We start from the raw sequence: 120,623 nt of genomic DNA on the forward strand, positions 1-120,623 counted from the left end.
ATACAAACTTTCAATCGTTATTTAAACGATTATTAGACCGTTATTTCGGCTATGATATAATGAAAAATAGTATACAACCTACGATCAGAATGTTAGGTACCCTGCGTGATATAAAGGTCGAGGGAAAACTACAAGAAATCTAACTTTCTGATCTAGGGTTGTAATATACCTACCACTCAGTGCCCACAACATGTGTCTAAAAACATTTTGCTACGCTAGCATGTATTGGGTCTTAAATAGTCGATTATTAGATATTAAATTCGTAAATAAATATACATTTAGAACTAACTTCTATATTGTCGTAAATAAGTCATATTATTTTAAGTGTATTTTGAACAATATTCAACAAATATAAAACTATTTATAGAACTTTTTTATAGGTATTTTTACGTTTTATTTATGTACACGTATGTGTGTACGTACAGCTACACACAACATATTACAAGTATTCACAAAAGCTATTTTTAATTAAATACACACAACACATAACAAACAAATTGTATTTTATATGTTCAAATATAAATAAAATTTTGGCTATTTATTCAAATTTTAAAATGCATTTATCTAAGTTTATACTACATACAGATTGATTGAGATAAATGATCTTGGAATTAATATATTTTTAGATTTGTTGGCTTTTAAATGCGTAAGACATTCTGACGCTCAAGATTAGCATATTCAATTTATTGTTGAGAGAAATTCCTATAGGGGAAATAATAATCGGCAATATTAGTGCAAGCGTAACAAGAGGAAATTGTTAACCAATGGGGTCAAGTTCAGAAACTAAGATTGGTCGATTATTGGAAACACATCAAATGATTTCCTCTTTTCAAACTTGGCTGTTACGTATTAACCCGAGCCTACACATTCGGCTTTCATCCTAACTTTGTTTTTACTGGGACTATTTTGATAATACGATAGTTGTTATACATATACAGAATGTTCGAATTACAACCAGGCATATAAATATCACGAGTATGACAGAATGCATGCGTTAAGCAATGCATCTAAATGAGAGGTATTATATACATGTGTTGAAGGTTCGATATGCGTTGAGATAGTTGTAAGACGCTTGGAGAGTGGGAGTTTCTTAGTTGAATAGATGAACTACAACAGATAAGCTACGATAAAAGTCACTTTTGCAATTTCATATAACATCTATAATACCTCTAACTTAGATACATTGCTTAACGCATGTACTCTATCACACTCGTAATATTGATATGCCTAGATGTAAATCGAACATTCTGTATAATAAGACGTAATATCTAACAAGCTTACGTATATTGATCAGTTTTTAAAGGACCTCGGATGAAATACATTGATTTTTGGTTTTTTGAAAACTATGGATTAAGGTAGGATTGATCATGTTGATCAGAAGTTCTTATGGACTCAATCCTCAAAAATCATTTTTAAGTCAAAGAAAACAGGGTGATTTAATTGGAGTATATTAACATAGAAATATTAAAAAAACTGACTTTGTATATAGATATCGGTTTATTTCAAGTAGCCACTGAGGAAATTCAATTACGCGAACTCAAGTTATCTTCATTACCAATTATCCGGATAGATTTTTAGTCAGCTTTTTATATTAGTATCCAATTATTTTCATATACCTAAGTTTGCTTTTTTACATTAGTATTCGAGATAATATTCTGTCACAATTAATGTAGACAATTGGAGTCCTATTTATCAAGAGACATGATTAAAACGTTATCTGAGTCTTTTTAAACTTTTGAAAGGGTAAAAAAAGGTTTTGTAATTTTTTTTGTGCTTAAAATTAAACTATAATTAAAATTGACTTAAAAAATATTTTTGACTTATCAGTAACTAGGGTTTTACCCAGATTATTAAAGTTGGATTTCTGTTGTGTTTTCCATGATAAACTCTTGACAGAATCAATATATATATATTATGCATCTGGTTGTTCATAAATTCCAATAAGACAGAGTAGTAGAAACCTGTAAGAAAAAAGTGTACGATTTTCATTGTTTCAATCACATACACTTTAAGATCATATTCCCTAAAATTAACTGTAACGATTACATGTTAAAGAGGGTATCTTCAGAGGTACAATATGTAGAGATTCTAAGTGCATGATTCACACGTTTTTATCAACAGTTTAATATTTGAATTCTTCATTTGAAGAATAACAGTGATTTTAACAGGAACAATTGATACGGTGTTTGTTTCCCTACAGTATTGTAAGAAAGTTTTGGTTTATATACACAGTACATACATATAAACCAAATACATGCTTTGTAGTCAAGTACTATATTATTTTTAGCTTTATAATACCACAAATATAATATATTTTGGGCAAGTGCTGCTTATAAATTTTATAATATAGATATCTCTCTTCAATCATCAAAACTATATAACGATGAACTCATAATTAAATTAAAATTTTGTTTTTATATCATCGACAATCTTAAAATTTTTATGGCATTATTATAAACTACACAAGATTGTTTAAATATTTTAGATAGTTTTTTATCACACTCTCTAGATTTTTTTATATAAAAATATCCAATTGAAAAGGATAACCTATATGATTCATCATTTTTTCAGCCAAATTTGATAAAATAAAAAGCTCGATAACCTAGGAATTTTTTGTGATTTTTGGAATCTTTGTTAATCAAAAAATGTATTTTTGAAGCTTTATTGAAATCCCTAGTATTATTAAATCCTTGCATATCTCCTTAAATGTCAATTGTGATTCTAGATACTACCCCTATAATAATATTTTGAATGAGCCTTTTTCTTAATTCACAAGTTTATATCTCTAAGAGCCTAAATGGCCGAGCGGTCTAAGGCGTGTGCCTTTGACTGTTTGTCCATTAAGACTTAGGTTGCGGGTTCGAACCCAGGCAGCGGCAGTGTGAACAATTTATAAATAATGGGAGTGCAGAATTGATTCTCGTCGCTTGTATAAGAACGAAGTAACCGACTCCACCCACATCAAAATGTAATTGTAAATATGTTTGTAATTAAATAAATAAAGATTAACAAATAATGATGTGGGTGGCCTCTGTTATAGGCGTTTCTTATTTATTATTATTATTAAGTTTATATCTATAGTAATTTAAAATAATTTTAATATATTTTTCGTTTTTCAGGATTTCTACATGAACAACTCATATTTGACAATAACAATACCAAAACAACAACTATGGAAGGAACTAAAAATCAACGCCGATTGTGTCCAAACTCTACAAAATAATATTTATAAATTCAAACTAATTAACTCACAAAATACTCAAAATGAAAGTGTCACAATATCACAAAAGACCAAATTTTCTATAAATAATTTAATTATTTATTAGACATAAACAAATAATAAAAATTAACAAAAAAAAAAAAAAAAAAATTAATAATAAACACAAAAAATAAAAATTTAATATGATTCCAATGCACAATTTAACATTTATATTAATATTAATATATTTACTAAATGCTATAATCGCAGGGACGGCTCAAAATCTTACCCAATCCAATAAAAATATTACTACTCAACTAATTTTTAATCGTTATAATACTGAAACTACTAAAATTCTGAATAATTTAAATTTAGTGCGACATGATCAAAATGACAGTAATAGTAATTCGCTTATATCCGAAAAATTATCAAATAATATTTCAACATTAAATAGAAAGCAAAAATTGTCAAGTATGTGCTTTTAAATTTTATTGTAGGGTTCGTAGGCAGTTTGGCTAAAGCTATTTAAAAACCAGTGAAAATAAAGAATAGATTGAGTTAATTCAAGCGCGGTTCCAGCCCTCAAAAAAAAAAAATGATGGGCACGGCACAGCTCCCAAAAATCGGAGTATGAATTCGCTTATGATCGATACAGTGCATTCCTACACAGGAGATGTTTACAAAATATATAACGCCCTGATCAAGATTTTGTACAGTGTATTTGTAAATTAATAAACGTATAAAATGTTAGTTTGTTCGCTTACAAAAGTAAATGAGCTTTTGTATACACATAACAGTGTCACATTTAGACTCTTAACTACTGAACTAATTTGGATTTTACATTAAATAATTTTATTTAGGTTCTTTACTTAAATAAAAAATTCAAGCTTTCGTTTTTTTTCGCAAAAGCGTAGATAATATCATCGATTTCCAGATGTTTCGGAAAACAAGCCCACATAATCTTTCCTGTCCCATTTAGGCACGCAACCAAGATTTTACCCCGTGAAGTGTAGAAAACGATCTTTCTGCGGCAGCTACGCTGGCCGGAAAAGTTACGCTACAAATCTTGTTAAGTTGAAAAGTTACGCTGAATCCGATAAGGTACTGATTCTGGTATGCCGGAATTATTTTCACATTCTGTTTTCTATTTGGCTATCCAGAGTCGGTATTAATTTATAATAATTGATTCACTATCATTAATGAATCGCCGGTACATCTGAACCACTTTTTTCACTGATTCAAGTACTTGACACCAACATTTGGTTCATTGATATCGAAATCTAATATAGGGATATGTAAATTGATTCGTAAAAGTACTCTTTGACCGATTTCGTTAGGATTTTTTTCGATTAGTATCCTGAGCACCAGGTACCAATGGCACTGGCACTGGCACTGAGCACTGAAACTAATTCTGTCACAACATTCGTATTCAACGACCACAAAACCCCCCGGGTTATAAGTTTGAAATCATTTTCATCACTATTAACCGAATTGTGAATTTAATATTAACGGTCAATTTAAAATGCAATTATAATATGCATATTAATTATGCTAATTGCATTTTTTATATCTTATAAATCAAACTAGGTCATAAAATTTCCTGACGCTTTAACGAATCGAATGTCGAAAACCGCATTCAAATTCGATTAGCTACTCATATTTTTCGAACTTTATTCCTTCGTTTCTTCGTCTATATATAATATATATGATCTCTATATAATACCTAGCGATGCGCATACTATAGCTTTTTTATGTCTCTGCAAGACTTTTAATCTGTTACTTTTCCAAAGACCGAAATATATTAGAAAGTGAAAAATAATGCCTAAAAAATAAAGACCCATATATGCAAATTTTTTATCGTTGTCTTAAACGCATTTTTCTAAAAAATCCGTTTTTAAATATAAGAAGCATTTCTGGGTGGTTTCTCCAATTATAAATATTTAATAATGGAAGAATATGGGAGGAAGGAAGGCTTTTTCTTAAAAAAAAATTCATTTCTTGAATTGAAAATTTGAATTCTGCCTACGAACCTAAATGAAATATTAATAAAAAATTTTAAATTAGTGATAATTTATATATTTTTAGAAAACATCGAAAATCGCCACTTAAGTAAAACACATTTAACATTACCCAATATTAACATTAACCGAAAAAACGACGAATTCAGACAAAATGATCCCAGGAATAAAGAAGTTTTTCATAATACAGCAAGTGAAGAAAATAATGAAAAATCCACAAAAACATCATCACAAACCAACAATACCATAAATTTAGCTGATTCTTCATATGAAAGTTCAGAAACTGATTTAACAAGCCATGAACGATTGTTAAAAACCTCGCCAGAAATCAAAGAATCGTTCGTAATAACATCCAAAAATAATATGGTATACATCCATGAAAAAGAATATGATCCAGTACATCATAAACATCACCACAACCATCATGTTAGCAACGTCGTTAAAGAAAATAATCTTCTAAATGACGATTTGACGAATGATTTTTATTTTAAAGAAACAAATGATATAAAGAATCGTAATATTCGTCATGCGCAACATGGTGGATATCATCCAGATAATTATAATACAGGCCAGAAAAATAATTTATTTAAAGAATTAAAAAAATGGAAAGAAAAGCCAGTAACATTCGGAACAAATTATACAAAAGATCCAACATTTTCATTTCACCCGCATACAATGGTCGCGGATAGTATTAATACTGTACCAAGCTATGCATATAATTTACAAATGGGTATATTTTGTTCGTTTGAAGTGGCGTGTGATTGGACTTGGAACAATGATAGTGGGTGTCGTGTTACTACACCTGCTCAATTGAGTGACATAAATATTGCGCCTAGATTTGATGCAGATAATAATACTATTGGTGAGTAGAAACATTATCCTATAGTGTATATTTAATATCAGACTATTTGATTAATAATCAAACATAAAAAAGAACGAGAGGTGTCGTGGAACTCCCGGGAAGAAACTATATTCCTTTCGAACCTTGGTACATTATAAATGTAACGTTTACTTTTTCTATTACAAGACATTTTTCTTTAAATTTAAGGTATTAATTTTAGAAGTCAAATAGTTGTTTGATTCTTTAGTGAATTTAATTTTATAGCTACTTTTAGTTTTTACTGTATGAATTAATTCTAATATTAGTTTAAAAAAGACATACTTCTGTTTTAGTAGTCAACCAAATATGTGCGTGCATTACGTTTGGTTTGGTCAGGAAATTTTTTATGGCATAACATAAAAATTTCATTATACTTTAAATTATCTCTGTTATCTTTAACTTCTGATAACTTTCACAACTCAATTTTTCGAAATGATAAAACATAAAATTTGTACAATAATTTGTTCTGAATCGATTGAAAAAGTTTTAGGTAACCTAGATGAAAATAGTCGGTTTCTGGTGTCGTTTTTTTTTTGTTGCACATTTTTTGTTTTACCTCCCCAACCAGCAAACAAATCAGAACGATAACGTGCAATAAGGAACACAGTTCCAACGAAGTTCCTAAAACGACCGGCAAATTTTTCCTCGGAAAAAACAATGAATGGATTATCAAAATTATCACATTAGGCACGCAGAATGTTAAAATAATATAATGATAAGTATAGAAAAAAATTCTAAGATGGAACCTTCTAGGCAGTTTTTGATATACCATCTGATATGCCATCAATTATCTTTTGAAATTTAAAATTTTCTCGATTAAGACATTAGCTATTGTATTTCGAGACTCAATATACGTGTAAAATTGAAAACGATGCAAAAAAATTTAAATTTTTAGCCAATATATTATTATTGTATTTGTTAATGAATAAATCATGTCGATTCTTCTGTACGCGAAATTATCTATCAAAGTCATCGTTGGTATAAGAGCTCTTTTTTAGTAAAAACGTTGACTTTGGTAGTTAATTTCTCATAAACCGTACCGAGAGTCAATACGTTTTCTAATTTTTCACAAAAGATGTATAAAACACTGATTAAATGATAAATAAATGTTTTAATTGGCCCATTTTCGATTTTGCACGTATATTGGATCTCAAAAACTTGTATAATAAATACATAACAAAATTTACTTCATATTAGATATTCTCCAAGTTTAAGTAATCCTACTACTATTATAATCGTGAGAGTTTTTGAGGATGTATGGATGTTTGTTACGCTTTCAGGAAAAAAATACTGAACGTATTTTGATGAAACTTCACAATATTAAAACTTATACATCAGGAAAGAAAATAAGCGACAATTTATCTTGCTAAGATGAATTGTCACATTGTCCAAGGGATGAAAATAAGAGTAAGAGATTGTGGGTGTTATGTAGGAGGATAAGTAAGAGCATGGGAAATATAGTTAGTCTATAAGGTGGTAAGATATTGGTAGTCTTTGTTTTAAAGTTTAAATTGTCCAGCAAAGCAAGGGGGCAACTGCTTGTAGCAATATAATATGTATAAACAATGCTATTAAAATTTTTTTTAAACAAAAGTCGACTGGTAAACAAATTTAAATTTTGTATTTAAGAATATTTTCAATGGTACATCGATCGAGAAACTCTAAGATATTCTCCGAATGTTATCCTGTGTGTCACTCTGCTCCCCCATTGCGATAGATTCGTAAAAATATAGAAAACTAGCTCCTGAGGCTTTGTCAGACCCTTAAACCTCACTCCTCAACATATTTGAATAATAAAGTTTTGCATATGATTACGTTTAGCTTTCACGTTACGAGAAAATACGGAATTTTTAATTTTCCAAGCTATTCCATTTTCAGGACATTGTTACCAATAGAGAAGACCATATTTAGCTCCTTTTTAAAGCAAGGAGACTCTTAAATTTTGGTTCTTGATTAAATGCGTTACCAAATTTACAATGACTTGCGAGCGTGCAAAAAAGAGCCCTTTAATGCTTTTTTTTCAATTATCTTATTATTGGAGTTGAGTTTATTAATTATATTGAAGACCAAAAGCTGCATAACTTTCTGCTACTACATATTGTATTGACAAGCGTCAATACAATAATATAAATCAATAAATTTTAATTGAACTACATTACGTCCTGCTGTGACTTGTCAATTTTTAGATAAATATCTGATTTAATGAATGACTTAAATGACATAAACAGATTAAAAAGTAATTTTTTATAGGAAATATAGTTTATCATTTGGTTTGCTCTCAAAATTTTGGTACTAATCTAGGTACAAAAATTGTGCCTTCCCTACTAAAGTGTCGATAATAGTACTCAGTAATTTCAACGAAAGTGTAGACTATGGTTGAATATATCTCCGCGAGATAAATAACAAAAAGTTCCATAGGTTTTTTTCGTCCTGTGAATATTGCTAGAGATATAAGACCCCAAAAAAAAAAAGATTTGTCTTTCCTTTTTAAATTTTAAGCCATGTAATTTATAAAACAAACAAAAAATAGGACGATGTCTAATTTAATAATAGATAAAAATTTAAAAAGCCACGTTGGTAGTTGGCACATAATTGACCCAGCATTACGAATTATGTACCCTTTTCTAAAAATCCTTCAAGTATTTCTGTCTACGGTTATCATCATAATTATTTCTTGAGATAAATTCTTTTTTATTTTTATAGTACTTTACTCATGCAAGAAAACGATCCTTTATGACATGAATAACAATCATATTCTAAAATATTGTTCAAATTCATCTAAGCAGATTTAATACGATGATTGTGGTTCTGTATCTTATTCTATTTATCAACAATAGATGTATTTTATTCAAAACTTTTCTTGATCAATGTAAACCACAAATGAAAATATACTGGATCATGTCATCTATTGAAATGAGATAAGGCAAAAATGTCAAATACAAAACTCTTTTATTTGATTGTTTTACGTTCACTAATAAGTCAAACGTTTACTAAATTCAACTATTATTGTACAGAGTGTTCACAATACGGATGTATTACAAAAAAAAAAAAAAAAAAACATTAATAACTCTTATGTCTGTGTGTGTGTATGTGTGTAAAAATATAGAAGTATCTATTGTTTTCCACCCAAAAACGCAATGAATATACTGGGTGAGCCATTTTAATATATACATCTAAATATCTCGTTTTGTAGTAAACCAATCAAAAAATAACTTAAACAAAAATTGCAGAATTTGATGGTGGACTTTAAATTAGAAAGTTGATTCTGATTTAAAAACTAACAATTTTTGTTGAAACATTTTTTTGAAAAACGTTAGCATTTGGAGGAAATGCGACTGAAAAATATGTCAAGCAGCATTTAATCGAAATAAAAAACGCTTAAAGTTTATCAATAATCAAAGTCATGGACACAGCGAATTTCTTCAATTGTCCTTGACAACTTTTGACTAAAGCATTTTTCCGTAGTTAGTGTGCTTTCTTTCGATTAAATGCAATAATGATATATTTCCTCCGGAAGCTAAAAAAAAGCTAAAAAAATTTTAGTTTTTTTATGAGTATCAACTTTCTAATTTTAAGTTTTATTCTATTTTTACCGTTTATGATTTAAATTGATTATTAAAGAAACAGGAAAAACTAGTTATTTGATTGGTCAACTACAAAACGAGATATTTAGGTGTATAGATTAAAATGAGACACCCTGTATGTTTTAAGGTTTTTGATTCCAAAATACCATTTTATCTGTAATGTTGTATAGAATTAGCATATGCTACATGCCTTATCGTTATTTAAAAATGTCTGGGTTCGAGCCTGGTGGCAATCACCCCCTCGGGAGAAAACAGCTTAAATAATTACTTTGCAAGCATTGAACTATATATTAAGAAACCTTAGTAATTTACTACAGACCATTGTTGTATTTTTTAAGATTTAAGGCTGCTCAAATTGACTGCTAGACGTCATTAATGGTTTTTCCAATAATTATTGATTACATTTAGAAATGAGAGATGGGTAAAATGCTAATATAAGAAGTGAAACTCACAATCAAAACATGACATCGCAAGGGCACATCTACATCACAGCTAGATTTATTCTAGCTAGTTGCTTTAGTTAGAATAACTTTTTCGAACTATTTACGAGCTGTACTTTCTTTCAGTAAATCAACGTAGATCATATCTCTAAACACGCAGTAGAAATAATGATTAAATAACACTAATTTTCAAGATTGACATTTAGAACAAGTTTGAATTCAAAGACTTAAAATAACCTGGTTTATTAACTCCCGCATAAGTGGTAGTTTGGGTCTACATAGATCAAATCTAGCTTGAATGTATTTATGCCTTAACATTGATAAATATTAACAAAGCTTTACATACATTACATTTTACTATCAACAATATCGCTTTTAATGGCTATGAATAGAAAAGTTATAATTGAAAAAAAATCAAACATAAATCCATCAAATTATTTTTAAATTTTCACAGGATTGATCATACTCTACATTTCCAGTAGTTATCGGCTTTGTGGCCAGTTATTATTACATTTATAGGATGTGCTAGATCAAACATTTTAAAATGATTATTACATATAGTAAAACATTTTTCCAACATATCGAATGCACTTTGTCAAACAATGATATTTTTAACTTCATGCTCTCCCATCTGTAAATCGGATTTCGGATCTATATGTAGGTAATTAATCAGTCCAAAAAAAAAATGAAACTGATCACAAAAATTTCAAGTATTTCTCTTAAGATGATTTCTCAAAAGTCAAATATTGCACTCCCTCGGCTTATAATAATTTTAGCTTGTTTCAGTCGGAAATATGAACTTTAAATGGAACATGGTTTTTTTTTTAATTTTAGATTCGAATTCTAACTATATCAGTGTATGCAAATAACCATACATACACAAAACTCCATGATTACATAAAAAAAAGCATTCTGATCTGAATCTTCGATTATCGACTGAAACAAGAGCTTGAAAATTTCACTCGATGGAGCTATTTCACTTCTATTTACAAGAAAATGGTATTTTTCTTTTGAAAAAGTAAAGTAATATACTGTCAAACAAATCTCAAATATTGTTGTTTTGAAATCCAACATAGTTTTAAACAATCTTTTTTTGATTGGTTTTACCACTCGTAAATATTATAACAAAATACAAACTACATGAGCAGGTTGATTAAATTTATTTAAAAAAAAATAGATTTCTTCGAGTTGGATTTGAACCAGCGACATATGGATTACTATTACACATACATATGACGACATATGGATTCGGATTACACATATGGATTAAATTTTAGTGTCTTAAGGTCACAGCTGTACCAATTGAGCTATCGATGGTTGTTTTCTATGCACAAAAATATCCTATATATCCTCTGTTAATTAGTAACAACAATCTTCATGTGGTTGACTCAACCCCACATTGGTTAGACATAACATATATGTGTTTGCACTAGCCAAATCCTATATTTAAAGCAAATGTAAAATATATTATTTTAATTTGTATATTCGCTTTATTTACACGATTACAACTAAGTACAATTTTATTTTCCATCAGTAAAATGCATGACTTTAAACTAAAGTCAATCTCTTTCATAGAAGTAATTATTTTGTTTATTTAACTTTGTGATTTTGTATCAATGAATTTAAAATTTATATTTAAAATTCAATCCCAATCTACTGTTAATACAAATATTTAGCTGTACTAGTTCCAATCATTAGGAAATTGAAAGTATTTTTACTTTAATATCTGGATGACCGAGCTTTGCTCGGTATTCTTAAAAAGACACAAATTTTATCACTAATAGAAGACCGTTTTAAATGTCTCCACACAAATACCAATTTGAATGTCCCGGTAATTTTTTTCCATTAACTACGATATACACCAATAGATGTCAGGAAGAGTTATAATTTGCATTGTATTTCATTAACTACGATATACACCAAAAGATGTCAGGAAGAGTCATATTTTGCGATGTATGTTTCAGTTTTTCATGAAAAAACGAATAAAACGACGTTTTTTTAAAATGAAACCTTGTTAGATCGACTTATCGCCCCAAAAAACCCCTACATACTCATTTTCATGAAAATCGTTGGAGCCATTTCCAAGATCGTTGATATATATATATATATACAAGAATTGCTCGTTTAAATATATAAGATTTCAATAGGAAACGGCCAACTTCGGGATGAGGTTGTCATTATTTTAATTTTTTTTCAGTGTATATAAAGAAAAAAGAAAAATGTTTTTTCAGGTAAAATGATGATACGGATGATCTGTGACACCCTATACAGTTATTTGGTTGTCCTATTTTAAATCTGATAAAAATTTGTTTATAAATCTATTCAATACTAACTACTTACTACCAGTTCAGTTATATTGCTATTTCATTTAGTTCCTATGTATTTTTTTCATTTTATAAATGATAAAATGAAATCTTATAAAATATTCGCTGACGTCATTTTTATAAACTATTGAAAACTGTTTATATATACAGTCAAACCTAGATAAGCGAGAGTTCAACGGAGCACAATCTCATTCTCGCTTATAGAGGTTTCTCACTAACCCGAGTTCCTCGCTAATGTAGGAACATGGGTAGCGTTTCTTTCTTATAGAGGTACGCAGCATTAAGGTAGTTCCTCCGCGACCGTCCAGTCAAAAAGTTTTGGACTAATACTATCATTCAGTGCATGACTGTGCTATGACTATTATACATATACCATAATATTATTTTCAAAAGACTGTAGTTACTCACTATTATAAATTCTATACGTATACACACACATACTTTGACATATACCTTTACCATTAGTTTTTATATGCTTTCCACAAAAATTATCGCTAAAACGAGTTATTTATTTAAGTTTTTTATCGAAACTATATGGTAAATAATTTTTATTTTTATTTATATATTTTCTAAATATAGTATTCTACATTATATTAGTTTTTCATAGAGATGGTGGACGTCATTCATTGGTAAATAAATATAATATTTGTAAATTTGTGTATTTTTATACACTTCTCCCATGTACACGTACAAATTGCGTCACTTTTAATTGCTAATATCTCATGTATGGCATGGTAAATCATCTTCTAATTTTAACAGCAAGTGTATTATGAATTAAATATTTTATATTCTGAGTTTTGAGAAATTCTTGGAATATCACTTTCGTGTAGGTACTACCTTAACAAGTCATTTTATGTATGTATGTATTTTTATTGTAGCTATAGTTTCTCCTAAATAATATAAATAAATAAGACTCGACTGTCGCTTATAGATGTATAGATAAGTAGCAGTGTCACTTACGGAGGTCCATGAGGGAAAAACGACTCTTTCTTACAGAGGTTTCTGTGTCTCGCTTATAGAGGTTTTGGGAGCTTAAAATGACGGGTCCTGGCTATTACTCTCACTTATAGAGTTTTCTCACTCATCCAGTTCTCACTTATCCAAGTTTGACTGCAATGTATATGACATATGTATGTTTATATATAAAAGGAAAACCTGAAAGTTGTGGGAATACTCATATAGGAACTACGGGGCGAATAATAATGGGTCAAGCCTGAAAGCAGATATTTGAGGATTTGGTCAAGCTTAAAAATTAACCAAGATTGGCCCAATCTTGAATAAAAAACGAATGATAACATCAGACCAATTTATGTCAGATTTTAGCCCAAGTCTTGATATAAGCAGGATGCTTATTTAAAAACATTTTCCGTTTTAATCGAACTTGAAGTTTATAGTTACTTACATGTTTAGTCCTTAATTTTTCGTCAACAAAGTCATTTCGTAAAAAATAGAAGTTATTAAACTTGGTGGGGACGTCTTCTTTTGTCATTTGTGGTTTGTGGTGATAAATGTATACATGTAGCAAGAGCAAGACCAACAAATAATGGCCACGGTGGGTTTCGGGTACACACATTATGTAATACTGCTCGGTGCTCTTTGTACTTTGTACATTTTTGTCATGCATGTTTTGCACTTTTTGAATGGTTTTGATCACACTATTGCTGCATATACAATCGTTGATCTCGCAATAGTTTTATAGAGCCAAAGTGACGTTTTTACAGCATACAATCAGGGCTACAGTCGCCTTACTGTATTAAGACTTGTTCTTGCCTGGGGCAAAATCTTCTTCAATTAACTTCCTCCAAAAAAGACTTCAAAAATCTTCCTTTTAACTTTGATCAGATAGATAGTACATTCCATTTTATTGCTATCACTGAGTTCTTAATACGCCTTGCACATTTTTAGATCGATTAAATAGGGGTGATTGGTCCATCCATAAATATTCATCACATGAAACGCCGATTACACTTAAATAATCAAAAGTTGGCAAACAAAAATTGTGAAAAAATTATTTTTCTCTACAAATTTAGAGCATTGCATTTTGGAAACAGCCCAAATGTGAAATTCTAAACTAATTAATCACTTTAGTTAGCCACCGTTAGTAGAATTTGTCATGGAAAGTAGTTTTTTTTTTCGTATTTCGAAAACATTTTTGCGGTTGTTTATGCTAAAATAATGTTTAAGAATGCGTAAAAAAGGTGGAGACGTTTCGAAATACAAAGCATGGCTACAATTACCAAAACACTTGGGTAAAGAATATTACCTCAATTTTCATTTTTCCTCTATCAATCTTCCAGAAGGAAAATTAAAAGGATAGCTGAATATTAACTTGCATACTTATTTCTATTTCTTTTGTGTGTGTACTCTGTATGTCACATAAGCGACTGACAATATAAAATAAATTACCTTTATAAATTGCACAAAGCAAGTATTGTGGATACGCTTAATACAATGAATACAAGCCGTGGTGAAACTGGCCTTTGGAAGGCATGCTTAAAACATTTTTGATTTAAAAATATCGTTGATCAGTTGTAAGAAATTTAATTTTCTACATATAATTCCTTCCATTTTTCTAAAATAAAGAAATTCTAATTCGTGCTTGTCTGTTCAAAACTTCTCTTCGTTACGCTCTAATTTTGACTAATAGTGGATTGAATGTATGTATTTCATCACTAGCTGTGAACTATATAATCTTCACTTGTCCAATTAGCCCCATTTTCTTCACAATTTCGTCGATTTTATTATTTTGGTGTGGAACCCAAATTTTTTTGGAACCCTAACAGCCCATATTACTCGCTGATAATGAAGCTTTCTTTCTCTACGTGGAATAATTTTTCAAGCCGGTTACTACGGAAATCTGTGGTCTAGTACATATCCTTTCACCTTTCTAAATGAACATCTATTTTGCGTTATTGCGTTAATTTCAGTTTCACATTTTGTAAAGACTACGTAATTTTCTGTATTTCTTCTATATTTTTATTTTTTGAGCTGTGAGCTTTTTTGCCAACATAATCACATAAAAACTTCCATCGCCTATTTATACGCTCTTTAGGATAAAATGTCGTATTTATTTATATCTAATCAAAAGCCTAAAAAATAAGTTTCAACTTTCTAGTGTTAAAAATGACGTAATTTCCATACAAACTTCTTGCATACACTATTTTAACCCCTTACAGCCCTTTTTTCGCATTTAAAAGGAGCATATATCTTTTCTCAGGCTCTAGACTATATATCTCTGTAATAAATCATTCATTTAAATCCGTTCAGTTGTTTTGGCAAGATTGCGTAACACACAGACAGGCAAAATTATTTTCGCATTGGTAACATTATTAAGGATTAGCCTTTACCTAATATTGATATAATGCATTATTAACACCTCAAAAATATCACTAATAAATTATTTTTTTAGATTTTCGGGTATAATACCACAATATTTATATCAGACTATTAATAAGACATAGAACAGACCCTAGCCTGTAGTCTGTAGTACTTCTGTAGTGAGTATATATGTTGTTATAATAATAATAACAGTGATTATTGCATTCAATTAAATGTAGTAAAATATTTACATAAATTTTATAACATATGTAATGAACACAGCTTTATTAGTCCAATAAAATATTCGCCAAAAATAAACAAATGCTTCTCCATCGAATTTTTTTTATCTCAAAGTGTTCCTTGAGATACCTAGAATCAAATATGACTAATGCACACACGAAAAGGAGTACACGATACTACTTTTTTACTATCTATATAATACTAGCAGACATAAGTCGTGACATCTGGTGGCTTAAAAACAAATTAGATTTAATGTGCAGTTTTAATAAACAAATATGAGGAATAATAAATGGAATAATAGCCTTACTTATATTATAACTTGTATTATATTACTAATTATCAATTGTTAATCACATTTTCGGTATCACAATAAAGATTTTTTTACATCAATACAAACAATATTGGATATTTACTACATGTTTCATTATCAACGTAGCATAAAACACTTGCCTTTTTCTTTTAAATTTAAAATTAGCTGAAATTTATTATCGCGCTTGCAAATGGGAGTTTTAATAGCACAAACACACTTGAACACACACTAAATTTCAATTCAATGATCAAAATCGGTCCATCCGTTTAGGAGGAGTACAGCGACTAACATACTCAAAATATGTATAATAGATATGTATAATTTTTTTCTTTTTAATGATTTGGATCATATTATTCAATAAAATTTCCGTTTCTATTGAATAATAGCTCCAAAGTCACTTTAGTTTACTAACATTATATTTAAACTATAAATTTAAACTATTTTAAATTCTTATTTGCGTTGTATAGCCTCTAAAACTCAATTATATAGAGAAAATTACATTTCGCTGTCCTAATGGATGTTTTCATAAATTATAGTTTTTTTTCAAATACAGTCAAACCTAAGCGAGAGTTCAAGGGAGCACAATCTCATTGTCGCTTATAGAGGTTTCTCACTAACCCGAGTTTCTCCCTAATGTAGGTACATGGGTAGCGTTTCTCTCTTATAGAGTTACGCAGCAATAACAAGTCACGGAAAGTACGATTGTAGTAAATATGTAATATGATAAAATTATGTGCATAATATGCACAACATATATTATGTACATATATACTATCCCTTATAGAGGTATAATACGTAGCAGTCTCACTTACGGAGGTCCATGAGGGAAAAACGACTCTCTCTTACAGAGGTTTCTGTTTCTCGCTAATAGAGGTTTTGGTAGCTTAAAATGACAAGAGTTTTCTCACTTATCCAGTTCTCAATTACCCAAGTTTGACTGTATTTTTAAAAATTTTCGCAATTTAAGCGTTTTAGAAAGCTTGATTTTGTATGAAATATTTGAATCTGGAATCATCTGTCGTATTTCCCAGAAGAAACAAAGTTTGTTTCCCAGAAGAGGCAATGGTTATATGCATTTTAATTTCAAATAAATAAAGTTATACTTTGATTATTTTTTATAACTTTGTGTAATTTCTTCAAAACTTATGGGACAATTTTTGTTGTTTATTGAACCTTTAATTAATCGAATCGAATAAAATGTTTCAAATTAGCATGATAATCTCAAATAAATGAACTAATGCTATACTATTTTTCATAACTGCATAATTTTTCTAAAAGTCACAAAAAAAGTTTATGCTAACTAACGCGTATCGAAAATAATGTTTCGAGTAAAACTAACTTTTTTAACATGTGAAATCTGAATGTGTAATAAAAAATGAGGGTTTCCAATAAGTATTTTAAAGTTGACCTCTGTACCAGTCCAGAGCATGAAAGTGAGAATGTTTTTCGTTTTCAAAATAAAGAGTTTTCTCGAGTTCTTCAAGTGTTCACATACATATCAGAACTTCATCAAACAGTAGATAACGTTAAAATAATGATATTTTTTCAATTTTCTATCAATTTCAACCTAGGGAAAGGTTCTTTCCTGGATAAAAGTTGTTGAAATTTTTGTAGAATAAAGATATTTTTGTGAATATTGCCAAGTACCTGCTTCGAATAATTAGAAATATGGATAGTATGACCTAAACATCCTTCAAGGTTTACTTCACATGGAAATGGCATCACCCAGTTTCGATAGAAAAAATTCTCTAACATCATTGACTTTGTTGCAAATACAATAACGTTATGCAATGCCCTTGTGTGCCAAAACTACTTGTACCTAAAAAAAGAGCGCTTTCCCATCTATAAGTGTATAGCGTTATGTACACCATTTGATGAAGTCCTGCTGTTATAACTTGGATCACCCTACATAGTTAGTTAAAAATAAGCACCCTTCGCGTATATTCGCTTTTACTATTTTCAGAATAAAGTTTCGGTATAGAAGGATTTCTAGGAATCGGTTTTTTTTAGCCGAATATGATGGGAGTATATATACAAATTTAAATTGATTATAATATTATGAAATAAACCAAATGTGTATGCTTTTTGTTCTGTTTTTAATTTAAATAGTTTATGTAGAATGTAGATTATAATACTACATATTACATTATAATACAAAGTAACAGTAACAATAGAAGTATAATCAATAAACACTGAAGTTCCGATAAACAGTTTAAATGTTTTATTTTGTAAATTACTAGCTTTTGCCCACGACTTCGCTCGTTATAATGATTCATCTTATGAATCGTTGATTCTTTTAGAGAACCAATTTTAAAGAACCACATGCTATCCTTCAACTCGCTTTTCCTCGCTTAGTCCACCCTCTAAACATCAACTTTACTTACATCTCCTTGGAAAATAACACGGCATTCAACCATGAATTTCGCTTTACTCCTTTAAAGAATGAAATAAGAAAATGATACAGTATACTTTTCTCTCATTCGCTTGTAATAATGATTCATTTAGATGCCCAATCTTTACCTCACTTATCCCCTCTATATGCTGTAATATACACAATGTCAACTTTAAAAACCCAAATGCTACCCTTGAACCCGCTTGTTTTCGCTTAGTCCGCCCCCTAAAGATCCACTTTACTTACATCTCGTTGGAAAATAAGGCGGCATTCGGTAATGTAGTTCGCTGTGCTCCTTTAAAGAATGAAATAAAAAAGTGATAAAGTATAATTCTGTCTCAAACCATGAGCTCATACCACTTTAAACCTTATTTTGAACCACTTACGGGATGAATTTTAAAAATACCTTTACTACAAGAGACAGTGTATGGTCGATTTTCACCCATCTGATAACCAGATGAGACATATTTTTTATGACATTTTATTGACTTTTAAACACTACTATCATAATTTTTCTATCGACAAGTGTTCATGACTATTTTTAATTTATTAAAGTTTAAAATTTTGAGATATTTTGTCATGGCAGCTAGTTTCATAAAAAATTTAAGAATCAATAGTGTAGTAATATATCGCTTGACTAAAATATTTTATAATTAAACTGATTTACGTTTAATAACAAAATTATCAAATAATCATAATTATATATTTCGTTATACATTTTTCAATAGAAATATACAGAACTAATTAGCTGCTATAAGACTGTCTTAATTCCATCACTGTTTTATTTCAAACTAGATTATATTCAAATTAACATATTTATTTATAAATAACCTTAAATTAATGCGACTCATTTATTTTCAATGAAAAGGTGGAAATTTAAAATTTGTCATGTTGTCTTGATAAAAAGATACTTAATAATAGTAATAAAATTTAATTGGAAAAAACTTTTAAACTGTGTTCATTTGGTCACATGGGATTGGTTGGGACATTTTTTGAGATAACGTTTGATTTTTTGAAACTTAAAACACTTTCAAGCTTCATTTCCAGGATGCATATATTTCTATTTTTTAATACATCTTTATGTTAACTGCTTAAAAATTTGTGTTTTAGACGCTTAATCACAAGAGGGTTTCGTCGAGAAAAAATCGTTAAAATTATTAGGTTTATTTTTTCAATTCTTTATTTTTTTAAAGTTATATGATAAATTGACTCTATCTTTACGAAAATTCCTTATGTTTAATCTGGATCACGTTTACAAAAAAACCCATATCCCCACTATAAACATTTAGTCTATTTCAATGGCAGTTATTACATAATTTATTACTAAAATAATTCTAGGTAACTTATTTCAAGTAAACCTACCTATAAACCTTACTTAGGTACATCTCAAAATTGGTTAGTTACTTTCCTTTTTCATTTGAAATAAATAACTGCCTACGCTAGGTGTTTTGTTATAAATACTAGCAATTTTATCTACATTGAATACAATATACAGAATGTCCGATTTACATCTAGGCATATAAATATCACGAGTATGACAGAGTACATGCGTTACGCAATGCATCTAAGTAAGAGGTGTTATAGGTGTTATATGAAATTGCAAAAGTGACTTGTATCGTGGATTATCTGTTGTAGTTCATCTATTCAACTAAGAAACTCCCACTCTCCAAGCGTCTCACAACTATCTCAACGCATATCGAAGCTTCAACATGTATATAATAACTTTCACTTAGAAGCATTGCTTAACCCATGTATTCTGTCATACTCGTGATATCTATATGCCTAGATGTAAATCGAACATTCTGTATATAACTATTAAATGATATTAATTTCTAGCAAAAAAACATGTGTATGTATATCTTTAAATCTAATTAAATAACGAAATTTCAACAAATGTATCAAAAGGTTAAAGGTGAAATTTTCAATAATAGTGACAATATTACCTCGGCACTAAATATAATGGATGCAAGATTTGACAGGTAGAAATATCGTAAGAGCATAGGAAGGAACAGGAAGTCGTGTTTGCAATCCCCCTCCCCTGTGCGCTAGAAATAAAAAAACAACAAAAGTTAAACAACTTGTATTGGAAACGATTTTTCGTAAGCCTAATAAATACAATGGTTATTAATTGCAAAAATTTCTCTAAACATGTTTTTTCTTTCCGTGCTTACGGAATCTAGATTATTTTGCTTTCGATTTATTCCGAACTTATTTGGTATTGTTCTTATAAAGAGTCATTTAAATATTTATTCATTCTCTTATCATTGGTAAACATGAATTGAATATTTTACGATCCAAAAAGCCTAGGTCAAAATCTCCTCCTCAAGTCTCCTCCAAATATGTAATATATGAGGAACTTTGATTTATATGAAATACACAAAAGTTTAAAACAAATGTAAAAATTTGGTTTCATAATAAAAATATCCAATATGTACATAAAAGAGCAGTAAGTTGTTTGAAGTTGGCACCTCCAAAAATCACATTCTTAACTATTACTAACCCAAATTACATATATATAACTCTCATCTAAATCCTCTTATTGAATTTGAGGAGGCTATACTGAAGTATAAAACCATAAAAATTTGGAAACAAGTGGTTTTTCCCATGTTAATCCTCCACAAAGTGCTCAAATTAGTCCTTCTTTTTGACATCGATTTTCTTATATATCGAATTTTAGCTCATTTGAACAAACAGGAGACGCTGGTGATGCCTAAAAACAGTAAAAAAAAGCACGCGATTTGTCGTGGGACACTCGGTGGGAACTTTGATCCTATCGTATCTTCGTACATTATAAATGTAGCGCTTACTTTTTTACTCAGATTTGCTTTGAGTTTTTTGCTGGTTTGAATGATTGATTATGAACATGTTCAATTTTTTGAGATCATTTTGTGCTTTTTTCTTCTGTCTATATTTTTAAAAATTTCACCGTGCAATAGTAATTCTAAAATTTTAATGTATTAATTTAGGATGAAATATAATACTTTATACTCTATACTTTATGAATTAATTGTAATATTGGTTTATTAAAATACATATTTTTGATTTAGTAGTCAACCCAATATGTGCGTACGTTATGCTTGATCAGGATATTTAATATGATAAAACATAAAATTTCCTTGTACTAACTTAAAATTATCTCTATTATGTTTAACTTCTGATAACTCACAACTCATTTTTTTGAATGAAAAAACATAAGTTTTGGCCAAAGAATACAAATTGGCAAATTGAAAAAAATTTTACATATTCTCAAAATAAATAATGTCGGATTTTGGGGTCGTTGTTATTTGTTGCACTTTTTTTCATTTTGCCTCCCAATCAGCAAACAAATCATAACGTGCGATAAGGAACACAGTTCCAAAAATCAGACATCTCTCAAAATCCATAACACTTCTACCCCTACCGGCGTTAGGGGTTACCTACTATAAAGTTTATAAGTCTATACTTTCGGGAGAAATATGACTAAAAACACGCATGTGACATGAATATGTACCAAAAAAAATCATGTGATCTGAGCAGCGGTAGTTACTAGTCACTAGTCAGTAAAACTGTTCATGATGGTTGATTTTTCTGTTACAGTAGTAGTAGTAGGACTAGTAGTAGTAAACCTTTGTTACATTTAAGTATTTTTATATTATATTATCAAACAGTAATAATGTTCTTCTTGGTAGGTACTATGTTTACAAAACTTGCTATTAAATAATGGTTTACTTTAAAAACATTTTCCATACTGTGTGTACGATGCCGATGTTAAATAAACATATGTTCTATCACTTTTAACGTGATTTTTTGTTAAAAATTACAAGCTTTCTTTCAAATTGTGAGTAGCAGAGCTCCACGACTTTATCTGAAAAAAAATTCAATTCCTTATTTTTATACCCAAAAAAACTGGTGAGCAGCAGAATTCCGTCAGTTAAGTCATATTTTCCCCTCATTATATCTTGCTTTATTAAAAGGTGCTTTTTATTGAAATGAGAATTTCTGTTTTTGAAAACATGCAATATCTATATTTACAGCGGTAAAAAGAGTTGGAAAGTTGATACCTGCATATCAATGACACTAACCCAATCTACAAACCGATATTCAACACTGTAGCTTACTTTGAAGAAGCTGTACTGAACTTTAAAGCTCTCAAATTCGCGTAAAACATAATATTTCGAACCAAATACGCATTCTTGTTACTAATCCAAACTACATACCGGTTTTAAGCCTTTAGATCAATTTGTGGAGACTTTATTGAAGTTTAAAGCCATAAAAACGTCAAACAAAGCGGTTTTCCGCTTGAAAATCCCCTCTAAATTGCTGAAATCAAGCCCTCTTCTTTTTACGTTCTTTTAAGCTAATTGATTATGTTCTGAGGAACAAGATTATGTTCTTTCAAGCCAATTGATTATGTTCTGGGAAACAAGCTTATGTTCTTTCAAGCCAATTGATTATGCTTTGGGGATCATGAAATGAATTTATTACACACACCCACCCGCCTTCGTTGACTTTCGATATAGTGCATAAGTGTATATTTTCGGCGAAAATATGACTAATTGAAGTATCTTTTGATTAAATAGTGGTCAAATCGAATATTATGACACCCTAATAAATCCTACTTGTATACACTTAGTTTATTTTTTGCCCTCCCTATTATCCCTTTTTGAATCATTTTTCTATCTTGACACGTTTTTATGGTTTTGTACAAAATGTTACACACTGTAATAAATATATAAATATAATAAAGACAAAGATGGATATATCGAAAAAGGATGTTAATATTTAGTATGGTCGGTCGTCAGGGCTCATCGACTGCTGGATCCTGTTCATAGATGCTAGACACATACTCTATAGGAACCTTCTCTAGTCTCTGTGCATACACACTCTGACTATAGTACTATATATACACAATATTGTAAGGTTGTTACCATGACGATGGCCGGGAAAATGACAGTATACACACATATACATAGCTCATTATTTATTAGACGTGGAGCTATACAGATAGCATGTACGGTAGATTTTGTGTGGATGCGCTGTTTACCAGCTTACAAGTATATACATAACATCATATTCTGGTTGTACAAATGTTACTAACAACTTAACATATCATCCACCATCCAAGGTGTATGGTTTCTTGATATTTTGTTTTCTTGTCACTTAAATCGGTTCATTTCATTTAATTATAATCGCTTACTATAATTTTATCTTAACTCTTCTCTGTCTGAGTCCAATTAGTCAATTCCCACTCTTTATATCAGTGTCGCGGCCATTAATTCCCGATAATACATCCACAAAAATTTGTCGAAACCATAATTTGTTTTGTCCAAAGCGTTTTTACAAACTTACCAAATCCATGCGAAATTCCAATTCGAAAGTTGGAATTTACTTATGATGGAACTGGAAAATTACTGGCATTAATATTTAAAGCCGCTAGATTAGACTTCAAGCTTCGACTAAGTTTGCATCTTGTCTGATTTATGTAGATTGATTCGTGTTGTCTGATTATAAATCAGTTATTTTAAAAATTTTACCAAACGAAGAATAGTCGACTCGAAACTCATCCTAATGGAAAAAAATTTCAATAATTTGCAAGCATTACTCAACACATTATCATGTAGTCTATAATCCCCATATGAAGTACATACGCTTAATGCGACGAAGCTGCCTTTGCCATTTGTCTGGCACCATAGTATATCCTCCAAAGTGGCTTGATAACATATTGAAAATTAAATAAACAAATTTTGAGTATATCATCGCATACACAACTTATTTTATAAAACAGATAATATAGAAGCTCGTTACTCTTGTCCATAATGCACTAAATTACAGGAATTTTATTTATTTTTTAATAGGTTCAGTATCACGTTTTAAATGCAAAAGCACAATATCCTAACAAAAAAGAAAGCGAAAGAGCCTCTTGTTTTAAGGAAAACCGTTTTGGTCCATACCTCCGTAACAGTACACTTTAGACCAAAAATGGTAAAATCCTTTATATTAATATTTAATTATTAAATATAATTAAATATCCAATCTTTTTTAAAAATTATTATTTTTTGTATCACTTACAGTTTATGACTTATATACGACTATGACGATTTACTTATTGATTATTTGATTGATACCTTTTCTAATATTTATTTAAACAATTAAATTTTATTAACTTAACTTTTAAATCTACAAATTTCCTTAAACTTTACTTTAAACTTTTTTTCTAAAATTGATATTTATGAAGTTATAACGCGTTTAATGTTGCAACAATCGGGTGCAAGGTTAATAACAAAGAGGTATGAATTTGTGAAAAAGATAGGAAATTCGATTATCTACAATATGACGGCACTTCCATCCTCCAAATTTGTTCACATTCAGTACGTGACATCAAACTTATTTTTAGAAAAAACAAGTAAAAACAAACAATTGATTGAGTTAATTGTTGAAATGCCCTGTATAGAATGTGTTGAATATTAGTGCTTGCATTATTTTTTATAAATTAGGACGGTTTGAAAAACTAACACAATTAAGACTACCATTTATTTAGTTTTCGAAAGTATTATCTAGATTTTTTTCGTTTTTCAAGAACATTTCGCAAGACCACTAGTTGAAGCTACCTGCAAATTTTCTACTCCCTATATTTTATAGTTTTGGAGATAATAGACAGAAAAATGTTTTGACGTTTTCGAAAAAATGTTCTTTCAAACAAAAGTTGTTTATTTTTATTTTTTTTTTTTTAAATAACTATTACATTTAAACTTTTAATTCTAGAAAAAGTATTTTCTGGAATTTTGTTTTTTGTTTTTCTAGAATGTTTCACATAACCATTACTTAGTTGAAGTTATTTCAGTTTAACTAATTTTCAACACACTTATTTATAGTTTTTGAGAAAATGGACTCTCATGGGTAAGCAATTAGCATATCTCGGTCAATTTAGCTAGGAAGTCGAAAAATAAACAAAAATGTGAAAAATTAAATCTGCTAGAACTGTTCATCTTTCAGTTGAATTTTTTATTTTTTTCACGCATAGGTTTTTTGTAATTTGTAAAAAATTGGTTAAAATCCTCCAAAGAAAAGGGGTTAGGCACGCCCCTGAGAGGTCGACTTTTTTTCGAAGTTTTTACAACTTAATAAACAACTAGAGGAAATCTCAAAGATGCTTTTTTTCTTTAATACCATGATATTTTATTTTATTTTGTTGTGCTATACATATAGCTTTGAAATGTATCGTTAACTTTTCAGTATAGGATAGTTCTTGTAATTGGTACACAAATCCAAAATCGAAATTTTCACCATTTCTTTACTCTCAAGGTCACGACAATGTATTAATATTACTTTTGTATTAATATTTGTGTAAACACGTGTGTGTTCGTTCATGAACATTTTTTCGTTCACGTCTTGTGAATTGCGAGTGCGACTCGAACTTTGCCATATTATTTAATTTTTCTAGTAGTCAAAAAACCTACTTTTCATATCAAGATTTGTCTATACTCGCCGACTTCCTCACACACGCAAATCAAAAAAAATTCCAAGATGTTTGGTACTGAGATTTCTCTTACCACTGTTTTCAACCAACTTTTTATCTTTTCCAACATAAAATTTCCTGTAATTTGATATAACAAGCGACATAGTGTTTTTCCGAAATGGCAACCTACAAACACAATTATCCGTTGGTACGAATATATTAATCTTAATCAACGTGAAATTTTTTGAAATTTGATAGCCAAACGATTTTCTTGTGGCTTTATTTTCAAATATTTTGCCAAGACAGTGGCCCCATTTATCATTCTCTGATTTGTATTAAATGTTAATATAATATAGTATGTTATATATTTTGTTCATACCTATTATACAATTTAACAAGATATTTTTGAACAAAATTATTAGAAACAATGATTTTAACAGGTTCATTTTTTTTTTACCTCAACTCCGCTTGGTATGAAGAGGACAACTTAAAAAAAATTCCTGTATTTTATACTAAAACATATAGGTGGAGCAATGAAGAGATGAATAATTCCCTTTATTTCCTGAATAGTGGTGTAATAATTCAATCTGTTTAATAATTTTGGATTAATAATATAATTTATAAATATAAAAGTTCAATTTAAATATGATCACATATATTTAAAAAAATATTTATCTATATTCCAAAATTACCTAGAAATTTATTTAAAAAAAAAAAAAAAAAAACAGGGAGTCAGGGAGATATACCTGCCGGTGCACCCTTTTTTCTTGTAAATAAAATAAATGTTATCGTTGTTCCCTGTTTTAATATTATCGGTACCTATGGTAGCAGTTGAAGCTATAAATTTATTTACTAACAAGTTAAAATTTACTAGTACCCTACTTTACACATATTTAGAGAATAAACAGTGTCGTATTAGATATAAATTGAGTAGAATCGTAGGCTTTCTAAATAAATATTTGTTATAAATACAAAAAGAACATTTTAAAGAATCCTGACCTGCTAATTTTTAATGTGCCATGAGCTTAAAATTGATGAATACCCATTTTTTTTTTGTTATTCTAAAACGAATAATAATAAGGCTTCATAATTTGTCCAGGATTGGATAAATGATTGGACAAACAAATTTTGACTGATGTATATAATTTTTATTATTCTCGCTCAGAATCAACGAAAAAAGTAGTACAAGAATCTCATAAATTAAGACAATTCCCTCATTCGATTATTGAAAAGCCCCATCACGCTTTTCTTTAAAATATTAAGTGCATTAATTTGACTGAATTCTTGCGATGTTCATTTTTGACATCTGTTAGGATAGGATCAATAGATATTTGAAGAAATTTTTGAGAAATTCAATCAACTTCATAACCATAAATAGGAAATTAGCCAATAAAATATAGAATCTACTTAATTACTGATTTTAGACATCATTCTAAAAGGTTCCAAAATGAATCTAAATTCATTAGTAAACCTTTTTAAAGAGGATTACTAAAATTTTAAAATATGGATTGCTAATATTCTTAGGTTTTTGGTAAATTTAGTGTTTGTACCTCTACTGTTATCTGGGTAAGGTGTAGGCAAATCCGCCACTGAAAGTAAAATGTAGGGAATTCGAAAACTTTTATTAGTATTTTTACGTTTTTCTAAATAATTATTATGGTATTTTTATTCTCATATGACAGTCACACTCATAGGTTACATGTTTTTTTTTTAATATTATGGGGGAGTAAATTGAATAATTATGAAACTGAAAAATTACATAAGCAATTAAAAAAAGATCTGATAATCATTCTTTACTTTTATTTTTATTTAAAAGCCTGAACTTAATTTTGATGTGGACGTCACAAAAAAATTTGTTTATTTTCAACTTTACTTTCTTAAGTTTGAAATAGTGAAAATAGTGAATAGTCACTACAAAATAGTGATTTCTTATATTTTTCACTATTTCATTTTTAGAGAGTAAAGCCGCCGCCTAGCTCCCAAACCAAGCAACTTCGCACTAAGGCAAGTATGTCTAAATTGGCTTTTTTAAACTTAACTATGTCTGATGTAACGCTGTAGAGACTCTTTAAGGACATCTATCATATCTTTAATCTTTCTATGAAAAATTTTAGACAAATTTCCAGACAAATATAAAATGTAAAAGACTAATAAAAGTAGTTAATAATAATACACTCGTCGCCAAAATTTACACAACAACAATTTTTATCAACATTGCACTAAACTTCAAATAATGGCAACTTTGCGAAAACAAAGAAAATGTTTATACTGGCTTTGCAGTTTTAACTATACTGGTTTTAACTTTGCGAAAACTTCAAATAATGGCATATCAAACCGGGCCTAGGGCGGCATTAAGCATAAATCCGCACCAGCGCTACCTCTTTAAAATAAAGAACTGTATGTCTCCACAAATTTTCATAGTTAAACACTCTTTTCGGATTGCAATGAATTTTTTTCGTAATTTAACGGTTAAATAACTTTGGCTATCGTAGTTACGAAACTTATACCATAAGCACCTAGCTACCTCCCACGTGTTTTAGCCTTAAATTTATTAACTATAACCTTATCTTGCCTGTGACAAAAAGTTTTTTGAAATTTTAGTGAAAATTACGAAAAAAATGCATTGCATCCCATAGCGGGCGATAAACTATGAAAATTTAAGGAGACAAAACAGGACTTTATTTTTAAAGATTTAGCTAAAAATTCAAAAAACTGCAAGTTTTCAAATCATTATACAAATTTTGAAATTAAATAAGTTTACGAGAAGTTACAATTATTTGAATTTAAGGGAAAATTTGATAAGAAAATTGATTGCGATAATTTTTATGTGGAGTGTAGTTTTACAATAGCATAATTGTTGATTAGATTGCCTATATTATTCAACAACAAACAGTTTTTGTTTATCGAAACTTTACTGGAGTATATGTATGTAATATACATATCCACATATGGCCGAAAGTTTATTTATAAACACAATCAATAAACATAATTATTTCCTTTGTGATATTATACACCAAAACTATTATATACTAGAATAAATTTATTCAATGCACTTACTACAATCAAATTTCACATATGTTTCAGGTAATTTTTTATCCCTCTATGTAACTCAGAACACTCGAGAGCTACATATTACATCGCCGAAATTAACAGCTCCAAGCAGTGAACAATGTAGCTTAGAATTATATCTTCATCAAGCGAATATGAATGCATCAGTGATCAAAATTGTTGGTGAAATTGTTGATACTACACGAACCCAATGGATTGTTCATGAAATGTTGGGAAACAGTTACCGAATGTAAGTCATTTTTTACTTGATATTTTTTATGAAGTTTTCTTTCTATAACAACTTTACTCAATCTGATTTGGACATAATTAACAAAGAGCTAACTGACTCTTCTCTAGTTACCTCTCACCTATAAGTTTGAAAAACTATTTGCGCGCGAAATAAAAAGTAAAGTGATAGTAGAATGGAAAATCTGCTATTCACCGAGCAATAGTTCACATTATAAAAGGGAAATCGGCCGCAAAATCTTGATTGCTTAAGTTCAGCCTTCTCTTATTTATTTAATATTTTTTATAAAGCATGCTCTGGAGAAGGTTTAAAAGCTGTTGAACATAAATATAAAATTTAAAACCATGCTTAAGTACTTACCGCAATTGTATTATTTGAGTTAGATAAAAGGAGGGGCGGGCACCTGTTAATGATGTAATGATTTAGTCAACATGTACAAGTGACGAAACTTTCTAACCTGCCGAAAAATTCTATTAGTCTTGTTTTACACTAAAACATGAAAATAGGCAATTTTGGGACTTTTTTGAAGCAGACTTTTAGTTCATTACTCGATTAAGCGGGTAAGCGAACACACTTTTTTCTAATTCTCCTCACCGATTCCGTAGGCGGCAACCAACTTATCTCGTTACACAATTTGTTATCTGATTATAGGTGGCGGAAACATACTTTCAAAATTGGTCGAATTTCACAAGAATTTAAATTAATATTAGAAATAATTCCACACTTTGCACCGGCACATATTGCAATTGATAACATTCGTTTGGTAGATTGTTATCCAGAACCAGCAAAACGCAATATGTGTGTACCGCACCAATTTCGCTGTGCGACAACAAATGTTTGCGTCAATGTTACCCAAGTGTGTGATATTAATCACGATTGTAAGAATGGTGAAGATGAACTTCAAGATTGCGGTATGTAAATTTTTTTAACGATTTTTTCACTTCCAAACTTAGTATTGCAATATTCCATTTATCATCGACGAATACGCTAACCTCGACTTTTTCCAAAAAAAAAAAGTTAAAAAGCTGGCTATACACCCGCAGAAAATAATTCTGAAGGAAAGTGTGTACGATTAATGATAACGACACGTCAAAAGATTGCATGTAAACTAGTGGCAAATTCATGAATTTCAGACCTTATTCTTTTAACTATCTCCTACTGTTCCGGAAACACTCTGTACATGCCGAAGATCATAATTCTAGAATAACTTGGAGTCTTATTTTTATCGATTTATGAATAACAGTGTAAATAGACAATTTCTTATCTTACCTTTTTTTTAGATAAAATCCCATTTGGAGGCCGATGTGATTTTGAAGATGGTTGGTGTGGATGGAAAAATGATCCTTCCAAACAAATAATATGGATCCGAAACCATGGATCTATATCTTTTAATCGCACAGGCCCATCAATGGATCACACTTACCATAATAGCTTAGGTATGTATTGAATCCTATTGACAGCTGATTTATCCCCACAAATTAATGAAGTAAAGTAGCTAATATATTTTACTTTTAGTAGCTGATATAGTTTTTTTGAAAGTCCAGTTTCGCACATTAATTAATGTTTATACAACAATTACCCAACAAAAAAGCATCTTTGACTTCCAAAATTTGACTTCTTATACGGTTGGTTATGGCCACAGGCTTAATTCTCTTCGAAAATTTTACTTATTTACTTATGACATATCTCGCTAACATATGGGCCAGTGTCTAGAGGATCATCAAGTATTCCCTTTCATATTCTGCACAAAAGACAAAACAAGATAAACCGCGTCTCAAAGACAGTTCAGTCGAAAGTATCTAATAAGTATCATAAGTATCCTTATCAGAAAGTTAGCTAGAATAATGTTGCCTGCCAACTACTGTTTTTCCTTTAGTATACTTGGACTTTTACACGGAATCCTGAGGTAAGAAAACAATCCCAAATAAGCAACTGACTGCTTTAAACCATTCAAATACCCGTTAAACAGATTTGATTGTTTAATGATTTTTGAAAATATTACCAAAATAAAATAAAACTAATTCTTTATTTTATACTAATACTACTAATAATCTTTATTTTATACTTTCAGGGCATTATCTTTTAGTTAACATGGCTGAATATATTGATGTAGCGTCTTTTGCTGCAACAGCTTCAATTAGTAGTGCTATTTTTAATCCCCCGCCAGCGGTGCATAGCAATGAAAGTTCTACCTATCATAATTCATGTTCGGTAAGTTTTCGGTTTTATTAACTTGTAACTATGAGGGAATAGGAATTTTTCCTGTACAAGTATAATATTATTTATTGACTTATATTTAGATTTAAGTTGATGGGCTTATTTATATATGAGCTAGTTCAAGATAGAATTGTAGGGGTGGCTAATATTTTGAATTAATTGTACTTACATTTTAGGGTGGGTTTAAATTATGATATCCTAGCTCCTAGCGTTTACTCGCGATTGTCGCGTGGTTTTACCACAACCTTATTTCCTTAGCCGAAATTGTTCCTTCCTAAATGGTATAGGCATTTAAAGGCCTAAATAATAAACTAATTTCATTAACTGTTTTAAAATAGGTTCGATTTTATTATCATCAATATGGAGTTCATAAAAGTGGCTTAGCATTAATGCTAATTGAGCTTAAACCAAATGATAATGTTAGCACAGAAATTTGGTGGAGTTTTGCTGATAAAGAAGACAAATGGCATAAAGGAGTTGTAATTTTACCCAATATAACATATAGGTAAGTAAATTTGGAAAAAAATAATAAAAGAAAGTCTTTTTAAGTTAAAACAAAAATTATACTTTCAGATATTATTTACAATTTAATGCCAAGAAGGGCTTAAGATTTTTAAGTATTGTGGCATTAGATGATATATCATTGAGTCCAGAATGTTTTGGTCTAAATATACCTCAAAGTGAATTACGCGGCTATAATTATTGGAGTCCACCAGAATTTATTGAACCAAAAGTTAAAGAAACGCATAAAGATTTTGTAAATCAAACTTGTAAGTTATATTTCATTACTAAAATAGTTTTTACAATTCCTCTCTTTACTTCTACATACATAGGAAAGACCTGTGTTTTTTTTAATTGAATCAATAATCTTTAACTAAAATGATACAAAAATATTCGAGTTGAAACAAGTTGTGTGAATTTCCTTTTAGATTATCAAATAACAAGTTGTGGCGTTAAAGGTAAAGACGGACCCACACCAGAAAATTGTTCAAATTTTTATCAAGAAACATCGTTAGAAGATCAAATTGAAGTGTTAAATACTAAACCATTAAAAGGAATACAAAGATGGATTGTTCCGAGTACTGGATATTACACGTAATTAACTTTTTTATTAATTTGCGATTCTCTCTGCCTAAATCTAAACCATTAAAAAATTTGATCCATTCGCAACAAAATCTGAGAATAAATAAACAATCTTTTTTTTTTTTTTAGAATAATTGCTAAGGGCGCTAGTGGTGGAAAAGGCTCTGGTGGTATGGGTTCATCTAGGGGAAGTATAGTTAAAGGCATTGTAGAACTACACAAAGGAGAACGACTCTACATGCTAATTGGCCAAGAAGGCCGCAGTGCCTGCGTAAAGGTAAATGGATATGTTATACAAAGCAAAATCTAATTTTTATTAAAACGGTTAAAAATATGGTTTTAGAGTTTAGGCAGAACGTCTAATTCATCGTGCCAAGCTTTTTGGAATGAAGATCGAAACTTAACAGGTGTTCGCGGAGTATTAAAAGCAATTTTACGGGACGGTGGGGGAGGAGGAGGCGGAGCTACTTATATTTTTCGAATTCAACGGAAAAATAGTAAAACAGTTATTGAGCCACTGTTTGTGGCTGCCGGAGGTGGAGGTCTAGGGTTAGGCCAATTTGTGGACAATAATCTTCATCATGCACATGGTTTAACAGCGAAAAGACCATTTAATGGACATACCATAACCACTGATAAAACTTCCGGTAAATTTCGTACTCGGTAACCTTTTGATCTAACAAACTAATTGCAAACTTTATAATTTAAAGGGGCTGGAGGTGGTTTATATCGGGAACCAAACACAACCTTCACAATGTTTAGTGGACATGCACTTGAAGATGGAGGCCTTGGCGGAGTGCCATGTTACGATTCAAAAGATGGTGCTGGAAGTGGTGGATTTGGTGGAGGAGGTGGAGGATGTACTAATGGGGGTGGCGGTGGTGGCTATTCAGGTGGTAATTCATGGACACCGAATACAACTAATGGCGAAGGTGGAACGTCGTATATTTCAAATTTTACTTTGGAAGGACACCGTGAAGTTTTACCAGGTCAACATACCGGTAGTGGGATGGTTGTAATAATACCAGCGAAAAGTGAAAAATGTGGTTGTTACTATCGATGTGTTGCATTAGACGAACATCGGGCACAGACAGCTTGTATTTGCCCTGTTCCGAATTGGTTTTTGGGTCGGGATAATGTGACTTGTTTGTGTAAGTCTTACGTTTTAAAATCGTTGTTTTATAATCAAGCTAATTGAATATGTTTATTACAGTGAACAATGATACGCCTACTGATCATAATTTACTTATTGGTATCCTCATCCTTGTAATTTTCTTCCTTGCTGTTGGATTTGGTGTTCTATGTATAATGTTATGTAAGCAAAACTAATTCATATTCCTTTTTTTAATATTAATCAAAAAAAATTTTTAATAGATAATCGCCATCAACGTCGAAAATCGGAAATATCAAGGAGAAAAATGCTTTCCGGCGCCGAATTACAATTAAACAGGCTTCGTATGCAATCCGATAATAACGTACTTTTAACAGAATATAATCCGAATTATGAGTTTGGAGGGCAAGTTTATACGTTAAAAGACTTGCAAGACATACCAAGAGATCAATTGCGTCTAGTAAAGTAAGTTTAAAAAACTATCGATTTACGTATATTATCAATATAAAATAAATGAAAATATACAATTGACTGACTTTATTGTTCAAATACGCTTTATAAACAGTGTCGAAGATCAGACCTTGCATTTTTTATGAATTAGATAATTTTAAAAAACACAAATATTTAAGTAGGTAGACCAAACAAAAATGGCGCTCTTAGCCACCATTTCGAAATTTTTTTTAAACACTACCCGTTAGGTTTAGTTTACAATCAAAAGACTCAATAATTGAAGCTACCCAGATAATTTTCATCCTTCTATCTTGTATAGTTTTGGAGAAAACGGAAACTGAAGTTTTGCCCTAATTTACCACCTTACGGGAAAACTATGATGCTCGTTTACGGGCTCAACCTCACATTTTTCGTCCTGGAGACACACAAAAAAATTCAGATAGATATCTCTTTTCGATTTTTAGTTACCTAATTAAGGTATTTTATTTACCTATAAACAAATTTTGTTTATAGCATCAATATTTGTAAGCGTAACAAACTAGGGTCTAAATTTAATATAAAAACTTTAAAAAATTTATTTCTTTTTTAATTCTTCTAGGGCTCTTGGTCAAGGTGCTTTTGGTGAGGTATATCAAGGTTTCTATAAGGCGCGGCAAAGTGATGCTGTAGAAATGCCTGTTGCCGTAAAAACATTACCAGAAATGTCTACACAACAAGCTGAAATGGATTTTTTGATGGAAGCTTTAATTATGTCAAAATTTAATCATCCAAATATTGTGCATTTTATTGGTGTTTGTTTCGATAAACATCCGCGATTTATTGTTTTAGAATTATTGGCTGGTGGTGATTTGAAAAATTTTCTAAGAGAAAGTCGCCCAAAACCAGTAAGCTAATTTAAATTGCTCTTGGCAATTGAATTCCGTTATTTACCTATAACTTGTAATTCTAGGAAAGATCGAGTCCTTTAACAATGAAAGATTTAGTATTAATTTCAATAGATGTTGCCAAAGGTTGCAAATATATGGAAGAACATAGATTTATCCATCGAGATATTGCTGCCAGAAATTGTTTATTAACAACTAAAGGTCCTGGTAGAGTAGTTAAAATAGCAGATTTTGGAATGTCGAGAGACATTTACAGGTATGTTTTTGGAATGTTTCTATTCGATACAACCTTTTAAAATTTTTATTTTTATAGATCTGATTACTACCGAAAAGGTGGTAAAGCGATGTTACCAATCAAATGGATGCCACCTGAAGCATTTCTTGATGGTATTTTTACTAGTAAAACTGACATTTGGTCATTTGGAGTTTTATTGTGGGAAATTATGTCAATGGGCTTTATGCCATACACAGGATGTTCAAATCGACAAGTAATGCAATTAGTAACCAGTGGTGGTCGACTGGAACCGCCATCAAATTGTCCAGGACCGATTTATGGTATAATGACACAATGTTGGCATCCAACACCAGAACAACGGCCCACATTTTCTGTACTTTTAGAACGATTAGGTTATTGTATACAAGATCCTGATGTTATTAATAATCCTTTGCCAGTATTTACAAAAGCACCATCAGCCGAACGTGACACGACTGTTATGAGACCAAAAAATACGGATGGTACTTATTTACAGGTAAGATTTTAGTATTGCGCATAGATTATAAAAGTCCCATCACAGCAGTTTTATAATTAATGCATTGCACTGCACTTTTTACTTTATAGTACCTACAATAAAATTAAATATCTATAAGAAAAAAAGGTTGTGCGTCTTGGCACTATCTTGGCAATTTGGCACAATTGTTTATTGGGTTGTAATAACGTCAACTTCGTACCGAAAAATGGAGTACTCAATGGGGAGCGGCTTTAACCCCCTTTTGAGGGTTTAAAAAAACAGTTTTATACAAATTACAAAAAGAATATATGGAAAAAAAAAAAATAAAAAAAATTCAAATAAAAGTGGTAGGTGAAGTATTTGTGCACATTTTACTCTATTTGACTTTCTAGTTTCAAAATTGACCTCTCCTCCCTGAGTTGTCGATTTATCGGTAAGTTGTTACAACCAAATAAATAACTGTGCCAAATTGCAAAGTTACAACACTTTTTTTCTTGTTACCATGATTTTTTAAATAATTTATTGTACTATTAAGGTAAGCGAATATAGGTGTGCTAGTAACAATTCTGATGCAACCTATTTCAGTGATACCCAGTTTAAAAAAGCTACAAAAATACGCTTATTAGATGTGGAAAAAAATGTATACTGTATATTTGATCTTAGATACTACCAGAAATCAAACGAGAAATGTTGAAGGGTCCAAATTGCGTAGTTTAGATTATCACAAGCACAGCTGTTTCATAATTATGGCATTTCACAGCTCTATTTTTCTTAATAAAACGAAGTAAAAGTACCTAATTATCATCATTAGATAGAACACATTGATTTTTATGCCATAGATGTTTAGTTGCCGCTATCACTTTGCTTTCAGTGTTTTGAGAATCAAAAAATGGATGTTATAACTTGCTTCGCTAAAGATCAAAGCTGCCAAAAAACTAATTAAATTAGAAATTCAATTAATATATCGTAGGTACCAAATACTGCCGATTATTTAATACCAATACCCACAACAACATCGTGTACCACAACGATATATGATGGAAGTGCTGAAACATTACTTGATGAAGATGAAACTGATGTAATTGAAAACAATTGGGAAACAAGTTTCATGATGCCACAATCAAAATCTACAACACCATTATTACGTAATAATGTTGATAATGAACAAATAAACAAAACGCCAGTAGTAAGTGTTTTATAATTTTATATTTGTATTTGCTCTTGCTTTTTTATCTGTCCTCAGTTAAAGCAGGCCTTTGAGTTTTTTCGGTTTGAGTATATTTCAAGGGCTCCAAACTAATTTAGGTAGTAAAATTATCGACTTTTAAAAAATGGTGACACTCTTTTTTCAAAGAATTTATATAGAGAAAGAGCCCACGACGATTTGCCCTTTTTTATTTTATAAAAGCTGAAAATTTCAATTTTTACATCCCCAGTACAAGTAAGAACGATCCTCGACTATGAAGTTTAGATGATGGTGGGTTTGGCAGGCAACAAGTAGCAAACTTTCACATTTTCGAGTAGTTGCGTTGTAGGTAGTGAAATTTTTCGATAAACTCTTTTAATTTGACTTTATTTGAGGTCAAATGGAGAAAACCACGTTTTTCTAGCATATATAAAACTGAAAAACGAAGTTTTGGAGGAGGTTGTTTTAGAGGGATGGGCACAATCGAAACGGTCAGATATTTGGGGAAACATCTTTTCCAATTTTATACACCTACGTGATACTTTTTCTATGGGTTACCTGCCAAAGTCACCAAACTTCATAATTGGGAATCGTTCTTACCTGTATTGAAGACAAATACAGGGAAACTTTCTGCTTTTATAAAATAAAGAATATCAGATCGTTGCGGGCTCTTGATCCAATATGATTTATTTCAATATGTTCTGCAAAGAAACCCTTTTTAAGGTGCAAAAATCACTGAGTAATGACCATCTTATCTTTCTTGATGTAATTGACAATTTTGGGTACCACACACGAACTCAAATATGATCTAGCAGCTTTAATTGATCTGGGCCTCGTTCATTGAACTAGTCTTTTCAATGTAAATAATTGTTTTCTTTACAAACCTCTTGGATGAAAGTCATATATACACACTGATAATTAATTAGGGAAATCTCCAGAAGTCCAAACTATCATCTTTAAATTGTCCTTTGCTGTTACATCTTCCAATTTATTCAAATCCGGCAGTCAAAATTGTTACTATGTTCGTATAAATATTATGATTTCCAATTTTATAATTACATTTTGCAAAACCGATATGCCCTTAATGGAGTTAATAGTCGTTTTTGAATGTCCAAATGAGTTTTTATAGTGTTTCCTAAGATGTGGACTTTAAAACTAACTGACTTGAGAATTTTCCAACTATTTTGAAAGTCTTATAGAATTTGGACAGTTCTGAGTAAAATTATCTAACTTAAGTAATAAAAACAATTTTAATAACATTAAAAGGTTTCTTAAACTATCCATGTTATCTTCCACGCGTGACCTTAAAAGATCTTTCAATCTTTACTAAAGCTAAAATAGATCTTTTCCTGCTAACTGGGCCATATTTTTCTCGACTTCTCATACCGCTGCGTTTTAATGAATGGTTAATAAGAAAAGATACAAGAATCACATTATTACCTTCGTCCATTTTCGCCCAACTTCATAAATAAAAGTGTTTATCGTGTAATTTTTATAAAGGCCTTTAGGTTTGCCTATTATACACAAAATCAGCTCTGCCACTCGATGAATTACACAAAAGAGGGAAGGCACATTTCTCTTCTTAAAAAAAACCGCAACATCTTTTATACAGCAACTTAAGTTATACAAAAATTGTCTACGCATTGAGTCTAAGATAAATCCATGTTTTGATTCTCGTTAATCAGAAAAATTTTAACTTTTTCAGATAATTTCTGCAATAAAACTCCAACAAAGTTTTAGCATAAAATTCTAAACTAACTAAAAAACTAAAATATTGAAAACTAGTAACAAATTGATTAAAGTTATAGTTTTACAATAATAACATCATGGTATTGTTTTCCACATTTAAAATAAAAACTAACCATCCTAAAAGAATAAAGACGCGTTATTAAATGTTGAAGGCGCTAAGATTTTTATATACACAACCAAGCTATTAAAGGAAATTTTTTTTATTAGCTGAATCTCTGCGAAAAATCATCGAATTTAGAACCTCAAAAGATCGTTTGAAAACTTATATTTTCTAATTTTTGAATCTATTGCTCAAAAAATTTTATCATATATCTACATTTGTTGACCAAATTGCACAGAAGGTTCAAAGGATGAGAATTGTCAACCCTTAATTTTATATAAATCATACCTAAATTATTTTACACTAAATTAAAAATTATTTTAAAACAAATTTGTTAAGACCATTCCAAAGCTGATTTATTTTTCTTAAAAATGAGCTTTAAACCTTCCCGTGCAAGCGTTTTGGACCAAGATATTTACTTTCCAAGCAAAATTGATACTTCTTCTATCTTAGGAAATAATTATTGTACTGAAATTTTTTCAATACTTAGATATCATTCATTCGAAAAACTTAAACTACCTTCTTTTACGCCGTTGTATATTGTTTTGTAAAAAATTTATCTGTTTCCCACTTTTAGTTTTTAAAACATGTCAAAAAATAGAATTTTTCTATATTTTAGACATACATATTCAAATATAGTATTAGTTTTAACATGATTTTAACTATACGGTACTGTGCTGTACTGTATGTGTTCTGTATGATAAATAATAATAATAAATATCTGTGATTCTGTATATATTAGACATCTCTCTTACACTACTCACACTAACATTTCTCACCATTTTAAACCCCCGTGCAAAGCGGCAAGAGGTTATAAATATTTTTGAATAATATATTCCAAATCTAGAAAGTATAAGTTTTCAAACGAGCTTTTGCGGTTCCAAATTCGATGATTTTTCGCAGAGATGCAGCTGTTTTGGCAAAATTTTGAGTTAACAAAATTTTTCTTTAATACTTTGGTTGTGTATATTAATACATCACTTTAATAATTTTAATATTTTTCTAATTACAGGTAGAAAATTTAATAAATATTGATTCATCCCCACCACAACAGATTACAATAACAAATAATTCGACCACAAATAATCCAACAAACACAACAAGCCCAACAGAAATCGAATCACAAAAATTACTTGTAAATCATGCAATAAATAATCATAATTCATTAATTAATAATAATGTTAAACCATCACCAATTGTTGTAAATAATTCAACAATCACAACTAATACACCAAACAATACAACATCAGATCAGCCAACATTAAAAAGTGGTATATCATTAGATGCTAGTAATTTATTAAAACAACAAAATATAAACAAAAAACCTTATGCAAATATACAACCAAGTAATGATTATCGTACACAAAATGGTCCCTATTCAATACGATCTGAATTATTAAATGCTGAATCTGAGATCAGTTGTTAAAAATTATTTTTCATTTTAAAAAATCACATAAAATCGTTTTTTGGAAAAAAAAGGAACATTGTAATACCTACAACTTTTATATTTGTTGTTAAAAAAATATATACACAGGGTATTTGGAAAATTATTTTGTGGGCCGTGCCAGAACATAAAAATTATTCTAAATGTTTAAAAATAATTAAAATTTTAAAAGAATCTGTTACATTTTGCAAAAAATACATCCCTCTAGCAACTCAACCAAACAATTTTTTTCGAGGTTACAATTACAGATAGTATTTTATATTTTGGCTTACTAGAACTTTTTGAAGACAGTTTTCAGAGCTGTTTTTTCTAGCATTTTAACATTCATAGTATCCATGCCTAAAATTGTCGGTAGAAATATTGATAGTTATATTTTCCGATTTATTTCATACAAAATACCGAAAGTGCATTGGAAAAAGAGGCGAGCAAATAATACTGATGAACAGTATTAAAATTTTCCACCAATAATCAATAGCAGCTTGTTGGATTTTTGGGGAAAAATTTAAACCTATTTTCGAGCAATCGAATCTAAGAGAAAGGAAAATTCAGATTATTTTTAAACATAAAGAATACAGACACGAAAATTCTGGTGTACTATTGTATCTTGAACTAAAACCACCCCCTCCCCCACTACTGATTATGTGAAAGACAATTTACTTTACAAAAATAATAGGGGTAAATATTTTTATAAATTGTACACTTGTTTGAAAAGAATTGTGAAAAAAATCCATATCCTGCAATTTTTGACAAAATATTTGTGGACTGTATTAAATAAGGAGAGAAAAACATTTATTTATTTTATTCAAAAAAAATCGGCAAATTTTCAACAAAAAAAACTCGCGAGACTATTAAATCTCGAGATTAAATGCGAGACAGAATTTTCATTTTTTAAATTTTGAACACACAACGAATCAAAGAGTCAAAGACTGAGGAATAGAAAACAAATTTTATAGTTTAAAAAAAGGAAAAAAGACATTTTATCTAATATTTAACATTATAAATATACGTATTTTTTGTGAATCTTTGTGAGAAATATAGGCGAAATACTTAAAAATCGCAAAGCTTTAAGGCGGTTATAAACAAACTAAAAGAAGTCTTCTTGTTTTTCTTCATGATATTCCTTCTTATAAACAATTTTTTACGTCATTTATGGGATGACTGATCTCTACAAACTAGCAAAAAATGACATAAGAAATTTTAGAAAGTTCGCTGTATGACTTTGTTACAAAATTGGACACAGGATTCTGCTCTGGGGTACACCGCACGAGACTATTTTTTTAGAGTGCATTTGTCTCCTTCCGATTTGTATAGTTCTAAAAATTAAGTTAAAATAATTGAGAAAACTTTAACTTATCTTATAATGCTGTGGCAGCATTTTCCTTTTCTACCTAAAAACTAAAAATGTGATGGATAACGTTTTTATTAATAATAATTTTATTTCACTAATTTACAATTTGTGCAGTGCTAAAAATTGCTAAGAAAAACTGCAACGTACTGAAACGGAAACAAATCAGAAAGTTTTAGAAATTTAAATTGATTTAGAAATTTCGTTCACCTTGAAACACAACAATTTACATTTACTTGGAATTTATTATTTAAAGAGCTTTTTTTTTAAATGTGTCGTAAAAACCTTTCGTCCATCCTATTCCCAGATTTCCATTTTTTGATTTTTTTTTTTCAAAAAAACTAATAAATTCAGAATTTTATACAATTTTTTTATCGATTTTTTCAAATTTTACTTTTATGTTAATACTGGCAGTGCTGGATTTAGGGGCGGCAAAATTTTTGAAACGTCAAAATTTTAAGAGCAACCAACCATTTCAAGGCAATCCCAATTTTTTTCAATATAATTTATTGAATAATCTAATGATTAAATATCAAATATTATATTTGATTTCAACTTCAAAAACAAATATTCCTGTTTCATATTCCAAAGCAAATATTCCCGTTTTATAGCCTTCACCTCCCTTGCCCTCATTTACTGAGTTTTAATTTCTTTTACGCGGAACCCTAAGTCTAACAACCCTAAAATAAAAGTAGCTTAAGTTACTCCTTTTAACATTAGCTATCTATCATTGTAAGTCCTGTCAAAATTAAACTGACCGAGACAGACAAAATTTTAAAAATTGGTTTTTAATATAAATATCGAAAAATTGTTACTTAGACAGACTCTTCAATTTTATGGGGATTTCAACGCTAAGATGACATCGGCGTGAGTAAAAACCATGAAAACCATAATTATTACATTGAGATTGTAAACAGCATTTCCGTTAAATATTATATATCTATGCAAGGTAACATATTAGCATTAAAGTCGTGTAGATATACGCAGATAATAACAGTATGTAAAGTAGGTACTCACAATTCAAGGGGACTGGCTTTTAGTGTGTCGCTGTTCTGATTTCGCCTATACGACAGGTACTTATATATGATCGAATTTTAGCGATTTGAAAGAATGTACTTAATAAAACCAAAACTAATTTAATATCTAAAATATGTCGTTCAGAGTTGAGTGACTAACTTCATGATTTAAAAAAAAAAATATTTGAATTTTTTGCTACATCTAAACCGATATGACAATAAATATATTTAAATAATACTTTTATTTGGAAAATTTTTCTAATGCAATACAAAATATTTTAATATTTATTAAAATTTTCGTTGGGGAAAAAAACAATCAATAACATAAATAATTAAATGACTTAAATCCGTCCGAAAAATATGAATACGAAAAATAAGAATAATTTCAAAAGAATTTGAAAAATTTAATTTTAATTCGAAATTTTAATATTTATTTTGAAACAAAAATATTCCCAGTCTTTGGACATTGTACTTTGGACATTGTACTAAAAAAAAGTCGTTGCGGTACATTTATCCAAAATTTTCGATTTTAAAACAATCGAGCTACTTTCGAGAGTAAAACAAATTAACAAGCTTTTAAATATTAGCAAAAAACACAGTGTTCGAATAAAAATAAGAATGCTAGTAGATTCCTCTACCTCATATTTTTATTTGTACCGCATGACTCAAAATTATATTTTATTTTAAATTTGCTCAAAAAAAAAATTAAAATAATATAAAAAATTATTAAAAAAATGATATAAAAAAACACTTAAATGTTAAAAATAATGTTATTCGACGTTTACTAAAAAAAGTGTGAAAAATGATGAAAAAAATCACAAAAAATAGATACAATAAATACAATTAATTGTAGTGCATTTATAGACGCTTATTTTTATATGTAAATTTTAAAAATTAAAAAAAAAAAGAAAATATATCGATAATGAGTTGGATAATTGGTAAAATGGGACATGGATTACTCTATTAATGAATGTTTGCATTGAATTTCATTCCTTTATTAAAACGTTATTTATTAAAAAAAAAAAAAAAAAACATATATAAAATTTTATTGTAAAATCTATTGTAACTATTTCTAATAGTATTTGGAAAGTAAATAACGCTTGTATAAAGCCCCTTCGGAAACAATCTGAGTATTTTTATAGAATATTGCAGATATTATTTATAGCAAAATGTTTTGTCTAAAAAGTCTGAAAGATTAATTCATCCGTATCTCCCCACATTTTCTTTATCAAATCTTAATATTCTTTGTGGGTATATATCGAAATTTTCACTATTCTTTAATATTTTCAAAACAATAATTTCTGTTACAGGCCAATCTAAAAAGGAAATAAATTAAAATTTCGCTTTCTATTAAATAATAAAATACCAAAAAGTCTTTAAAACAAAACTCAGCACACCGACTCTCGCATGAGGCTGATTTCTCAGGATAAATTAGTTTTTAGGGCAGTCTGGATTAGAAGATAGATTAAACACTATATTCTCACAAACCTTAGGAAATAGACTAACTTTGACTTCCTGGTGTTACATAAAGTGAAATCTCACACGATAATTTTTTATTTTCCTTTCAAGAACCCGAATATGTTTCTAGATACAAATAGATATATTTGCTACAGCACTGTCAACTTGTAGCCTAATTGATTAGAGTCTCATTCTTAACGCCAGAAGTTGTGGTTTCAATCAATCCTTGCTCGGATGTACTTTTCCTCATAAGTAAAAGTGATGTCAAAAGCATAAAAGTTTTTTTAAAGATTGACCCTTTAAAAAATTTAACTAAAGATTGGGCATGGCATCTAGAAATTACTTCTGCTAAGACGGATAAGCTCTACTTTTAGAACTTGAATTCTTTTCCGACAAATATTTTTATAAAAATACGAATTTAAGGTTACAGGGTATTTTTATCAACAAAAACTGAATCTTAAGAAATTTTACAATAAACAATTGTGATATCGTCCGAGATTAATAAAGTACATGCATGACTCCTTAAGTCAAATAACTTAAAAAGTGAGTTTACCGAGAAAAATGTTTCAAACAAAAGTTGATAAATTCGAATTATGTTATCTTTATGTATCGTCAGTTGCTTGCTTTTGTCAAGTATTTTGTCAAGTACTAACCTGTATTAACACAAGACCCTAATTAAGCACTAAGTCAGTAACTTTAGTAAGTTCAAAACTATTAAGAAATAGTTAAAACAGATCATTAAAAAAATTATTTGTTTATGGAAAAAAAAAGAAATTATTTATTTAAAAAATTCAATTGATTGAAAGAGAGATGTTATTAATTTATATTAATCATATTATATTATCTACCTAATTATTATCTAATAAAATATATTTAAGTACTGGCATTTAAAAATAAATAAAGAAAAACTTGAAAAAATACATATTATTTAAAAAAAATAATAAACAATAATAATCTTGAAGTCCAAATATTAATTGTAAAAATATTTGTACTTTCAATCTTTGTAGAGTGAATATTAAATAATTCATTTTTGAATGGATGTAATGTATATTACAAAATAAGAAAAATACACAATTAAATATTGTTAATTATCATTGTTTTATTTTTTATCGAAAATCGAAATTTTGTGCGTCGTAGTTTATGAAAGGCATCAAATAGACGAGCACATAAGCTTGCACTCGTTAGGAAATATTTTCGTATTAGATTCTTCCACCTACACGTTCGGTTGATAAGACTAAGGATGAAGAGTTTTTCGAGCGATAATATGGTCTTAATATTTTATACCCCGTACCTATACATGAAACGATTCTATCAGTTTGACTTTATTTCGGGTCGAATAAAGATTTGGGAGGAGGGTATGTTTTTACGATTTTCAAGGGGATGCAATGAAAAAGTTTTCCAAAAGTATGACCCAAATTTAGTAGGATTACATACTTGGTTTAACAAAATTGGATAAAATTTGAATGTGATAGAGCAAAATTAAATTTTTTGGATTCTCATGAAGTTAACAAATCGATTTTTTTGATAACACAGGCAAATTTGATCCGATCTTATTGGAATTTTTTTCGTAACCCACTAATTGTGGGTCATTCTTTTCTGCTGTGATGTTAATTTTATACTAGCTATCATTTATGTGCTTAAATCCGGGACCAGGACTCCACATTCTTGAACCAATTAAAACTAGTAAATTTTGATCACAAATTTAAAAAGTATGACCCAAATTTAGTAGGATTACATACTTGGTTTATCAAAATTGCCAATATGATACTTTTTGATACTTTTTAATGAACAGCGAATATATAAATAATAATTACAATTTTAATCCAATTTTGTTTGTATTACTCTGTAATATTTACTTTATTTATTATCAACAAAATTTCGATTTTGGAAGTTAATGAGTTCCTTATACAAAATACACCAGTATCATTTAGGAGAGTATTGAGTTGCATGTTTTTCTTGGAAACGTAGAGAGAATTCAATACTTTAATTTGATACTCATGATCAGTTGAATAAATTTAAAAAGTTTATCAATTAAATGACACGATTATGGCGACTCTCCCCCATTTTGCCTTTACTCTTATGTTTAATACTATCAGTATACGAATTTTTATCAAAATCGTTAGATCCGATCCCGATATATATAAGGCGCAACATAAATACTATATACCCTCGTTACGGCCCTGGTAAATTAAATGCGGTATGTGTATGTATATATATCAAGGAGTCCAGGTGCTTTATATTATAACTTTTATAGTGTCAGTGTTTCGAAGATACTCTGTATGTACACGTGTAATATACCATGTGTGTTTGTACCATCTAGGCATATACATATCTGTAGTATGACAGATTACATAAGAGAGAGGTATTATATACAAGTGTTGTAAGACTACAGATACGATACAACAGATCTTCTGTTGTATGCATGCAGAGAGTGGGAGTTTTGTGTATACAAATATTAACAAATAAAACTCCCACTCTCCAAGCGTCTTCCAACTAATGTTCAATACATGTATATAATACCTCTCGCTTAGATGCATTACCAAACGGATGTATTCCGTCATACTACAGATATGTATATGCCTAGATGGTACAAACACACATGGTATATGTATAAACAAATGGCGCACTATTGACCACATCGATTGCACTTATTTTTTACAACCCTTGAGCCAATATTATTCATGTATATAGATAATAACATTTTAGAAGTATAATAGGGAAGGATATTCGGATTATAATTTCATTCCAAATTTAGAAACGTGGAATGCCCAAATCCGACACCGTTAATTACTTATAAAAAAAATGTATAAACAAATGCAATTTTTCGTATTTCCAGTTTGCGTTTCTAACCTAATTTGCGCCCCCACGGGTAAACAGTGATGTTAACGAAAAAATGTTTCAAACAAAACTTGTTTATTTTTTTATATTTTATACATTTAAACTTTTGTTCTACCTCTAACGGTTTAAAAGATGGGTTCTACGGATCCAAGACCCAATTGACCTATATTGCTCATTTACGAACTTGACCTTCCTTTTTACGTCCTAAACATGCTGTAAAAATTTCAGGTTGATATCTCTTAAAAAAGAAGATGCACAATTAAAAAACTATTTGCAAAAAACTCACATTTACAAAAAGAAACTCGTGAACAAAATTTTTACTTTGAACGCGAATAACTTTTTTACTATCAATCGTAGCGTGTACTTTGAAATAAAGATAAAACGCAAACAAGTCAAAGGATATCAAAATCATCAAATTTGAATCAATAGAACGCAAGATATAGGCCAAAACGTAAAAAAAGTCACTTTCCAAGATGGCGGCAAAAGGGTTAATTTTCCGAATAGGCAAAATCAGTTTTAAAGTCTCAAAACAACCTCCTTTATTGAAGAATGAATAAAAACCTAGCGCCAAAACTTTTGGATCAATCCGTAAATGCATTAGACTATAACGTATATTACGAATTCCCTGTTATTATAGTATAGTGTTGCTAGGTAACCGTATATAAAATGAAAACAATAACAAATTATTTAAGTATATTATTTTAAATTAGTAGTCGTTAATGACCTCGCTGTTAAAAAGCGACTTTAAATAAATAAATAATAATAATATTTTAAATTACCAAAAGAGAAGTGATAAACTTATAACAGTGTGCTTACAATGAGTTAAAAGAGTTAACGATCAATGGGTGAAGTACATATTATTGGACAAATTTGTGGAGCATATCAATTTTTAGAAACAAATTTATTTTGTAAATGGTCTATAGAAACTGGTAAGTGATCTTTAATACTTTGTAGGAACAATTTTTATGATGCGAAATATTTTAAACATATTTAATAGGATCTGGATGGAAATTGTTATCGGGTCCAATACAAGGACAAACATCTGTTAGTCGATCAAATTATAGAAAAGCTAGTTATTGGGGATATCCAATTGATGTACATTTTGTATCAAAAACTATAAAAGGTATGATTGGAAAAATTCGTATATTTTAGTATAGAAGCATTATATGACACAAGTTCATACTAACGGGGATCTTAGTCGAACATCATGGGTTCTTGAGAAATATGTAAAAAGGGAATAAAAGGCGGTTTAACGTAACTAGACCCTGAGAAAAACAAAGACACGCCTTTATCACTTAGCGGCCACCCTTAAAATTAGGGTAAAACCTCAAACAAATAAAATGGAGAGCATACTGGCAACGTAAAAAAAATTTCCTCGACTAGGGTAGAATAATTGTTCAAGCCAGAATTTTAAATTTCGCCTCAGAAAAAATGAAAAAGAAAATACAGTGATAGGAAAAAAAAGACAAACCGAATTTCAGCTTTTTCGCCATTACTAGACTAATGCAAAAATTTTTTGGAAACAATATGCTTGGATCTCGGATTATAGAAAAGGCATATTGCATGGATTTGTTACAAACATTGAAGTGTCCCAAAGTTTAAGGTAGTTCTTTCTCTGCAATCCATTATAAAATTATTGGCTTATTACCCATTCTATTTTTACTGCTTACTGTAGAGCACACTACTACAATAAAATAAAATACAGTTAATACACACATACACCCCTCCATTTAAAATAATAATATAAATGTAATATTTAATTTAATATTTTAGGGAAACTAAACGGTGAATAATTTTATTTTTTATGATTCTACGCTTCTCCTATGCTACGTGTGTTAAAAATGACATTTCTAATTGCAATTATCTCATGTTAGGCGCATTAAATTGATTACTTATATTAAAAGTTTTGAGATTTCTTAACATTTTGTGGCGTGACCCAAATATCTTAAATTGTTAAATAAATATGCAACTTGTTTTACCTGTGAGTAATTTTACAATTTTTTTTTACAGGGTGGCCAAAAATCAATTTACATATCCATCATTTTGATTCCTATGGACGTATACACTCATTTGGATACGGCCAATTACATCTACCTACATCTCCAGGTCATCACGAATTAACTTGTTATATTTGGCGACCCATAGGAACAATTTTTCAAAGAGTAATACAATTTTTCTTAGGTAATAAAACCATTATATCTTGGTGATAGGAATATATCAAACAAATGAAACAATAAATTTTTAGGTGGATCTCCACAATTATCGGATCCAAACAGTATTGGATCACCAACCGATCGTTATCAGTTAAACACAGAATCTATGGGAATAGTTAAATTAGAATTATATATTGTATTTCGTAATTATCAAGAATTTGGGGTTGAATATAAATAAAAATGATGGTCTATTTTTTTATAATTATTGGATTCAAAATGGTCCAAAATTTGGAAGATATGACAATAAACTCCACAGATTATAATGTTACGAATTCGTCATGCGACGAAGATAATTGTACAACTGTTGATCCACAAACTACAATTATCATAGAAAATACCGAACGTACTACACTAAATACCACGGAAATTCCAAATGTAACCACGACAATTAGTCCACAAAATGATACAAAATCACCAGTTTCGAATACGACAAAAAAAAAACATTCTTTGTTTCGCCGAAAATCTTCCTGTGATTGTGATCTTATGGTAAGTTTTTTTAATTAATTTGAATTAAGAATGAATGAATATTTTTGAAAAAAATATTTTTCTTATGATACGAATACTGGAAATTTTTTCGGGAGCTGAATTTTGGATTTTTTTTAATCGAAAATAGGTACGTTTTATATCTGAGACCGGTTGCGTTAACTAACGCGGATTAAATTTAATAGAATTAAATTAAATTTGCTACAACTCTTGCCTAAAACTTTTTCCATATTTTCGAGAAAATTGGAGGTAATAATTTTGTTTACGTTTATGCAATACTGCCTGAGATGCAGGCAAAGATAATGAGAGATTCGAGTGTTTGAGGGCCTTAAACATAGAAATGAACTATAGGGTAATTTTATCCATGTCCTCTGCGATTCTCTTTCAAATTAATGCAAATTCTGATTGATCTATATTATATGTTATTTTATGTTATTTTTTAACTTATAAATACTTTTTTTCTAGGATCAGTATTGTGATTTAAATTGTTGTTGCGACAGTGAATGCTCCGAAGAACATTTCAATTTATTTTCAAAATGCATGGAGCCGGTTTCAAATCAAAAGTCGCGATTAAACTATTGTACCACAGAGAATTGGATATGGAAAAATAATACAGAAAGTAAAATAGAAATTACATCAAATGGGTTATTTTGTATTTATAAGGATAATTTACCGCCAACCGTATTTTATGGTCAATCATATGTAAGAAATGGTTTTTGTAACATTTATGTAAAAATATACGGCTAGTAAATGCTTCAACAAATTTTTCATATTGTAATAATGATTTGGAAAACAATTTTAATAAATCGAAAATTCATCGCATGCATGGGAAATTAAAAAATAACTTTAATTTCATATTCAATCTGATTTAAACCTATTCAAGAATTTAAAATTGAATTAAAGGAAAGACATCGGAAACTAAATCATTCTAAAACAAACTAACCCAAAATTTTAAATAGACTAAATAAACAAATAAAATTAGTTTCCATTTATTTCGATTCAAGTCCAATTTCACTAAATCTATGGGACTCATTCACGAAGGAAAAATTTCAAAGATTAATTAGAGATTCTTTATTTTAGAAAATAAATAGCCCTAAAGAAATTTTAGATTTGACAAATAGAAACAATAAATGGGTAAGAAAAGGTTTGGAACAAATACCAAATGATATACAAATCATGTTAAAAGATAAATATCGGCATGGGTCATCAATTTTATGCGTTGAAAATGGAACTATCAACTTTTTAGGTAACCAAATTTTTTTTTTACTGGGAACTCTTTTACTTAAATATGCTAAATAGTGTATCAAATGCTAATTTTGAAAGGTCAAAATGTTAACAGCCTAATGTAGAGGCATCCCTGATAAAAAAATCCGATTCAATTTCGATTCAAATTTTTTTCCAATTGGATCCTAGTCATTCCTATTGGTTGAATTGAAAATTTCCGATTCATTAATCGGACTTTTTTTATCAATGATACCTTTGTTCCTATTTTAACATATCTTTTCATTGTTTAAAGATGTTGAAATGAGAATAATTCACAAATGTTATTTAAAAAATCGTACCCCGGCAGTGCAAACTAATCAAATTTATATACTTCAAATATTAAATGTTTTAATTTTTAGAATTACCAATAAATATCGTTACAAATGTTTGTAATTCAAAAATAAAAATTTTATTTTTAAAAAACTTTCAATCTACATGTGATGTAAATTGCAATGCAAAAGATCAAACTATTTCATCGATATATTATCAGAAAATTAAAAATAAATATTTAATTTCGTCTCCAGAATTATTTAATACAACATGGTTGGAAAATATGTCGGTAAAATCATTTTCTAGTATTTTTAATTTAAACGTAATATGGAAATTGAATTGAGAATTCGCTGATCCAAGTATGCCTTAAATATTAATAACGAATTTAGAAGCTTATATCTTATTGCTATTATCTCGCACATTCTCAAGAGAAAATAAATCACTTAAAATTCAAATGACGAAGAAAGTCACTGAATTTTCTATTTTAAGGGGGGGGGGGGGGGGGAAGATTTGCTATTTGAAAATCACAATTGACAGGAACTGTAAGGTCCCGTTACTTTAGTCCTCAAAGTCTATTATTTCTATTACCATAGCTGCAAAAGTAACAAATTAGACTAAATTTACATAAGTGAGAACAAATTTTCTAGTTCAGTTAACACTCTCTTATCCTAAAATTGAACTTTATGTCGAATAAGAGTTCGCCGATTACTACACTCATAGTATAAGGTGCCTTAGTCCTTCGGGAGCTACAAGCGTCAGAAATTTCACACATACCTTCTCGAATTAGTGTCAAATTCGTTGAATTTTCCGAAAAAATGATTCACGTTTTGCGGATACACATGTTCCGTATACCAATATCAACGTAAACTTATATGGCGTAAGCCCCTGAATTATGAGCATTTATTCAATAACACCCTGTACATACTATAATGTTTGATTCTCCGATTGACTACCAGTGGATAGATAATTGGGTTGGCTTCAAATACAATTTTCAACTACCTATTATTGATTTCAAAAATTTTCATTCTTTAAAAGAAAATGTCTTTCTTTTCTAGCAATGTCCAAAAAATATTTGTATTCCATTTACATCATACATATGTGATGATTACTTCAAGAATTGTTTCACCTACAGTGAAAAAAATGTGACACGAGTCAAATTCGAATTAATTGTACATAAAATTAAATACGTAATTTTTTATAACGTGACTTTCGGCGGAATTACCAATATGCGTGTCGAAATAACAGTGAAAAATCCAAAAATAATTGACAATCCATTTAAGCAACTGTATACAGTTAATTTTTTGGAAGAAAATAATACGGTAATAGATTATTCAATAATGCGTAGTGGAAATCCAGGATATTTACAAGGATATCCAATTTTAATTGGTGAACTAAAAAGCTATGCATTATTAAATGAAACATACTTACCAGAATTTGAAAAATTTATAAGTAAGATTGAAAAAAATTTCTTACTCTTACCACAAAATGTAAATGGTTTTTGTATTCGGGATGACTTTCATTACACTACCGTTAAATTCGGGACAAATTTAAACTCAAAATGTAAGTTAAATGTTGACATAAATTATAAAAATACTTCAGAAATTTGTATGAAAATTCAAGAACAAATTTGGGAAATATGGACAATATATAACACAACCGCAAAAACCTTTAAGTACAATAAATACTTTGGAGTTTATGGAAATGCAAATCGTTCCAATCTAAACGAATGGAAAACTGTTTTATATGACAACACACCTTTACTCACTCAACAAAATACTGATTCAGGGGAAATAAAATGTTTTTCATTAGTTACAACATTACAAATAGAAATTTTATACGAACGTATACCGCAGAAAATGGACACAAAACGTAGTGTAAAAATTTTAGCAATTTATTATAATTTTTTAACAACGGAAGACTATGAAATGAAACAAATCAAGAGTGGAGGAAATATTCATATTGAATTAAAATCAAATGTAATGTTTTACGATTTAACTAATTATCATTACGATCAATTGAAATTTGCTTCAGCACCAACATTTGATTTACATTTACCAAATGATTTTTTCTATCCATTTTTATTAAATTCTGGACATCGAATCTTCACTAATCAAATATTTATTATTTATTATTTGGCAATAGCTTGTTCAATACCAAATATTCATAAAAATTATTTTTGTACTACTAAATTGATAGAATAAACCTTTTTTAAAATTATTTATGTCGTAAGTTTTAAATTCCAAATTGGAGTGAATGACCAACATTATTTTCATAGATTTAACCAAGTTTTTTAAATGCAATTTAACCATGAAGAATGTTAAATAATTTGTGCCCTTGTCTATTTTGGACTGTAAACAAATAGCATTTGGGCGCTAAAAAATCGAAAATTATGCCAAAGGATTTTTATGGCCCCTGTATATATGATATATGATAAATATATCAAGAATTAATAATTTTAGCCCCAAGTTTGTAACGGTTTTGGTATAGGTTCATAAATCACCAAATTAGTCCATTTCCGTTTGTCCTTCCGTCTGTCAGCACGATACCTCAAAAACGAAAAGAGATATCGAACTGAAATTTGTATTGCGAGCTGAGGACGTCAAAAATGAGGCAGAGTTAATCTATTGGGCCTTAAATGCAATAAATGTTCCTTAAAAAAAATAAACACTTTTCAAACAAAAGTTTTCAAACAAATATGTCATTGTGTTCCCGTAAATTAGGGCAACACGTTGGTGTCCTTTTTCTCCACAACTATAAAAAATATAGAGAGTTGAAAATTTGTAGGTGGCTTCAACTAGTAAGTCTTGTTAAAGATGGAAAAAAAACTATAACAATTGGCCGAGAAAAGCCCGCCATTAGAGGTTGGTTTTTTAAACCTTGTAATTTATTAAAAATACTGCAAACATTGATTATTAATACAGTCAATTGTTAATTTTCACTTGTTTTTGTTTAAAATGGCACAAAAAACACAAAATTATATTTTATTAAAAAAACTATTTTTAAGCTGTTGCAGGTTCTGGCTTTTTTACTCTTCAAGGACTTCTAGGTTTTTACTCTTCATCTGTTTTATTTAACGCTGAATTTTCGAGAATGTTAACATGTCCAAATGATATTTGCTTATAGTTCTTAATTCTTTCTGAATATCTTATCATACCAAAATTCATAGAAAAAATGGGTAAATTCATCGAAATATAAGCATCGGGTCCGTTTACAATCAATAATTTCAGAAAGTTTGTTCAAAAGTTATTTTTCATGTTGAAAGCTCAAGGTTATAAACGTTAGTATAAACGCTTAAATAGACTTTTGCTCACAGTGCCACTATTGGCCAGCCTAATACCCTTGCAGACAAACCCGTTTGAAGTGTTCCTTTTGAAGTTAAAAACTTTCTGGACAGCGAAAACAGCGAAAAAATAAAGGCGACAGGTTGTAAATAAACTACAACAGTTTGTACGTGTTTATTCGCACAAAGACAAACAGCTAAATTGCCAATTTTTGTCCAATAATAACTGTGCCAAATTTACTTGTCACGTGAAAATGGTAATTGAGTCAATTATTTATAGTCGTTATTTATTACTGAATGCAATCACAGTATACAATATTGTATTAGCTGGATCGAAGCTTAACGAAAAGATTATAATCCATTATATTTAAATGCAAAATAAAATGAAATATTTGTATTTTTCGTAAAATTATATTGATTTGCGATTTTACATTCGAGCTTATGGTCGTAAATATAAATAACATAATTTTACACTATATTCAAACACTTTTTTTTATTTTACACCTATGATTTATAAACTTCAACTTTTTGAGATAAATGGATATAGTTTGCTCTTTTCTTGAAATAATACTTTTTGAAACTTAATATCTAAAGAATTTTTTTAACTAAAATTATCAAGAGCACTGGTAGTAATCACAGATTTACAGAGGATTACACATTTCACATTTTGGGAGGTCAGCAAATTGAAGATCTTATTATTTCAAGACGTATTAATTTTATTTAATTTTTATTTATAAATGCGAAAGTTAATTAACCTAGTTAATTTAAACTTAAAATTAAATATTATTTTAATTTGTATATGCATTATTTTTTTCAAAATAAAAATTTCGTAATTTTATTAACATCAATTTTTATTCCAAAAATCGAAAGGAGCAAAGACCATTACAAACTAAAAATTTTCTCAACTATCGATTAAATTTCAAAACATTCCAAAGAATTTCATAAGAATTTCGATGATCATTTTTTTAGTTTGTGTAATAACTTAATTTAAATATGTTAATCGCGATATTTAACGATAACCACCACGATTATAATTTGATCGGCCACCGCCCCCACCTCCGCGCCCACCGCCACCTCTATTATAATTACTATATTCCTGATTACGCGAACTATCTTGAACGTATTGATCAGCGTACGAACCGGAAGTTGGTTGGTTATATGTATTGTAAGTTCCTCCACTACCACCTCGATTACCACCATAACTTTGCCCACGATTTCCACCTCCACCACCACCGTATCCTCCTTGATTTCCTCCACCATATCCGCCTTGATTACCACCTCCATATCCACTTTGACCTCCACGATTTCCTCCTTGATTTCCCCCACCATAACCACCTTGATTGCTTCCACCATAACCTCCTTGATTTCCTCCACTATAGCCTCCTTGATTTCCACCACCATATCCTCCTTGGTTACCACCACCGTAACCTCCTTGGTTTCCACTTCCTCGGCCTCCACCTCCACGACCACCCCCGCCACCCCCTCGACCGCCTCCTCCAGTGTTACGCTGTTGCCATGAAGGCATTTCTGGTGGAGGAGGTTCTTGTTCGTTAGGACGACCTCCTCGATCAGGAACCTAAAAAAATATATAATATTTGTAGCGTTCAAATAATAAAAAAAGATTGGGATTGAGACTGTATTTGCTTAACAAAAATGAAATTTAGAATAATGGCTTTGCAGTCAGCAGGCGCCACTCTCTAAAATATGGTACCTCATTGTAAATTGTGAACCAGGTAGCCAACAATCTACGGCAGTGGCAGCCATAAACATCCGTACGATTACATGACAGACAACTTTGACTATAGCCAGAGCCAGGCTTGACCCAATGTGGCTGCATTTACCTCCGCATCTTTATAGACGCAGTCAGGCAAAGTAATTGTCATTCTGAAAAAACATAAAATCATGCGCATCCATCTCCCTAAACTGTTATAGCAAATCTTCGTATGGTAGCAAAACTTATCAGAAAGCTAGCTAATATTCTTTTTTGGCATATTATTTACGTTCATGCTACCAAAGTATGAATTTTAGATAGATTCTAGCAGCTAAATTTATATTTTTTAGCAAGGAACTTTAATGCGTAATATATTTATATATTTTAAATACTTACACTTCCAATCATCACTTTATTGATCGACGTTTGAGTATTTTTTCGTACTGAAGCACTACTTGTCTTTTCTATAATTGTAATATCATCACGTGCCGCTAGCAAATCACTAATATCAACATCGGGTATTGTAGTCATTGAAGCGGCATGTTTCTTATAAATATCTTGAATCGTAGCTTCTTTACCTTTCATTCGATCTGACCACTAGAAGAATGTAATTAACAAATTAATCATTATAAATCTGGGAAAAGAACATCTTATGAAAAATGAATTTCGAGCAAAACCTGCAGACGGCCAATAAAGAATACTGTTGAATCATGATGAAGCGTTTGCGTGTGTAAGACCGTCAAAAATTATCATAATTGTGGAACAACGATTACTAGATATTTCCCAACATTAACGGTTAAAACTGTGAAATAAACGGTTAAAACTATTAAAAAAAAAGTCATGCATGGCAGATATGGTAAATGGCAATAGAAAAAGAAAAACTTACTGAAAAACACATAAATCTGCCGATGAATGGCTTCAATTGTACAGAAAATCAATATTATAGTACCCGCACCTGTATAAGTAACTGTTGTCATTCTATAGCACAGCTCTTTACATAGAAATTCATTTTTCCCAAAAGTTTACGTGAACCTAACTTACTTGAAAACCTTGAATGGTCACATCTAGACGTTTAACTAACATTTCACGTCTTATCGTATACTCATCGTGTAATTTTTGTTGTAATAAAGTTAAACTATCCCATTGTTTCTCCGATAAATGGCCATTAAATGCTGGTTTGCCAATTAAATCATTTCTACATTTACTAAGCGAATCACGTACTTTTGTTTCAACTTTTTGAAACAATTGTGCTGCTGTTATATTCGGAGGAGGTTTATTAAATTGTAATGCAACCAATAAATTTTTTAAATCTCTTGCTGTATCAGTTTCATGCTGAAAAGTAAAAAATAAGTTTATTTGAAATTCTAGACTTAATATTTAAATATTAAGAACTTTGGTAAATTTAGTCAAGGGGCCCGTGCACAAATCAAATACAAGAGGACGTTCGGTCACTTTTTCTAAAACTTCAGGAAAGGCAATTTAATTTTTTCTAAACAAAAGTCTCCATAAGCAAAAAGTTTTAAGTTCAAACATAAGCAATAAAACAGGCCTGAAGAAACTTTTGTCTGAGGTTAAATATTCGCCTGAGGAGAAATGGAAAATTTTTATTATATTTCCAAAAGCCGATTCAACGAAACCCCATAATAGGGTGTACGGAAAAAAAATTTATAACCAACATAAAACTTTTCGCAGCCCAAATGAGATGGGGAATTTATGATTTTAAAATTGAATAATAATCTTTCAGTGTCTTTTCTTCTCCATTAGCCGAAAGAAACTATAAAAACTTCGGCTTGACATCTCTTTTCGTTTTGAAGTTATCGTGGCGCCAGACGGACAGACAACCGAAAATGGCATAATCAAGTGATTTTATGAAGACCTATAGCAAAATTTTGTTTGTAGGATCAATATTTTTAAGCGTTACAAACTTGGGACTAAACTTAGTATACCTTGATATATATTATATATACATGGTATAATAATGAGTTATGGTGGATTTTTTAAGAATTTGTTGAACTGGCCATATGTATTACACAAACGATCCCCAACATAAAATTACCCATTTTTCTATTGGCTTTTCTCAGTTTCTATTTTATAAAATATAAATTTATTAGCTTCTGGCATATCAAAAAAATAATAATTTTACATTTCTCATAGAACTTGAAAAATTTTTAATGAATATAAAATATCGAAGTTTTGTGATTTTTAAAGCAACAAATGGTTAGATAATAGTAAAACATAATTATTAAAATCGTGGATTTTTAATTTAATGTTTCTACTCTCTTTGTAACGTCCCAAATCAGAAAAATATCCATATTTTGAATCATCTTTCAATTAATGACTTTTCAAAAATCATGAAATATTTATAATAATAAACTTACCAATGTTAAAGACAATTCGTTTTTATCACCTGAAGAGGAATTTGAAAGTTTAAGCATGCGTGCAGCCATTAATTCACTTAGTAAATAGTCTAGTAGTAATAATTTATCATATTTATTGTTTAAGCGATCACTTAAGTGTCCTGTCGTAAGACTTTCATACGGGCAACCTTTTAATAAAATTTAAAATTATTAATAAAAATTCGTAGCGTGGGCAAATTTTAGCTTAGCAAATTTTCTTCAGTAAAATGTTAGATTAAATTAGTTTATTCTACTACATTGCTTTACTAATTAACTAAATTTGAATATTAAAAAAGAACTCTAAAATTATAAACATTTACATAAATTTTAAACTTATCGGAATATACAGTGTGTCCCCGGATAGAGGTAACTATACTTGTAAATTTTCTTATTTTGCATTTTAAGAAAAAAGTCATTCTTTATAAGAAGTTTTGCTTATTATGAAAAGTATGTAGGAATATTTAAAACTTCTAAATAATGTATAGGGTAGCCAAAAATTTGGTATCACTATTTTTTTTTTTATTTAACCGTTTTTTTTAAAAGTTGACAAAATGTTACTAAACAAAGTTACTCGAAATTAACAATTATGACTCTATACAAAATATCAAGAAGATCTTTCCAACTTTGATAATTCCATTGTTATTGAATGTTTATCCTAGAAAATAAATTTTCTTTTTAATTTTCTAAACTAGTCCACAAAAAATTACTCTCTCGGATAGTACATGTTAATTTATTTATTATTATTTTCTTTGTTACGTTTTTTATAATTAGAGCTTTTGTTCAAATAAAAAATGATGCTATAATTAAAGTACACGGATCTTCTTGATATTTTGTATAGAGTCATAATTTTTAATTACGAGTAACTTTTCTTAGTAACATTTCGCCAACTTATAAAATAGAAGGGTAGTTTACCAAAAATAAAAATAGTTATTCCAAATTTTTGGCTACCCTTTACATTATTAAGAAGTTTTAAATATACCTACATACTTTTCAGAATAAGCAAAACTTCTTATAAAGAATGACTTTTTTTCTTAAAATGCAAATAAGGAAATTTACAAGTATAGTTACCTCTATCCGGGGACACACTATACATCAAGGGACAAATGCACGGATCCGATTTTTATATGTATTTTTATTTCAATAAAATCACATGAGTTAAAAAATTCTGATAAGCGGGGAGCCGGTGACAGTGAACCTGAACTTACACGGATTTCGAAATTTCGCATGTGAATGATTGCTATTTAACAATAGGTACAATATGGCCGAGGTGTGCCAGAGTTTATCCTGGCAGAAATATTAGTCCATATTGTACCAATCGTTAAATAGTATTGATTCATATGCGAAATTTCGAAATTCGTGTAAGTGCAGTTTTACTGTCACGGGCTCCAGGGCTCTAAGTGTTATATTATTATAAAATTACATGTGATGAGTACACTTAGAATATTTTAACTGGTGCAATTTTTAGGTAGGTCTATTCTTAGTCGTATTTACATTTAAAAATAAACTGTAAACCATGTCAACTAACCCAATCATTATTTTATTATTTTACGATAATGTTATGATTTTCGACATATATACTAGGCAGGATCGATGGATATTTGAAGAAATTATTCCTAAATTCTATAATTGGAAATTTGAAAAATCGTACATTTTTCGGAAGAAAATTTACTTAACATACAAACCATAAGATGTAAAAACTTAATTACCAATTTCTTTCAAAAAAGAGCTCAGCTCCATTAAAAATGCACTGGAATCAGCTGCCGTTTGGATTGGATTGACTTCTTCATCCAATTTATATAATGATTTTATTTCTTTTGATAAATAGCTAACTAATTTAGTATATTCAACATCTTTTGAACCACCTACCACAGCTTTTTCTAAATTTTCAGGAACATTCAATTTCCCAGAATATCTAATAATCAAGTTTGATTAAGTAATTTTGATATACCGTAATTTTTTTAATATAAAAATGATAAATTTATCATATTGTAAATTATAAATGTAAATTGGTAGTGTGTTAAAGCCAACATCCTTTTTGGGCAATGACTCCTTATGTAAAAAGCTAAATATTGACAAGCACTACTTACTTAATATCGTTCAGGGAATCGATTATATCATTTTCCATTTTTAAATGAAAATCCCACTAAATTTATTTGATGATTTATAAATTATATTATAATTTATTTCAGAGACTGTATCGCAAAAAATTTATTTCACAATACTGCACCGGTTCGAATCTAACCTATAAAAAAGATGAACACATAGGTGACATTTAACCTGAGTAGCAACATACAAACCGCTAGATAGCACTATTTTCGGCAGACGCTTTTTTTGTACAAAGTGTTCCAAATTTTACGATATTGGATTCCTATTAGACCTATATCCCAGGCTCATATAATGCTCGGGGAGAGTGCGATAACTATGGCGCCACAATTTGACAACGGAATATTGTCAAACACATTTAAATAAACCGAAAATGAAGAATACCAATTTTCGAGTTTTGACTTGGTTTTCGAGATAAAGATGTCTAAAAAGTGAAATTTTTATGTCACTTAATTCGCGATTTTTGTAATTTAATTCATCATCACTCTGTTGTCTTGGAGACAAACAAATTTTACTTTATCAATATACAGAGAAGGGTATGCCGTATATTTATGCAAAAAAAAAACCCAAAAAATGTGATTTTTTTTTATAAAAAATCAATTCAAAACGGCTATTAAATTGTTATGTGGGTTGAGTCCGATGTCTGATCGTAGCAAAACTATTTTTTTCCGAATTCCTGAGGAAATTCTACTTAAAATAAATTTTTTCCAGCTTTGTTGAACAAAATTTTCTTTGGATACCGGTCTATATTTACTAAGTAATAATTGTTTTTGTTAATCAATAACTTAAAACTCATTACTTTTTATCCAATACTAGCAGTTATCCACCCGCTCCTCTGGGCAATTTAGACTTTAAAAACAAAGACTCCTGCCTTATAGCGTTCACATTTCTTGCCCTTTCTTAATCCCCTTTTGTTCACAATTTCATGGGTTTTAATTTTTTGATGCGGAACCCAAATTATTTTTCTAAAATATAAATCGGCTAAGTTATTCTTGATTATTTCGGAATAATGTTCCATAAGCACAACTACACCAAATTTCAAGTAGATACGTCCTGTAGTTAGTTTTTTTATTATCTCACAGGAATCTTAACATTTTTTGGAGGAAAAAGTACCGTATGTGTTAATGTAAGTACTAAACTATCTATTTGCCAAATTTAATCCAAATCCGTTCAGCTGTTTTTGCATGATTGAGTAACAAAAATCCAAACATACAAACTGACATTTATATAATTAGGAGTAGGATAACTCAAAAGATTCTTACTTTTTGTTTGAAACATGATGAGATTCTATGAGGTACTTATGTTACTCATAAGACCTCTTAGATTTTGACGAATTTTATGGTTATGAGTTTTTATGAGTATTTTCGTGAACAAATACACATATAAAATCTTATAGAAGTTATTTTTTAAAGATATTCTATTCATTTTTTCCAACAGGGTTTCTCTCAAAATTTCTGAAAATTGATTCCGATAGTTCTAAATGAGTGTATGAATTCTTGATGAGTCATTGTGAGTGTACGAAAAACTGATGTAATATTCATTTGAAGATAAAAGTCACTGCAAGACTTTCTATAATATAAAGCGATTCTTTCATTATGTGGAATGAAATGTGGTGGTTGAATAGATTTTTTTAAATAAAGAATTCAGTGACTTTACTTCTTAGGTAAATATTGTACCCCGACGTGGCGGTGTACCACACACACCATCTCCAATAAATGAAAATTTATAATCAGTTTAGAAAATCCTCTACTGCGGATAGAAATGTATAAAAAATTCAGTAACTTTCATACAATCATTTGGTATTTTTCATAAAACGGTTAGAAATAAAACTAAACAAGTTGTAAATATTATTTAATTCTTTTTTTTTTTAAGATAAATAAAAATTTAAGACAAATGTTTGACTTCTAATTTTCGTAAAATGCACATTTTTTTGTTTTTCATAAATATTATTATTGTTTGTAAACTTTATAAAAATTTAAAAAATTAGTTTTATAATAATTATTATATTTTGTTGTTATTTTTTCATTTTTTTTGTTGTTTATTTTGCTTTAATTAAACGAGATTCGAATTAGAAAAACTACATAACAGTGACAGATAAAAAATTACTATGTCTCTGAAAAAATAAAACCATCTAAATATACAACTTTCTGTACGAAACAAAACACGAGGAATTATTATAAATAAAAGGAAAATTTTTATAAATAAGTAACAAAAAAAAAAAAATTTGCCATCCGTCACTGAAATGTTATCTTTATGTAAAAAAAATAAAAGTATAGCAAATATATGTGACCGTTTTTATTTTTGCTGAACCTTTGAGTCAAAAATTACTTACATACGTTTTGGGGGATATTTTTTACTCGCCGAAAAATAATCAGGGAATTTGATCCGATTGATTTGCCTAAATACGTAAAAAATCACGAATTTTAGGCCTTCTGTATTGAAACCATAATTTCATCAAAAAATGCTTGTCAAATATTTTAAAAATCATGGTCAGTCAATTTGTAAACAATCAAATTTCTGCAATCAGAAATCATTTTTTTCACTGTGAAATATTCGCATTTTATTCGTTTGACTACAAATAATACAGTGATAGCGCAAAATTCATATTCATAAGATTTTAATTCCTTTCAACTTTTTTGTCATTTTTTAAATTTTATTTTGTAAAGAACATTTGGGGAATTTTTAATAAAACTATACACAATTGAACCACGAACCAAAAACTTTATGTGAAAAGTTAATGGTCCAAAAGCTTTTGAAAATTAAAAAAGTTAATGCGGAGATTGGCATTTCTGAGCCAACAATAAATCGTCTGAATGAAAATATTCGAAAACAGGGAACTTTACTTCCTAGGCCAGCACATCCTCAATTGTCTTTTTGAGATATTTGAACGAAAAAATGTGTATTTACAAACCCATCGAGGATTCTGAACTGCCATACTATATATGTGTATTATTTTCTATATAATGAGGTTTGTTTTACTTAGATCCTTGGCACGAGTTTGGCTAACACTTGACGGATTTTAATTTCGTGTTTTTTACTTAAGAGTTTGCATTATAATCAGCGCATGTTCTACCGTTTTTACGATAGAGTAAAAACAAAATCATGGTGGAAAAACACGTGTTTTTATAAGACCCCCTTAAATTTTACTTTCTTTTAATTTAGTTTGAGATATAGGTCTAATATAGGATATAGCCAATTAAAAATAGAATAAACTAATGGGCGACGAAGACTTAAGTTACTAATTAGTAATAAGATTCTCGACTTCTTTGAATACGAAAAAAAAAGACATTCATGACTTAGAACAGGGCTCCAAAACCTAATATTTGAGAAAGAGAACGAATGAGCGAAGCAAAAAATGGCCGCTAATTGCTAGATAACATAACTAAATCAAAAAAAAAAATCCCCAAAAATAAAGTGCAATAGTCATCGTTTAATTAAATAAAAAATATTCAAACTGCAATATTCATTTTGCGCTACTCAGTACAATTTTAATGTTCGGCACAGATCCCCTTACATATTAAGTCCAACGACACATGACACGTTCGATATAATACAAAAACAATAAACAAAATTCTAAAATAAATAAATTAAGTACAAATTTTTTATACTCTTTTCTTTCTCTAAATAAAAAAAATTATGTAATCATTTTCACAAAATTTAAATAATAAAATATTGCGATGAAATTTTGTTAATTAGTCAAAAATAATTAAAACAAAAAAAAAATAGTTTAAATAAAATACAACTTATTTAAAACCACGCCAAAATTATTTACAATTATATATAAATACTTTTTTTGTATATATAAATAATAAAAAATCATACAATCAATTATTAATTAATTAATTAATATTTATAAAATAATTATTATATTCATCAAGTAATAATAAGAATAATAATCATATATAAGACACAATTGTCATTAACAAATTTTTATTTTTATAAATTCTTTTTAAATAAATTATCAAATTAATTGAAAATTAAACAAACAGAGTGAATAATAATAATTAGTACTACTCAGAATTAAAAATATGTAAAAGATGTTTTTTAAATCACATAAAAATAATGCCATGACAACGTCTAGTTGGTATCTAATGTTTGCTTATAATATAATCATACAGTAGGGGGGGGGGTCATAACACTGTACCATTCTACCGCTTAATTATATTATAAACGTACGGCGTGGTGACAGTGTGGCGACTTTAGACATTGTCTCCCCTTTTAATACCTTTCGATATCTAAATCTTGCGGGACGTTTTCCGGCAATATCACTTTAAATATTATATTCCAAGTGGTCTTACGTCTGTGGTTTATCGGCCTAATCTAGCGACTACACATATTCCCATAGAAAATAATCCATAGGTGTTAGATGACACAAATAGGACAAATTTTCACATTTTGAGAACGCTATCCTGAAGTAGGTACACTTATGGTGAAATAGCCAAACATATTGATCCCGAATATTATCTATCCGGTATTAAAGTGACTCTCAATAGAAACAATGGAGTTATGTATCGTTTTAGCCTTTGACCTAAAATCATATTTAAAAACAAACAATATAAATAAATTTGCTTCCTACTAAAGCCAATATGGGGATTGGTATTATTTTCATGTGTTGTAAACACGCCTTGTATATAATTGTGCCAGCATTTTCACCTTGATTTCTATCTAAAGCTTTTTCCTTAGGATCAATTTTGAAATTTATCTATTTTATTTATCGAGAAATTATTCAATATCGAAATCTCCGATTGAAAAAAAATTGTTGATATGGAGATTTTAGAATTATAATTATTGAAAATCATGTCCAATCTCTACTCTCTTGAAAACTATTCTTTTCGTTTAAATCTAAAAAATTTACAAAAAGAAACTAGAAACAAGCATTTTTTTTTATAGATGTTGATGAAGATTATTGTCGGATCACAACTGAAGATGTCGATGTTAAAGACAGTTTTTAAAGATAGAAACTTAGTTGCGACACTCATTTTGTAACACATTTAGTTTATCGTAAATAAATTGAAAATTGTAATATGGTATATATAATTTTAACAAACAAAATAATTTTGTGATTAAGATTAAAGTTAAGTAAAAACTAAAATATATCATTGGAACATGTTAAAATGCATGCACGGTAAATATTTTAAGTATTCTGCATTTTTAAGAGATGTTCGTTAGCACCGATTTACTGATGTAGACCAGATTAAATACTTCATAAACCAAAACACTTTTAACCAAAGGATTTGACCTATCTACTTTTTATGCCTTGTATATATGTAATATATATATATCAAGGTATACTAAGTTTAGTCAAAAGTTTGTAACGCCAAAAAATATTCATGCTACACTAGCTAAACAAATGTTTGGAATAGGTACTCAGGACGTAAAAAGTGAAGTTAAGTTCTTAAATGAGCAACATAGGTCAAGCTAGCCTTGAGTCCGTAGGACCCATCTTATAAACGGTTTTAGATAAAACAAAAGTTTAAATATAAAAATGTTCCTTATAAAAAAAATAAACAAATATTTTTTCGTAGACGTCACTGTTTATCCGCGAGGGCGCAAATTAGGACAAAATTTTGGTGTCCATTTTCTCCAAAACTATAAAAGATAGAGAGTAGAAAATTTGCAGGTAGCTTCAACTAGTGGCCTTGTGAAATCTCGAAAAACGAAAAAAAATTCTAGAAAATACTTTCGAAAATTTTCTAAAATCAAATAAATGGTGCCTTAATTGTATTGGTTTTTTAAACTCTTCCAATTTATAAAAAAAATTATGCAAGCACTGATATTCAACACTTTCTATACAGAGTATTTCCACAATTAACTTAGTCAATTGTTTGTTTTCACTTGTTAAGTATATATTATAGCATAATTTACATTCTACAGAAGTTTTAAGACAATATATTTTAAATTTTTCTAATTTTAAATAAAAATTATTTAAACTTTAAATTTTCTGTCAAAACTTTATTGTAATAAGTAAACAGATGATTGATAATATGTATTAGTTTAAAAAGCCTGTCCACTGATATTAATCAAGATGTTAATGTTAGGTATCTATAACATATTATATAAAAAATTCAACTTGAATTTCATGATTTAATAAAAATTATTATTAACACTCTGAATGATAAAATATTCTTCTTTTAATAAGTCAATTTGTTTAAAAATAAATTATATTCTTTAAAAATATTTAATAAAATATCTATACATTTATTAATTTTATTTTTTAATTGACCCTAATAGTTTTATTTTTAATGAAAACGCCTAAAAAATTTAAAAAAGTCATAAAAATATTAAAAATTTTATCTTTTTTTAATACTGTTTATAATTTTTATTGTAATAAAATTTTAAAATACTGCTTGGTTTTAAAACGCCGTTTAAAACAGTTTTAACTAAATTTATTAAAAATTAATTCTTATTTTCTATCAATAAATAAGTATGTCTAAAAAAACTCGGTTCATTCGATTATCGATAAAATTTCATATAAATAATTTTTTTTAATAATTAAAATTAATACTAATAAATCAAATATTATTACATTAAAATGCAAATATTAATCAAATAAGTAATATTTTAGGTAACTCAATAACTGACCTGCAGAAAAAATATTAAAAAATTCGAAGAAAAACGTTTAAAAAATATCATTCGTAACTTAATAAATGTATAGATAATTTGGAAAATTTTTTAAAAACTAATTATTATTGTTCAATTGTACACAATATTTTCACAATTTTCTTTCCAAATTGTGTATCGAGATTTCTCTACTTTATTTTACGATTATAAAAGAAAAATTATAATTCCCCTGTGAGTTGTTGTAATAATTCGAAGATGCGGTATTTATAAATTGATGATTAATTTTTCTACACTAGTAGGCGTATCTGCAAGATGCGGAAGAAATTCAGGAAAAGTTCTTTTATGTGTTGAAAATGCATTTCTTATAAAATGTTTTCTAATATCGCTTCATATTTCGGCAATAAGTTTCTATCAGGGAAAATAGTTTAGAAATTTTGTTTAACTAACAGAATAGCAAGTGTTACTACCAAATTAAAATTTAACAATACAATAATTATTATTTTAATTTAGGGTAATACCAAACTTATGATTAACAGATTAACACACATTTTTTTCATTTTTGTAAATTCTGCGAGAGAGATTAAGCTGCGATTATCTTGATAAGATGAAATTATCTTTAGTTAAAAAAAATTAACTTCAAGTTACAAATAAAATTAGTATTTTGTTATTTTCCAATGTTATAAAAAGAATATGTTTCGGGTGGATTCCAAACGATAACTCCCGGAACACACGAAGACACCTTCGACACGATTGCTATTCGAAAATTTACTAATATAATTTACATTAAAAATTTCCATTTTTTCAAAATCATAAGCTAACTTCATCTTACCCTTTTTCACGTGGTTACTAGTCAAAGCAATACCTATGAGTCAGAGCAACACAAATTTTTTCAAAAAATTATAAGGATTTGTTCGCGGTCATGATTAAATAAGTTTTTTTAGTCTCTTCTTAATTTTATGCCTAAAATAACTGATTATTGAAATCTGTTTACAGCATTTTCAGAAAGCAGTATACCTTAGTATTGCATTTTGTTTACAATAAATGAAATGATTGAGTAAGGACTTTGCTTCAAATTTTGTATTGCAAATGAATTATCTTCATTTTAGCAAAAACACGAATTTACGAGTATTGTAAAGCGGAGTCCCAATAGAGAGGGAAGCCAACTTTTGTTTCGTGAACCTTCAACCTTTTTTCAGCAATAATATCGAAAATGTAAAATAATTGTCATTCCATGAGATCAATAAATTTTGAATGACATTTTGAGCAAGAGAACGAGTCGGTACTTGCCTTGTTATAAAAAATCTAAATTTTTATAATGCCTTAAATAGATTTTATAAGATATGCTAGATTGCGTCAATTTTGATCTCATATTTATGATTCTGATCTCACTCATAACTGAGGATGATACGTTGGAGAAGAGGGTTAAAAAGTAGGCTTCAGAATATAACGAGGTAAACTACCTCCTCTCCTTGCTTGATAACTTTTTTGTGCATTAATTTAAAAAAAATTTAAACTATGGCTAATAATGAAATAAATATTCTATTTGCACATTTTATACTCATGTATGTTTATTAAAGATTACTTCGACCTAAAATCATGTCTATTAACTTCCTGGAAATTTTAATAAGCTTTGGTATCTGGTAACTCTATTTTCAACAGCGATATTTGGGAAAAAAATTTCTTGAATTGATCAAAATCAAGTTAAAAATTTTGTTGCATTTTTAAGATACGCCCTATGTAATATTAATCCGTATACTTTGCCTTCGAACAAACTAACTATCGATATACTAATTTTTTTTGTTAGATGCAGATGTAACGTCATAACCCAGTCTGGGAAATTTTCGAAAGGATCCCGTAGTAGTTGTATTCTAAATTTTTCTTTTTAAATATTATTTACGTACCTTTTTTATAAATAAAAAATTCTAACAATCATATCAATATTAATAAACTTGATTGATTGATTAATTATTAATAAATAATAATCACTATCTATTATGTGTATATGTATATGTTGTTGATCGTATTTTGTAATAAATATTGCGTCGCGCGCATATCTTAGTGCGCTAGTAACCATTCTCTAGCTATCATAACTTGAACTATTATGATGATCTGCTTGCGGGGATGGAGGTGTTGATAAATTTGAACTGTTATTACTTGCTATTGAATGACGTGGACTCGTTCGCTCGGGCTAGAAAAAATTTATATTAATTGTTAAAACACACTTTGCATATTGAAAATAGAAGATATGAGTTAGTTCTAAAACACGCCATCATAATGTCATATCTTTACGTTTTTTTTTTAACCTAAGGCACAAGTTATAAAGAATCCAGGCCGCACAAAAGTTAAATTTGCTAACCAACCAACTATTTGATTACTAAAAATGATTTCAAAGTCGAGGATTTATTTTAATGGGAAAGATATTCTATAAAAAATAAAATATAATGAGATATCCTATATTCGCAGATGGATAAATTAATTACAAAGTTCGAGTTAGGCGTGGTAGTTACACAGAAGCTCTGGACATTCTAAAGTAACAAATCAGTCAGCTAGTAGGAAATGCCATAGTAAACATAGATAAGTTGGAAGAAAGCGAGCGGAGGGAGCGTAAAAGGCTCGATAGAGTACAATGTGTATATTTTTTGCAAAGTTCGCCGAATGAAAACCATTAAAACTGTCCTAACCTAATTTTTCTACGCTTGGACGTACAGATATACGTAAATAGATTAATTACCCCATTTATTAATCATATTAAAAAAAATTTAGGATTATTACTTCTAACCATTACAAAATACACGAAGTATACAAGATTCACCGACAAAAGAACATAGATATTTTTCAAGTTCTTCAAAGCTGTTATAATAAAACTTACCTTCATGTTATCATGAAGAGATATAAGACTAGAAGTTCGATCTCCACCAACACCACCTCGGCTATGTGAAGATTTTGTCGTACCCGTGGAAGACGGTGGACCATGTGACGTTGTTGATGATGAACCAATACCACCAGAACCTCCTCCGTTATAAGCGGTTGGGGGTGGTGCTGGAGGTTGTAGTGGTCTCGGTTTTGGAGGTAACGGGGCAGATTTTGTAGGCTGTCGTTAAATAAAATTTTTTTTAAATTAAAAAATATTAAAAGATAAATTTAAAAAGTATAATTCCTATAAACGTATTCAAACAAGTATTCAATCATAATTCCAAGGTGGCGATATTATGCAAATCTCTGATTTTTCTCAGACCATTCCTTCTGAAATGGTTACCCTTAATTATATTTAATTTGTACGTTTATTGTCGAAACTTCAAAGTTATTAGATTTCTCCTCGCATTGCGGGGGAATTTTTCAAAACTTTTATTATTAAAAAATAATTAATTATCTAAATTTTAAAACTTTATCTATTTTTCAATGTTTTAATAAAAAATAATATCACCAAAATCTAATAATCAATAATTTTTTACTCTGACTTCAATTTTGAAACTATTATAATGCTAATAAATATTCTATAACAGTTTCTTACCCTATGTATTGAATGTTGTGACAAATAAGAGGACGGTTGTTGCTGTTGCTGTTGTTGAATGCTAGTAGGACCTGGAGCTGGACCTGCAGTCTCTACAGTAGTAGTTAAATCAATTAAACGTTGTATTTGGATACCATCACCAGGGCCCATATGTGAAATATGATTAAAGTTTGTTGGTGCTGATATTAATTTTGAACGACGATCCAATCTTTAAGAAAAATGTTACGTTAAACAACATATTTACAACTTTTTCAAAATTCAACTTACATTCGTTGCGTACGATTTCCTTCTCGCATTGAAAATCGGCGTGTTGGTCTTTGAATTCTATCATACGTGTTGATATTAAGTAAACCATCTGAAAAATTAAGTACATAAACTATTAAATTGAGCTGGTGTTTTTCGAATTTGAATAGCTGAAAGAATTTCAATAAAATGTTTAATGGTTTTCCATTAAACGTTACTTTACTTTAGGAGAATATTTCATGTCATTTTGTGTCATAAATACCAGACAAATGACAATCACATTTAACTATCGGGAGCATGATTTCAACAGTGACTGAAAAATGAATTTTTCTAAGATAACTTTTTTAATGAGTTATTAGATATTTTTATTGGAGTTATTTTCGTGTTTAAAGACGGTTTTAAAATAAAATTTAATAAAAATGCATTTCACAAAATTTTTAATATAACAAAAAAACTTCGGTTGATTTTTTTTTTCAATACAAAGATTATTAAACTAAACATTATAAAATTTATTTTGTGGCTATAAAATTAAGTTACCAAGAAAAATATATCAGCTATAAAAATTTCGATAACTTTACATCATTAATTATTTAATATTTTCGAATTTATCGATATTTTTATCAAGGCATCAAAAATAATGAAATTTTCCGATGTATAATTTTGTTTATTTTAGTGAAGAATGGATTTTTTTAATTACAAATATAATATAATGCCACACAGTTCTACAAAATTGGTTTCGTATTACAGACGCTTATCATGATAAAGAATAATGTAAAAATACTTACGTTGATGACTATTTCCTAACTGAATTACATTTGGTAATTCATTGACTAAACAATTAACAAGAAAACCTTTTGAATCCAATGGTTTTGCACGTTTGACATTTAATGTTTGTACCCATTCACCGGTATTTACATTAAAAAAGTCTAAATGTGTTTCACTAAATACCAATAAGAATCCATCATTGTGACCTAAAAATCAATTTTAAATATAAAGCTATACAAATACACACAAAAAATTCAATACGTACAAACTGCATGTGGTACGGCTGGATACATAATTTCAGTTTCACGACTTTTACGTCCACTAACATCAACATAAACAGCTAATGTTCTAAATACTAATAATGTTTCACCACGTGATAATTCTATGGCACATAATGCATCACAACCACTATATTGTAGGAATGCACGTAATTGATTTTCCGGATGAATTAAAGCTAGAAAAAAATTGAATTAATCAAGTGACGTGTTTTTTTTATCAAATATATTTTAAATGTGCGCTTTAATTAAATGCTATTAAATAATGACATATTATGTCATTGAAATGATCTATCCATCTAATTTCGATTTCATTCCGCCCAAAACGATACGTTGAACAGAATACTATACAAAAGGGGAAGTTTTTGAGATCATTCGAGGATTAAGTAATCGTAGAACATCAGGTAAACATTGGTTGAGCTCTTCAAATACGTTGGTAATCGCCTAATATATAAAATTTGTAACGTATATCATCGTACGAAATGTTGAAAAAATGCCTTAATTATAGAAATGTACCGATTTTTTGTTGTATAAAAAAGAATATGATCCCAATTCGTGTAGCTGTAAGACTTGAGACTTTAAAATTTCTTTAAATCGCGGTTCATTCATTCAAATGACTATATTATTTATGTAACGTAAGATCTACAATGACCTTTAGGGTTCATTTTATAATAGTGACATGGATATAACCTACTAAACTATTTACCTAGCTTTGCAGCTACTAAACTATTATAAAATACTACAACTACTACACCTTTTTATAAAAAAAAAAAAAATTTGAAATATCTTATAAACCCATAAATTAGAAGAAAAAAATCTTTAAAGACTTTTAGATGCGAATCAAGTATTATTGGTATATAGCTGGAAGACTTAAAGATATGAGCGCAATAACAGTGACAAAATTCTAAATAGTTTTAAACTCTAAACCTGAGGAAAATTTTACTAAATGTGGACATGATTCGATGACGAACGAGATCTGATTCTGGAGCAATCGTGGAAATCTAAAATTGTACTGTTTCTGAGGCCAAGGTTGCTATAAAAGACTATAATGCTGGAATTTTTTTTTAATTAAACTAAAAATGAACAATTAAACACTTACGCATTGGATTTTGTTCCATTAAAATTGAATAAACTGAAAAACCAGTTTGATATCCAACACATAATCGTCCATCTGATAGTATTTGTAACGATTGTACTATTGTTGTAAAATTAATTTCCCTAAGTCGTCGATGCCGTGATTTTGTGCGTGTTATTTCATATATTATAATTTGTGACGCATTCTACAACATTTAATTCAATATTTTATACTTTTACTTAATAAATAAATAAATTTTAACTAAATACAAACCTGTTTTTTTGTAGCCACACATAAACAATACAAAGATTGTGTGGATGGAGACCTTGACATAATTGGTCCAGCAGTTAATGTTATACATCCTTTACTTTCAGCAACTTTTATCCATTCAACATCAGCACCATCTAATGCACGAACCGGTACTAAACGAACATGTCGTTGTTTACCACTGACGACAACAATCAATTGTTCATCAGCAATGTACCAAAGTTCATAAATTTTTTTACTTTCACCAACTTTAGCAATTTCTGTAAAAAAATAAGAACTTAGTTTATTTTAAAATTAGTAATTATTTTGTCAAACAGAATCTGAAATTTATAATTCAAACATTTAACATTTACTGTCACGGTTTCATCATAATCCTTATGGAAAATCAATCAGAAAAGAAGGTGATGTGTATGCCTTTTCAATTAAAAGTTATAATCGGCACAACGCACAAGGTCGACGAATGAAACATTTTCATGTTACATCGTTATGGAATTCAAAAACCAAGAAAAATACGTCATTGTAAAAAAATTTTAAAACTTAAATAAAATCTGGTTGTAATGGCGACCCTTATGTCAATCATGTCAACAAATCAAAATTGCAACAATTGGGTAGAAAACAACGCTCCGTGCAGTACCGTGCATGAGTATTATTTCAGAGTTACCATAGAAACGACACCCTACCTTATTAATATAATTGTATAGACACATAAGTCTATGGATAGTATATATGGTTTACATTGAAAATTTAATACTATTTTCTAACAAATTTAAATGAGTAATTATGCTAATTTACATTTAAAAAATATTATTTATGCAATTCCATTCACAATTTCTGATGCAACAAATTTCATATATTAAAATTTTCATATCATGTTTCATATGATAAACTAATCAATTCTAAGTTAACTTACCACTATGATCTAAATCCACACAAAATAAACCTTCTTCGGCACCAATAACAAGGCGATCTGAATCAATTATAATACCTGACATAGCATTCTTCGTAATACTAACTGTATTATCTAATAATTCTCTGGCATGGAAGATCTATAACAAAATTAAGAATATTTTTTATTATAATTATGAATTTTTCCTTAAAATTTATTTTCTATTGAATAATGACATTCTATCGAATTTAAGACTTACACATGTATTTGGAAGATTATTACGTTTGAGAATTCGATGTAATTCAGTTAATGCAACAACCCATTTCGTTTTCTCATTTTCTGTGTCAGCTAACATTAACGTATGATTTTTTGGGCCTGGTGCTTCAATCAATGATGTTGTTATCTGTAAATCATTAGTGAAAATAAATGTTGAGTGTGATAATTCATCGTGTGAACTTTTTTGAAGTATGTTCTTTTTTTTTCATTAAAATTGGTTTACAACCAGTGACAATAACGCAAAACAAACATAAAAAAAGCTCGTGAATAGAAAATTTCCATTATTAAGGTCACCCCCTCCTCTCCATTAGATACTCCCTATTATTATAGATTTTTTTTATAGAAACGATATTTTTATCATTTCATGTTTTTGCACACATGAAATGTTTACATTAACGGGCGGTTAAGGAGCCAGGAGGTAACATTACCAAAAGATGCTTCCTTAATATGAACTTAGTAGCTCCTAAGAAGAGCGTTTTTTGACACATTTTTCTTATACCAAAATGTTTGTTTAGTTCTACCATATCACCTCCTAGATCAGTGATTCCTAAAGTGGTTCATATGAGCCAATTTAGGGGTCCATGTTAACAAAAAAAAATAATTAAGGGTCTGTGATATGCAAACGGGGGTCCAGGATAGTCAATTTCGTTTAAACAGGTTGTGATTTTATTTATCACTTTTCATTAATGGCATAGCTCACACATAGTTTTTTGCAGGCGATGATTAGTAATCAATTTTCAATAAACTTCAAACTTGTAGGAACTTGCACATATACATACAAGCTTTTACATCTCATTATAGTTAGAAATGAGTCAAAATACATTTGAAGTTTGTGTATTTTCAAAAATGCAATTGGTAAGGGGTCCAAACAAAACCGAAAAACATGGCCAATAGTCGATGAGATTAAAAAGTTTGGAGACTTCTCTCCCAGATTATTGTCAATTCATTCTATACCATCTTACTACTTTACTGGGTCAATGTAAACTAAATACAAAAATTTGAACTTACCCTAAATATACAAGGAATATCCTTTTTCGCAGCATGTATAACATCTGACTCTCGTACACCACTAACAGTAAACTCGGGATCTCGCATATCTAACACTTGTGATACCCATACACTGGGTAACGCATTACGATCCGGTGATATATCATACAGAAATAATTTAAAATCACATACAACAACAAATTGTCGTATCCAACCTTTTTTAACACCACCTTGTTTTGGTACTTTCACGTAACCTTCATACGCAGTACCAATTCCACGCGTTGGATCAATACCTAACGGTCGTTTAGTTTGATGTGCTGGTATGGGACATGTTGTTGGTAATTTATGACAACACGCAGCGTGACATGCTAGCCCACATACTTCGCACACAACACCTTGCCGTGCTAAACCAACCATTAAAGATGTACAATGGCTACATTTTGTGGGTGCGGAAAATGTTCGCACTAAGAATTGATGAGTACGATGATGTATTTGGCTTGATGGTGTACCAGGTATGATATGACTTCCATGATGACTAGGTATTGATGGTGGATGTTGATGTTCCTAGAAATAATAAAAAATTTCTTGAATTTTCAAAAAATAATATTTTTTTTTTGTTATGTCTAGTCACACGTTAGCGAAACACACTCTTGAGGTAAAAGTAAAGAGTAAAAAGTGAGTTCGAGTTCGTAAATGAGCAACATAAGTCAATTGGGTCTGGACCTATGGGTCCGTAGGACCCATCTTATAAACCGTTAGAGATAGAACAAAAGTTTAAATATAAAAAATGTTGTTTGAAACATTTTTTCGTAAACATCACTGTTTACCCGCGAGGGCGCAAATTAGGCGTAAATTGTATAGTATATATTATATAAATTGTATATGTATGTGCAATGTGAGTAATCAACACTATTTATGCATGGTATTTCAACAATTAATTCAGTCAATTGTTTGTTTTCACTTATTATTTTTTAAATATTGTTCTACAGTAAACTAATAGCATTTGAGAAATGTTATAACTCGGTTATCATGTGACTAGACACGTTATTTACAGTCCAATAAATGCTCACCAAACTTAATTCAGATAAATTGGATTTGGAACTAGTAATGGATAGGGCACGATTATCTTCAATATCACCTTCTTCACTTTCAATGGAACCACCATGATACAACATGGCTGCATTTGATTGTTGACCAGTAGTTGAAGACGATTGTTGTTGGGGTACGGTGATCGATTGTTGACTAGCACTCTTTTGATTACTTAAAAATTGATCCAAGTATGACATTTGCGACGAAGGTCGTTCCAAAACTGTAAAATAATTCATAATTAACAATTTAATTTAGTCGAAAAATAATTGAAAAATGAATAAACTCTCTAAGCTTCAAAAAATTTCAAAACTTTTTTAAAAAACACAAAAATAAAAATATATTATCACATCATATGGCTTCCATTATATTATTAGCAACTACCTCTTCTCCATGAATAGAGAAGGTTATCTTATATGAACCAAGAAAATTAAACATCACCAAAGCTAGTATTAGTGTTGGAATTGTTTTATGATAGTTTTCCATCGATTCAATTGATTAATAGATGCGATCAAAACATCTCATAATTTCAATAACAAAAAATTAAAAAAAATTAATTAATTTATTAAAAAATAAATTTGATTTAAACTACACTTTGAATTTAATTTAATTGTTGCCTAAAATATCGTAATCATGCCTGTGAATTTTCTGAGCGCATTACATCATAAAAGTTACATCGACGAAAAATACATCTTTTATGAACTTCTAATCACCGGACAATTAATAGTATGCCGCCCAGATAAATGGGGGAGAGGGTATTTTGAGAATTATTTTTAGTACTAATATCGAAGTTTAAGTTTTCGGCATGTAACAATTTATTTTATGGCTAAAAGTTTATTTTCTTGGTTTAGATATTTCACATTTTTTACAATATAATGAAAGCAGTTTGAAAAAATATTTTTTACATTGTAAAGCACTGTAAAAAATTTTTTAATTAAAACAAATGAACAATAAAATGGATCATAATTTTGTGTGATCTAAACATCTCATAATTTCAATAACAAAAAATTAAAAAAAATTAATTATTAGTGATTTTTGAAAATATCAACAAGATCAAAATGTAATGTTTCACTGCAAATAAATTAAAAAAAAAATACTTTTTTTTTACAAGAAAACATATCAGAAACAGACAAACAAACAAAAAATTAATTAATCAAATGCATATTAGCACTGAAATGAGAAAGCTTTTTTTCATTATCAGAAACAAAACAAAAAAAGTTATGCACAGTTTAAAATTTTGAATTTTTTAGCACTAATAAACCAATCCAAATATAATTAAACTGATAAAGCCCAAATTCAAAAATTTTTTTCATTTTCAAAGGGTTGAAATATTTATTCTGAACTTATCTAATAGTTTTTGTAATTTTTGAAACTAGGCTTTATCGAGTTGAAAAATCAAATCAAAAACATTTTTTACGGCATTCAAAATGAGTTCTATAATACAAAATGAAAATAATGAAAACCTATTAAATGAAAAATGATTTGTTCTAAGTTAACAAACGAATTTATCAAAGAGAATTTGCTTGAAATTATTCATTCGATATATTTTCAATATTACGATAATGTTTTTTATATACCTTAAAAATGTACTCATTGAGAATACCGAGCGGCAAAGATATCTTTAATTTCTTGATATTAAAACATAATTTTCAATTCAGAAACAGTTGCCATAAAAACGATAGAATTGAAATTTTGAACAAGACTGAAAGAACTGAGAGAGTTTTGCTTACGCGAGCCTCAATAGAGATAGTCTGCCGCAGTAGTTAAGAAAAATAATGCACTTAGAATGTGAGTTTTTGTTAATTTTTATAATTTATAGTATGTAATTCGATTCTACGGTTCTTCTAACACTTTTTATGTAAAAATTAACAAGCAAGTACTTCATAATTGTGCTAAAATGGTCCAAAAAAATAGGAGATTACCTTTTAACATGAGCAATTTATCTCATTTTAAGAAAATCGTAAATGATATTAGATTGATTTATGAAGAAAAAAACAATATTTCTAAGCTAAGAGCCACCTGACCACAACGATGATCGTAATGTATTTAAATTTTATTATAGGATGGAGATTCGGGTGGAAAAGTGAATTTCAAATTTCCTTTTTTTGTAAAAAGGTTGTTGTTAAAAAGGTTGTAAATAGAAAGTAGACAATCAAAGATTTTGAACTAAAAGTTTTATTTGTGACAACGGCAAAGCGGTAATATTATCGAAAAATCGATAAAACGATAATTTAATATGTGTATTTTAACAATTGGCAAATTAATAAAATCTTTTTCTTTGATTTTGCGATATGACCTTCAAATTCAAATTTTACGATGTCGTAAATAACACTTTCAGCTAACAAATTTTGATTTCACTCAAGAATAAGCTATGGCCTTTTCATTTTTAATACAAATGTTAAATTCTAAAAATCTATATTCCCGAGAAGTCTTCAGTCAATAATTTAAAAAATTTACAAATAATTCCAATCAGCGTTATGGTCAAGCAGGGATTGTTGCTGCAGCCTTTTCAATTTTTACTGCCCTAAATTCAATAGATCTTAGTTATATATCCAACTTTAAAATTAAATGTTTATTTTTTATATCAAGAAAATTTGACTATGTAAATTGATTTCATTGACACCCGGTATATCAGTTTTCAAAACACTAGAAACTAAATTAAAAAATGACTAGATTATATTTAACTTTTGTAATCTTATCAGTATCAAAATATAAAAAATAGAAATTCTCTTTGAATTAATGAAAACTATAGTATAAATTCTTAAGTTTTTTTTTGGCATATCATTATTAACAAAATTAGCAAAAAAAATTTCAAAAATGTTATGTATTTGTTTTAATGAGAGCGAATTATAAACGAACAGCAGAGAGTGGGGGCCGTTACACAAAACGGACACTACACAAACGCAAAACAAAAACGAACCATCAGCGGGTCGCAGATTTCCATCCGTCACTCCAGACGTAGCAGCTTGCAGTGTTCAGTAATAATTTCAGTATATAAAATTTCATCTCAAATTTTGTTGGATTATAATAAAAATTTTTTCTGATTTAAACGTCATAGGAATATAAAACCGTAATAAGGTTTCAAAGTTTGAAGGAGTGTGCTCGAAAAATATCAAGTAAACAATTCTGTATTCTACATTCAATTAACGGAGTTTAAAAGGGGGGTCTCTTTAAAAAGACATTCATAATGATTTAAAAGTTAACTGAAATTAATAATCGATAAGAGAAAGAAACCAATTTATCAGTTTAAATTTGAAAGTTGTTCCTTTTAAAAAGCAACATATTTTCGAAATAAGAAAAAAACTAGGTATAATTTGAACGCAAATTATATTTCTAGCTGTGTTTTCATTCGAGAAATTCATTGAATATTTTGGAAAATATTTCAAAAAAATGTATTTATTTTTTTTGAACAATTTAAATATAAAGTGATCTTCTATTTCTTATCAGTTACATATCCGAGGAGATTTTTAAATGTTTAGTTTCAAGTTTGTAACGCTTAAAAATATTGATGCTACGAACAAAATTTTGGTATAGGTGTTCATAAAATCACCTAGAGTCTTTTTCCGGTTGTCCGCCTGTCCATCTGTGATCATGATAACTCAACAACGAAAAGAGATATCGAGCTAAAATTTGAACAGCGTGCTCAGGACGTAAAAAGTGAGGTTGAGTTTGTAATGAGCAATATAAACCAATTGGGTCTTTCTTGGGTCTTCCGGTCCATCTTGTAAACCGTTAGAGATAGAATAAAAAATAAACAACTTTTGTTTGAAATATTTGATCGTAAACATCAATATTTACCCGTGAGGGCGCAAATTAATTTATAACATTATACAATATATATTATGTGGGAATATGTGTGTCTGAGACCATAGTCGTGTTACTTCGTGCTTTCAACAGACATTTCTTATCAGTATAACGGTGCTTTCTACAGACATTTAATATTTCTTAAGTCAATAATTTATTATTTTTCTTTAAGAAATAGAGTATCACTACATGGAGTGCTAAATGTCTGGAGATAGGTCGTCTCTTATTTAGTAAGTTAGAGAGAGTAGCCTCCAAAATAGCCATTAAAAAGTAGTATTGTTTGGCCGCTTAAGATATAGTAAAGAAATATATGAGTTTTAAACTACGCTATACATTTATATTTTACATTTGCTCTCGATTATTTTCTTACCCCCATCAACCAAACAGAAACTCATTCTAAATCTCCAAATAAATACAAAATGTACAGCCACCTAACCCATCTTAAAATTAAGATAAAGTTTATTTCTATGTATTTTCCGTCGCTGAAGACGATTATCACTTTTTCTAAAAGAAGATCACCTATACGATTCAAATATTAGTCAAAAAAGTAGATTTATGTAAATTGTAGCATATAAAATGCAAAATTTATTTACGCAACTATAAATTAGGTGAATATTCCTGATTTAGGAATAGTTATTTAGAGTTTAGATTTTGTTAAGTTAACTTCCAGGAATTTCATTGGAGATTAGATGTTAATTAGGAAAAATAATAAGCAATAAAAATAAATTTATATATAAATTTCTTAGTAATAAACGTTCAGACCCGGTAACATTGTAATTTTCCAACCTAATTCTTACAGCAAAAGATTATGTTTTTCTCTAATCAATAGACTAGTTTTGGAAAATTTCCAAGATGAACACAGTTACATTTGGTGCGAAGTGGTAAATCTAAATTTTAAAAACTAACTGTTATTGAATGTAGAACACACATTGCCTTTGTAAAAATAAAAACAAAATAATAAACTAACACAAAATCAAAATATTTTGAGTAACAACGTAAAAATTTATTTCAATTTTAATATAAATTAACACACTAACTAAATAACAAATTTTTACACTAAAGATTAATAAAAAAATTGTGAAACGTATCAAAATTCACAGAATTTATAAATAGAGCTTGAACACAAGTAACATTAATCCCCAAATGCAGGAGGAGATACCGATGACTAAGGGCAATTGACGGAACCACGAACCCACTGTCAAGTTAAAATAAAAAAAAAAAAAAACAAATATTCTACTAAAATCATCAACATTTCTATTTAAAAATTATTATTAATTTAGTTTTGAGTGTGGTTTTAATTTATAGTTTTGTAGTTTCAAAAAATTCCATTTCAACACAGATTCATCAAAACATAATCAACATGAACAAATTAGCGGCAGCGGCTCGCTCTAAATCACACTTTCATTTTGAAACACTACATTTATCAGTTAGAGTGTATGCCCATTGAAATTTAGTAAAATTTTGGTGTTCGATATATCAAAATTTGTGAGAACCTGCGATGATTTATCCCTTAAAAGTTGATGTAACCATTTTAGCCAGATGATCGGTGGTACCCAATAATATTTAGGATCAAAATTTAATGACAAGTTCAAAATTCTAAAGCAAAGACGAAAGCAAAAAAGAAAAGTAGTACATACACGTTGAGCCCTAAATTTACATTCAGAGATTGTTTTTGACGCAAAGTTTTATTTATCGAACCGAAAAAAATGTGTCGTTGTGTGTCAAGGCAAGGCAATTCAGAAATTTCAATTTTTCCTCTAATGAATGTGGGATTTTTCTACAGAAATTTCCCCAGTAATTTCAATCTGGTATAACTCGATTAATACAGATTTTCAACGAAAATTAGAGATACATATGAATTACATGATAGTATTTTAAACTATCCTGAAAAATCCATATTCATTCCGATTTGACCAGAATGTCTAAAACAGAATGAGGGATTTATCGTCTATGAAAGCGTTATTGTTAACGCCAAAAACGTGCCTCCTTTTACTTTATTATTTTGAATTACGTCTAAATAATAGATAAATGGTTGGCCATTGTTGGAAAGAATTTTTGTAGAAATTTGTATCAATCTCACTAGTACTTGATGAATTGTTTGGTTTATTTAATATTAAATCAAATTTCTAAAAGACAGCAATCATTTCTTGAAGAAATTTGATTTCTTAAGACTGTATTGGCTATAAATGGTTTATTTAACTGTATAATAACATATTCTCACCCCAAATATATGGAGTCACAACTCCTTTTCCATTTTAAAGATTGTACTAAAAATTAATATTACTAAGAAAAATAATCAAAAAATAGCTTACATCCTTCTCCTGAATCTAAACGATTTTGCAATTCTTTTAACTGCAATTCCTTATTTTTAACATCCTCGGCCAAATTATTAAATTGTTGACGAAATTCACGTAGTTCTCTAAATATTTAAAAATTTGTTTGTGATTTTTTTTTTTTTCGAGTACATCAAATTTAAACTTACTTTTGTGCAGCAATCAATTCTGATCGCGTTGTTGATAATTCTTCATTGATAGCTTGTTTCGCTTGAATCTCACTTTGTAAACTACTTTGTAAATTTAACAATTCCATTTTATCCAATTTTTGTGATCGTCGATTACGCCAATTTTTATCAGCTGATCCTGATTGTAATGAAACACCTAAAATATTATTATCATGGACATAAACCGTTGTAATCATTTCCAGAATGTAATGTTCTGGCTTTACCTGTATGTTTTAAGTATTCTAGCTCTTCGGTCATTTTAGTTGCTAATGCTTGTAAATATCCTCGAGCGTCTTTTTCGTCGTTTACCCATTGAATAATTTCGGTAATTTGATGTTCCCATTGTACAATTGCATCTTTTTTACTTCGTAAATCTTCATATTCGGTTTCTAATTGATGTCGTTCATTTTGTACTCGATTCATGGTTTCTTTTAACTAAAAATTATCAAAAATATATAAATTCGGAGTATAAAAACTAAAAACATTACAAATAATTTCTCAAAAGCTAGAAACTGAAGATGTTTATAGAAAAATCTACCAATAATTCTGGAGATTTGGGTTCTATATTATACGTATTCTAAAATCATCAAAGATTTTTTTCCTAAAAATTTTATTAGACCAATTTATTTTGATATTCCGTCTTTTGCCCCATAAGATTGATTATCTAATAACAATCCCCTGAAATAACATTCAAGGAGAACAAATTGTTGGAATCCTTGAGAAATTAGAAACCAGCAGGCATAAAACTTCAAGAGGGCAAGAGGATCTATGGGTCTAATTTTAGGGACACGATTGCGATATTTCTCTTATTATTCATTATTATTGTTATTAGGATCATCTATAGTCTTTAAAAAAAGCAGTGAATTCCGAACGTATAGACAAAAATTTGTTTTCCGAAATAATTTCCTACTTTTGTCATTTTACAAGGCCCTAAATTTTGTTGGGTAATTGAAATTCGGTTTCTGATCCGATTGCTGTAGTTTACTTATTACATTTCTTTAAAAAAAACAACATCACTACATATTATAAAACAAAGTCGCTTTTTCTGTCCCTTTGTCCTTATGTCCCTTTGTACGCTTAAATCTTTGAAACTACGCAACGGATTTTGATGCGGTTTTTTTTAATAGGTAGAGTGATTCAAGAGGAAGGTTTTTATGTATAATACATCCATATTATAGTAGAGTAAGGGGTTGAAATAGGGATTGAAAGGGATATGCTTCAAAAACTAAAAAAGTTGTGCATCGATTAAGCTAAAATATTGACACGATATACAACCAGCTTCAAAGATATATTGTTTTTATCTACTTTTAACCTTCGGAGGGTAGAAAGGTGTAGCGAGAAAGTGGGAAGGAATTATCGAATATTTACAAATATACCTAAGTGGGGTATCAAATAAAAACTGTTATCCCACGCAAAGAAATGTGGAGGGAGGGGTGCAAGTGGGGATGTTGCCCAGCAAAGCGGGTAGTTCACAGCTAGTTAATAATAAATTAAAAGAATAGACGTACCTCAGTTTCTAACATATCACGATGGTTTTCAACTTCATGCAATTGTTCTCGAAGTCCTGATATTTCCATGTTGTATCGAGCTTGTTGCTGTGCTAAATTCTCATTATATTGAACCTGGAAAAAATTATTCAATGAAAAAACTGATTTTTATCTTTTATATAATAGCATGTTCAACGTACCTCCAGCCTTTCAACTTCCGCTTGTAGCCTTGATACTTCCTGAACAGCAACATTATTACCCACTGAAGATAAACCATCTGAATTCCGTGTAGACGCGCGTAGTCGATCATTTTCAGCTTGGGCCTGTTGACAATAATCGTCCGACCGTTCACGTAATTTGCGTTCCCGAACAGTTTCAGCTAATGCATCATCCAAACTAATTTGCAATTCACGTCGAGCTTTTTCAGCTTTACGTATATCAGCACGTAGCCCATCAATTTTAGCCATTGCCGCCTCAACTTCTTCCTCTTTATCACGTACTTGTCGTGATAACTTTTGTTTTTGTTGTCGAAGCTCAGACAATCGATCGGTAACCTCCGTATATTCAGCCATAGCTAATTTACGTTGTGTTAACGCATCACGTAATTCTTTATCTTGAATTTTTAATTTCTCTTGTAAATCAATTTTCTCTTTAACCAATTCCTCTTTCTCTTGCTTCAATATTCGCACTAATTTTTCTAAATCTTTAATATTAACGGATTCGAAACTATCGTTACCAGTTGTAACATCACGCGTGACATTTGATTCTGAACGTAATTGAATTAACTTAGATTCTAATTCTGAGTTGCGTTTTGTTAACGTATTAATTTCATCTTGTAATTTTCTTGTACCGTCTGGTGAACTTTTCTTTTCAATTTCTGAATTTGAATTTTGTGATAATACTAAACTTTTTACTTCAGCTAAATTCTTAATAAGACTTTGATTTTCTAATTCTAAATGTTCTAATTGTTTTTCACTGATATTTGTTGTTGGAAATTTTTTTGATATGGATCGTCCTAAGTCGGACATACAACTACCTTGTGTAAATGAAAATCCAATAAATGGTAAATGAAGTCCAGTAAATGCGGAATTAGCTGTTGGAGGTACAGCGTCTGAAATTCGTACTTCTGTTTCATCTACGTCAAAATTTGATGTATCTGTTGGACTGGAAACCTAGAGGCAAATTAGGAAGATTATAGAGTTATTTTCCAAAAATTTTATAATCTTAACAATAAAAGACGGTAAAATTAGATTTTGGTACATTGCATTATTTTATTTTCAGTTTGTAACGCTGTAAAAATATTGATAGTTAGTCCATTTCCGGACGTCTGCACATCTGTCACCACGATAACTCAAAAACGAAAAGAGATATCAAGCTAAAATTTTTATAGCGTGCTCCGTACGTAAAAAGTGAGTTTGAGTTCGGAAATGAGCAACATAGATACAAACCGTTAGAGATAGAACCAAATTTTAAATGTAAAAAATATTCCATATAAAAAAATAAACAACTTTTGTTGGAAACATAGTTTAGAACATTATATGTATGACATTGTATATATTTTAAAATTATACGTTACGAACCGAATTATATTATGTATGTGTTTGTGATGAGAAAATACTCTTAAAACTTTAGTGTGTAAGGGTGACAATCATTCTTTACTTACATGACGTAAAAAACAAACGATTGTGTAATTAACACTGTCTATACATGGTATCTCAATAATTAATTCAGCCAATTGTTTGTTTTCACTTGTTTCTTATCTATAGTTATTATGAAAATGTTAAAAGTTTTCTTTGATCCATCATGCATCATTGGCAATTTACACAGTATTGAAGGTATCAAAAATAGTCATTTGGAATTTTGCGACTACAAACGTTTCAGTTGTTCTTTAGGAATTTAATATTAAAAGTCCGTTTTACAGATGGTAAATCTGTCTACCTTTAAGACTGTCGATCCGCAAGCTTTATGCCATCTCTTAGCATGAATTTATAACCTATCTAGCATACACTTTCTACACAACAACATTTCTTCCCGCTCTAAAATTGATTATTACAGATATTTTTCTACCCGAAAATCCAATAACTAATTCAAAGTATTACTGTTTCGAAGTTGATGTAAGTATAGACCTTGGAAAGTCGTTACTTGGATCAAGTTGGTCTCTCTATTATAGTAAATAACAAAACAATTGATTGAACTATCAAAACTGTACTTTTCGAACAAAAATCAAAGAAAGTTATAACATACAAAATCCAACTTTCCCGTAATATTTCCGAAATTCGATATGTATTATATGAATTAATTTGTGTATATCTTACCTCAGGGATATATGGTGCTGTGCTATTTCGAATTTCATCCCAGTTTACACCATTAAACCATGGATGATTCTAAAATATGAACAATTTTATGAAAAAAGAATGATTTGTTCTGTTTTGATGTGTAGTGTCCTGTGGCAGTATAAAAAATAACTAATTTGATATTAAATTAAAACTACAAAAACCAATTAGGTCATAACAAACAACCAATAAAACTAAAATTGAAAATGTTTGATAAATTATTTTACCTTAAAATCGTCAACACCATTTTGCCCTAGACGATATTCTGAACTACATATTAAACGTTGTATTAAATCTTTAGCATTATCAGATACGTCAAAACATGGGTCGTTTGGTAAATCAAAACAATTTTTATGACTCATAATTTTCCCATAAGTTTCCACTAAACTTTCGGCATAGAAAGGCGTCTCACCATATAACATTTCATACATACACACTCCTAGCGACCACCAATCACATTCGGGACCATAGCGACCTTGACCATCTTCCATAGCACGTAGTATTTCTGGTGATATATAATCTGGTGTTCCGACAGCGACATTTGATTGCACAGTACCATCCTCCATTAATTTTAAACAACTACCAAAATCGGCCAAACGTATATGACCATTTGCATCGAGTAAAACGTTATCAGGTTTTATATCCCTTAAAAATTTAATTACGATTAATGTAAGATAAATTTTAATCATTTATTTAAAAAATTTGCTTACCTGTGAACGTAATGCAAATTATGTATTGAACTGATTGCAAGAATCATTTCGGCAATATAAAATTTTGCCATTTCTTCAGGTAAACGATCTTCAAATTTACTAAGTAGCGTTAATAAATCCCCACCACAATAATAATCCATGACTAGATACTAAAATTTAAAAAAAAAAAAAAAAAAAAAAAAACAAATTACAAAGAGTGAACATGTTTTTGTCAATGGCCTGAGAAACAAATGCAAATTATGCTTAGAAAAATTCATCTATATATAGTATAAATTTAAAATCCGACTGAGTCAATTTCCAAAGAAATTTTCTAGGCTTACAATTTGAAGACAAAACATAATATCTGAACGAGATTTCTTAAGACGCAGTGAGTCGAAACAGGTTGATAATGATGATGAAGTTGAAAGATACGTAAATATGCCGATAAAGAAATATTACAATCCATTCAGTAGTCTCTGGAGAAATTCTTTAGCAAACAAACATTTATTTTGTATACTTCTTCAGGAGCCCCAGTAGACTAACATATATGAATATAATACAATTCCAACAACATTTTATATATAACACCAAACCTTTAAATTCCAAATCGAAAGGTATGATAGTTCTTTCGTAAAGTGGGCCACAAAAATGTACAGGTTGTGGGAAATAGTTAACAGTATATCCTGTAGCCCCATCCATAATATTTGATAAACGCATGATAAAAATATAGATATTGACTTCTCAATGGATTCATGTGAATGTTGGCTATAATTGTCAATAATGTTATTAAAATATGTACTTACCAAATTATTCTCATCTTGAAACGCATAATGTAAATTTGTAATCCAACGACGATCACCATACACTAAAACATCACGTTCCTCTTTAAAGCATGCAGTTTCAGCCCGTTTCAACATTTCCCATTTATTTAAAATTTTCATTGCATAAACTTTTTCTGATGTTTTCATTTTAACAACACACACTTCACCAAAAGCACCACGACCAATTACTTTGATTATTTCAAAATCATCGCGACATAATCGTAATGTTTTTATATACTGTGCAATTGGTTTTACTGTAATAAAAAAACATAAATGTAAATTACACTGTATGCAAATGAATTCTGTGCACTTAAATTTAAAGAAAATTAAATCATTCTTATGATATGATGCCAGATAAAGAAACGCCTGAAAAATTGAAATTTTAAAATGGTTTTATTTTTTTTATGAATAAATTGAAAACGGAGTACGCGATTATCGTATGGTGATAATTTTATTGAACACAAAAAATTCGGATCAAAATAATGATTGACACCAATTCATTGGCGTAAGATGTGAGCTCTGCCAATTTGTACACCAATTTTAATCAAAATTTGACTATGTAATTTTACAATAGGTATTATATATAGCCCAAAATTTGTAACGCTTAGAATTATTGATGGTACAAAAGAATGCTGTATTTTCATAAAATCATCTAATTAATTCATTTCCTTTTACCCGCCCGTTTGGCAAAGTAAACCTTCTATTTTTACTAAAAAGTTAAAAGATTTCTATTTAAAAAAAAAAAGGATGTCACTTCCTCCCAAAAATCCGATTTAGGCATCTAAAAGCTTGGAAAAACTTTTTCTAAACTATAATTTTTATTTAAAATGTATTCGTAATGTCGCATTTAAATTCCCTTATACTTTTTTTAATTGATTGATATTTCCAGGTGGCAATGATTTCCCTCATAATTCCGAGTTTTCCAGGTCTGTGGTTTACTTCAAATGACGTAGAAATTGAAAGAACGGGTTCAATTACTCCCATTTCTACAGTTATGAATTAATGTCAACCATAATTTTAATACAAATAGATTTTTGTGTGTCTGATAAAACTGTGTCACCATATCGAATTTTGGCAAAATCACTGATTGCGTTTGCAATTAAAAAAAAAAAGAAAATATTTTTAAATTTCAACTTTAGGATCGTCTAGTGCCCAAACCGTTTGTATATTACGGTATTTATTATGTAAATTACCTACGAATACTCTTAAAAAGTACAAAAAAATCAAAATAATTTTATGAATTATAAATTTATAAAATTCAAGTTGATTTCCTTGAAAAACTTCGATAAAAGAAGAAAAATTTTATTTACAATTCCGATTAAAAATTCATTTTCTAGTTTGTAGCTCTTAAATTATTTAGTTTTTGGCTGCGTAAAAATATTCAAAAATTTGTTTTTATCGTTTTATAATTTTAAAAATTATGAACAATTCATAAATACTGTATTGATATTTACTTTTTTTATGATTCTATTCTGAAAAAAGTCTGGATAGTGAATATGTTTTTAAATATTTAATCAATTAAAGAAAATTTTTTACCCCAATCAATAAAATGTGAAACAGTGGTTTCGCGTCTTAAACTTGAATTACAACATTCCGAGTAAAGCACCAATAATACATCCACTAACGCATCAATACTCAAACACTGGTCCGGTGGCCCACCAACAATTAAATTTTCCAAATGTATCATACGTTGTTCTAGCGTCATATTGGCAAATTCTTGTAATTGTCGTTCATCCGCTATACCAATAATTGGCGGATGATGATGGGGATGCATCATCGAGTCACCCATTTTATTCATACCCGTTAATACCATTAAAATTGCAAGAAAGATAGAATTACGTCTTGATTAACATTCTTGTAAGCGGTTTTAGGTGACATCTGTAAGAAAAATGATTCCAAGTTATTAAAATTTAAAGCTACCTTAAAATACGTTGATATTAGCAAAGATGGCAAATAAATGTACTGTATACAAAAAAATTTCTAAAATTTACGCTTTTTTATAACGTTGATCTAAAAAGTAGAGGATTTTTTACGAATTGGTAGCTTCGAAAAATGTAAGCTATGTGTCGACTATTAGGATTTTTAGGGAACTTCTATTAGCTGATTTTTCTAAAACATGCAATTAAGTCAATATTATAGTATCATGTTCCCCTTTTATTTCCTTTAATAATAATATTCAGGAAGTGGATTATATGGCGTTTAAATAATTTAAGAGAGATTATTTTTATTTGTCTACGAAACAATCGATTTATTTGCTGCGTCAATTTTTCTTTAAAGTTTATAAATGGGACGAAAATTAATAACAATTGAGACTAAATTTATTTTTATGACAACCATAATTAGCTATTAAGTCAGATTTTGTTTTATTTGCAATAATTAACAATTAATCCTACGTCTAATAATCGGTAATGATTACACATAATAAATTTTTACAAGCTATGATTCATTGGATTAAAAAAACAATGATTATCCTATTCATACCAAATTAATTAATTAATTATTTAAAAAATTACATTGATGCAATTAATTAAATATTTCAAAAAAATATGTATTTAACAATATTATACAAGTAATAATATATCTATAGTTAACCTAAATTAATTAATGGAATTTACTAAAAGGACTAATTACAATTAGGAAAAGCATGCTTCAAAGCCAAACAGAATTTTTCAAAACTCGCAATATTTACCTTTTTAAATAACTACATTGGTTTTAGCGACTTTTAATTATTTATTAAAAAAAAAGCTGGCAAAAATATTTTTGAGATAAAATTAGTATCTGAAGACATCTATGCCCCCTACCAAAACTGTATTGATTACGAACTGAACAGTTTACACCTTATAATAAACGAAACAATTTTTTTTTTTTAGAAATATTTTGTGACACTATTTCTGATTCAAAAATTTATTTGCTTGCCTCTGATTATTGCTAAGAATTATTTTTTAAGAAATCATTTGGTGATTTATTGTTTTTATTTTTGTATTCATTATTAATACATAAAAATTGTATAGTGACATCTGTTTGACAATTGTTAGACTATTTTTTTCTAATGCATTTTGTATGCTATTTTAAAATAGGCAATATTCCAATGATATTATGGCCACACCTAATAGAAAATATCTACATTTTTGATTGTTAAATGGATACGATAAATACACATGCGCATAAAAGTTTTTATTTAAGTTTTTAAATATTTATTAAAATTTAATACATATTCCTACAATTACATATCAATAAATTGTTTTACTTTTTATTAGGTAAATACTTAGCAAAAAAGTTTAATACTTTGAGTAATCTTTGAGAAAATATAGCTTTGTTATATTAAAAATAACTCTTGGCATAAATATTAATAGTTTCATTTCTTTAAAACGAAAGAGAAATTAAAAAAATCAAATTTTATCTCGCCGAAAAATAATTATCAAATAAAATGGGTTTATTTTTTTCAATTATATAGTTTAATTAATTAATCAATAGTTATAAATTATCAATTGGGGCATTAGGGGGGAAAGTTTAGTAAAATATTTAAACTGAGATTTACCGAATAAATGTCCAAACAGCAATGATAGCATGACCATACCAGTAGCGTAGAAAATAAAGTTTTTGCACATTACAAAAATACAAATATTTTTTTTAAAATTTGTATCATTGGGATTTGGAACTAGCCAATTGTCTAAAATTTTCGTTTTATTATCGTTATTTGAAAGTATATATAATTTTAAAAAAAGGGTTGAACGGCAGTTGTATTTGAATTTGACTCATTTGTCCGTCAAGGTATTATGAAACTATACTCACTTGTTAACCTTTTTAGCCTAGCTAATTAATAACTGAAATGTCTATTAATGCCTAGTTAATTAATATCGTAAGTATTCGAACCAAATTGAATTCTGCAACATCTCGATTGCTTGTGAGATAAATCACTACACCACTGTGATATTCCAAACATACTTTCACTTGTCTAAAAAATGTAAACCATTCTCTATCATAAACCCAACATACATATACAAAAATATGAGCATTCTCTATGAATCTAACCCAAGTGACCAAGAGTGGCTGGCTACCTGTGTTACACTTTTCGTGTTAAGTTACATAAAATGTTTGATATTTTTCATAATAATTCTAAATCAATTAAATATCATTTATATAAATAAAATATTATAATTTTTATACCGATTGTGTTGTTATCATGTCTAACTATTGTTGAATTAAAAAATATATAAATTTCTACATTGTTTTTACTATAAATCTTGAATGTTTATATTTGAGAAGAAGCGAATGTTAGTTTATGTTGATGTTTTCGTGAAAAATGTGGAAAGTTATTGAAATTTATTGTTTTATAAACAAGCAACAATAATTGTATTATTATAATGCTGTGCATTTAATTATTGTAAAATAGAAATTTTGTTACTTTCACAAAACATTGGTATGGATTGGAAGAAAGGTATTTTCAGGTATTATTACGCTGTTTTTTTAAATATTAAATTGTACATGTAAAAGAATTATAAAATTTCACTTTAACTCAGAAATAGTTTTTGGTATTAAAAGAATTAGAAAATTTGTATCACACTAGTGTCAAAGTGGATTCGATTACGGTTTGCAAGGTGAAAAAGTTTAACGCCGATTCATATGAAACTTGTCGAGATAATTGCATAGAATATTAATGTATTTATATTGGTTTCATCGATACTTTTCGACTTCTTCCGACAAATAAGATCTTTTTAAAAATTTATAAGAAAAGCTGCAGTTATACGTCTTTTAAATAATCTTATTCGTCGGAAGAAAACCAAAAGTATCGAGGAAACGTCACTTTAAATTAATAAATAAAAAGTAACATAATTTTTAATAGTATCTACTGGTTTAAAACGATTAGTTTTATTAAATATTATGACATTCTACTTGCGAAATATGAGATACACTTTTATTGATACACAAGGTACAAATTTTATAATTATGTTTATATTTTATAGAAAATGAATTCAAGTGGTCTATAAAACAGACTTCAATATCTTGGAAACTTAGACGTCTCTTCAGATTTCAATTCAACATACCGATATCTCTTTAGACCTCGATATCTTGTAGACTTAGCGAGAATTCGAAAAATTATAATTTTGATTTTATATGTTCTCGTAAAGAGTTTCTTTCATTGAACTTCGATACTAAGCATACCGTAATTGAACTTCAGAGGGCTTTGTAGTATCTCTTTCGGTGGTGAGAAATAATACGAAAAAGTTAATTTCTACTTCATAAAATGTTAAAAAAGAGGCAAATGAATCGTCTGTTGTGATTTTAATCGATCTGCTTTGACATAATCACAACGAGTTATAAATGATAAAATACTAGTGTTTCCTCGGAGAAATTTTTCTCTCGTTGGTAAAACATGTTTATATTGTGTTACATATTTCGTAAATCTCCGGCTTAGTATTTTTAAAATATACGAATTAAATTTTTAAAGGATAGATTGTAAAATATAGCTTGTATTCGTTTATTAATCCCAGTGTAATATGGCCGTTTTAAATACATAATAATGAAATGTCAAATTTTGCGCTTAATTGCTTAGTGAGCCAATTTTCTGATTGAGAGAGAGTACGATTTATTACTTATCTTAAACGAGTATAAAAATTTAAATTCAAAGATGAAATGTTTACTTATTTCTACTTATTTTGTTTCTTCTAGCATTTATCTTATCTTTAATATCATTAAATATGTTGATCAATGAATTAATCTGGAGAGTATTTGTAACTACCCAAATCGCTTGGTTGTAACTATACTTCCTTAAGGTATCTCGAAAAATATTTCCTTAAACTTCTTAACAACTTTTGGTTCATCTCACAAGTATTTTTAACCTACTGAATCATTGAAAATTTTATTTATTTATTTAGCATTTACCAAAATTAAGGAGTACTATCATAACCGCACTAACCTCATCAGGATATTTTTAATAGTATTAAGTGAATACAGTATTTCACTTGCCGAGGTTGACAATATCATATAACAGTCAAAATTCTTGGATTACAGTCTGTGAGATTGTTACATAATAATTCTGTCAATATTTCTTGTACATAGATTCCATCGATTACAGTTAATAATTTCTACCATGCTAAAAGGCATATCACATGGTTGACAAAATCTTTGTACCGTTCAAAAATTCTGACCGAGTATATACGAAATATTTAGCAAATTGTGAACATGTTTTGGTGAACAAAGAACTCAGAAGTTAGTCAATTTCAAGGATTAATGGGGTCGATATAGACGCTTTATTTGTATTTTCTTTGGCATTTTTCATATGATAATTTTGATAATCTAATATCACTGGTAGTAGTGATATTAGATTATCAAAATTATATTATATCGATTGAATATAAATAGAAAGAAATATTCTCATATAAAACCTTTTGCATGAAGCGAACAACATTAATAAATAATCGATGTTTTTTTTTTTAGATCCGCTTTACTAACTCAAGTTACTTACAAAAAGAATACCTAATTTCCAAATCGTTAAAATTGAAGTAACACTTTTTTGAATATTGTGATGGTTGTCAATAATTTTTGTAAAAATATGGCATCAGATCATCCAGCTAAAAAGAAAATACGTATTACAACTGATTCTGAAAATGAGAACTCCGATGAGACTGATTTTACACGGGACGACTCAACAAATTTACTAAGTTTACAATTATCGTTACCAACATCAGAAACATCTTGTACAAAATTAAACCAAGACGATAACGAACCCGCATCTTCGTCATCAAACGAATCAACACGACATTTTCAATTTGGAGCTAGCGCAAGTACGAATTTTTATATCGAAAGTAATGTTCGAAGAATATCATCTCCACATCGAAATTTTGATTTTAATCATATTACCCAACCGTTATTTTCTCCATCAAAAGCATGCGAATCAGCTGGAGAGACTCAGACTGATGATAATCGTCTTCAAAATATTATCCCAGAGTTAAAGTTATTAGAGGAACATTTAATAAAACAATGTTTATGTGGTGTAAGTGAACAGACTTTACGAAAACCGTTTCAACCGCAGTTAAATGGAAACCAGCAGCGACTTATAACCCTAAGTGAATGGCCAATGTCGAAAATATTTCATTTTCTATCTTGTTTGCACTTACTGTTCGATGTTTATTTAAAACAAAACAACAAAGGTTTCGTGTGTCCACGTCTGCTAGATGTATGCACGGCAATTGTCCACGATGAACATCATTTAATCGACCAAATATTTCAATTAGCTAGTGTTCAAAATAAAATCGTTAACTATTTAACAATACGTGTACTATCCAGTTACTTTATAATCGCTAAATCGAATGTTGATACTATCTTAGTTGATAATATCATCGGTTACTTAAGTGCGGACAATAATAAATTAAATTTTAGCATTGAAATTATAAAACGGATTGTGGAATGGAAAGATGTTGATATTCATGTCTTAGAAGAAGATCAAATTTCATCTCCGGGAGGAGAAGTTGCTGTAGCAGGTTCAAGTTTTAACCAAAACTCAACACCATGTCGATTAATTGCGCTAACAGATCACGAAAGTTTTGATACATCACAAATTAAATGTTTGATAATTAAAAAGTTAGAAACTAAATGGCCAGAACTAGTTAAAAATATCGAAACGTTAATTACTCATAATTTAACCAATGAAACTGAATTTTGTATACTAAATTTTTTATCGTTGTGGGAAAGTATAATAAGTGTTCGAGCGAATTTAAGTGTGGTCGAAACTAAACCATTCTATGCTCACTTAGAAAAATTTGTTAGTTTACTAAATTTTAATTTACCAATTTTAATATGGCGTCAGTTACTGTCGTTATTTAATGAAGTACTATGTTATGGGAGTACATTAGCGTTACAAGATTTATTACCGGAGGAAACATGTGCGTTGGCCCATTTGATTGTACGTTACGTAAAAGATTTTCGTTTATTAGATTCATTACCATATCGACGATCGCAACCAGTTTATCCATTGATTGGAATAAGTTCAAATTCATCCAATCAGCATGATTCCAATATTGATAAAACTTTGTTACAAAAAATGGTTTTACTTGTGTTGAAGTCCGTTGCGATTACAGTTAAAGAAACACGATCGGATAGCTCTGATTCAAGTTTAGGTAGTGATGATTATGATTTTAATCAAGATATGCAGTTAATTGAACGATCAATACGAGATGTACTTAAAAAATTAGATAGTTTTATAAAGATTGCTCTGGAATTTCATCCAGAAAGTTTATTTACAACAATGTTAATTCATTTATTTAGCGATCAAGATGATTACATGATTGAATCGATGGTATGTACGTTAGATATCACTGTTGGAATCTTTTATCGAAATTCAGTGTTCCCAGATTTAATCGTTATGTTAAATCCGTTTAATACGTTTGTTGAATTTTTAAGAATTGTTAGTCAAGATTCAGACGTGTTATTAGATTATCTAGTATCAAACGAAACGTGTTTTTTATTATATTTATTACGATTTTTAAAATATGTCAGACGTAATTGGTCGAAATTCGTATATAGTTGTACAGAAAGTCAATTCACAATGTCTGGTGGAAGTACAGGAGGCACGACCTCGTCTTCGTCACATTATTATAGCTATAATTCGTCAACAAGTGGTATTGATTCTATTATGGCAGTATTAATTCGATTGCGGCTACAAATTAATCGGCTTGTATCAAAACAATTATTTCCGTATAATATTAGTCCGGTGCTACGTTTATTAGAAACATGTGAAAGTATGTATGAGGGTAACGAATTAACGTGATGTTGACTTTCCGACAATTCCATTTTGGCATTTTTTAGCTTTTTTTTAATTACCATAATAAGAACGTATTTCTTTTTAAAAATAACTTATTACGAAAAAAATTATTTATTCATCAAAAGGTGACCGTAGTATTGAAAATTTTATTGTTTCAAAATTATAATATTTTTGTGTTTTAATATGATGTTTTTGCACGATGATAAATTCAATTTAAAAGCAAATAAAATATTAATACTTTGAAAAAATTCAATTTTTCTCTGAGTCATCTTATTGTTTCTACTAAGAAAAAATTAACAAATAGAAACAAATACAAATTCGTTACTATTATAGTATTTGATATATTTAATTTAACGCGTTTAAAATCGATAAATTAATTACTTTAGTTCAAAAATATTTTAGATTTAAAGATAAGCTTTTTAAACTTTTAACAATATAATTTTTTACATTATAAACTTAATATAATAATTATTAAAAAATTTATTGTAAATTAAATTCAAAATTCAGGAATATTTTTTATTAAACTTTCGGATAATTAGACAATTTAAATTTCTTCAATTTTGAATTTATTGATAATTTCTTCTACTAAATTGATTTTAATTTTATTTTTAATTCGTAAATGCAATAATAGTGCAATCATCATACAATCTCTTCAAGTAATTTAATCGATTGTGAAAATTGCAAAGTAGATCTGGTAGATCAATGCGAGTAGTCTGAGGCTAAAAAATGAATATATTATTTTTGTTTTATTGTATTATGAGAGCTTATGAAACGTCACGAAACAGTTTTTTTTTATTGTAATTAGGTATGGATAAAGTACACCTAGCACCTGATAATGGTTGCGTTTACAAATGTGCATCCTCGAAAAAGCTTGCTGATTTAAAATCTTTTTCAGACAATTTTTTTAAAACTATTTTTCGTGTCCTTTTAGCAATAAAAATTATAATTCGCGATTTCAAAATACTTGCATCTACTGGTTTAGCTATAATCACGTAAATAGGTATGTAAATATTATTTTAGAACATATGATAAAGAGAAAATGATTGTCTACTAGTTGAATTATGAACGATAACAATTATATTATATGTTCTGTGGTTTTTTGTTTGTTTATACCATGGGGAGAGGCGTATATACTCTTTTCAATCGCAAGAAAGTGCCTTCTGTAGGTTCTTGGAAATTCGAATTATCAAACAGTTTTGAAGTTGCTAAAACCACGCCAGATATTATTCTAATAATTAAAAAAAACGACGTTATCAAATCATTTTTGGTGGCTGTAATTTTAATGTGATTTAGTTTTATAATTAAATAATGTAATTTTACTTTCCCAGACAGAAATTAAGTTGCTTTACTAGCGCACATCCAGCGTTAGTTAACACAACTAGTCTCAGGTTCGAGATGTACTTCATTTCTATCTAAATTCAGATGACTGAAAATAACTCTCAAAAAAGTTGCTAGCTTTTGTAAAGTATTATTATATATCGTTATATAAATTATTATCGTTATATAATTAATTACGTCCAATTACGCCTTGAATGTATAAAACGCTATTTATTACCACACTATGATGACCGATACCGAGTGGTGTACCGATATAAATCACTATATACAAAGTATATTGATTGCAATAGTTAATTCAAATAATAAAAAAAGTAATATATTTTTATGAAGAAACTTGCTGACACACCTTGGCGCAAAATGAACGTTATGTTTTAAATATTATATTTAGTATTTATATTGAAATATAACAGATTATTGTGGAATAATTTTGGTAAATTTCCTCAACGGTTAAAAGACTCATAACATAAATGTTAACTTTCAAAATAAAATTTAATGTGTATCAGAAATTTTATTTTATTTATTTTTTTTTTTTTACAAAATACTTAAATCTAAATTAAAATAAGAAACTTAAGATGGCTAGGACCAGGCTTAGTATTTGACAGCCATTTCCAAACACCTAGGCACGACTGGAAATTTGGTAAGACGTTGTCAAGGTCGTATCTATTTACTTTATCCTTTCTCTCAACGTCCGTTATCTTAAAAAAAATTTTTTGTAAGGCATTTAATTTTTGTCCGACAAAATGTTTTTTGCATTTTTTTAAATATCACCTAAAAGGAAAAGTTGTTAGAAACGATATTTTCAACAGGCTTTCAAAATTTCAGTCGTTCAGAAATGACTTTCAAATATTACGCTTTGGGACCTATTATGGAGAATTCAGAACATAGTTTATTTTACGCCAACATGTATTGAATAATTTGGTGTTTTGGATATCCATTTGTTGTCGTAATTATATTTTACCTATTTTACCTATACAAAATATTTTTTTAAAAAGATGATCCTTGAGAAAAAAAATCCACTGAAAAAAAAAATGAAAAAATTAGTATTCAACCTGAGTTGGCCAATTTAACATATCTGGATTGATTTAGATGGTTTGGGATTATTTTTATTTTTAAATGAATTTTTCACACGGACATTTTTTGGGAGTTTTTTCTCCGAGATCTCTAATTCCGTGACCATCTATTAGTACAATATGGCATTTTTCTTGTAGTTCGTCAGTTTTTTAAGAATATAATGTATATGTATAGAGGAACTGAAAAACAATGAGGAGTGTACATAAAAAATATTGCAATAATAAAATTGTGCAATAATTTGCAAGGTTTATGTCGGATATTTATTTTATAATTAAAAGGTGAATTTCATATAAAAAAATTTTTTTTCTTTATCTATGGCCGAAAGTACGTACTTTCTACTTCTGTTGGGAGGCAGAAAGTTTGATATATATGCTTTGGTACCAAAGCATAATGCGAGACTTTCGGCCTCTCAACAGAAGCAGCAAATGCGTACTTTCAGCCGAAAATAAAGAAAAATAGTAGACATGACACGGGCAGAAAGTTTGAGAGCCCTGAACTGCCTTTCTAGCGTAATATATTATTCTAATAGAGCTTAACTCAATCACGTATACATTATATGCAAACATAAAAATTTTTGAATACTCCATTTTTAAACTTCTTTACAATTTTATATTCTTTATAATATTGATATAATAAGTGATCGAGTTAATATTTATAAATCTTTTAATATTTTTTATCTTAAACCACATGATAATAGTAAGAACATAAACTTCCTCAAGTTGTAGACTTTTTATATCCGCCTACAATAATTATACACGGTACCAATAACGAAATTACTTTAATACAAATTTTATTTTGCCATACAAATTTGTTTCCTTAGGATTACCAGAAAATAAATAAATTGCCTAAATTCCTAACCGTTGAGATTAAATATAGAAATTAAATGAAAAATAATTAGTAAATAGAAAATAATATTTCCTTAATTTATTATAATTTAATCTAAGATAATTTTTTAATTTATTTTTGTGTAATATTTTTTAGCTTTGTACGAATCGCAAAACAAATTTTTTAATGCCATTAACTTACCATAATTTAATATGATAGATATTAGTTTAAAATGTTCTCTGAAAATATAATATAGTTTTTATATTTTTAGTTATAATTAACAAAATGTAAATATATAAAAGTTTATGCATTGATTTGTACATATAATTATATACATTTTTTAATTTTTTTTATATATTTGTGTTTTTATTTTAATACAAACATAATAGATAGTACAGGAGACGGTATAACGTCGAACTTATTCCATCTAATAACCAGATGTGAAAGTGTTCATGACTAATTTAAATTAAATTAATTTTTCATGACCGGTGTTTAGAATAATGTTTATTTTCGTAATTAAATTATCTATCTTCTGATACCAATTTGGCTAACAAATCTGTGTGGATCTGTACATACTGTATGAACAGGAGGGATAGATAACTAATATAGATAACTGCAACGATCTGTTGACCAATCAAAATTGGTAATAGAAAAAATATAATTTAATTACGAAAATAATGGTATAAAAATAAATTTAATTAAAAATAGGCATGAACATTTTTCGATAGAAAAGCTATTATAGGCATATTTATAAATCAATAAATCTTAGCTAATCAGATGGATAAAGATCGATCTTATATGGTCTCTAAGGCTAACGTTATTTTAATCCTAAATGGTCATACGAGTATTGATTTAAACGCATATTTGTTAAAATTACATGATGTTAAATACAGCTCTAAATTGCCTTGTAATTGCCGTCTGTGTAAACTTTTTAAATAATAATGTAATATAAAATGCAAGTTTGTTGCATCGTATGAACTTCTAAAAAGTGGCTAAAAATTTGGATTCTTATGCTTAGCTATCTCGAATTTCATATCAAATGAAGTAAGTTTTAAATGAAATAGGTAGAGCCGAAATAAAAAAAAATTGACTAATTAAGTGAAATTTACTGAAACCCAACAAACGTGTCGGGCTAAAGTCTACAGTGTCGGAGAGTCGATTACTTTCCTATTAAAATGAGATAAATGGCAAACTTTCATCAATTTGAAGTTGGCAATAAACAATTTTGCCGGGCTCAAAACTTAAGTAGTGCTTCTTTCTCAATATCACCTTTGTGTTATTGACTAACTACTTGATACCTTCATCTGGGCAAGTTTTTATCTATAAAAAAATTATTCCACAAATATTGTAAGCTGCTTCTAGGATCATAATATTCATAATCTTTATACTTTAAATGCAATTCGCCGCAGTGTTTTTTTGAGTTTAAAATAATCTTTTCTAAGGAGTTTTGAAGTAACATACTTGCGCTTGATAAGCAAAAAGTTATGAAGCTATCTCTGAAATAAACGCTGAGTAAATTGATGGTTATTAACAAAAATAAAACAAAGAACAAATGGTGATTTGAAGAATGTAATTGAACTTAAATCTTTCAGTCTGCAAAAAGAGGTGTTTGTCAAGGTATTTCAAGAGAAGCTGTATCGGAATAGGTAATTTTTGTCAGATTGTCAAAAAAAAAATTAAATTACTTTTATTTACATATTTCCTTTATTTTTATTTTTTGCTACAAAAATTATATCAAGAATTATTTTTTAAAAATATACAAACACATATTCTACGATCGAAAGTTTTCTTACATGATATCTTATTCAGTTCATTATTGATAATAAAAATAAAACACTGAAACCGTGAAAATGTTTTTTCCGCCACTATAAGTAGTATGATAGCATTATTAACTCACGCATGCGAAATATGTACGAGTGCGTAGCACGAGTTGAGCAATCGAAGAAGTACGTTAATAATGCGTTATCGCACGTACATCTTAAACGGAAATTCTAATTAAAAATTTTTCATGAGTTATTGAGAAAACTAGAACATTAAAAAAGTTATTATAGTGACTTCTTATTAGTTTAAATTTTGACTGTAATTTTATGGCTGAAAATGCGTGCGATTATCCCACTCAAAATGAGTGGGAGAAGTAGTGCTCATCTTACGGGTAGATAAAATACATTACAAAATTTGGCTACCCTGTGAACACTTGTTTCGCCTACTATGTATTTTCCATTTTCCTTGATTATTTTCAATTTCCATGCCTAGATCTTTGCCAGCCAATCCTAATAATAGAAAGTTTGAGGATCGAAACAAATAAAATACTGAGCTGACATTTTGAATGTCACTAGAAGAGGCAGAGTTTCTTGACCTTTAAAAAATTTTGTATTTTCATTTTAAGGGTTGACTGACAAACAATGAAAATAGAAAATTGATAATCTAGCCAAAACTAATAACCGCTCACAGTAAAATATAGTAGGTGTGTTTGGCAAATGCATCTTACACAACTTTTAAATAATGACTATTAAAAAGCAAGACAAGACCATTTTCACGACCAGGTTCCGTACTATGCATAATAAACCAATCAAAACGTTCCACATTGAGCACAAAATTTTTTTTGGAACTTTTCTGGAAACGATTATGAGACGTAATAAGACACATTTTCCTTACAACGTTTATTTAAAAAAAAGTGGGTTGTACTTAGTTACAAAATTATATAAATTATCAACTTTGGATAACTCATCCAAAAAACAAAAATTAAAGTATCTTAATATTAAAATGTTTTAAACAATTGATAAATTGTCGAACTTATAAGATAATAGTTGTCAAGCTTCAAGAGTTATGAATGCAAAGCGTACCATAAAAATATTCCAAGCTTAAAATACTGTCTCGTTTTAAGTATTGTAAACAAATATTCAAAAAATCAATTTTTAAACAAAATGGAAGATCTATGGAATATTTCATATATGTTTGGGTTTGTTTTCATGGATTCCATGAATTAAATAAATTTTTTTTAAATATTTTGAACTCAAATGTTGAGATAATAATTTAAACGGTACTGATTTAAAACATTTTATTATTTAATTTATGCCAAGGAATATCGATAATATTGATTCTAATATCGACATACCTTGAAAATACTTAGCTGATTTTTGACTGCTGATTTTAGTGACCTTAATTAAAAAGTGTTTCAAAAGAGTCACTGATTCATGTTAATTTGCAATAACTTTTTTGATTAAATTTTACGAATTTGACTTTTACATTTTTCAATGCCCAGTCAAAAACTCTTAATAAATTTACATTAGAAAATTCAGTTCTCAACTCAATTAAGCATTCAAAATTATGAATAGGAAAACAAAAATTTTTATTCATTACAATTGAAATTCATTTTATTAATTTTTCGATTTGTTTTTTAAATATATCAAAAAACTTATTTACCCATCCAAAATGCAAATTTGGATTAAAATTGAATTAAATTATCAGGAAATTGATTAAAAATTTTAAATCAAATCAAATAAAACAGCCAAAGTCGTAACTTATCGTTACTGTTACAAAAAATCACTGTTTGCTGTGCATACTTCATCACAAATGGTGTCGTCGAAAATCAAGGGGCCGTATAGGGAAAATATTGGCTGTCCACGAGAGACACAATTGGGCCATAGGGCCCATTTCGAGTGACTTATATCATCAATGAATTTTTCATTAAGATATAGTGATTCGTCAGACTACATCCATATACCAAAAAAGATTGATGAATTGAAAGAAAAATTAATGCAGTGCCTATTTCCTCGATTTTTATGAATTTTATTTCATATTAAAGTTCTATACCTCAAAAAATACACCCACCATTTACAATTAGAAAAAATTGAATTTGTTTTGTTTATTACTATGGCGTGAATGTGAAAAATTTACAAGAAATATGGAAATAAAATTTTAAGATAAAAAACAAGTGAAAACAAACAATTGATTGAGTTAATTGTTGAAATACCATGTATAGACAATGTTGATGACGCAATCGTTTGTTTTTTTACGTCAAGTAAATAAAGAAAGATATCCACTCTTAGATAAAACACACACATAACTGATATTCCCATATAATACATACTATAAAATTTGCGCCCTCGCGGGTAAACAGTGATGTTTCAAACAAAAGTTGTTAATTTTTTTTATAAGGAACATTTTTTATATTTAAACATTTGTTCTATCTCTAACGGTTTACAAGACCCACTTGACCTATGTTGCTCATTTCCGAACTCGACCTCACTTTTTACGCCCTAAGCACGCTATTAAAATTTCAGCTTGGTATGCCTTTTCGTTTTTGAGTTATCGTGTCGACAGAGAGACAACCGAAAATGGGCTAATTAGGTGATTATATGAACACCTATACCAAATTTTTGTTCGTAGCATCAATATTTCAAGCGTTACAAACTTGGGATTAAATTTAATATACCTATATATATTTCATATATACATGGTATAATTAATCAGAACAATTATTACATTTTAAAATGATCCAGTTATTTTAACTCTTATAAGCTACCTTCAGTAATTTCTGAATCAATAATTGAAATCAAACTTAATTTAAATAAATTTTGTAAAAGGATTTTTTCAAATTTTATGGAAAGGTAAATAGGATTCATGATGAATTCATTGAGCTATTATTGTCAAAGTAAAGTTGCTAAGAGCTATAATGAGAGTAGCTTAAAACAGCTGAAAACTTCTAATTCGGAAGAAAGAGTTTTATTGGAAGGCAAAGGAAAAAAAATATTTTATAAAAATATTTTCACTGGAACAAAGATGGGATGTGCGTTATTGAAATTTTGTTGAATCAGCAGTCAGAATACATGGTTTTGCATTCTCTAATTATCATAATCGTCATCAGTACATAAATTGTCATTATTAGAACTAAAATTATATAAATTAATATCCGAATGTTGCATAATTGGAATTAAAGGTGGTATATCAGAGCTTGATTTTGAATCATCCGGGTTTTTAATAGCTATATGAAATATTGGCTGAGGCGGTGGTCCATTATTCGAATTAACAATACTCGATGATGCACCGACTATTGTTGTATTATACTGAATCACCGAGGGTGTGGGAGGTTTCACCGGTGGATTGGTGAGGGATGAAATGGAGGGTGTAGTTGTACTTGGATGTTGTTCTGTATAAAAGTTAGCAGAATAACTTGTTGATAGGGTGTTGTATGGTGAGTTATGTGGGACTAATGGTGGTGGTGAAAGTAAGGTGGAAGTTTTATTTGGAACTTCTTTCATTTGATTGCTACAATGTGGTATTGCAACTGTGGCTGATGGCGTTTGATGATGAGGTACTTTTGAAGTTGACGATGAAATTGTTGATAATAATGCTGATGCTGATGGTGATGTTTCAAATGAATTACTACCTCCGGTAATTGGTGTGGTAGGCGATGAATTTGAATTATTTGTTGATGTATTTTCTATATTATCTTCGTTATTGATATCTGGAATATTTTTCACTAAGTCTTTTAGGAAATCAAAACGACTTTCTGATAGAATACATTGTTTCATATGTGATGGTGATAAAGTTTTCGCATTCTTTGCATTTGTTATCTCCATTGCTTTGGTTAATAATGATTCGACGAATAATTCTAAAGTACGAGGTAAACATTATTAAGGAAAATATGTTTAATATTTTAAAATTCTAGAAGCTAAAAGATAAAATTTTGAGACTAAGATCTGAGATTAAGTTCTGTCAGATATTTTTATACGAATTTTTTATAGTATTTTTTACTCCTAATCTAAAAATCTTTTATGTTAACCTTTTTTACCAAAATCTCTGGGAAAAGTTTACAAAGACACATTCCACATGGAAAGTAAATAAGAAGAATAGAAAATAAACATATTTTCTGTTAAATCATAAGCGAGTTTTGGATAATTTGTTCTTGATTAAGGATTTACTTCGTCGCATTTTACAAGACTTGAGTGTCAAATTTTGTTAACAGAAAATGAAATTGAGTTTAGATTTTGATTTCTATTTGGTGTAATTAAATAAACAAGAGTTTAGAAACTAATTGCTTTGAATTTATTACCTCATTTCTTGGCGAAAATTTTTCACTAGCCTTTTAGGTAAACAGGATTAAACCATGAAAAAAATTATCCATTACTCTAAATTTATAAGCAGGTAATAACCCAAAGATTCTCTTTGTCTACCATTATAGTAGTGATAACGATTAGTTTGATATTAAAGAAAACTGAGGTTTAAATCGACACTGAAGCAAATATTTCTAAGGGTTGGGGTTACGGTGGTAATGTTGTAGTAGTTGAAGAAGGGGGTTTTTTCTGTCCCCATAAATTCTTTTTTGCAAATATCTTCGAAAATATGAAAGAAAAAATTTTAGATTATCAAGCTTTACACTTTTTAAAAAGCACGGGAAGTTATTAGATTTTAAATCAGTTAGCTCCCTTGTATTGATTAATAAAATCACTTCTCAAAAAGGCAAACAGAATCATAGGAATTTCGCTTCATTATTGGTTCATGGTCTAAATCTTGAATTAATGATCTATGTCAAAAATTCGAATATTTGGGTTTATTCCTGGTGTTTTAGACGATTTTTTTCTAGGGAATAAATTTGTATATAATGTTTTGCTTATTTCGTAGCTTTTATAAACAATCAAAATTTCTATATTTGTGACGTTCTAGAGAAGTAATTGAGACAGAATTGTTAATTTAGAGCTCGGAAACAAGCTAAAGGATTTTAGATTTTTAAAGACTAACTATTTCTAACTAGATTGTAATTCTATATCTTATAATTGTCAAACACAAACTTTTTAATTTATAGAAACTTCACTTATTTTTCGTAATCGAAATACGCTGACATAAGTTAAATCTATATTATTTTAGTCTCTAAATGACCATATTGAGGGGCAATCTAATTGGGTCATTTTTTAATTGTCTGTAGTTAACAAATTGACTTCTGCCAACAATTTATGAGACAATTATAAACTGAGCTTTTGCACAGTCTGAAAAAACTCGAAGTTCTTGCGTACGTCGCAAATAAGTTTTTTAAAGTTATTTTTTACTAGAACTTTCGAATGTTTTATATTTGCCCTAATTTCTTTCAAAAAATATTTATATAAAATTATCCACAATAACAAAAAATATAAAAAGGATATAAATTATAACTGGAACAGCTTGTGCTACTTTCCCAACTTCTTCATCCGTCTGCATAATTTTTTTAATTCGGCCCTAAAATAAAAAATTCATAATATATACAAAAAAAAAGTTTTTATCGATAGACACTTATTATGTTTTAAATATTCCAACTTACAGCCGGAAATCGTGCATTATATTTTCGTTTTTTTGATGGCATTATTAATTATTTATTAAATTTCTGTTAATATTCTTCAACTTGTTTATTTCAAAATATGATTTTTATTAATTAAAGGTTATAATAAAATGTCTAGTCTTATTAAAATTATGTAGATGGCGGCTCCGTCATGATCGTATGAATATGGTATGAATTGTAACTATTTTTGTTTACAAATATCATCGACCTATAAAATAGCAGTGTTTTGGCGGTATTCAAAGTTATAAGTAAATAATGTTGTTTCATTAAACATTACAATAAAATAAATTGTAAAATAAACAGTTCTTTATTTTAAACGAAAATTATGATGATATTTAAATAAATTTCATAAGATAATAGCTTTAGTCGTATAATGTACAGTTTGTTGTAATGAATTTTTTTTTAATTATAAAACAATATCAAGCCAAACTAAGTAAAATCTATAAATTTTTAAAAAAACCTAGGCAAATTTTTCGGGTACGGAACCCTAAACTCGTACTTGAAATGTAGCTAAGAACACTCTCCATTAAATTAAACTTAAAATCGGTTCATTCGTTTAGAAACTACAATGCCACAGACAGACAGACACACACATACACGTATACTCAATGTCACAAAAAATGCTCGTTTTAAAACATTCTAAGTGTTACTATTATAACATAACATATGATGAGTACGCTTAGAATGTTTTAACTGTGGCACTTTTTTTGACAGTGAGTGTACATAGCAGCCAAAATTAACACTCCTCTTTTTGGTTCGGGGGTTAAAAATTAACAATTATCTATTTTTGTAAAAATTCTTGAAAGGCGAAAGAGTACAGAACATCCACTATACAAAAATCGAAAATCATTAGTTGACCAAGTAAACTAAGTCAAATTATTTCAATAGAAATAAAATTTTGAAATCGAATAAAGTTACCAAACTAGCAACTTCCATTGCATGTTTTTATACCATGCATATATGTAATATGCAAGGTATACTAAGTTTAGTCCCAAGTTTATAACGCTTAAAAATATTGATGCTGCACACAAAATTTTGGTATAGGTGTTCATAAAATCACCTAATTAGTCCATTTCCTGTTGTCCGTCCGTTTATGAACACGATAACTCAAAAACGAAAAAAGATACCAATCTTGTAAACCGTTAGAGAAACAACAAAAATTTAAGTGTAAAAAATTTTCCTTATAAAAAATAACCAACTTTTGTTCGAAACATTTTTTCGTAAACATCACTGTTTACCCGCGAGGGCGCAAATTGTATAGTATGTATTACATATATGGTAATATCAGATATGTATGTGTGACATATATGTATGTGTAAAGTGATAGAGTAATCAACACTGTCCATGCATGGTATTTCAACAATTAAGTCAGTCAATTGTTTGTTGTCACTTGTTTAGTTTTAGGTTGAGCTCATTTATTTCACCTAGGTCTTTATACACACACCAGGAAATCCAACTTTCTGGCCTAGGGTCGTAATATACTATTTATGTAAAATAAACTCACGAACAAATTTTATAATAGCTAAAACTGCCATTAACTTAATAGTTTACAAGATATATGAAAAAAAACAGTATGTAGAGTGGATTAGTCAGATAAAGTTAGGTTCTCTACATAAATCTTTTTATCCATTGAAATAATCATTACACGAGCGAAGCCGTGGGTAAAAAACTAGTTCATTATGAAATAATCTTAATTATACATAGGATTTAATAGGAAAAAGAAAGCTTAAAGAAGAAGCCTAGCAGGGCCGTAGGCAGGCTTTATAATCAGGGCAGTCTCACGAAAAATCAATTTAGCATGTATCCACTATTATATGCAGGTACGTACTTACCGAGTTCTTTAATTTTGTGGGTAGGTTATACTTCAGAAAAGTCGTTGGTACGGTCACTTTTAATTTTTAAAAATACAGTAGAATCTCGATAAGTTAAAGTCCAAGGGAAACACAAAATATTTTAAGTTATAGAGGTTTTAAGTAATCAAGTGTCTATGTTAGGTAATGGTTAATATAGAGGTATGTACATGTTTCTATGTACCCTAGTTAATATAGAGGTATGTACATGTTTCTATGTAGTTACTGAGGGCCTATACAGAGATTATTTATTTAAGTTATAGAGGTTGCGTCTTTTAAGTTATAGAGGTTTTGGGCTCTGATGGGAAGGGAACATAGTATTTTTTGAAGTAACAGAGGTTTTTATGTTACCGAGGTTTAAGTTATCGAGATTCTACTGTATTTTAATGATTGTTGTAAAAACTTCTTCTGCTGATAAAATTTTCTCAATAGTAGGTGTGGATGATTAATCCTCGACAGTATGGAGAAAGTTGATTTGCAAATCACATTGCTACAGTGAAATACGCTGCTGTCGCCATTAAACCCCACGTTACGGCGAATGCTGCTCGACGTTGAAAAATTATATCGAAGACAGATAAATCAGGATTCCCCCTCTCTTTTGGCTTTGTATTCATCACTGTAATTTATTCTGATGATAAGTTCTATACCCTAAGTTTGCAAATAATTTACTTCTCCTAAATCAATGTTTTCTTCTTTGGCTCTAGATACTGCAATTAGGAGCAGGAGAGGGATACACCAACGCGATACATAACACTTCTTGGGTACTACATATAATAAATACAGGCATAACGTGCAGGCAACCATTCTCAATAAAATATTTACGCTACGAAATATTGTTCTAGTAAATAATATAATAATACTTACAATTAGTTGCGCTATTATTTTCAACACGAAATTTCAAAATCCTTAATAACTTTTAGCTATCGGCAAGGGCAGTTTCTAGATTTTCCAGATCTGGCTACGGATTCGAAGCTTAGACTTCAAAATATTGAAACTTAATACAACTTTTCTTAATAAAATGCTTTATTTTACAATATGAATATATCATCGTCATTAATCATATTTAAATAATTAATATTAACCATAATTTGTTATAAACATGTATTGATTAAAAATACACTACTTTGCTTTTCTTATCGAATATTTTCAAAATTTACAAAAAAAAAAAAAAAAAAAAAAAAAATTTTATAAAATGAAAATAAACATTTAGAAATTGAAAATATTCAAAAAAGAGGAGGTGTTATTTTATGAATGTTAGCGGCAGTATATATGGAGCCACAAAGAATATTATGTGCTATTCTCATTTGTTTTCCGAGATCATTATGACTATCATTATTTACGATACTGATTTATTAGTAATTTACGATACTGATTTTTCATAAATAAGCGTTTAGGGAAGGTTTCGTGCCAATTTACACATATCTGTTTTATGGACACTTTACAATTGATTAATAAAACAACACCATCTTAAAATTTATATTAAAATTGTCACTTTTTTTAAAATTAATAATAATATATTCAGTCACACACTAATACAACATTCATTTAATTATCAAACAATTTTCAACATTATTAATGAATTATTTTAAAAACGAATTGGTGTACTTATCATCACATGATTTGGTAAAAGGTGTCCCAACAAGTATATCTGATTTAAATTTTACAACATAAATTGACTCCAATTTTCCACAATTGTTTGTATTTAATTTTAAAGTTGAGGTATAAGATACAAGCGATCATAAGGTGCAATTAACTGTAATACAGAAATGTTTAATGAAGTACATTAAATAAGTAAGATTTAAGGTGTGCTTGCTTCGGTAATAAATATGAGATTCACGACAACCAGATTCCTATATACTGCCTATGTGCATTGCACGATACATATGCTACCTAATTAATATGACACATTTTGGGAACAGTCTCATATTTACTAGTGACAAATTTCGTTCGATGCGTGCTTAAACCAGCTCAGACAGAAATAATGTCAAAAATTAAAATATTGTTTTCTGTGTGTAAACTAATAAGCCTATAAAATACTAATAAGTATTTTTATTGACTTAAGTATTTAATCAATTAAAAATGCTTTAACAATTGTAAATTTTTTATGAATTTAGTTTTTAACTTGTTATTGACAAATGGTAAGTAATCAGATGGTATAATTTGGAACTACTGAAAAAGCGGTCTACTTTTTAATAGTATAATTTTTATCGCCAGATGACGGGATTTTAATTTGAATATTTTTATTGGCCTTAAAAAGTATAAGTATTGCCATCTGGTAGTCGAAACTGTAACTACTGAATTAGGTTCTACTCATGATTTTAATTAGTATGAGTTATTATTGCCAGTTGGCGAGTTTCAACCCTCAGTTATCAATATATATTGGCTATAAAAAAAGTATAATATCTTTTATTTATGGCAGATATGCGGCACATCACTAATATCTACTAACGAGCCGAGCACACCTTATTTTTTACTAATAATATCATGAACCTTATGAAACTATAATAAAGCAATATGATTTTCAAATGAAAAGGCAATGGTCAATTATTCATTGGATATTTCAATATATCGGTTTAATTATATACTAGCATCCATGCTTGGTCAGTTGTAGACTTAAGTAAAGGCGACCAAGCTTTGTTCTGAGAAATGTCCAATACACTGTATGAAATAGTGCTAGAGTAACAAATATGTCAAAAACTATGATTTTCAACAGTTGAAAGTAGATCAAAGCTAAGTTAATATTTAGGTTTAATCGCCTGTAAGTATGCCTCAGTTTGAAGTTTAACATTTGTTATTTTTATTTGTTTAAAATGTTAATCAGACGTTCTTGTTGACATTCCATTATTTTTTATATTGATAGAATTCCAAACAAAGAAGGCATCATAATTTCGAGTACCTAGTCATCCTAGTTTCCTTGACAAAAATAATCACTGTCATCTCCAGATCGATTTTATTACACGAATTCGTGCAATTGATTTCAATATCTTGTCAATCATATTGGGGAAAAATTCAATCGCAGAAATTATTTTCCAGGAGAAATATTTAATGCAATTTTATGCCTTTCTCACCAAAAAGTAAAAAATGGGTACCTAAAATGAAAATTATTATAAATCGTTCCTAGTTATCTTCCGTCACCTTACAATTATAGGATGATCTAATTTTTACTAAACTATGTTTTTTTTTCAAGTTAATTTGACGCGTTCCTGAACAAAAACAGTTAATTATATATAAAATCACTTTAACAAAATTTGAAACAGATTTGACTAAGTACATTTCAACAGCCTACAAATTGTTGTGCTGGAGCCTCTAAATTCACAAATTGTATTCTTATTTGATAACCACTTCTCAGCTCATAAATAACAAAAATTTATTTCATAATGTTCAAAATAATACATATTTATGTTTGTTTAGTCAAGTTAATGTATTCAAAATTGAATAGGAATATTATCAATATAAAAATAAACTATAGGTGGCGTAAAATGAACGTTTGAATTCCTTATAACTATTTTAACTCGATGAAGAGATCTTTATTTCAGTAACCTGTAAAAGATTTAATGAATTTGCAATGAAGTAATGCATGTTGAATTTGCAATGCAATTAATGTTGAAAGTTAACAACCCACTTTTTAAATACTTTTAATAGCTTTTTCTATCTCAATATATTATATCACTTAACATGTGATAGTGAGACTGTATAGATAAACGTAAATTACGAATTTTCATTTCAAAAAATAGAAAGACACGAAAAAATTACACCGAAGCCGTACCTCGAACTCGGATCCATTAAATATCCGATCTAGGATGTAACCAACTCCGTCACTCTTACTCTATTTGAGTGACTCAAATTATATCTAACTTGTTCGTGTCTTTATTCTAGTTGTATGTTTGTGTATACAGAACACACAAATATTTCACACTGCTATATAAGCGATACAAATTACATATTTTTATTATGAAACCAAATTTTTACATATTATATTAAGTAAATAGAATAAAGGCACAAACAAGTTACGTCTAATGTGACGGAGTTGTCGCAGACCGGATACCTGAGGGGTCTGGGTTCAAGTCCTGACTTCTGTGAATTTTTTCGTTTATTTCTATTTGTTCAAATAAATAAAGTGCCTAATTGCAATTTTTCGAATGTAATGTGTAACTAACATATACATTTTGTGCAAAATCTTTTCAAGTGGCTCCGAGTTGATGTTATTTTTTCCAAGCTAGTCACTGTTTTTTTGGAGATGTAAGAAAATATCAAATGTTTATTAATTAAATTAATAAGACATGAATTATTAATAAACAAGCGAATTAAAAACAAACATTCGCAATAAAATTGAGACCAAAGTACGATATAAAAGGACCGCAGAAATTTTTGTGTGCTGTTTTGTGCTCCCGCTAATCAAAAAATTTAACTTTTTCAATTATTGTCCGTTACCTTTAATTCCAAAAATAAATGAAAATATTAAAGTTATAACGATTTCAAACTACAACATTCAATTTACGCAAGCCGGTAGTAAAAGAACAGGCTGCTATAAGTATATAATTTGGTACGAATATTGAGAGCTAAAATTTGTTTTCTTTTTGGTTTTTAGTAAAAATGTTGATTATCACAAAATGTAAAAATAAATAAATGTATTTTTGCAAAAATATTTTCATTCGTACTAATTTTTATTCGCTGCTCTCAATCTAGTTGCAATACTGGATTTATTTTTATAATACTTAAAAAAGAGCTGTGCGTTAAAAACATCTGAATACCAAAAGTGTCTACGTCACCTTGAGATCAAACGCTGGTGAATTACATCAGTGGTTTCCAAAATTTGTTAATTTTTTTACAAAAATTAATTTATTTGATCGTGGTAAGAAATTTATTAATAAAAATTTCTTTAAATATAGAGTATGGACTTAGTTTCTTATCATACAATTTGTTCAATCGCGATTTCTCATTTCACTTTCATGCTTAATATTTTTTTTAAAATAATAGCGGAGAATTTAGTAATGTATGGCATATACCTCCAATAAATCTATTTTATATTTTATATAAAACATTTATAAAAAAAACCTTGCCGTGACGTCACACTTTGGTAGTAACATGCGTATTTTAGAAACCCATACATTAATATTATAAATAATTGATAGGACATCACACGATTCCATAAATTTAATTTCCCTGACGTTAAATTTTTCGAAATATTATTATTTGTTCTATTTCACAAAAATAAATTTAAATTTCAGTTGCGCCATTCTTATTCCATAAAATATTTTAAATACTTGAATCTGCAAAAATGTGATTATTAACAAAAATTAGTTTGGCACTTGGACGTTTTGTATAAATATTTTACAACGAAAAATTTGTCTGTACCATTGCGCTTGCTTAGCGAAAATTTAGTACATTAGAGTTAGTAAGAATCAACTAATAAGAATTGCTGATAAAATTAATCGCAGTAATAGTATCGCATGTCTTATTTGTTGACTACTGACGCTTGTCAGTGCGCTAAACAATCTGCTTAACAAGCCCATAGTTTCTTTAAAGCGGTTGTGGATTACTTTATACAAGTTAATTACGACATTTTAGGTTAGTAATATTTGGAGATCATTTGCTATAATCCACGGCTGCTTATGGAATTGATATTATCTAATTTAAAAAAATATCATTGTGGTCACGATTGAAAAATAATTATTTAGCAATTCCAGGTACTTTTCCATCTTTTAAAGTTACAATATAAGGCAAGAAAGTTAATTTGCTCTATTTCAGATGATTTTTCATTTAATATGTAATTATCATTCTAATTATTCAAAAAAATTATCTAATTTGCACCCTAATTTCTGTATTTTTTGAAAAAGTGGCCACAATGATGAAAAAATAATTTCTACATAAAATTAAAAATTATTTTTATAATTATGGTTCAAAAAAAAAAAAAAATCTATTAAACTCTATTGCTAAATTTTTATCCGACTACATGTAATAATAATATTGGTTTAGAAGATGTTAATTTCAGTTTTAATGAATATGTACAAAATTTAATAAAACATATTTATTACAATGCACGTAATATAATTTTGTTCTAAAATGTTCATTAGATATTCATTAAAAATCACGAAAAGTGTTCCCGGTTTGGGATGATAAATTTTAAAATTAATGACTTAGCTTTTATCCTGTTTTACCTTTCTACCAAAAAAATCATGTTCCCAAATTGATCACATAATTTTTTGTTTTTGCAAGTTTTGATTACCCAATTCATGATAAATCGATTTACTGTAGAAATGGTGAAATTATTCATGAAAAACGTGATGAAACACGAGAAAATAAGTTATTTTTTGCACTTTTGCAGTTAACAAACGTACAAAAACACTAAAAAAATTTACTAGATTAATTTTAACGCGCGTCCTTATTTTTATGAATTAATCAAAGCGTGGTTGATATTTAGTGGAAGATGGTATTCCAATCTGTTCTAGATTACAGGGACTTAAAAGATACTAAAGACGCCCGATAAAAATCCGATTTCTACCTAAATAACTCTTAATTATTGTGATATTTCAGCTATACAATGCAAGTCATCCTGTCCATTCAAATATTTGTTATATTTATTGCATGTAAGCCGTCTTGTGATGTATCCTCGCTTATTTATGATCATGTTATGATGACTAACTAATATTCAATTGTATTATGCAAGGCCTTTTCTAACGTTGAGAATTCCATTTGAAGGCTTTTTATTTCTAACTGAGAATAAAAAGCCGACTGATAATCTGATGTAAATTTTTATATTCTTTATTCAGTCTATATTTATTGTAAGTCTTTAGTTTTAAATAACATTAGCTCGAAACTTGGATTAACATCTTTTAAACTAGATTAATCTACGTTTAAAAATATCGTATTACATCTACAGATAAATACTACTACCATTTTTTTAAACAAACATTTGTCATTAAACGCACTTTTAGACAAAAGAGATTGAGATTAGAGAAGAGAACAAAACACCATTTAAACCCACAACCTTTCGAGTTTCTTTTTGTTTTGTTTTTATCATCAGACATATTGATTTTCTCAAAAACAACTTTTCACCTAGACATAAAAACAATAAACAAGTTTTATTATTTTTAGGCCCAAAAATATGTTTAATATTTTTTTATAAAATATAAAATTGTATTTTTTTTAACTATATATGTAGGTTTTGAATTTTTGTTTTGTTTAAAATATTTTTTTTTTCTTTTTTTATGTTTAACCAAAATTTATGAATATTGTTGGTTGTTAAAGTGGTGTAAAGTCTGTGGCTTGTGGCACTGATGAACCAGTTGATGTGTTATCTTGATGATGGGTGATAGATTGTTGTAATGCAACCGGTGTTAACCATTCTTTTGGTAAACATCGTTGTAAAAATGGAACACAACTACTAAAGTACGCTAATCTATTTACCCAAGATGGGATATCTTGGCCACAAAGAATCTGCAAATAAAATTACGAATAAAAATTATTTTGTTAGTTTATAATTACCGGGACACGCATTCAGTTTTTATTCAACTCTTCCTTCCACTTGGAAGGAGAAGGAAGAGTTTACGTTCCACTTTTTTTGTTTCCTACAAATGTTTTAAATATTTTATAAGGAACAATTTTATAATTTAAAGTGTACTAAACTATCTCTTCCAAATTTCGAGAACAAGGTTGAATAAGCATACTTTGTGATCCAAGTTATAAAAGAAAAATTCATGTATTCGACATATTTCGATCACGCACATTTAAAAAGTCGTAGTGAGAAAGTTTGGCAGATTCGGCAAAAGGAAGCAATTCACGAAGTTTCATGTATGTTTTGATCATTTAACAAAAAGGGTGCTGTTCAGCGGATTCACAAATTGAATAAAATGCAATTTTGTTTAAGTATTCCTGACAAATGAGAAGCCAGTCTAAAATCATCAGGAATCGAACAGAAAAAAGTTATTCTTTATTAGGTATTGTGCAAGAATTTTTCTAATTCAACTTAGATGCTAGTTCCGGCTTTAACATGGTTTTTACTACATTTGAAAATTGAAATTCTGGATGAGATGAATAAATAAAATAAATACCTGGGTAAAAGCACCTGAGAAATGGTTACAATTATTATTCATAAGATGATAACGATTACCACGAAATTGTTTGCCTAATTCTGTCACTATTCGTTTAACATCATCTTCAGTGAAATCAGTATATCCAATTTGAACACTTTGTCTGTACATAATAAAATTTTTTTATTAATATCGGTAACAATTCAATATTGTACTTTCAAAACTTACCGAAATCGAAACTGTTCTCCTAATTCTTCAGCATCCCTGGGTGGTATTTCAAAAATACCGGATATATCAAACGAATGTCCACCGTATGCATATTCTGTACCGTAAATTTCAACACCTAGAACACATAAATTTTTAGTAAAAAGGTTAATATTGTATTAAGATTTTGGTCCTACCTGAATGAAATACACCAAGTCCTAAGTTATTGGTGTATTCATTTATCCAGTACATATCATAAACATTTAAAATAATCGGTTCTCGGGCAATTTTCGATAGCAATTCATCTGAACCTGTATCTTTTTTTATGTTCATACAACTAAATGGAAGATTACATGCAATTCCATTGGAAAACATTATCTACAAGATTTTTTATTTACAAAAAAAACCAACGAAACAAAACTTTCCTAATATATGTATTTTATAAAAACATTGCTTTTAATAGCGACTTAAATGACTCACATTAAAAATAAAAATAAAAGTTGGGGAGCGAATATTTCCGATTTAACTAAGTGATGTTATGCGTTTGACATTTAAAAGTCTATCATTATTTGGTGTTTTTAATTAATGATTACTTCTTATTGAAATGTTTTACGAATCACATTTAATTAATTATGAAAATTATATATTTGCTTTACGTATTTTTTATAAACTTAAATTAAAAAATTTTGTACAAAATAATAATAATAATTTGTATACAAATTAATTTATTGTAACGTAACCATCAAAATTTTTTTTATATATTTGACCAAAGATGAGACTGAAACATCTTTTAAAGGATGATATTACAATTACAATCTATGGTGGCATGTTATAAAGCCCATTTTACATTATAAAAAAATCACTACTTAAATATAGACAAGAAAATATATACATATAAGGACGTGAAAGTCGAGTGGAGAAGTTAGCCTTAGCAGGAAAAAGGCGCTTATCTGAATGAGGTCTAGTCCTCGGTCGTTGCGTACTTTGTACTGCGCATCAGGGTGCCTTTTTTTTAGTTTTTTGTCATTTGTTTTTAATCAAATGTGACCGTGAGAGCTTTTGATCAGAACTATCCGAAGAACATTTTGGGGTTGGTTTGCAAAAGTTTCACAGAAAGACATTTTCCTAGTCATATAGGTACTATAACATATAATATATGTGTAGTTTTAATCGCTCATAGGTCGAAAACTACTCCTTAAAAAGTTTTGTGGCCGTGAGACTTTTTGATCAGAACGATCTGAAGAACATTTTGGGGGCGGTTTGAAAAAGTTTCACAGAAAGCCATTTCTTAGTCAAAAAGAAAAGTAGTGATTCCAAATTTTTGGCTACTCTGTACATTATTTAGAAGTTTTAAATATGTCTACATACTTTTCAGAATAAGCAAAATTTTTTTTATAAAGAATGATTTTTTTTCTTAAATGTCAAATAAGAAAATTTACAAGTATAGTTACCTCCGTGGCACACTGTATAACGACATCTGCATTGGCTTGGTGTATTCACCGATAGATGAACCTACGCGCATAATATATATTTTCCATATACTATGGTGTTCGGTATTTTTTTCCTTTATATTAACGTTATCACTTAACATTAATGTTGGAATCAGCAGTAACAATAATCTATTCATTTGATTAATTCATATAGAAATACGAAATTAGGTTTTGGCGACTTTTGGCGAGTTTTATTGAAAGCGTTTCCATGGTGAGGATAAACTACTTTAATTATAGAATTGTATGGATTGCATTTATGACTTACATTGAAAATTTAACATTATTGTCTCACAAATTTAAATAAATAATTATGATAATTTACATTTGAAAAATAATGTTTGTGCAATTTGATTTCTTATTTTCACTATTTTTAATGCATTAAGTTTAATTAATTGGTGTTTTTCAATCATTTTAATTTGACATTTTCTATAACATTAACATGTAAAGAATTGCAAATTAGTCATAACAGCCTGCTTTATCGCCAAAATTTATCACTGGAAGCGCTGGCATCGTTTTTATTGTCCCTACCATGACTACGCACACAACGAATAGGTATCATTCTATATTTAAAGTCTCAAGAAATTTTAACCAAAAGCTAATGTTAAATCAGAGGACTCCTTTTTATCATAAAACTAATGAGACTATCAGAAGAAATTACACCAGATGGCATTGAATCTCGAAAAATATAGTTTCCTAGGAAATAATCGAAATAAATTTATTTCTGTTTAATAGTAACTGTTTATCATTGAGTCAGGTAACGGAAATCATACATTGGTATGTTCCCGGTCCGTCGTAATGGCTTAAATTTAGTCAAAATAAACCCAAAAACCATTAGATCATCTTATCATCAAAAATATATAGAAACCCGGGATTTCAGGTATCTAATCTTTAAAAACCTATTCTACGTATCAACTCAAATCAACATGGTGTGGCCAAGTTAACATAGGTTAATTTTTATTGCTAGCTTGCTACAAAAGAGCTACACCATAAACAAATAAATACGTGGAGGCAGTATCAAGAAGATGAAGTCGATAATTTTACACATGACTAACATTTACTTGTATAGCCTTCACTATCCTTGAGCTCACTTATCTCCCCTTTTGTTTACAATTTCAAAGGTGTCAAAGTTTCGGTGCCGAATCCAAATTTTTTGAAAATAAAATACACCCGATGTTGCTCACTGATAATGTACCTTTCTATAGATGAAAGAATTTTTAAAATTGCTCAAGCAGTTTTTGAGTTTATCCAGTTCAAACAAACATACAAATATACAAACATACCACTAGTTCGATTTACATCTAGGCATATATATCACGAGTATGACAGAGTACATGCGTTAAGCAATTAATCTAAGTAAGAGGTATTATAGATGTTATATGAAATTGCAAAAGTGATTTGTATCGTGGCTTCGAT

At 29.0% G+C, this 120,623-nt stretch overlaps 8 protein-coding genes across 12 annotated transcripts; 4 read left to right on the top strand and 4 right to left on the bottom strand.

Annotated features, from left to right (window-relative positions):
- The first annotated feature begins 3,523 nt into the window (after positions 1 to 3,523).
- Positions 3,524 to 40,369, top strand: LOC123292719 (ALK tyrosine kinase receptor). Its single transcript, XM_044873433.1, has 19 exons — positions 3,524 to 3,670; positions 5,285 to 6,079; positions 29,225 to 29,438; positions 30,087 to 30,346; positions 30,716 to 30,871; positions 31,507 to 31,646; positions 31,991 to 32,157; positions 32,226 to 32,422; positions 32,582 to 32,747; positions 32,865 to 33,012; positions 33,079 to 33,382; positions 33,446 to 33,886; positions 33,949 to 34,050; positions 34,110 to 34,311; positions 34,895 to 35,180; positions 35,246 to 35,436; positions 35,494 to 35,929; positions 36,879 to 37,094; positions 39,956 to 40,369. The coding sequence occupies exons 2-19, from the start codon at positions 5,581 to 5,583 to the stop codon at positions 40,367 to 40,369; spliced, it is 4,539 nt and encodes a 1,512-aa protein (XP_044729368.1). The 5' UTR covers positions 3,524 to 3,670; positions 5,285 to 5,580.
- Positions 40,370 to 47,808: 7,439 nt separating this feature from the next.
- Positions 47,809 to 49,454, top strand: LOC123293650 (B9 domain-containing protein 2-like). The gene is made up of 4 exons (XM_044874529.1): positions 47,809 to 47,973; positions 48,042 to 48,167; positions 49,055 to 49,225; positions 49,290 to 49,454. The coding sequence occupies exons 1-4, from the start codon at positions 47,886 to 47,888 to the stop codon at positions 49,433 to 49,435; spliced, it is 531 nt and encodes a 176-aa protein (XP_044730464.1). The 5' UTR covers positions 47,809 to 47,885; the 3' UTR covers positions 49,436 to 49,454.
- Positions 49,454 to 53,474, top strand: LOC123292720. The gene is made up of 5 exons (XM_044873434.1): positions 49,454 to 49,743; positions 50,206 to 50,442; positions 50,821 to 50,986; positions 52,582 to 52,722; positions 52,873 to 53,474. The coding sequence occupies exons 1-5, from the start codon at positions 49,474 to 49,476 to the stop codon at positions 53,472 to 53,474; spliced, it is 1,416 nt and encodes a 471-aa protein (XP_044729369.1). The 5' UTR covers positions 49,454 to 49,473.
- Positions 53,475 to 55,370: 1,896 nt separating this feature from the next.
- On the bottom strand, positions 55,371 to 60,870 carry LOC123292122 (protein FAM98B). Its single transcript, XM_044872676.1, has 6 exons — positions 60,748 to 60,870; positions 60,367 to 60,572; positions 58,643 to 58,809; positions 57,306 to 57,596; positions 56,661 to 56,861; positions 55,371 to 56,129 (listed from the first exon to the last, which is right to left on the bottom strand). Exons 1-6 carry the CDS (start codon positions 60,783 to 60,785, stop codon positions 55,563 to 55,565), a joined length of 1,470 nt encoding a protein of 489 aa, XP_044728611.1. The 5' UTR covers positions 60,786 to 60,870; the 3' UTR covers positions 55,371 to 55,562.
- A 6,984-nt stretch (positions 60,871 to 67,854) lies between these two features.
- Positions 67,855 to 91,121, bottom strand: LOC123294260 (serine/threonine-protein kinase Genghis Khan). 3 transcript variants are annotated; one of them, XM_044875383.1, is made up of 24 exons: positions 91,019 to 91,121; positions 89,866 to 90,207; positions 88,312 to 88,583; positions 87,530 to 87,678; positions 87,047 to 87,464; positions 86,802 to 86,870; positions 84,687 to 85,658; positions 84,508 to 84,621; positions 83,224 to 83,434; positions 82,982 to 83,138; positions 82,812 to 82,918; positions 79,616 to 79,660; positions 76,680 to 76,918; positions 75,631 to 76,173; positions 74,606 to 74,749; positions 74,371 to 74,506; positions 73,467 to 73,720; positions 73,218 to 73,398; positions 72,109 to 72,297; positions 71,864 to 72,049; positions 71,103 to 71,190; positions 70,836 to 71,043; positions 70,194 to 70,415; positions 67,855 to 69,512 (listed from the first exon to the last, which is right to left on the bottom strand). In XM_044875383.1, the coding sequence occupies exons 2-24, from the start codon at positions 90,140 to 90,142 to the stop codon at positions 69,402 to 69,404; spliced, it is 5,292 nt and encodes a 1,763-aa protein (XP_044731318.1). In that variant the 5' UTR covers positions 90,143 to 90,207; positions 91,019 to 91,121; the 3' UTR covers positions 67,855 to 69,401. The 3 variants fall into 3 exon arrangements, with proteins under 3 accessions (XP_044731318.1, XP_044731317.1, XP_044731319.1); XM_044875382.1 differs by having other exon boundaries at positions 82,982 to 83,156; XM_044875384.1 differs by lacking the exon at positions 79,616 to 79,660 and having other exon boundaries at positions 82,982 to 83,156.
- Positions 91,122 to 92,718: 1,597 nt separating this feature from the next.
- Positions 92,719 to 97,144, top strand: LOC123292274 (protein lines). 2 transcript variants are annotated; one of them, XM_044872862.1, is made up of 3 exons: positions 92,719 to 92,777; positions 94,768 to 96,881; positions 96,969 to 97,144. In XM_044872862.1, the coding sequence occupies exons 2-3, from the start codon at positions 94,856 to 94,858 to the stop codon at positions 97,094 to 97,096; spliced, it is 2,154 nt and encodes a 717-aa protein (XP_044728797.1). In that variant the 5' UTR covers positions 92,719 to 92,777; positions 94,768 to 94,855; the 3' UTR covers positions 97,097 to 97,144. The 2 variants fall into 2 exon arrangements, with proteins under 2 accessions (XP_044728797.1, XP_044728796.1); XM_044872861.1 differs by having other exon boundaries at positions 94,768 to 97,144.
- A 7,929-nt stretch (positions 97,145 to 105,073) lies between these two features.
- Positions 105,074 to 107,660, bottom strand: LOC123293322 (dr1-associated corepressor). Its single transcript, XM_044874098.1, has 3 exons — positions 107,619 to 107,660; positions 107,464 to 107,536; positions 105,074 to 105,950 (listed from the first exon to the last, which is right to left on the bottom strand). Exons 1-3 carry the CDS (start codon positions 107,658 to 107,660, stop codon positions 105,169 to 105,171), a joined length of 897 nt encoding a protein of 298 aa, XP_044730033.1. The 3' UTR covers positions 105,074 to 105,168.
- Positions 107,661 to 116,650: 8,990 nt separating this feature from the next.
- Positions 116,651 to 119,180, bottom strand: LOC123293505 (deubiquitinase DESI2). 2 transcript variants are annotated; one of them, XM_044874356.1, is made up of 5 exons: positions 119,172 to 119,180; positions 117,918 to 118,098; positions 117,745 to 117,859; positions 117,538 to 117,679; positions 116,651 to 116,923 (listed from the first exon to the last, which is right to left on the bottom strand). In XM_044874356.1, the coding sequence occupies exons 2-5, from the start codon at positions 118,093 to 118,095 to the stop codon at positions 116,729 to 116,731; spliced, it is 630 nt and encodes a 209-aa protein (XP_044730291.1). In that variant the 5' UTR covers positions 118,096 to 118,098; positions 119,172 to 119,180; the 3' UTR covers positions 116,651 to 116,728. The 2 variants fall into 2 exon arrangements, with proteins under 2 accessions (XP_044730291.1, XP_044730290.1); XM_044874355.1 differs by lacking the exon at positions 119,172 to 119,180 and adding an exon at positions 118,201 to 118,264.
- Between the last annotated feature and the right edge of the window lie 1,443 nt (positions 119,181 to 120,623).

Source organism: Chrysoperla carnea, chromosome 2 (assembly GCF_905475395.1).
Source record: "Chrysoperla carnea chromosome 2, inChrCarn1.1, whole genome shotgun sequence".
Classification (NCBI taxonomy): domain Eukaryota; kingdom Metazoa; phylum Arthropoda; class Insecta; order Neuroptera; family Chrysopidae; genus Chrysoperla; species Chrysoperla carnea.

Coding starts and splice junctions, on each gene's coding strand:
- LOC123292122 (XM_044872676.1), bottom strand. CDS start 60,785: ATGGAAAATGATATAATCGATTCCCTGAACGATATTAA. Junction 57,597..58,642: donor ACGAATTGTCTTTAACATTG/GTAAGTTTATTA, acceptor TTTACTTTTCAG/CATGAAACTGATACAGCAAG. Junction 56,862..57,305: donor TGACCATTCAAGGTTTTCAA/GTAAGTTAGGTT, acceptor ACATTCTTCTAG/TGGTCAGATCGAATGAAAGG.
- LOC123292274 (XM_044872861.1), top strand. CDS start 94,856: ATGGTTGTCAATAATTTTTGTAAAAATATGGCATCAGATCATCCAGCT.
- LOC123292720 (XM_044873434.1), top strand. CDS start 49,474: ATGGTCCAAAATTTGGAAGATATGACAATAAACTCCACAGATTATAAT. Junction 50,443..50,820: donor TATTTTATGGTCAATCATAT/GTAAGAAATGGT, acceptor TCTTTATTTTAG/AAAATAAATAGCCCTAAAGA. Junction 50,987..52,581: donor TGGAACTATCAACTTTTTAG/GTAACCAAATTT, acceptor ATTTTTTGGAAG/AAAATAATACGGTAATAGAT.
- LOC123293322 (XM_044874098.1), bottom strand. CDS start 107,660: ATGCCATCAAAAAAACGAAAATATAATGCACGATTTCCGGCT. Junction 107,537..107,618: donor ATAATGCACGATTTCCGGCT/GTAAGTTGGAAT, acceptor TTTTTATTTTAG/GGCCGAATTAAAAAAATTAT. Junction 105,951..107,463: donor AGCTGTTCCAGTTATAATTT/ATATCCTTTTTA, acceptor AATAATGTTTAC/CTCGTACTTTAGAATTATTC.
- LOC123294260 (XM_044875382.1), bottom strand. CDS start 90,142: ATGGTATTAACGGGTATGAATAAAATGGGTGACTCGATGATGCATCCC. Junction 84,622..84,686: donor CGGAAGTTGAAAGGCTGGAG/GTACGTTGAACA, acceptor AATTTTTTCCAG/GTTCAATATAATGAGAATTT. Junction 70,416..70,835: donor CACAACATTCAATACATAGG/GTAAGAAACTGT, acceptor ATTTAACGACAG/CCTACAAAATCTGCCCCGTT.
- LOC123293505 (XM_044874356.1), bottom strand. CDS start 118,095: ATGTTTTCCAATGGAATTGCATGTAATCTTCCATTTAGTTGTATGAAC. Junction 117,860..117,917: donor ACTTGGTGTATTTCATTCAG/GTAGGACCAAAA, acceptor TATGTGTTCTAG/GTGTTGAAATTTACGGTACA. Junction 116,924..117,537: donor TCTCAGGTGCTTTTACCCAG/GTATTTATTTTA, acceptor TTTTATTTGCAG/ATTCTTTGTGGCCAAGATAT.
- LOC123292719 (XM_044873433.1), top strand. CDS start 5,581: ATGGTATACATCCATGAAAAAGAATATGATCCAGTACATCATAAACAT. Junction 33,383..33,445: donor AACCACTGATAAAACTTCCG/GTAAATTTCGTA, acceptor TATAATTTAAAG/GGGCTGGAGGTGGTTTATAT. Junction 34,312..34,894: donor GATCAATTGCGTCTAGTAAA/GTAAGTTTAAAA, acceptor TAATTCTTCTAG/GGCTCTTGGTCAAGGTGCTT.
- LOC123293650 (XM_044874529.1), top strand. CDS start 47,886: ATGGGTGAAGTACATATTATTGGACAAATTTGTGGAGCATATCAATTT. Junction 48,168..49,054: donor TGTATCAAAAACTATAAAAG/GTATGATTGGAA, acceptor TTTTTTTTACAG/GGTGGCCAAAAATCAATTTA. Junction 49,226..49,289: donor AGTAATACAATTTTTCTTAG/GTAATAAAACCA, acceptor ATAAATTTTTAG/GTGGATCTCCACAATTATCG.